The sequence below is a fragment of the Haplochromis burtoni genome, unplaced genomic scaffold (genome assembly GCF_018398535.1).
Source record: "Haplochromis burtoni strain Fernald_Lab_line unplaced genomic scaffold, NCSU_Asbu1 Contig_13, whole genome shotgun sequence".
NCBI lineage: Eukaryota > Metazoa > Chordata > Actinopteri > Cichliformes > Cichlidae > Haplochromis > Haplochromis burtoni.
In genome coordinates this window covers 628936-773114 of record NW_024582374.1, presented here as the reverse complement: position 1 = coordinate 773114, position 144179 = coordinate 628936, and the positions used below count along the sequence as shown (strand labels likewise).

At 39.9% G+C, this 144179-nt stretch overlaps 6 protein-coding genes across 16 annotated transcripts in view; 3 read left to right on the top strand and 3 right to left on the bottom strand.

Moving 5' to 3' along the window:
• Positions 1–47803, bottom strand: part of tgfbr3 (transforming growth factor, beta receptor III) — a 68703-nt gene extending 20900 nt beyond the window's left edge. For both annotated transcript variants that reach the window (XM_005919799.3, XM_005919800.3), the window contains exons 1-5: positions 47576–47803; positions 42916–43093; positions 21409–21596; positions 9261–9398; positions 1527–1710 (exon numbers count right to left, since the gene is read on the bottom strand). In XM_005919799.3, the coding sequence (XP_005919861.1) occupies positions 1527–1710; positions 9261–9398; positions 21409–21596; positions 42916–42976 (571 nt within the window). In that variant the 5' untranslated portion in view covers positions 42977–43093; positions 47576–47803. The remainder of the gene's footprint in view (positions 1–1526; positions 1711–9260; positions 9399–21408; positions 21597–42915; positions 43094–47575) is intronic.
• Positions 47804–56789: 8986 nt separating this feature from the next.
• Positions 56790–70436, top strand: brdt (bromodomain, testis-specific). 3 transcript variants are annotated; one of them, XM_005919803.3, is made up of 20 exons: positions 56790–56911; positions 61046–61316; positions 61450–61587; positions 61855–61990; positions 62182–62318; positions 62623–62964; positions 63056–63184; positions 64108–64305; positions 64394–64575; positions 64691–64980; positions 65836–65946; positions 66020–66193; positions 67443–67498; positions 67590–67764; positions 68124–68194; positions 68977–69037; positions 69132–69238; positions 69539–69711; positions 69942–70158; positions 70270–70436. In XM_005919803.3, exons 2-20 carry the CDS (start codon positions 61125–61127, stop codon positions 70330–70332), a joined length of 2952 nt encoding a protein of 983 aa, XP_005919865.1. In that variant the 5' UTR covers positions 56790–56911; positions 61046–61124; the 3' UTR covers positions 70333–70436. The 3 variants fall into 3 exon arrangements, with proteins under 3 accessions (XP_005919865.1, XP_005919863.1, XP_005919864.1); XM_005919801.3 differs by lacking the exon at positions 56790–56911 and adding an exon at positions 56967–57249; XM_005919802.3 differs by lacking the exon at positions 56790–56911 and adding an exon at positions 57256–57285.
• A 2920-nt stretch (positions 70437–73356) lies between these two features.
• ephx4 (epoxide hydrolase 4) lies at positions 73357–87042 on the top strand. The gene is made up of 7 exons (XM_005919813.3): positions 73357–73990; positions 77295–77380; positions 79433–79590; positions 82373–82501; positions 82834–82937; positions 84209–84357; positions 85600–87042. The coding sequence occupies exons 1-7, from the start codon at positions 73748–73750 to the stop codon at positions 85838–85840; spliced, it is 1110 nt and encodes a 369-aa protein (XP_005919875.1). The 5' UTR covers positions 73357–73747; the 3' UTR covers positions 85841–87042.
• A 1499-nt stretch (positions 87043–88541) lies between these two features.
• btbd8 (BTB domain containing 8) lies at positions 88542–116580 on the top strand. Of its 5 annotated transcripts, none has more exons than XM_005919811.2 (23): positions 88542–88636; positions 89464–89585; positions 92132–92311; positions 94257–94381; positions 94752–94869; positions 97136–97225; positions 97921–98001; positions 98088–98184; positions 98640–98728; positions 100302–100404; positions 100859–101041; positions 101150–101320; positions 103379–103508; positions 104458–104519; positions 105087–105630; positions 106245–106332; positions 107910–108034; positions 108118–110070; positions 113248–114744; positions 114973–115066; positions 115615–115786; positions 116268–116346; positions 116451–116580. In XM_005919811.2, exons 2-19 carry the CDS (start codon positions 89479–89481, stop codon positions 113745–113747), a joined length of 4746 nt encoding a protein of 1581 aa, XP_005919873.1. In that variant the 5' UTR covers positions 88542–88636; positions 89464–89478; the 3' UTR covers positions 113748–114744; positions 114973–115066; positions 115615–115786; positions 116268–116346; positions 116451–116580. The 5 variants fall into 5 exon arrangements, with proteins under 5 accessions (XP_005919873.1, XP_005919874.1, XP_042072017.1 ...); XM_005919812.2 differs by lacking the exon at positions 88542–88636 and adding an exon at positions 88643–88895; XM_042216083.1 differs by lacking the exon at positions 88542–88636 and adding an exon at positions 88932–89063.
• Positions 116570–123508, bottom strand: LOC102292230 (glomulin). Of its 3 annotated transcripts, XM_005919809.3 has the most exons (18): positions 123303–123508; positions 122766–122891; positions 121796–121906; positions 121610–121718; positions 120618–120867; positions 120412–120502; positions 120149–120315; positions 120013–120066; positions 119895–119925; positions 119725–119814; positions 118750–118791; positions 118572–118645; positions 118215–118299; positions 118027–118136; positions 117357–117420; positions 117142–117277; positions 116942–117036; positions 116570–116856 (listed from the first exon to the last, which is right to left on the bottom strand). In XM_005919809.3, exons 1-18 carry the CDS (start codon positions 123342–123344, stop codon positions 116761–116763), a joined length of 1773 nt encoding a protein of 590 aa, XP_005919871.1. In that variant the 5' UTR covers positions 123345–123508; the 3' UTR covers positions 116570–116760. The 3 variants fall into 3 exon arrangements, with proteins under 3 accessions (XP_005919871.1, XP_042072027.1, XP_042072031.1); XM_042216093.1 differs by having other exon boundaries at positions 118027–118299; XM_042216097.1 differs by having other exon boundaries at positions 116942–117033; positions 118027–118299.
• A 17215-nt stretch (positions 123509–140723) lies between these two features.
• Positions 140724–144179, bottom strand: part of gfi1ab (growth factor independent 1A transcription repressor b) — a 7233-nt gene continuing 3777 nt past the window's right edge. For both annotated transcript variants that reach the window (XM_005919808.3, XM_014332873.2), the window contains 5 exons: positions 143660–143848; positions 142789–143159; positions 142334–142471; positions 142023–142188; positions 140724–141841 (listed from right to left, as the gene is read on the bottom strand). In XM_005919808.3, the coding sequence (XP_005919870.1) occupies positions 141663–141841; positions 142023–142188; positions 142334–142471; positions 142789–143159; positions 143660–143848 (1043 nt within the window). In that variant the 3' untranslated portion in view covers positions 140724–141662. The remainder of the gene's footprint in view (positions 141842–142022; positions 142189–142333; positions 142472–142788; positions 143160–143659; positions 143849–144179) is intronic.

The following is a 144179-nucleotide window of genomic DNA, read 5'->3' as shown; positions in this document are numbered from 1 at the left end:
GTTTTTTCCTTCAATTTCACAACAGTTCAAAAAATTCATTAACATGAAAAGTTGTGCTCATTCTCAGCACAACGGGAAAACACAGACAGATGCTTCCTTATTTGGCAAACAGAACTTTGGACAGAGTGTAAACTGAAGGCTGGCACCTTCCTCTCCGGAACTCTTGTGGCACTTAAAGAGCTGAGGAGAGACCTTGAGTGTGGGCATGCTAGAAAGCAAAGTGAGGATCTCTCCATCTTCATGAAACACTTCTGAAGATGTGAAGGAGTGGAAATCTACAGCTCTTTACTTGAAGTAAACATCATGGCACTCTGAGGTTTTGCCAAACCACAGCCCCTAATGACACCAGCCAAGAGCGTGAAGGCTGAGCAACCTCTCCGCTCTCCACAGAAACTAACAAAACACAGAGAGAACTTACTTAGTGGAGCCATTAATTTCTTTCTGGACACAAGCTTTGCTCTATATTCATGTAGTAATAGATTCTCATTAAAAACAAGTTATCTCGTCTGAGAGCTGATGAAATGCAGAGTCGGATGTGTTGTCTGTTCACAATGTGAGAGCAGAAAATAAAGAATTGTAATTCTGCATCTTGAACATGTGTGAAAATCAATCATAGCCACCCCGGAGACTCCTTCTGTGCTCTTCACTTGAGAAACCCTCCTCCCTCAACTTATTGAAAAAACCAGAAAGAATTTGTCTAATTCTTTCTAACCTCATCTTTCCCTCCTAACTTTTTTCTTTCCTGGTAAAACTACCACCTATTCCCCCAACTACAGAATATGACACCTTGCACCTTGTTAAAAAATGAAAAGCAGTACTGTGTGTTTGTTTGGCTTCACTATAAAGTCTTCTGGTGTATTAACAGCAAAGTAGCAACTACTTTAGTGTCTGTAAGCCCCAAAATTCAGTAAGTCAAAGTACTAAACTCATCATTTTGGCTTCGTAGTTCAGCTGCCATAACTTTTGTTTTACAGCTACATTTTTCATTTCTTGTCAAACACAAAAACCCTTGCACTGACGATAACTGCAGAGTTGTTGCTGACAAACGTCTATGTGTGTTTTTTTCTTTGTTTGCTTGCTCTGATACAAGGATTTTAAGTTTGAAATAAGGATGATAAAAGCGCGACATTTCCAATTTAAATGGGATCATTTTTTTGTCTTGTAGAGAAAGTACTTGCCTATATATGTTTGTTTTTTTAATGTATTGGCTTTATTCTGAACCCAGTCATTTTTAAAGATGTTACAATGTTACAGAAATACAACCATTTTTGTTCTGGGTTCCAAGAACTCTTGAGGCTGTAAGCAAGCAAAACTTAGGAATACCACAGGCGGCCTGTTAAAAAGTGTGAAAGGGTGACTGTCTTTTGAGGGAAGGAAAATCTTTTTCTAGCGTAGTGCATGTAAACCTCTAGCCTGGGCTAAAACACAAAAGCTAAGTAAAGTTATGAAAGCTAAAGGGGAATGGGGTGGAGGAGTGCCTTGGGGCCCAGAGCTATGTTTGGGAATTTTGGGAATCTGGTGCACACCTTCTCCGACTTTGATGTAGATGTCTTGAGTCATCTTGAGCTCAGAGAAAGAGGTGACTGCCCTGTACTTCTTCTGGGCCCAGTTGAGGAGTTGCTCATTGCCGTGGGGAAAGGTCTCTTGCTGTATGCGGGTGAAGAGGGAGAAGTTTTCCGGCTTAAACCTGACCTGTGAGCCCAAAGATACCTGAAGGAGAAGAAAAAAAGCAGGAGTGTAAGGAACAAAGGAACTGTTGGGATAAAACGTTACCTGCTCTATATAACGTGTTTTCTTCAGTTTTTTCAGCTTTCCTCACGTCCAACTCAATTTCAGAGAAAATGTTTTCTGTTAAAAGTGTTTCACTTGTTGAGAATTACATGCACTTCAATGTTGCTCATTCTTATTGCGTCACAAAAATATAAACTGTAAAACACAGCAAAGCACTAACTCTTTAAATACGACTGAACTTCTCACTTTTTTGCAAAGCTTGTACAAGTATGCTCAGGTTCCTCTACACAACCAGGTATCTGGTTTCCAGTGTAGTGCGTCATCACAAATGTATAGTTGTGTTTTAAAGTGGCCACAAGGGGCTACAGATATCCCACAAGGGACAACGCATATCTTTGACACACACAAACCCAAGAAGGCAAGCACATTTACATATTAAAAACAGAAAATACAAACTTTTTCAGGAAAAGACCACCTTTGCAACTTACTGGAATTCAGAGCTTCATTTCAAAGACATAAACATTCACATACATATTTACTGAAAGCCTACCAAACATCCAAATGAATCCTAGCGCACGGTCTAGACAGCCCACCTCCTTGTTTTTCTTTCCTCCAAGGTATATTATCTGTATGCATGAGCTGAGACAGTGCTGGCAGGTGCAATTGAAACAATAAATCCATTTGAATCTGAGAAATAATACGTCAGACCACTTCTCTGTGATGAGTTTATGAAGTTGTCCCTAAATTGCAATCATGCTTCAATGATAACAGAGTAATATCCCTTCTGACTGTTTAGGCTTTTCAGACATAACTTTTCAAATCTCCACATGCACAACATCTGTCTGACCTCTGGACGCTCCTCTCAGTGTTCCTGGCATTGTCACCAGAGGCTGTAAATACTGCTGCCTAGGAGACAGACATTGTCGAAGAATTCAGGTTGACTTTATTTTTAGTGTGTTTACTACAGTAAGAAGCAACAGAAAGAAAGATAGCGAAGAGGAGAGGGGTGGTGCGCTAAGCTGCCGGGGAGGGGCCGGGGTATCCTTGCCAAGCTCAGCAGAGTTTATCAGTTTAATTGCGGGAATACGACCATAATTAGTCGCAAAGAATTAGAGGGGAAAGCCTGAAAGCCAAATTAGCTCCAGGCCTTCCAGAGTGCTGGAAACCTCAGGAATTTGAAACGGGGAAGTGAGACACCCACTCTGGGCTTTAACAAACTCTCTCTCTCTGCTCGGCCTCTCTCTGCGCGCCTGGCAGACCAAAAAGTGCTGGAAACCAAAGTGTAGTTTCTTACATGGCATTTATAAATATAAATATACTGTACTGCGTACTGTTTACATAAGCTGTCATTCAGTTCTCTGGTGCTAGTTTCGCTGCTGGTGTACTTAAACAGGGTGCTTTAGTTAATCCATTTTGCTTATTCTCATGTCAGGAAACTCTGGAAAAAGATCTTAAAGATGATTGCATTGTATCCATGTCCTTATAGGGCTGTAGCATGGACTGTATATATTTTGAAACCCAACATCAACAATTTGGCTGCAACCATGTTTGTCTTTTGGAGCCAGAAGTGACCGTATTTGGTCGAGTTGTTGAACTGCTAAGTTATCGGTTAATCCTACCATGCCTAGTTAGCAAGCTGCTTCTAAAAAGTGTGTAGGTGCAACACAGTGATACATAGGGTTAAATAACCCAAGGCACTAGAATTTCACTCAACAAAACCAAAGCATAAATGTTCTGTGCCACACAGTCTGCCATATTATTTGTTAGATATTTCCATTGAAAATATCCCAAAAGACACAAAAATTGCACAAACTGGTAGGGAGGGCCCCGTTCAGTGACGTAAATTAGTGTAAAGTGGACACTGTAGGAAGTGAGCTTGTGAGGCTTTCTATGTTGGCTTCGTTTTTGGGCTCCAGCGGTTCCCGACTGAGCTGTAGAAAAGAAATACTTGTGAAGTAAAATTGTCTCTACTCTCGGGTGGAGATCTGTTTTAACAAAGTGCTGCCATACTGAGTTCTCTGTAATGGTGTCAGTTATTTTGAAGCTGAGTCACAGTAAATATATTAGACTACCAAGCTGGGGAAGTCAAAATTTGCATGTTTCAACAGGAAGTCTGATGTTTCAGCTTCCAAAATTATTGGATTAGTATTAGTTCTGGAGGCTACTAATGTACCACTCTTTTTCTGATTAAAGTAACATGAGCAAGAAAATCGAAGTTTAAAGACATGACTGCCCTGAATAGAGAGACATTTCTCAAATTTTGCAGTTGTTAGAAATTAACTTTAGACCTCTGGCACTGACATACATGCTTTCATGTTCATAATGGTACTTTTAGTCAACCATGTTACTGAAAGTGGTTACAGTTGGAGAGATTAAATCGTTTTTTTTCTTGTCATTTCTGCTGCCCTCTTAAAAAAGAAACAATCTTATTCTCTATTAGATTTTTACCTGGATAAATAAAGGATTCCAGAAAGCTGATTCTGGTCATCTGGTCATTGCATTTTCAGTGTTTTCAATGAAGGATATATTAAAAATCATGTAAGATAAAAGCACATCTGCCAGTCCTGAAGATCCCAAACATTTAACAGTATATTTCCGGCTCTTTCTGCCTGTATGGATCAACATGTTATGGCCATATGTGGAGCAAAAGGGAGACAGCATGCCAAATGTTTGAGATCAATTATCACGAGCTGCGTTCTCACTGAGCAACACCCTTAGTCTGGGAAATTGCAAAAAGCTGTTTGGAAAATAAGAGGTGTTGCAAACACAGGAGGGTGATGGAAAGTGCAGAATGAGTTGATGGATATTATGAGCATGCAATAACTCTCTGATATTAATGTGATAAATGCTTTGGTGGCTGATTTGATCTTCTCTTACTCAATGAGATACTGGGACCTAATCATGCTGCTCTCTGCAGATGTGTTCCTGTGAACTGGCAGGCTCTGTTGTGGAGAAAACAATACCATATGTCTCAGCGCCACTCTGGAGCGTTCCTCTGCCATTACTGTCTCCAAATAAAAACACTAGTGGCTACCCATGGTTTCCATTGGTGATTACAGTGAGGAGGGAGCTCAAACTATGAGCCTACAAATAATGAAAGAAATACTAGAGTGAAAAGGCAAAGTTTGGCAACCAGGCAGTGGACAACATACATGCCAACAGCTTAAACAGTGTTGTTCCATGAAAAGTCATAACACATTTGCTCCAGATCAAGCCTTTCAAGTGAAGATGCAACACAGCTCAACCTCAAACCCACAAGAAGAAATATATGCATTTGGCCACAAAGTCAGCAAAGCACACTTTGCAGATGTCTCACTTCCAATCATGGTGTCCCTTGGTAAAATAAAATTTGGCCTTTATTCAGTGTTCATATTTCATGTCAGTTTAGAAACGCAATGATTCCCACCTGCAGCTGATTGACAAAAAGCACTGTGGAAGGCATGTTTTACAACAAAAGTCTGGCATTTTAAAAGCCATCGGAGTCCAGTGGCCAACAGTAACAGTGTGCTCAACATCTCTGAAGCTTTTCCAGGCAGCCCATCTGTGTCCATGGAGCCCTGAGCACAGGGACCAGGAAACAAGGACTGGCAGGTCTGATTCAGAGTCCTGTTAGTCGCAGGAAACAGCCTCTCCAGTGGAAAGGCAAGTGAGGGAGGTCTGGCATAGGGTTTCTGTTCTGAAGTGTTAAGTCCAAAACCGACTTAACTTGACTCTTTGCTCTCACTAAAGCAACATCTCAACTCCTTTCTAAAGCAGAAAGAGTGGAAAGTTCCTTAATGTGCTGACCTTTTTTTGCATCAGTGGTCATGGTCAGTTGTCGTTTCATGTGCAGTACCAGAAACGAACCTTTTCTACCTCATTAAAGGCGTGGATGTCAAAGAGCCCTGTGATGAACCTTTCCAGGGTTTACTCCACCTTTTGACAAGTGGTTAGGGAAAAAAAATGGATGAAGGTAAAAGCATAAAGCAGGTCTGACCAAACATCGATTAGAATTAGTTATGACAGTTATTGGAGATGACGAAGATGAATACCAATTAACAGTTAGGAGATGACTCAAGCAAGATGTTGAGTTGTATTTCAGTTTTGTGGCATGTTAAGGAGGTGTCACTGTGGAGAGAACCTGAGAAGATCCGGGACTTCTTTGGGCAATGTGCAGCAGTCAGGCTGGTGGATAAGATACCAACACTGCCAGAGGGCTCAGTGCTGCCACTCAAACAGAAATACTTAACACCTAATTCAGCAGGAGCCCCTGTAGTCAGTCAAAGCCATTAGTTCGGCCTACAGTGTTTAAATTCCCTTTATCTCTTTTCAGCTCGCACAAAAGCTGCTATTATGTGTCGGACAAATATAGTACTAAAGTGCAAACAAGGGAAAGCTGACGCCTCAGTTTGGTTGGGTCTAAAATGCTTCAATTTAATGAATACTGTGAATTAAGTCAAAGATGTAAGAATACATTTTATCATTTAAAAAGAAAATTCAATAAAAGATATTGTTAATTGGAGATTAAGCTGAAGTTATTAAAACCTTGCCAACATGGTTACACTCACAGCATTAGCTCTGCCTCGAAGTTTTCTTTAAAATGATGGTTTTCAGCTGCTGTCTGTTCGCCACCACTGACAAGGGAAGATATTTAGTGTGATGCTGACCTGCTGGTCTTTGCAGAAACACTCATCTCACTGGCCACACATTATCAGAGCTTAAGAAAACACAAGCTGGCCAGATGCTCATCCATCTTTATGAAATGCATCCGTTTCTTTCTGACATGAGAACATTTCCATTTGTACAGGAAATGATAATTAAAAGGGCTGTTTAGCACTCAGGCCTAATATCCTAATGTAGTAAATTTCTCTGAAAACTATGATCCCACTCAAGGACAAACAGATCCCATATTGGTTAGTGAATTTTAGGAACTTCAAACATGTCTGTTAATGCTTTATTTAAAAAAAATAACAGATTTTCTAAATTTCTCTAAGAATAGAAGAAACCTTTCTAGGATACATGATGAGTAAAAACAAAACCTTGTCAGCTAACTATGTAAACACTTTATTGTACAGGAATCACTCTTGATGCAGAGGTGATGAGACCTAATATGACTCTGTGATGAAAGTCCCTGTCACACAAGCCTATAAGGTTTCATAAGATCTAGCAGAGGCCTATTAATACTCAGTGTATTACTGTTCTAAATGTCAACCAGGCTGGGACACACAGAACATTTTATTGGAGTACGTAGTTCTTAAAATTAGATATGGAGAGGTGACAAATTAAAGGAAAAGAAGTTTGTTTCAAGACATGACTGAGCCTTTACGGGAGAACCTCTCTGTTGAAAGTTGTAACATAATACACAAGTGGCATTGTCTCTAAACCAGTTTTCAGTAGTAAGAACACATATGAAGCAGACTATGCTCTGCTGTGTCCTACATGTGAGACAGGGTACTTGAGGACAAGCTAATTCTCCAGATACTGCCCACTGTTCATGAGTGAAGACAGCTTTAGCGAGGTGTTTGGTGTTATGTGCCCTTGGCCCTCTGGTTATCTGTAAATCAGACTCTATAATCCATCCCTCATAATTTGTTCACTCTTTATTTAGATGTCTCTGGTCTGGTCTAATGAGCTGGAAGCCAATAAAAGAGAACAGGAAGCTTGTTCCTCCTCTTTCTTCTTCGTCCGTTTAATTCTGATGTTAGGTTAGATTTTGCGACCATTCCAAAGCTGGTCTCAGTGAATTTGATGCTTTCTGTTGATTTTGGCTGGCCAATCACTTTTTTGTTTGGGAGTAATATTTGATTACGGTTAATATTTTGGGTTTTTTGCTTTTGTTGTTGTTGCTGGATATGTTAAGCATCGTGCATTTGCTTGTGTGTTTTACAGTGGGTTATGTTGGACAACTTTTGTATACACCAAGTGGAGTCAATAAAAGCTGAAATGCATTTAGCATTTAGCAACTGGTTCCTAAGGTTATTACCAGTGTTTTTATGATAGCAGTGGAGAGTGTTTAACATGTCAGACTCAAACATTTCACATAGGTTTTCCACCAGTTTGAGAAATGATAAAAGCAAGATTAACATCATTCTCAAACTTTTGGCAAACTATTCATTGACTGGGGGATTATGATTCTGGAAGATACAACATCTATCAGGATACAAGTCTGCACTGGATAAAAGTGATGGCCCACTTTATTGACTTGTAGTGACCCTTTCCTGTAACAGGGCCAGTAGACTGAAGCGCTGCCAGCAAAAAGCTCCCAAAGTCACTGGATCCTCTTGCTGTCCTTGTGTTATGCGCCTGTGCGTAACACAAGGCTTTTGCCATTTGTCCATATTCTCCTCCATATCACATTGGCTTTATGGGAAGATGTTTTGAGCTTAAGAAGTAAGCTTGAAAACTCTCAACCACATATGGAAATAATTTGCGTACCTGATGCTGCATTCTTGCACAATGCTTTGGTGTTAACAAAGAAATTGAAAAATGAATACTTCTGGGAAGCCAGCAATACAGAAAAGCCTTCAGCTCACATGAATGCAAAGCGAAGTTTTCATAGTTATATAGCACAGTGAAGCCACAGCTACAACAGAGACCACAGCTACAGCGGAGGCTTCTGGGTTTCATTTCGCACTGATTTTCTCATGTGATACACGGGCTTTGAACAAGAGCACTGAAGCAGTGCATTTTTACATTTTTTATTAAGTTTCCCAGAGAGGCCCCCTGGTACCTTCACTAAATATGGCTGACTCCCCAGGGGACCTGGCTCCAACTTCACTAAGATACCCTTCACTAAATCTTTGCCTCTTCCACCCGAGTCCTAAGAAAAACTTCAGTCTGCAAAGCAAGAGGAAGAGATCTTGTAACAAATAAAAGTTACATTTGTAGAAAGAAAAACACAGGATTTATCAATATTATATACTTGCTTGCGAACCAACTTGTACGACAATTTCAACAAAAATCAGTAGACGAAAGGATAAAGTTGGTGAAGCTTTAGTGCTACAGTTTTTGGTACCACACCTTCACCGCTGAGGGGTTTTTTGTGATACATGGATACACCCAGTGTCATATGAACAGCAGCCAAGCTATCAACAGGACTGTGTAAAGAAGGGTGGGGGACACAACTCTGTGGATGTCGAGCATGAATAAAGCTGACGAAGCAGATTGTGTTAGATAAATACATTTTGGCCCATTTATGAGCGTAAAAACAACCTCTTACAGCTGCATCCTGTATAAGATAATGTGAGTCAAACTTCCGCTAAATACTTCCAAAATTATATTACGACTAAAGAATCCACTGCACCAGATGAAACATTATGCACGGCTCTACACAAGCTATGACTGCACATGCGCGTTGACCAGATGTGCCCCCAAAACATTGGAAACCTCCCTTTGAAGTGCAGAACGGCCTCCTCAGCAAATTTACATCGCTTCAAATATGTTACTCATAGAAAAGGCTACTGAAACGGTAATGCGGTTTAGCCTGTGAGGAAATGAATACACAGTTTTAGGAAGCAGGACTTAAAGGATTTTTTGTGTTCTGGACTCACATAAAAGGTATGTTGGATGCGCAGAGCCAGGTTCTCTGTTTTGACATTCCAGATCAATGGTTGGGGGGAGCTGAGCACGAAGACCAGGGGCTTCTGGTGGTGCAGCATCGACTGGATGGGCTTCAGATGTAAGTCAACCTGGCAAGAGCAAAAAAAAGGGAGGGGAAAAGGGGAAAAAGAAAGAGAGAAATTAGCGCCCTGTTACCACAAGTATATTGAGGAAGTGAGAAGAGTAAAAAACACAAATCCTACGAGATCAGTCAGAGTACATAACATGATCTGATTTCACACAGCTGAACTGGGCAAATGTCAAAGCTTTGATATTCTCATGTTCCGTTTTGTATAAGCATTAATATCAGGCAACTGCTACTAGTCTGGTGAAAATCCAGCTCTGTTATGATGTAAATTGTTCTACGTTATCTAGCTTTGTGGTTGTTTATGTACTCACTTTGCTGATAAACTTACAAAGACGGCGTGCTGTGTTCTCCCTAAAAGGCACTTGCTTAGCTCTGATATGTATCCTCAGAGGGCTCTTAACTTTCACACAGTGGAGTCTTTGTTCACGGGGAAAAAAATAGTAAGTGGCGGGTCCCTGTAACCATCCCTACAGCTTGCAACTATGCCTTTTTTTCAGACTCCCATTAAAATAGATTTTCACAGTCTGTTAGTGAGATGGCGAAAACAAACGTGTGTGTTTTGGGACCTTAACTGATGTTTCTCGTTTCTAGTGTTAGCCTTCACTTACGCCAAAGTGAGTCAGGTGGTTCAAAGTGCGAGACTTAACCCAAAATCATCTCAGGCAAGGGTCTGGCTTTCCATCATTTTCTTTAAATTGTACTCAAATTGAAAAACGCCAGCTTACTAACAAACTGTTAAAATTCTCTATTGTTGTCACTGATGAGAACTGACACTCTCGGGGGGTTCAAAGGTCTGTCTGACACTCATCTTTAAACTTCCTCCTCTCTGTATTCACAGACTAATCAAATCAGCTCCATTCTGTGTGTCAGCAGTAAAAAGCTGTAAATCACTAACTGAACCCACAAGGACTCATATTTTAGGATCTAAACAACACCACAGTAAGTTAATTATTCACAGCTCAGCAAAAGATCAGCTTTTGCTTTCGAACTCAAAATATAGCTTTTGTACTTCAATAACAGAACAAATGAGCTGAAAACAGAGTGATGGTGATTAAAAAGCAAGTTGACAGGTTATTATTAGCAGTGCTTGAATTAGTGGAAAACAGGCTGAGCATTAAGTTGCTCAGATGTGGTTATGGAGTGCGTATTATCGAGACAGAGATCTACACGCTATAATTGAAACCGTTAACATTTTCTGCTACACTCATATGTTTTCAGTCACTACAAAACGTATTTGCAAACACTGCAGTACTCATTTAGATGGATTTATTAATGGAAAAAGTAAACAGTTTGTTATAGGTTCTGAACCAGACTAAATACTGAACAGAGTACAATATCCTTTATCCCTTTAATATTGTTTTACATTTGCTCTTGCCAAGTTGATATTTTACGGTCCATGCTTATTCCCGGGGTGTCAAACACTGGAGTTTTGTCAAAACTGCTGGCCTTTATGGCACATCTGCGACACATCTTCCCTTCCAGCTTGTCGTTTCAAAGCTCAGTACTGGTAAAAGCGCCTCCGTGCCACATTTAAGCCTAATTTTTCAACATGCAGCCTCAACCAAGCTGGTTTTAGCACGGTTTTAGCGACCAAGTAGCATTGTGTGCCTTCACCTAACCAGCAAGAAGAAGCAAAGTAAAAAAAACAAAAACAAATAAATTTCTGCTATCACATTTTCAGACCTGCTCTATCATAAATAGAGCAGAACATCAATGGTAGGTAAAGTAATTTATCAGCAGTAACTGTTGACTATGCTGTATGCTGTCATAAATTTGGGGTGGTCGAGTGGGTTGTGATATGAAGCATTGAGCAGGTTGTTTTCTTGGCCCACCCCTACAGCATTATCCTCCTCTCTGACTCCCTAAGTGGCCACTGATTCACAAAAAGAACATCACGTTGTATTCAATAATATTCAGACTAAGCTTACAGATTTCAAGCACTAAAGGGACGGTTTCCAAGGAACTTACATACAACTACATTTAAATACAGTCATTGGAGCTTGAAAAACAAGCTACAGCAACTGTGCAATATATGAAAACACTTTTCACTTTTGAATGTCTTAATATATGCAAAACTTCTGTATTATTAAATTAAAAGCTTGATTTGGTAATTTTTTTACAGTGAAACTGGAAGTGTTTGCCGAGGAAACATTACAGGAATCTTGGGAAAGCATAAACAAGAAGCAACCGCACCATTTTATCGGAATACTTTCACACACAAACAAGATAAGACTGTGATCGCACTCGAAGCACATCCTCAAAGCCAACTTCGAGGAAGAGTCCCCCAAGGTGCCAAAAACATACAAAGATTTACAATTTATTTCAACGAGTAAAGATTTGTTTTTCAATGTGCTTCCTCATGTTGGACAAAGCTGCCACTTATACCAAAGGTTAACTTTTGTTTCATTATCATGTAGACTATAATAACTGTGCCAAATGATATCTTCTTTATCGAGAAGTATGCAGTTAATGAACAGGCTTTTTTTTTTTTTTTTGGCATTTCTCTTTTTTCTGTTTCCATTTGATCCATTTGTCACTAAAACAAGAATTCATTGTAATCTGATGTATTTTTGAAGCCATGCAGCATTCTAGACTAACATATACCTCAGCACAGAAGGAAAGTCTGACTGTCATTTTCTGAAGTACAACGATGTGTCACTGTGATGATTCATGAAGTCATTTAACAAGAGATACTAGCAGAACAAACAGAGTCAGCATCAAAGTCCAATTATCATTCCTCAACAGATGTAAGCCCTCAAGGAGAGTAATGCAAACCAGAATGTTCAGTTATGTGGTCCATGAAAGTGTTGCAAAAATCGTTAAAACTATGAGACAAGGAAATGGAAGAAATTACTAAACACTTATCTATGAGGCAATCTGGATGGTGATCCAAACAAACAGATCAGAGATTCATCGCTCTCTCTGTCTCACTATTTTTCCCCTTTTTTTCATATTTGCTCCCCCCAACACTTAATCCAGACACTGGAAAAAGCGACTGTATTGCTCCTTTGAGGATAACAACAACCAAGATATAATCATACCTGGCTTGGCTCTAAGAGCCTGGCTTCAATAGATGGAAGAAGGAGGTAGAAAGAAAACGAGAGTCGGGGAGAGTTGTAAAAGATGAGGAATTTTAAACCCAGACAGAAACTTTTCCAGAAGACGTGAGTCACCTGCAAACGCAGGCATAAACAGAGCTCCAAGAAGAGGAAGTGCCAAGAGGCGCTAAGGGGTCGGAAAGGGTGAAAACTGTGGTGATTATTATCTTTTTTTCCCCAAGTTTAATGAGAAAACAGCATTAATAAAAATCTAAACCCTTTCTGGGTTGCACAATGTAAGCAATGATGAGGACTCAGCAGCAGCTGGTGTGCATCTCTGCCCACAGAGTTGTGTTCGTGAGGTCTGGTGAGGCTAGTGGGCATAGCAACAGACCTTGTCAAGCAGCCAGGGTGTGGAAAGAAGAGTTGCAAAAGCACCAGGCATCAAAGTACCTCTTGTGGTGTTTGTAAGGATCAGGTGGCGCTGAGTTGTCCTTGATGGAGGCAGCTACCTTCGGAGAACCCTGCAGGGTGTGCTCGGGACAGGAGGCCACGGCACGGCTGATTGATTATCAGGAGCCTGGCACAAGGATTTAGGGGTGCAGGGTCCATTACAGTTAAGGGGGGCATTTGCCAGCAGCCACGGATGGAGGCTTGTCTCGGACTATCGCGTTACTGAAATTAAACTCCACACAAGGGACGACAGCTGTAGCAGGATAAGCCGTCACGCAGCATACCATTAGTGGTGGTAGCATGTGTAAACAATGGAAATGTGAGGAAAAAAACAACACAGCATCAACTTTAAGCTCTAAATCAGCTCCAACAACAAACACAGCGCCAACTACAACAAAACCGAAAAAAAACAAAACACAAATCACAGACAAGCTTTTGTTGTATAGCAAAGCCACATGGTTAGATTTAGATCCTACCGATGCCTGTGACACTGAAACTGTAAAGAGTGATTTGTTTGTCCTGCTTTGAGCATGCATTTGCAATTCCAGGACCTTTCAAGCCAACTTAATTACACAATGTTTCAAGAGTGCTTTATAAAGGCTGTGCATCAACATTGTAATGAAATACTTTCACCATCAAATACTTTGCATAGCCGTGTAAACCTGCACCCTGCAGTTAGAGCACACTATCACTGCGGCTCAGTGTCCTTGCAGGAAAAGGGAGTTTCCTTTATTGACAGAGCTAATTAAATGCCTGATGAACCCTAGTGATTCTGAAAAAAACCCAAAACATCCTTTAATTATCTGAAAAGTAAGACTAATCTGGGAACACACTCTCCCACCCAGGAAATAATAATCAGCTTCAGAAAAACAGAAAGAAAGCACAGCATGTATCACATGACATGAACCATCATCACTAAAATCCAAGAGTATATACAAAAAAAACAACAACAATGACATACACAAACTGTGGCTAAACCCCGTACCACAACATTTTTATAGTTGAAAACTATGACAACAAACTCCGAGAACTGCCTGGAACCAATCATACTGTGTTATCTGATGTGTGCGTATGTGCGTGTGTCTTGTCAGTCTGGATCTTGGTTCTTTCCGGATCACTGAGGGTGTACAGAGAGAAGGGAAGCTCAGGCAAAGAAGCTCAGAGATAAAGGAGAAGCGGACCAAAACCTGTTGACCGCTCTTATCAGCGCCACCCACATATTTGAGAGAGATGGTGATGCTACCTGGAGCCTTCCTCCTAAATGTGATGATAATCAGTCTGTACTCAGCTAAATGCAAAGCTCCAAAGAGGGAAAAAAAAAACCTGAAAAGACGCTGAAGTGAGACAGGACGTCTGGATAGCAATCTTTTAGTGATATGACACAAAAGCAGGACATGTTGAAGTAAATAACACAGCACTGAAGGTGGGGAGAGGGGAGCACAGGGTCAGGAAGAAAAAAACACTAGATTAGAGATGCAGTGAAATCAAAAGCATATTTAGCTGTATATCGCGTCCTGTGTTTTGTTTGGACTATGTTCCTTTTTGGGCAATTTCCATTTACCAAAAACAAGAAATGTTAATTGCTTTTGTTAACAGGATCCTCCCAACTGCTAAAAAGCAAAAGCACTTGTAAGGGAATCTGCAACTGATTCCAGTTGAGACTGGTCAATGAATTTTATCATTACTGGCCTACTTTTCTGAGAGTTAAAAATAGTAACGTATGACTCGTGCAATGGAGCATTTGTACACCTGAGTCCCGTGTTTTTTCTACTCTGTTTCTACACTTCATTCAGACATAAAAGTTACTATGTACAGTAGCGTTAAACTACAAATCTGTGTACAATCAGTAATAAATAATGGGATCAACAAAGAATGGCATTAACATGCATAGTCTATATAGGCCAACACCACAGTTACCAGTGTGTCTTCTAGAAAAGCGAGCTCGAGCCCTATTATTTGTCAGAGAATGCCAATAAAAATGGTATAAAAGGCACCAACCCCACAAACATGGTTCAGTGACTCGAATTAGCTGAGGTGAAGCCTAGCAGACAGATCCTGGCCACAGGTACCTATAAGGTCATGTATCTGTAAACCCCGCCCCCAAATTTCAAAATTGCTGTTTGTGGACCCAGCCTTAAGTAGCCATTAGAGAAAATACAGTTTTTGTTGAATGAGGCATCCTGTTTAAAGCACTTTAAATGCTCAAGTGGAGTAGAAAAGCGCTATAGAAGAACCAGTCCATTTCCAAAAATGTTGTTGTACTTTAACGTGATGTATAAGTGCCACTACTTTTTTAAAAATAAAGGTTATTACTAAGTTCCAAAGTAAGCTTCAATTAAAAAAAAAGAAAGACCTAAACAGGTTTACTGTATGTGTTCGGTTTGTCTTGTGTGCTAGCTAAAGTCATATCTGACACTGTTACGTTTCTGCCTGGTAAGTTCTTCCAGCTAGTCACTCACAGTCTAAGATATCAGCAAATTCCAGCTGATAAAGCAATCATCTGCTCTACCTCTCCCTGATTCAGAGCCAGTGGCTGTGTTTGATGTTTGCCTAGGGTAAACTGATTAGAAAAAGATGGGTGATTTGAGATATCACTGACCCCTTTTATTTATTTTCTACCCTATCACCCAACCTTATGCCCTGACAAGACTCCTTTTTTTGGAATTGCTTATTTTGGCTCCACTTGGGAACAAAGTGTTTACAGTAATGTTGGGCTCATGTGCATTCATGCGCATGCAGCAGTGGCTTGTTAGGCAGAGTACAAAAGGGTACCTCTACACGTGACAGAAAAAACATGTGGAAGATTGTTTAAACTTGATACCTACATCTTAAAACCAGAGCAAATAGAGAAGAAAAGAACACTTTGAGATGAGGTCACTCTTTTTTTTTTTAGAGCTTAGGTGGCAAAACACCAACACCTCCAGGTCAATAGTCAAGCCACGAAAAGCTATTTTGCCTCAAAAACCCAAAGGGCTTTCAAGCTCGGAGGAAATATGAGCAGCAGTCCACAGGTCGCTCTCACTAACTCTTGTCTTACTCTGCAAGATTGGGCTGTTTTTATAAAATGTAATTCAATTTTGTGAAAATGTGAAAATCACTCTGACATTATTTGAGGAAATCATTTCCTTCTGAAACACACAAGCTCAACCTGGCATTGCAGCTTTACTAGCAATTGAAGCCCAGCCAAAAGTCACTTTTGACCTATCCAAGAATACTGACTTTCCAATTTGGCCTGTCTCTCTGTCCTCGGAGGCCCACATGGGTAAAAGAGAGGAAAGGGTTTTCTGTTACTTTGAGCAGGGCCACTGAAGCTGAAGAAATCATCTATCTCTATTTCAGACAAATGTGAATAACACGTTACAAGTAAAAAAAAAAAAAAAAAGAATTCCAGTCAAGCCAGTATCATAAGTGGTCATATTTTGAAAGAGGAGAGTTAAGAGTCTATGAAACAAAGCCTACTGTTAAAGACAAACACTGAATTTAAAAAAAACAGAGTTAGGGGGGGTGGCTTAGATTTCAAATCCAGATCAAAAATGTTACTTTGAAATTGCAGAGTAGCTCAGTTAAACCATCGCACATATTTTACCCAATGTGGCCTGGCACTGCTCAGCACCCATTGTGTGGGGTAACATTTAAAAAGAAATTATTGGCAAATGGTTCAAGTTGCTGAAATATAAATAAATGACTCTTTACCAAACTGGAGCGATGAACCACTGATTACTCTGTAATTTTAAATTGTTTAAATAATAATGAACAAAAAACTAAATCTCCTGGAAGCAAATTTCTACCCAGCTGCAAACATGATCACAGTAACCATGCTAACATGGTTACTGCTAATCTGCAAACGTAAGCAGAAACACACTTATGAGTCGATAGCATAATGGGTAGAGTGTTTCCTAGATGAAAATAATAGGTTCGTAAATTAGTAATAGTGTATCCTGATATGACCAAGAATGTGCAGAGAAAATCTCTTGGCCACTCAAAGCACAAAAGTTCTGACATTTTATCAAAACCTACAAATTTCTACATCATGGTGGCAGGGCGCTGAGAGATACGAAAGCCGTCACAAACGTGAACTTTTAATCTGTACCAAAGTTACAGACTGACCAGACGACAGGCTCACTAATTTACCAACTCTTCTTGGATGTCTTCCAGTCAACAACAGAGTTGCACATTCTTGGCATGTTTGTGCAAGATTTGTCATTTTTGGCTGGTACAAAAAACTGCCTTGACTTGGTTGTATATGCTATGGCAGTCTAATGATTGAAGAGTCTCCTTCAAACCAGAGGATTTTATGTTGATATAAAAACAGCTTTTGTCACTTGTAATATAAATCAAGAGTGCTTTTAATAAATGCCAGTGAGAGTCTGTTCTTCTTTTGGATGTGTCAGTAATCAAAAATGATAATTCAAACTGAAACTTGGAGCACAGATAGGTATACTTTTATCACTTTGAATGCAAAGTTCGCAGATCATTCAAAATCATTTCATTGTATGCATTTCTAGCTTCAGTCTTCCTAAATGAGTGATTAGCATACTGTCAACCTCTGGTTGTTATTGTACAGTCAAAGCAATCCCTGCAAATGTCACGTTATCCAGACGAAGCACTTTGCACAGTCACTACTGAGGTGTTCTGTTGCACTTAATAGCTCGGCTTTAGTGTGAGATTGGCCAGAAGCCAAAGTGTGTATTGTGAGTCAGGTCCAGCTGTGCCTTTTCTTTCAATGAGTAGCAGTTCATACCTACTGGTTAATACCCATAAAGAATGGTTTCACTGGTACAGGCAGGAAACAATTCATTGCTTTCATGTCTTTACTGAAAACATAGACAAAGTGCACGCCATGACTTTTACACATGGGCGTGAAAGAGATGTGAAGCAGGCCTCACACACTGCAGCTGCAGCATGTCTGCGCGACTGTACACATGTGTGTATAAAAGTGTCTGAAACTGACCATGCAATCTCCCTTGTCCATATTAGCCCATGCACACCATGTGCAATAGCAGATTTATTCCACTACCTGGTCAAGCCTTAGCTGAGCAGACACTTATTAGGAGTCACCGGAGCACATTGTGTTCTCCAGAAGCTGAAGCTTCACAACAACACATTCAAAACATCCAAATACAGACTGTACTGCAGCCCAGTCACAACCTCGTCCCCTATCCGCTGAGGTGTGGAGAAGGTCTACAGTACCATGCATTGACCAGGCGCCTTCATGAAGACTTAGAAAAGAAGCAAAGGAGACACACTAAAGCATACTCAGGAAATGATCGATTAATTAGAGTGAAATAAATGTGCAATCCTTCAAATTCAATGACAAGAAATATATTCATACACCAAAACTGAACTCCAACTTTAAATTAGGCATTACTTGCTTTTCAGTCACCAGTCCCAGTTTCCTTAGTATCTTAACATAAAATAGAGTCTTATAATAGGACTACTACAGTCTTTTCACTGACAGTTAACATATCTGAATTACTGTACTGTCAATAAACAATGCTGCTGTATTTAGCCATAATTTTCTAAAATATGTTGGACAAAAACCGCAGATGCACAGAGGAGAAACTGATTACGCTGCAAGAGTGGTCTGAAGACTTCATGTGGGAGTTCTATTTTGCCACAAGACCAGGATGTTGTCTTGTGTTGGAAATCACAGTAACTGTTGGGAAGCCAAGCTGACTACAGCTATTTTCCTACATGCTCCACCTTTTAAGCCAAACAGTATTACTGCTGAAAACTCAAAAGAGTTCTTTTGAAGTTTATATGTCATTATATCAACTATATATCAACTTATAAGTTATAAGTGAGCTCAAGAATTTGCAGTAGAAACTGTCTTTTTTACAACTTTACTTGTTTTTTGAAAGAAGTAAAGGGTTTAGACGCTCTGTGGTCAAGGATTATTAATGAAGACCAATGAGGTCTTTTCTCCAACAGCCTTCTAAGAAAGAACATCCTTGCCCAAATGCAGACTAGGATGTTAAGATCCCCTTGTTTCACTTCCATTTTCTCACTGGATTATTGCCACCTCCGGTCACAAAAGATCAGGGGCAGATTGTGTCAATAAGACCATAGTCTGACGCATTGTTTGCCCTCCAACACGGTCCTGTTGAAGGCTGTCAGGAGCTGCTTGTATCTGAACAGGCCAATCTGTGCCCACGTCTCAGGTGGAAACAAAATCAAGGACCAGAGTGGGTAGAGGGTCTGGGTGTCCTTTAGGATATCTTATCTAATCATAAGCAGAAACCTCCAGTAACAGAGTGAGCTTCTGTAGGGCCACCTAATCTCAACCAGACCTGGCGTGACCTTCTGTAGCCAAGGCTGTAGGCAGGGGAACAGACAGCTGGATTTCTCCCTCCTCCGCGCTAGTCCTCACTTGACCATGGAGGTGATGGGTGATCGAAAGCTAGATAAAGTGATGTGTTTCACAGACTCTGGAACTAAGTCCTTTACTGTGCTATAAAGCTGTAGTTTTAAATACAGCAAATTAGAATAACATTTAACTTTTGTACACCACTTATAGAATAATCCAACTGTAGTTAAGCTAGTAGAAATTCAACACTGGTGATGTTTAGTGATGGACTTCTCACTGATCTTGAACTTAGAATAAATAAAGTCAGCTGAAAATAAGGATATATATCAAATGAGGATATATATCGAATAAGGAAACCAAAGGTGTGCTAAATTAGTTCTAGCAGACATTGCTGTTTGACTGTATTTATGAGTCATCATTTGGTCGATGACGACGTGCAGAAAGATCTCCTGAGAGCAAGTGACAACAAGATTTAAACAGTCAGTCTTGTGGGTTGCGAGCAACTTTCACAGCAGATAAAATATGGTTAGGATTGTTTGATTTTCCATACAAGTCTGTTCAAGCTTAAAACAGGAACGCTCTTTGTCATGTGAGTCTTAAATCCATACTAGGCATACTTTGACTTGCACTCTGTCTATTAAAACGCCAATCAGTTGGTCTGGGAATTACCTTAAGGTGAGGAATGTGCTAAGGCCAACAATCATAACTTTCAGCAGGTGAAGACAAAACCCAGCTCAGTTTGTTCTGTGTGAATACAATATCTATCTGCATGTAATCATAATCCACCCTGACACAGTAAATCGGGAAGTAGATGAAACAGAGCAAAGCCTTCAAACTTTGCAGGACACATCCAAAAAAATCTACTAAATGATTCCACAGAAATTCATAAATAAGAGCAGCTACAATTTGCATCGCACTTATGGTAATCCCCGGTATTTGGGGTTCAAATTATTACAATTACAGTGATCCAGTGTAGTTTCTGACTGTGAAGGCCACGTTCACGTATAATACTGAAGTCCATCATTTTTTCCATAAATACTGACTCGGTAACTTATCAACTGGATAATAATGTTTATCTTCAAGACTCGCAATGTAAACTCTGCTAGTCACTATAAAGGAACATAAATTCTTTCGACATTGCACCATTTTAGGTTTAATATTACATTACATTTTTCCTTAAAGGTGAGGCTTCACTTGTTTTAGTTCAGTTTAAGCTTTGTTATTGGCCGAGTCATTCCTTTCATCGTGTGTGTGTGTGACGTACACAGCTCTCGTCTCGTGAGTAGTTCACGACCAATGTGAAGTGTCCACCGACAGCGATGACTAAAACGTCTATAATAAGACATGAAGTGTCAAGATATGCATAAGTTTCCATTTCACAGCTATTTAAATGTTTCCCTCTCAGCCACCCAAATAACATTTCTTTATTTATGTGCTGATGAAGCATACCCACACACACACTGTGCTTCTGTACATTTGGCCTTGGCAACACTAATGCTTACATCAGCAACACAACTGCAATGACAAGTCTATACATGCTGCTTTTCACACTTCTCTAACAGAGGGGGATGAAGGTTTAAAACCTAGACACCGGTGTTTTGAAGGACGTGGGTCTGTGATTCATCTCCAAACTATTGCTGATGATTGGGACTCCAGCCACGAGATGTGCCGTTTAACACCCGAAGATAGGGAGCGGTTTTACAATTAACATCAAATACAGGAACACTATCGGTAGATGTGCTGACAGTTTAAATGAGTTTAAATGAGGCAAATGGTGGGAAAATACCAGGTGCTTAAATGACTTATCACTTTGTTAATTACTCACGCTAAAAAGGTGTTTCTTTGAAAGCTCACCTGATCGTAATGTCTGACACTGTTTTTGTTTTTTGTTTAATGAGTGGAATCAATAAAATACAAAAGGCGTTCACTTTTGCCAAGAAGTCTCCTTGAAGTAAAATGGAAAATAACTGCAGCCATTATCAGAACTGAGAAAACTAGGGCAGTGGAAATATCAACCACAGCAGGTCTTACAATCTTCATCCAGCTTATGGCAGGTCACTTCTAATTTGAAATTCTTGCTAAATTGAAAAGTTAATATAAATAAATCTATGAATATAGTTTCTCTGCCTACTAAATTTTGATCAACATTAAAGCATTTACAGGTTAACTTAAGACAATTTAAGTTTCAGGTTCTTTGACTAAGGATGACTCACTTTTACTGGAGAGTTGTCTGGTCCCTCATGAGCATGTCCTCTCAGGTTGATGATGTGGACCTCCTCAGGCAAGCTGGTGGTGCCCCTGCTTGCACACCCTGACAGGATAGTGAAGCTCTTCAGCATGGCTTGCACTGGGTGTCCCGTCCCCACTGGCAGCAACTCACATGGGCTGCGAAACAGCGGTCCTGCAGCAGAGAAACAACGATTCTTGCAATAAAAATAAATACTAAAGCATGTGTATGATTCAGAGCCTCATATATTGCTGTCAATTAAATCCAAGCAACATTCTTGAGGGCTTAAAAGGGAAACTAACCCACGAGTGACAAAAACTGCAGTCCCTCAAGTGGCCACTTGAGCAGGCCATACCCCATAGACTTGTATCTTAAAAAGCACAGCTTAACAGCAGAAAAATCCTATTTATAGCCTATTACAAAAGCATTTTACCTCTATATATTTAAATGTCTCCTTCATAACTGCACAGGAAGCTTTTTTAAAAAAATAATTCATTCACTTTAACTTACTAAAGTTAAATTTTTGTTTTTTAATCTTGACACAGGCAGCTGTAGTTGCCACCTTGTCCTCACAGAACAATATATTTCATCTGTTTATGCTGTCGGTGCCTCTTGGAGAATATCTGATAGGATAATCTGGCCAATAATACGTAAGTAGCCTGTGCTCCAGTTTTTTTGTTAGTAAAATGCTTCTATATTATTAGTCTGTTACTGAGCATTTATTGTCAGATATGTCTGTTTATTAGACCTTACTAACCTTTTTAGTGTGAGCGCATAACTTAGTACTCCAACCTCTCATCCACTGTAGTCCACAGGTGGTTTAGCTTGACTTTTTTTAATGCTAAAATTGGATTTTATGAGGTGAAACTTTTTAACAATCATCAAATGCTAAAAAAAACCAACAAAAAACCAAAACTACATGTCAGTAGAATGACTGGATACATTTGTTTTTCTGATTCCCCTACAGTCTAGGTTTTTCCTCTAAATGGTGCCATGTTATGCACTCTAACTGTATGTATGCTGAGTAACATGAAACACAAAAGCATCATCATCCCTAAATATAAATGCCCTAAAGTAACTTCACCGATTTCCTGCAATGGTTACATTTAACATTCAACAAGAACCAGGGTTTGCAGTCCACATCTTTTAGAGTCTGAGCAAAGGTCTACAGTAATGATTTAGTTCATACTTTACAACTTTGCATATGTCAGCAAGAAAAGAGCAATTTCCTGAACAATCAAAACATCTGGTGAACACTTGTGGTGTAACAAAACTGCATAAACTAATTGTTGTTAAGGTCAGTCAGTAGGTTTTACCGATCATGGAGACTATTTAAAAATCTGAAATCTTTCTATTCTTAAAATCGGAAGTCTTATTTACTGCGAACCATCCCTTGTAGTTGATATCATCCTAACCTGATGCCCACAGTGTGGTTTGAGCCAATGCTAACTGACATTGGATCAGATACAGATGTAGAGAAAGAACCGTTCATGCTCATGTTCACATAGTCGGCAATTTAAGGTTGCCAGTAAACCCAATCTGCATGTTTTCAGACTGTAGCAGAAAACCCATGCAGACACAGTGAAGCCATCCAAAGCCAACAAAGAAGGCCCCCAGCTGACTGGGCTCCTTACGGACTGCTAGAAGGTCGTGCATTTACTGACTGGCTGAAAGATTTAGGCCTTCTGTGGGATTCACAGAACATAGTCACCACCTTAGTCCATTTGCTTATTGCCCAAGTTGTTCCCACACATAGACTTTACCTGGGCTGGCCAAGTGTCTTTGGAGTCCTTTATTCTTTTAGTCTTTTCTTTTCTTTTGTTTTATCTGTCTGAGAGAACAACGCCATCCACGAACGGACAACTCTCTCACTTTTTATTTTAAAGTTCACCTGGTGGTAACCAGTACTGCTCTAGAGAACGCCTTGTCCCTTAAATTCCACTGCCTGCAGCTGATATCAGTAGTCCTTGTTCTGCTCTGGGGACTGACTTTGAGTTGGAGGGCCATTGTTACCAGGACTAAGTAAAGCTATGAGGCTGCAAAGAAGGACATGGACTACTGTCGCCAGCTGCAGTCCAAGAAAATGAATTTGAAGTTCAGTGACAGGACAAGAGACTCACTAGAGAAGCAGTGGATTTTAAGCACAGTTATTTGTTTGTTTGTTTCAAAAAACTACCAAATATAAAACTGTGTTTATTATTGTTTATCATCATTTACTTTTAGGGTACCTCCTTTTGTCCCAGTATACAAAATTAAAGACATTTATATAAGGATTTTTGTCTTGGTTTCCCCATCATTTTTAAAGCATGTCATACAACTGTCAACTCTCAGTAATTAAATGTTCACATTAATAAGTTTTTGGCAACGGGGGAACTGGATGTACACATATCTCTTTTACTTTCCAGTAGATGTTCGGAGTTCAGTCAGTCTGGCTATGCTTTCTCTTCTGCACAGTCAGCTATAATGAACATTTCTATCATCCATTAATGCTGCAATTCCTTGACCGGCACAATGGTTCGTTTAGATTCACATGACTGCACTTACCATTCACACTCTTGCATGATATGCAACTTCTATTCATAGGCCACAACCTTTGTGGTGGTTAACTAACCTAACCACAGCCTGACAATTTCCTATGCTGTAAATTTCCTTTACGTTTTAAGTGAGTATGACCCACTTAAAAACAATGAGGGTGCAGTTTGCAGATGCACAAACCTCAAGTGGGACTCGGGGTGGTACAAGAGAATTTGTTCCGAGTGAGGTAACAAACAGCACTTTTACATTAGAAGGTCAAGTACACTATGAGAAAGAGTTTGGCCAAGTATTTTTTTTTTCTTGGGGTCAGACCTCACAGGCTTGTGCCAGCCAAGGCCCGCTCACATTTCAAACACATCACACTAAACACGCAAAGGCTGCCAACGGCAATCAGATGGAACATTTGGAAATAATTAAAGTCTAAGTGAAAGACAGTTTGATAACAATGTTAAACTCTCCAACTGACTCCAAAAACACAGCGCCTCAGCGGTGGGGTACAGCTAGGGGGAAAGGGTTTGGGGTTTTTTTTGTTGCTCAGAACACATAGCTATTGTTTTCTCTTTCTGTGCCGCCAAATAAGCCTATGTTGGATCAGCATAAAGCCAGAGATCATGTATGGCATAGTTTCCCTCTCCTTGTTGTGAGGAAAACATCAGAGAATTTATTATTACCATGTTTTTCTCAAGAGATAAATCCCAAACTCTTCACAGACAGCCTCAGCCTGGACTTTATGCTGCTATGCTCCTGTTTCTCGTGAATTTACTACAAACCCAGAAAGATTATCTTTAACTCTTACTGAAAGGATACATATATTAAAATACGGTAAGGTCTTACTATAGCGATAAAACCACCAGACCTAATGGCAAAAACCTGTGGTGCATCAGTACGTCAACCCCCGCCTAACCCCCCTCGCTTTTCCTCCCAACGGGCCGAAGCCTATTCCCTCCCCAACCATGTCAGCACGCCTCACTCCCACAAACACGTCCGAGGGCACTTCAACTCACTTTTTCCCCTCACACATGGAGAATAACAAACAACTGCCAGACAAACAAAGAAAAACACACGTCTTTCTGGGAGACTGCCAAAAGATTACAACAGCTGCTGGCCAATGATGTGATTTTGTAATTGTTTAAAAATACAGCAGAACAGAGAGACTTATGGGAGAAAAGAGCAACACATGGATAGAAAAGTAGGACATTCACGGTGACATTGGTTTTGTTTTTGTACAAAAAGGCAAGATCAGCCAGTCGGTTGCAAATCTGTACGAAACCTAAGCAAAAAAATAACAAATAAAAGTCACCAGATCTGTGTGGAAATAGCCAGTGATATTTATTATTCCCAGAAGATGATGATGTCTCTGGCCAATTATCATAGGCAAAATGTTCTCATGACAAAGTATATCGACAACTAATGTTTTCAACAATGAAAAATACAGCAAATAGTCATGCTCCCAGGGGATGCATGGATGATCACACTAAGTTTCCACAGAAAATATTTAAATCTTAGAGGAAGACTGAGTCAAGTGAAAACCGAAACCCCCGGCTCCAAAATACATGTTGTTGGATAAATGGGCAAATGTTTTACAAAAAAAGTTAAGAAACAAGGGTGTCTGTTCACTAAAGTCTTGGTGTGTTTCATTAAAAAAAACGATCTATGCAGTGACAAGGCTTAGCTAAGATGTTATCATGTTATTGGTTCATTTTATTTCATATAAGGAAAGGTGTGACACCATGAGAGCAGCGGGTTACAGGATTCATCGTGCTTCCTGTGTTAGCGCAGTTCTGGTCAGAGTGACGAACTATAAAAAAAACAATTCGCTGTATAGTGTTGCAAAAACTAAAGATTCTCTGCAAAGCCAAAGTGTGAACAGCAAAGGACCAAACATGATCGCGCATAAACACGAGGAATTATACACTTCAGACAAAGCGAACTAGTAATAAAAGTATTTGTGAATCAAATACATTAAATGTGTGTTCGTCAGAGGATAAGCTCCACCCATTTTCCTGTCACCTCTCCCTTTTCACCACAACCTATTTTAGCCCTGAAAAATGTTCATAATTTGTCCCATGGGACAGTTTTCAGATAAAAACTGTGCATTAATATCGAATTAGCCTCTTCTTCTGTGCAACATCATGAGTCATTTCCAGGACACCGTCTAAAGATATCCATCATAACTTCTAAACTGTAACACCTCTTGTGGAACAAGTCCGATGTCTTTTAATGAATACGAACGAGTTTAGGTGACACTGATCTAACAGTGTCACACAAATAGAGAGTGCACTGTTTGATCAAACTGACACAAACCGTATCATGTATGTCATTACCATCAGCATACAACCACAGTTGACATCAAAAGTTATGCAGGAAATAAAACGAGCATCTGTTGGCCCCACCACAGCGTGGTGTCTGCTGTCACCTTTCCTGTCTGCCTTTCTCCCCCGCATCTGTCTCCCCTTCTCTCCATCCACCTTTCTTTTCCTTCAGTCTTTGGTGGCGGGCAGAATGTGTCCTGTCCAGCTGCTACTAGTGACTTTAGCTGGTCAGGCAAAACACCCACAGCACAGGAATGAGAGAAGCCGTTGTTCACTCTGTCTGAAAAGCAAGTCTACCAGACACTCTGCAGAATACATCCTTAACCCATCTCCAAAATTTTTAAACACTACAAAATCTCAGACATACTGCAAAAGGCAAAGCCCTCCATTATTCTGTAACTCAATCTCACTCCAGTCAGGCATATCAAATTGATCTTGCAAACTACATAAGAAGAAAAGAGCAGTAAATATTCACCTTGAATCCTGACAATTCTTTGTTGCAGTATCATTCAAAGTAGGGCTGGGCCATACTGTACCATTCACGGTAATACCGGTATAATATTGGGCAACGATAAGAAAATGAAATATGGGTAAAACGCGCATGCACAGTGCCTTTGTTTTCATACCCACATAGCGGAAAAAGCATGGCGGCGATGGAGAATGAGAAGGGCGAAAGCGTATCGTAGAATGAAACAGATGAACCAGAATTTGTTTGTAAAAATGCTGCAACTTCAGTGGTGTGGAACTGGTTTAGCTTTCATCTGTCAGATACACAACAAAGCACTATTTTTGGTAGAGCATGCTAGCGGGCCGTCGTTATTACCGTGTTTTTTGGAAAATACGGCACACTTAAAATCAATCCTTTGATTTTTCTGAAAATCGACAGTGCCCCTCATAATCCCATGTGCCTTATGTATGAACTCTGCTTGTGTTTACTGACCTCGAAACGATTTTATGTGCTACACGGCGCTCGAAAATCTCTCAAATGTTTTAGTACAACTTTGCTAAGCTATGAACCCGCACAGCCTGATGGATTGTCGGAGCATTACGGCTATCGTAGGCAGGAGCCTGGCGGAGTGATACGTACTGTGCTTCAACATAATATTACCGTATTGCGTGTGTATAACCTCTTTTTAAGTTTTGTGGATATTATACATGGTTATGCTGAGGATATGTCGGCCAGTTTCCACTGGAAATCCCTTTTTGTTAAACTGTCAGCAAGGAATTTGCATTTGCACTGTTAAATTTTTATATAACTTTAATGCACATAAAAAACAGCTGCTTGTTTAAGTGAATATACGTTGTTGGGGTTTTTTTGCACTAATAAAGTTGTGGAGTTGTAAAGTATTTTGCATCATATCAATTATATCGTCAGTTATATCGTTATCGCAAATTTTCAAATGTATATCGTGATAAATATTTTTGGTCATATCGCCCTGCTCTAATTCAAAGCAAAGTTTCACAGGCCTCTCTCTGAAAAAAAACACCTGCAATAAATGAAATTTAAGAACCAACAGCTACAAGGACAAGACAGCTAAATCTTCATTAACACCTCATCATCAGCCTAATCCTTCCCATGTCGGATCACAACCCAAATTCATTAAAAAACTATGATTTGAATTCAAATTTCTTTGCGTACAAAGTTACAAGATTAAGATATTTAAAACGTGTTTATTAAATTAGTTTAAATGGTTAATATCTTTCACCTTTGCACGCTTGTATTTTCTCACAAAGTGTTAACAGACGAACGATCTGAAACTGAAAGAGAAAAAAGAAACCATTTAGTCCACCTGCAGTCTGAACTACACACCTAACCACCCACTGACCTCCCAACACTGTGTTCTGCTCTGCGGTTCACTCATCTACAACACTGCATTAGCAGATAGTCCTCTGTTGTAACAGGGCTCAGGGGGAGGGTTTGACAGCTGGCATACCTAAAGCAAAAAAACAAGGGCTCAGGAATAGATCAGACTTTATTTAGACAATAGGGTTTATCTGCAGATGGATGTTTTGGGCTGCTGTTCAGAGTCCTGCTGATCAACACTGAAATCTATGGAGAGCCACAATTAAACTAAAGATTACTATTCATCAGAAACTTCTTCGCAGGCAGCTTACAAGCTTATTATAAAGTATTATGCATCAGCACCGGCAACTACTGCAAATGTCACAGCGTCGAAACCACATGTAATAGTATAAAAAGATTGTGGTTTCATTCTGAAAGTGAGAAGTTCTACACAGACAGAGACACATGGCAAATAACTTTCACCGCTACGTTTGTTCCCGTTTACTCTACGTGGGCACACACAGGAAGATGTTGTGACGTGGATTTGTTTGAAATACTTCGTTAAATACTATCTTGATGCTTCCCCTACGATTTACCACGACAGAGGCAGCGTTTATAAAAGATTGTGAACAGATAATTTAGTATCTGGCAATGTGATGCTGAACTATGTCACTGTAGCATATATTTGAGCAAACTGCATCTAAAATGTACCTTTTTCAAAATTTGTTGTTCTGGTTCTGGCCAGGAATAAAACAGGAAAATATAAATGGCAGAAAAAGAAGCTGAGCCTGGCAGAAACTGTCGAGAAACTTTTCTGTGTTTAAAGTAGAAACATTGTTTAAAGAGTTTATCTCGTGTCACGATGGCAGAAAGAGAGTAGTCAACAACACATTTAGAACAAGAAAAAGGTTTCTCCAAGTTAGACTTTTGGGGACGCCGTAGCTTCTGTGTAGGTCTCTTGCCTGTAAGTTCGCTGATGGACTTAAAGTATGTTTCGGCAGCAAACTACTCAGTTTCCCCTCCATCGCCACCTCAAAATGTACTTATTCATCTACAGGGCTCTAGAGTGCGACCAAATTTTTCAGCGGTGCGACTAAAAAAAAAAAAAAATTTGGTTGCACCTGTGCGACCAACTGTTTGGGTAGCAAAAAAAAAAAAAAAAAAAAAAAAAAATCTGTAACCTTCCCTGTGCCCCTATCGTGGACTAAACCAATCAGAGATAGTAAGGGGCGGGACCTCTCTGATTGGCCGTGGTCCAGTTGAAAGTGCAAGTGGGAGGTGAGTAGCTTGAATAAAGCGATATCAATTCATTAAATCCTGAATCGACTTTTAAATATAACTGTGTTTTGCCAGAAACGCCAGATTCTCAGATTAAAGCTCACAAAACCATTTCAACAACAACCAAACAGCAAATGAGAGCAGGTACACGGATTCCACACAAAGACGTAAACACAGAGGACCGACGCATCAGAATCAACTTTGTCTTTCTCGGCTTTCTCACCCGACGGCCCGTAGACGGACATGCTGTCGGAGCTTAGCGATTCTGATGCGTCCGGTCCGTGCTGTGTTTACGTCTTTTTGCGCTGATTCTGAGCTGCAGGTTTTGTCTCTCCAACCAAAATTCACCGAGCCAGCAGCAAAAGAAGCAGCAAACTGCGCTTCACATTTGATCAATGTCGTCATGAATTTTGCTTTTTTTGCTTCCACGACTATTAAAATCACACTTCATGCACAGCTAGCTCTCTCTCTATCTCTCTCCATACTTCAAGAACAGTTTCCCGTCTCCAATCTCTGTTTTCTGTATTATTCATTCGCTTATTACCCACCAGTCTACCGTTGTTTACAGCGCTGTCGGCTGCTGTCTTTTTCTTTTCTTTTCTTCACTTAAATGACCTCGGACAAGAAAGAATATTTTTTCTGTTGTTCAATACTGAAGAAATTTTAACTTTATATGCAGAACATTGTAGAATATTTTTAAGGTCATCTGCTATAAAAAGCCAGACCAGGAAAATCTGTCTGAGGCTAAGTTGAATCGAATCGGGACTTTGAAAACCGGAATCGAATGGATTATAGAAATCAGTGATGATACCCAGCCCTAGTGAGCAGCCTAGGCACGACAGAAGTGGATGTAGCTGTAATAGGAAAAGAACTATTGCTAACTTTTCTGTTAAGTTAAGGCCTGATCCTTCTGAAATTCATAGCCAGTGCTCTGACACGGTGTCATCAATCTTTGAATGCTGAAAAAGCACAGTGTATCCAGAAAAACACATTATATTATAGAAATTATTATAAAATTTGTGTGCGCCTAACTTTTGTGCCGGTGGCAAAAAGTTAGTCTAGAGCCCTGATCTATTAGTTTATCTGAATTATAATGGAAGTTAAGTGATCAGTGAGGCCTGCACTATAACAAAATAAGTCAATTTTAACACTGAAATATGCAAAGCAAGGCTCTGGAGTCCCAGACTAAAAACATGGAGCTGAAAATTAGCACAATATGGCGATCAGTATTTGCAGAGTTCACGACCAGGGCTTCCTGCAGAGTGACTGATTCTACGTGAGAAAAGCACATGAACATGAAAGAGTAGCACCAATGACTGACACGCACTTTAACCTGCTACCTTTTCTCCTTACCACCCCCTGGTTAAATGTTTATTTCTTCAGTTATGCCTTTTTGAGGATTAGTGTCAAATATACAGACACTGAGCCTAACAGAAACGTTGGATATAGCGTGACAAGACCATGTGCAGGACAAATTTATTTTCTGTAAAAAGATATTAATTATATTCTTTTATTTTTCTTCACTGTCTAAGCGTCACTGTGATAGTATTAGAGCTCAGATAGGAAGTGAGCATATAAATCCATATTAAGAAGGGAGAGACTGTGCAAATACTCACTTTTGATATATTTAAACAATGTGAGGTCCAAGCAGTGATGTCACTAGACACTTTTCACAGTCCTTGGCAGGCTACTTTTGGACCTCATTTGTTATACACTAATATCTCTTTCAGATATTTTGTTCCAATTCAGCAGATTATTTTTCCAGACTATTATGTGATAACGTATAAAAATCCTGCTCTTGTTTTTATATATTCCCTGACTACAAGCTTCCTCAAAAAAATATTTTAAGTAAAGAAAACCAGTCTCTATATAATTTGACATTGTGCAGAGTACTGGTTGCTTTGCAGTTCGAAAATCTGTCCTGTTGCTTTCAATTAATAGAACCAGCCTCATGCTTAAAATAACTACAAAAACACCAGGGCAATTGGAGTGGAATTGCAAGAATTTAGAAGAAATAATAAAATAAGATGGCCTGGAGGTAGAAACAATGTTGTAATTATGTTGTAATGCTCTAAATTTTTCTGTTTTTTTTTTACTATAAACAAATATAGTAGATGTGTGTATCACACATATCTTTGTTTATTCCAGTAATAAAATGCATAGAAACATAGGGTAAAAAATATATAAGTGCAGAATTCACATAATGTTATCGCTATCAGATCTAAATCTGGTTGCAACACATTTATTTCATCTATAAAACATATACAGTTGGGTATACTATGAACAAGAGAACTAATTTCTCACAATGCCATCTTGAGATAACATACATGTATAGCCACATGTATATCATAGAGGCTGTCTGGGCATTGTACTGAATTTTTTCACATTATGCAACGTATTGTAACTTGTAGTGACTAATTAGTTACCCAGAGCGTCACAGTGTTGAAATCATGACTACGTTTGATAGCAAGGTGATTGCACAGGTCACCAGATAGGAGACAACCTTTCTGCAAACAGTAGACCTAGACTGACTGCAGTAACCTTCAGAGAGATCTTCGAAGGTTTGCAAATAATTGCTATCTAATTTATAAATGCAGACAGATTGCCAACATGTTCCCATCAGTCTGAGTAAGTGTTTGTTAATGAGCACACTTGAGGGCACTTTACTCAACTGGCTGCCAGCTAGTTGTATGCTAGTTCATAGTCCTATAAAGCACGCCAGTTGGTGAGCAAAAATGTAATGTCAAACTGTTAAATTTGAATTTTTGTCTACATAGACATCAACAGATATGTGATGTTCGATGATTCATCGCAGTTAATTGCTGTATTATCGGAAACACATTGAATTTAATTGCCAACATGACCTCAATCAAATTGCAGACTGATACCTGACTGTCGTACGATAGCATTTATGCAAGGCTTTAGAGACAATTTTAGTATGCTTGATAATCTCATTTTTTAGCAAACAAACAGTTAAAGTAAGACTTGGTCTTATTCTGTAAAATAGATACTGACAGAGCTGAACTCTTAAAGAATAATTTGCAGATGAAAAAGATGCTAAATCGCAATATATGTTATTGCAATACTCAGCACATTGGAAAATGCTAAAAATCAAAATAACATCGTTTCGACTGTGTGTATAATGTCGTGATAATATCGTATCGTGGCGTGTCTGGTGATTCTAATGTCCAGGATGATGATTTCAAATGTTTATCCAAACAACCCTAAGCTAAAAAAGGCAGGTTGCTAATGATGTTTGCTCCTTTAATGACCAATTTATTCATGTAGACAAACTTCTTCTGTCATAGTCCCTGTGGCTGTCTGGCTGACTCATTAAGGCTACATGTGTTATTGTTTTTGTTTCGCTCTCGCTCTCTCTCCTGCCTCCTCCCCTGCCTAGGCGGAGCTCACCACAAGCTCCTGCATTTGGCCACACACCTGCAGGCAATTACACACCTGAGGCTCACCATCCAGCAGTTTCGTGGGCACTACTTAAGGTGGTGGCTCAGAGCTTCTCATCGTCGGACTGTTGTACAGACTCACGTTAGTGTAAGCCTGGCTTTGACTTTCTGTTTGTAAATAGATTTCCCTGGGCCCGTCCCTTGAGCCTTTCTTGAATTCCCGAGCGTGAGTGTTTGACTGAGCAGTGTGGCGAGTTTTTGCGTGGAGCGTGTTGGAGTACGAGAGCGGAACGAGTGTGCGTGTGTGGAGCGTGGAGCACCGAGCGAGTGAAGAGACCCTTCCCTTGGATCCCCGGGCCACTGATCTTTCCCCACACTTTGTATATAGTTTACTTGGTGTTTGTAAATAAAAGACTGTTCATTTCAATCTTTCCGTCTGCACTTGAGTCCGTTCAGTCAGCCCAGACACGGTCAAGATTGTGAAACATGTATATGAATTTTTACAATTAGAAAACTACCCCCTGTGAGTGGTGCATCTGACGTCACAGCCCTCTTCTACCATACAAAGAAATATACGCCCCCGTTTCCACAGAATGCACTTTGTTGCTTTCCACAGCATGGCACTGAGCCAACCACTTGGGTACAGGAAGTGATGTCAGTCTGTGTGCCAGTTAGGGACAAATCTGATATTCCCACAAAGCCATTTCCAAAGATAAACATACAGAACCGTTCCCCTGTGTGTGTACACATCCTCATTCAGTTCCCAGTATTTCTTCAACAATTCTGACTGTGTTTCTTCAAATGCAAAAGTAAGGCAGCAGCACTGCAACACACACATTCACTACACAGATAGACAAAAGAGCCGTGGAATAATGTTAAGAAAAAGCCAAGTTAATTAAAATGTATGAAGAAGCATAGAGGTGTATCTTTGAGATATGCCAGTTCCCCTGGGAATGGGATTAAATGAATTGTTATATCTTTCCTTCTTACTGCAGGGCATAATTCCCATGGACCATGAACCTTAAAAACCAGTTTAGAGAACATAATATTCTACCCGCTTTTGTTTTCCTAAGGGGGTTTGGATTAAAGAATCACTAGCTCTGTAGTGTTGACATAAGCACAGCCCACTCACCCCTGAACCTTGAGCCACTACTACAGGAAGTGAGTAAAGCCTTTCATAAGGGTAGTGTAAGTTCACTTCACCGGCAGTCCTATGAAAAGGATTTATCTCTGGACTGTAAAACTTGGAGGCATGAGAGGAGGAAGCTGGAATGGGATGAAGAGAGGAGGGGCAGGGGTGAGCCTGAACGCCATTAGGGAAGTCATAAACTTCGCCATCAAAGTGTGAAGTCTGAAGTTAGATATCCCACAAATCTGTCTGTAACTCAATATCACCCAAACAGTCTTTATTGGTAGATTCATCTCTGCAGCTGGCATACAGTAGAAAACACAGCTAAATCAGACACTCATTTCACTGGATTATATTTTATCTACTGTTTGAAGGGAGTAAGGATATGCAAGCTTCTTTTAGTTCCTAAGTATGTTAACAGGTGTTGAGATAATAAATTAACTTCCTTTGGATGTAAACTTCGACGCTGAAAGGCAAGTATGGTCCTATCATTTTGAAGGTGTATGTTCAAGAGTGGCCAAATAAAGGCAAACTTACTTTAAACCAGATCAATACTTACTGCTAGCGCCATTTTTAACTTAAGTACACTTAAGTTAAAGTGTACTTAAATAATGTTACAAAGGGCTAAACAATAAGAAACTTCAATAAGTGAAAAATGAATTTCATAGAGTAAAAATTATTTTAATATAAACAGGAAAAAACAAATACTGCATATTAAAAATAGGTTGCAGTAAAAAATAGTTTTTGCAAAGAGATGTCGAGTTCAACTGCCTGCGATCTTCAGGCAGAGAATTCCACAGTCGTCGGGCCTGAACTGCAAAGAACACCTTTAATGGCCAAACGACTCTTTGGGGCTGCTAACATGCGTCAGGCAGTAACCAGTGTTCATATGCCGTAATCACTTCTGTCTCTTCAAATGACCCCAAACTGACTCAAAGCAGTTTATATCAAGACCCAACATGGTGAAGGACTTCTTTGTTTTTGTCACTCAAGACGGTTCTTTTTTAGTGTTGCTGTATTTTTAAGACAAGTGTCTTGTGGTGGAATGAATGCAGACTTAATCAGATGACTCCCCGAAGGCATCTGTACGTTGCATAACGATCTAAACAGCATAATATAAGACGTCAATCTACCAAATAATTACAGAGAAAGAAATGGGTTCAGGTAAGTGACTGATTTGACTGGTCCTTCTAGAAACAAGTTTTGCCACTTGGCCACCGCTTTAACAGTTAATACAACCATGTATCTAATTAATGAGGAGGGAGCCTAAACTTGAATTTCAGTAGTGATTGGCATATAAAAACAGTTTAGACCTGATGCAAACTTCTCCAAAAGTTTGGTGAGTATGCCCAAAAATAAGATTTACAATGTTTTCCCACTGCAGGTTATACTTCTACATATAACATATCTACAAACATACAAACATAGACGGCATTAGAGGTTTATAAGCAGCTCGAACCAGACTGCCAGCATCATGAGCATATTTGGATAATCCCACCAGAATTCTTAACAAAATATTCTAATTCACATTATAGATACCGTAAGTCTGTCACCACACAGCTGAACCTGTTGAAACCTGAAACCTCTACTGCACTATGCATCAGCACAGCAACATAAATGGATAACATTTTTCACAGTTGGGTTGCTGATTAGCTTTTTGGGGGCAGGATTGTTTTATTCAGGATTCTTTAAATTATGAATAGAAGGATTTCTCTTAGCTATTTTCTGATATATCAGAATCATCATTTCTAATGACCAATAGATGTAAAAAGTAAAGAAGAGATGAGAGAAACACTCTTTAATAATGTTATGGGTGTTGATGTTGCAAAGTTTGGTCATGTTTAAGTTAGAAGGTTTTTCTTTGTAAATGCAGATCTGAAAAGATACTTAACAGCTTAGTGTAGCTATGATTTATGTAGTATATAACATACTAGGTACTGATAGTGAGACTGGTCATTATTCATCAGCCCTGACAGATGTAGGAGGCTCATGTTGGTAAGTGATCAAAAAAAACCAAAAAAACATGACCACTTACAAGCAGCATATGAAGTCACAGGCAAGCAGGCAAGATGGAAGCGGGTACATTTCTGCCTACCTCTCCATGCAGGCATAAATCAGAGGTCTTTGAAGAGATGGAAGACAAGGCTAATTCCCAGAGGAACACAGGAGCCACTGTGTAAAGTGAGACAGCTGGGAGAGACCGAGCATATGACTAAAGACTGGCTGTGCTACCACTGTATGTCTTTACTGATGGGTGCTGACATGTGCTGTCTGGACCTATAACATCAAAGCAAATAAGTTGTCAACTCAATCAAGAAACAAGAAGTGGCTTTTCATATATATTTAAAGAAGTTGTGAATTTTCCAACTCTGGGACTAATGTAGGCTAGCTTACCGTATCTTTAATAGATAACATCAGCTGAGAATTATACACAAAATAATACAGTAACAGTAAAGAACAAAAATGCAAGAAGGAAGGGTCCTATAATGCTATAACAACAGCAACACAAGCACTGCTACAGTCTGTTACACTGAAATACCATAAGTGGCGTGCAACAGCCATCAGCCAACCCAGCACAAATCAGTTCTCAGCAGTACTGAAACTAACCAAGCAGTACAGCAGTTACCATGCAATGGAGAGAAATGTCTGTCTTGCAGCTCCAAGGGCAGCTTTCTCATCAATCATAGATGCCTTCAAAAGCCGAGTTTTTGACAACAGCTCGGCGGGGGTTTGGGAGCAGCCACATCGTCTGCATTCACAAAGATTTAGACGTAGTTGTGGAAGCAGAGAGGTGTGCCCTGGGGTCTTTCTTCTTGTCCCACTAGATATCAGACTCGTTTCATTTGTGCTGGATCATCTGCTTTGCCAGAACTCTCAATGTAAAGTATTTAATACAATCCACCCAACAGATTTAATAAAAAAAAATAAATCTGGCAGATTGACTGGGGATCAAGTGGAGATGAAATGTTTAAGTTAAAGTGCAGTGTTTTAGTTTAATAACCGCAATGTCCCCGTTATACAAAGAGACAACATTCTAAAAATAATTTTGATATAAAAATCAAAATTTGAAAGAGTGTGTTAAATAGACTATAGACAAAAAAGGAAAAACTGGGAGCCGGCATGCTGATCAGGATCACAAGGAAAGTGTTTCTAGGTATCAAGATGAGCCATCCTTAGCCTCCTCAATCTGACATCTGAATTTACATAGGCACACACCCTTACTTACCCGTTAAAATCATAAGTCTTGCCTAGTTAGGCATATTTGGAGGGGAATTTGCCAAAGCAATTAATAACAAGGAACTTGTTTAATCAATCATATAGCAGCCCAAAAATGTCTTTGTTCTTGTGATATTTTATAGAACTATCATCACTCATATGTGATAACAGGGGCTTTTGAGAAGCAGCAGGCTGCCATCAACAGAAGGCAAAGGCTGAAACAATGCTGGTCCTTTGTGCCAGTAAGTAAGTCCAGTGCAAGAGAGCCAAAGAGGTGGAAAGGGCAAGTCAGACGGCATTTTCACACACACTGGAAGAGACTACATTCCACTGGGCTTCTTCAACTTTACAAAGGGGAGGGCAAAGAAGAAAAATGACTTGTCAAGTGCCATGTTGTCTCATGTATTAACATGCACAAAGGAGGCTTGGGAGGGCCTCTTAACTGGACAGTTAAAAAACAGAAAGTGTGATGAATAATTGGCCAGTTAGAGAAGACCACAGACAATGAATAAGCAAAGAAGATTTTCAACAAATAAATCAATAATCATGCAGCTGAAATGAGCTCCAGCCTCCCTGTGATCTTGAATTGGATAAGCAGAAGAAATCTTAGGATTTTTTTTCTTGTTTTCTGTTTTGCAGATGCACTATTACAGTGCTTTTTAAGTGTATAACAGCTCACTACAAGCTACTTCAGAACTACTTTCTCTGTCAAATTCTGAAAATCAAGTGGAAAGCATGTGTTTTTGATCTATAGCACGGATCAAGCTCTGAAGGTCTTACTGTCATTTTTTGGAAGTCACCCCTGTTTTCCAAGGGATTATTCCAAAACTGCGACATGGTCTTTCATCAGGACTCATCTGGTGGAAAAGGAGTGGGGAAGGTGAGGCCCCAGGAGGGGTGAGTCTGTTGAAAGACACAACCTGGAGGCCTTCACCTTGCATCCCATATCAGGATTTTTTGAGTCATACGCCCAAATTTGGCATCTTTGCAAAGTGATGAAACTGCACTTAATAAAAAAAAGACACCTCAAGCAATATAATGTGATAGCCCAAAATATTTTTTCTTGCTGCTTCCGTAGGTTATCAGAACAGAGGGAGTCCAATTTTTTACTATTACGCTCTCATTCTTCAATGAAGTCACACTCCACATAACTTTCTTACTCTTACTCTCCAGATTTTTTTTCTTTTTTTTTTTTTTTTCCACGGGGCTGTTAAACACAATGGAAAGCGCACGATCACCCCAGCTGTCTCCCATTACTGGCTCTGACCAAAATTATTTACACGCCTGCTTACTGGAACTATGGAGCGAGTGAGAGCAAGAGAGGGGAAGAGAGAGGGTTGGGGGCGGGATTTGGTCGACTCCTTCAGATTTACGTAAGCATCCTCTTAACAGGATGCTGATAAGAAATGACAGACATAGAAGATCTTGTGTCTGTAGAAACTTGTCTGCTGCACTTCACTTAGGCACTCTTCCATGTGTTGGTGAGAGTCTGCTTTCAAAAAAGCTAGTATATGAGTTAGTAAATCAAACTAAATACTCCACCAATCACTTTACACACTTTACACTGTTAATTAAACTGGGTAATACTGCGGTTCCCTTCATTCATAAGTAAAAGCTATAAACACACAGGGCCGCAATGACTGCCTCCTACTTGACAGCACTGTTAAGATAAAGGCTTCACCATGGGGGAGAGCAGATCTGTAATTAGACAGACTCAGGACACCCGTTGCTATGTAAACATCCCAACCACTCAGCGTAGCAGCACACTGCCTCTGCGCTGCGCTGCTCCGGCTCCTCGCATGAATCACTGGGCCACATCTGGTTTAGCATGCTGGAAGGGACTTTGTCGGTTTGGCACGCCGTGCGTGTGTGGAGTGTGTCGATTTGGACCAGACGACCCACGGCTGCGCTTACTTCTCTCCTCCCCCTGGCTACCCCACCTCTCAGATTACAGCGGTTGCACAATGCTCTCTGGCAGTCCTGACTCTTGCTGGCCCTAAGAAAGCACCGTGGATACACAGACAAACCTTTTGCTCAACTGTGGAGAGAAAGAAAAGTTACAACCACTTTTGGCACCGCAGTGACTCGCGTCTGCCAGCAGTATAGAAAAATGCAGACTGAGAGAAGTTGTTTACTCGAATGTAAAGCTGAAAGCGAACATATGCACTCTGAATATGAGCACGGCTCCAAATTCTCTCTCGTTTTGTTTAACAGTCTACAATGAATCGCTGGAGACAAATTTGCACTAGTAGCTTGGTCATCCATCAAGCCACCTCATAAGTAAAATCAGGATAGACAATAAGAGAGAAAATGCTTTTGCACTCAATAACGCTGGTGTGTTTTTCAGTTAGCCAACACCCCGGCCTTGTGCCTCCAATGTAACCAGCATCCTGCCGGAGCTGTTTTTGGCAACTGTCTCAAATTAATATCTGGCGTGGCTCCTGAAAGACTTTATTTCACTGTAAAATCCACAGTCAGCCCCAATGTCCCTAATATATCCTTCACAAAGTTACCATTATGGCATGCTTAGGAGACGCAACCGCAAAATGGCAGCGATCATATTGAGGGAGAAAAAAAAACAACAACTTATAAACAGCAGAGTGAAGCAGCAGAGCACAGAATTGAAATATGGACATCAAGGTGCTCTCAGTCTGACTTTTAAGAGTTATGGGAGGCTCAGAACCTGGATTGCATTACGCTGAAAGAAGACTCATTGCAGACTAATCTAAACATTACGTAAGAGCACTCCTGACAAGTTTAAGGGCAGATGTGACTGTTTACACAGATGCTGTGCGATAGTAGGAATAGACAGTAAAAGAGAGAGAGGTGAAAGAAAGAGGCTGATGTGGTGTGGAGTGTCCGTGATGTGGTTTGGAGTAAAGAAAAACTGATAAGCTTCTCAGTGGCAGTTTTTAAAAATATTTGGCAGAAAGCAAAAAGGATAATGTTCTGAATGTGCTATTTGGCATACATTTTCCCTTAAATGATAGAAAACAACCCCCCCAAAAAACAAATCATTTGCCAGTAAATCAGTGAATACAGTCATTGCCAATACTCTTTGGAGGAAAGGGCATTTGGTTGTCAAACTGTAAATATCTGTCCCTTGTGACTTAGTATAACAATGCGTCTTGCCGTGTGAGGAAGAATTTAGAGGAAAACTTCGTATGGGACTTCATTGTGTTGGAGATCCTGGCATTGTGGCAGAAATTATGTTTGCTCTGCCCACAACACATATTCACTAACTTGCTATTGTCTGAGTAAGAGTCAGCTCTCTGGAGTGCGGTTCAAGCCCCCAGAGAATAAGAGAAGAACTTTTACAATAATTACCTATGGCGGCAATCAGACTGAAACTATGAAAAATGCGAACCACACATTATTCCTGTGCTGCCACAGAAAAACAAAACGGGATACTGCAGTCTAAATCTGGAGTGAGTTCAAGTCGAGAGCCGTACATTGTGAAACTGCTTTCTGTAAACAGGACATCTTACATTCTAAAAAAGAGACCAAACAGAATGAACACTTGAATCTGAATATGGTTTGTGCTCCTTTCAAGTCAGTGTGACAGGTTTGTCCTCAAACTGTAGGGCTAAGTGTCAGGATGGGGTCAGTACACTATGGGATTTGTTCAATTTACCAAACAAAGAAACCCACAGTTGAACTTTGCAGCCAGTGTAGATGTAAAAGCAACGAAAGTTCCTCTAATTACCTCTCATGGCCAACTCCACAACTACTTGAAACTCCACCCACTTCTAGTCAACACAGATGTGGCCACAATCGCCGACTACTCACCCGAAACAGAACATCAACAATTTTCCCAACAACTTTCAAGGGACTGGCATGAAATTTGGTACAGATAATACTGGACCAGAGGTTTTTAGTTTAACGCTATTAGGATTATTTTATTCCCTTGAATTTCTACGCATATGCAGTTTTCTTGTATCCTATTTGGATATTGAGGGAAAAAAGTGGTGCAAATATTCATGGCACTTTATCTTCATTAATAAAGATAAATCGTGATGGATCTGGGTCTGGAAATAGGTTGACATTGTTAGGGTTTTAGCGAAATTCCAAGAAACTCATTCTAGTATTTCTCTACATTTTACAAACTAATTGGCACAAAATCTGCTGAAGACATTCATGCTCCCCAGAGGAAGATCCATGCTGGATTAGATTTTTTTTTTTTTAAATTTGGTCTATAAAATCTTTAAAATATTTTGGTTTTCAGTGTGATGCTTTAAAAAGTTACTGGCTACCAGTTGCTAAATTTCATTCATTCCAATTTCTCCACACCTGTGAAACTGACAAGTTTTTATGCTTCCAAGGGGATTTATTCTGATGTCTCCATAGATCCATGCATCCATCCTTTGCCATCCAGGTCTGGTCCAGACAGCAGTCTAAAAAGAGATTCCTACACCACTCTCCAGCTCTTCTGGAGAAACACTGAGTCATTACCAAGAGATAACATCTCTACAGAGATTTAATCTCTCCAGCATGCCCTTGCTCTTCCCTGGGACTCCTCCCAGTTGGCCATGATCAGAACACCACATCTAGGAATTGTCCAGGAGACATCACCACCAGCAGATGCTTTTTTAGGTGAGAATAAAATCATCACAGGCATTCTTGCCCCCTCATGATGTACTCTATATATTTTGCTGATCCTCCTTGAGTATTCATCCATCAATATTCATATGAGACTTTGCTCTGTCTTTAAACAACATGCAGAATGTAGTTTGTTTGTTTGTTTGTTTTTTAAAAAGCAGCAAAAATGCTAAGAGAAGAAGATAAATGTAACCTTTTAATATCAGACTATTATAATTGTCATTGTGCGCATGTTAGCATGATAATGCCTTTTTTTTCCCTTTGTACTGCTCAAGTGTACCAAAGCAAAGTCTCAAAGAACTGATATGACTGCAGAGACTTGACTCTCTGTGTGGCAGAACTGTCTTAGGAAGTCTAAAGGCCGCAGTATACCCACGTTTCAGAGAAACTTGTATTTATACCCATGGTTACGGCACAGGAAGCTGCTGCAGTATTCTCCGAACAATAGGTGTCACCACTCAGATAATATCACAACATAAGGGCTGATATAGGTGGAGAAGAAGTTAAAATGAGAAGCCAAGACTTCGTCGAGTGTTTTTTGCGAAGTTTTTCGACAACCTCTCGAGTTTTCAAAAACTGTCAACCTGTAGCACATACAACCACCTGTGTAGCAGTTTACTTATCTATTTTCTCTCTCTTTGGTTTGTCTGCATCACTGCTGTGAATTACGGAGTACTTGGCAGAATCTGAGTCTCATTCCACCCAATCTGACAGATACACGTAGGCCTGCTGAGTGTTTTGTATTCTCAGATCGAACTTGTCAGCACTTTCTTTAGTATAAATCCCCCTTACTCATGACTCTGACAAGCACTGTCTAGAAAGGCATGCTGGGAGAAGGGTGGAAAATCCCATAGCATAGGCAACATTTTGACACCACAATGTTTCAACACCATAACACCATAAGGAAATTTTGCAAAGTTTGTATGATTACAACAATTCTGAAGCAGAGCCAAACATCCAGAATAATTAATAAGTTCCATCTTCCAAAACCATACTGGAGTTGTTAACGCCGAGCTAAATTATGCACTTTCAAGTAACAAGTAAATTATCAGGGTTTATTTTTGATTATTCATCTCCTCTAACGCTATAAACTAAAATCATGGTTCACAAACTGAAGTATGAAGCAAACTTCGGTTCAGGAGATGTTTTTGCTCTTCAAACAAACAAACACACATATATCTGATAACACCTAGTCTCACACGAAAAGCATAGGAAGTGGCTTGAAATGAAATAAACATACCTGCAGATGCCAGGCAACATATTGCAAGAAGCATCAAGGGAATATGGGACCTTGTAGCCATTTTATTATTCTGCAGATTCCAGTATGATAAAAGTGGATGAACTGGCCGTTCTTCAGCGTCTCACAAAGGTTTCCCTTCTTGAGAATGGGTCTGCAGAAAGCCACGTTCAGGCTCCAGCTGCAAGTGAACAAAAATAAAAGATGTCAACCAGAAGAAGCAGGTTCAATTAAAGCATTTACAAACAGCAGGGAACTGGGCTCTGCTTAATATACAGCGTGGGAGTGATGAGATGAGACAAGAAGAGAGGCACTTAGGAGACCAGGGGATTAATCTGGGAGGGTTAATTGGAGGTTATGCATGCTTCAAAGGACCAGGCTGCACACACCTTCCAAGCCTGTTAGAGTGTGCAAGTAGTTTGGGATGGATGACTGACTTGCTGGGTGTTAACAGTCCAGAACATGCCACAGGTTATTAACACACTTTAATTTAAAGACTCAGGAAACTCTAGTGGGGTCTTGAGTAAGCAGCTTAGTACCACCGCACTAATTACCATGACCCTGACTGAAGCTTTAACTTAATCTAAGTGTAAAGAGTGACGGCTATGACAAGGGGGAAAATGAAATTCATGTACATTTATAAACAAAGAATATCCAGAATTTTACAGAGTTTCTCTCAGAAAGTGGCAGAAGGAAAAATCCTAATCGTCTTGCATAGAAAGGAAAAGGGTGTAAAATTTAATTATGAAAGTGATTTTTGTACAGTGAAAAATTTAATTGTTTTATTCTAGTTGATAAAACTGGAAAAAATATTCTGCCACTATAACCACATTCCCCTTCCTTCCGTGGCAAAGGTGGTGGGGTATGTAAGCAGTGCCAATGACTCAAGAGTGGCGGAAAAAACAAGAAACCAAAACTGATTTCTAGTCTGAATCAATCAAAAAGGTCACCTGTCTAGGTTTCACTTTTCAGTTTAAACAAACCGAACAACGCAAATGCATTTCCCAAGTGTTGAGTGTTGCAAAGCTACAGATGGTTAACATGCAAGTGGATAGATAAGCTTATGAAAGAAAAGGGTAAAAGTAACATCCACTGGCCATATAAGGCTGTCAAAAAGGACTAAGTAGCGTGCAATGTCAGTGTGACTGCTGGCAAAACCACCCCACAGATGTCAGCTACTACCTTTGGGAAAAACCCGTTATAAGACGCTTGCAGCTTAGATGCTTTTTGACAAATATATTTAAACACATCATGAAATGTAGAATCATTATATTTTGTAAATTCTTTTGCAATAATTAAGAATTAATTTTCATTTTTTATTGATTTTGATAAAATCTTTGATTTAGCAGTATAATTGTAATTATACTTGGTCCTTTTTCTTTTTACAGAAAAAATGAATGAGGCAGGAATGATTGAGTCAGGAGTTAGGCTTAGACGAGCAGGTGCTTTTGACCATGAAGTCCATCTTGCAAAAACAACTGTGTGATATCTGCAGCCGCAGACACGGCTATTACAAGTATATTTTAATGCATTTTTATCAAGGTTATAAATTCCAGTATCAGCAGCAGAAAGATGCCTTCAAAACAGTGCATTATAAGAGTCAGACCAGAGAAGCACAGAACAACTTCAGAGCAGCAAAGCAGATAAGGAACACATGGCCATGCTGTTCTTACATTCTGACAAGTATTAATAAAAACAGTACACTGGAACCTAATATATCCAAATGAAAGCAAGCTTTTCCATTTCCAATAATCCAGCTCGTTGTTTTTCAAAGGCTAAATCAAGATTAAAACGTGGACTTCTGAAAGATTTACCATGTTCCGAAGAATCCTTTTAGCTCTTTCTAATTCTCAGTTATTATGTGGGTATGTTCTGTAGATGCAATCAAAACATGTCTCTAGAAAGATATGGTCCGCAGAAAAAGTTGTGCAAATTTCTTCTCTGATTGATGTCTGACTCTTTGTGGCAAGAAAAGTGAAACTGTTGTCATGTTAGAAGTCTTGTAACAAGAACTGCAGGTGCTCACACTTTAAAGGCACTTTCTCTAACTAGTATAGAGCTGTGTGGAAGAAACACATGTGCATCTATATAACCTGTGGTGAGCTATACAGTGTATATAGGAAGTGATGCACAAAGTACTGAGGTGCATCACTCTGCAGTGCAAGCAGCTTGCACAGGACAAAAGGGCCTTTCACTGTGTGGCAGCTGCAAGGGCTGGGAAGTCATTTTGGAACATCATGACAAATATTACACTTTCAGCTTGTCAGTGAGAACCAGAGCGCTCTGTTTGATTTATGCCGCTCCTTGACCTTCATCTCTTCACTGACTAAACAAAGCTAAACTGTGTTGCAATACCTTTTGGGAAGCAAAGACCAAATCAAAGGAGACTTTCTTTACGTAAAACAGTGTGTAGCTCTTTTGATGTATCTATGGTTGGAATCACATTTGCACTGGGTTACAATACTAAGAAAGCTGGTGGTAAAACAGCTTCTAAAAACCTATGTGTAAAAGATTTAGTCATAGCCTTTTAAAGCTGTTTTGGGTTGGAGAAGGTTTTAACTCTATGCTATGGTGATGGTTTTGTTGCAGCAACAACTCAAATCACCTCATGTGACTTCTTCTCAACCCTGACTGTCTAAGCCGAGCAAAGTATTTCCCTCAAAGAGAATCTGGAAAGTACATTATAGCATGCAGACCCCAGACTGAACGTACTGAACATCAGTGAAACCAAGCTGAATACTTGTGGTCAGTTAAGTGTTAAAGGCCTGGCTTATATCTGTGTCATCACGTATGCATACGCTGCAGTTAAGCGATGTCAAGACCCAAGGGCATTTACAGGGTTCTTGTAATCGCAAAGCCATGCGCGAAGAGAGCAATAACACAAAGGCTGAGGTCTGTGTTATATAGTGCATCTTGTGGTGTATGAGTAAGATACTCAGGATTAATACTCATAAGTCATTTTGAAAATCATGTGGTCATATGAGCTTCTGAAAGAACTATAGTGAGCTCTTCTGCACTTTCAGTGTCTATGGACTGTCACGAGACTGCAATTTCAAAGTTGATACCGATACCCCTCAAAAATTAAAGATTGTCTTAAGGTTGTGCAAAACTGTCTGCGATAGTTTGTACTGTGTTTTTAGTGACATCAAGCTATATTTTTGTTGCTAATCAAATAGAGCTGGTAAAGTAAGCCACAACTGCTTCTGCATAGCAGCTGGCAGACTTTTCTCAGTTTTGATCTGAGACTGTGTTCCCCTGTTAATGTATTAATGTTACAGATAAAAATGTCACAATGTCTAATTTTCCCCTTAGACAGTATCAGGGTTTATCCTGCATTGAAATGGGCCTTTGGTGGGTGGCATGTAAACACAATCGGTTGGCACAGAGTAAAAGCAATAACTCTGTTTTACTATAATTAATGAATTTTCAGCCACTTGGTTAACAAAAACTTTAACAGACTTGAATATTCTATCAACAAAACATTTTAAAAACATATTTTTATGACAGCACTGGCGATCTTGTCTCCAGACTGGTCGTAAAACTTAAAAGATGGCTTACAAAATGTTCCATCTATTTATGTAAACATCCATCCATTTTTCCATTTTATTTTCATTAATCCTTATCCAATGTAGCACAGAAGGGGGCTGGAGTCTATGGCAGCCGACACTGAGAGGGAGGGATTGCCAGTCCATCACAGGGTGATAAACAAGCACAGAGAAAGATAAACAAACAATCACACTTATGGACAATTTAGAATCATCAGCCTAAAATAAAAGGCATGTCTGTGAACTGTGAGAAGGAGTCGGAGAGGCCAGAGAGAACCCATGCAAACAGGAGAACATGCAAACTCCTTGCAGACAGGCCCCAGCTAGCCAGAGGGTTCGAACCAGAAACCCTCTTTGTGTGAGGCTAACCGCTTCACCACTGTGCTGTCCAGGTAAAATGCAAATAAAATACCTCATGATTTTGGAGTTTTAACAAATTCATCTATAATAAAAAAAAATTTATATATATATATATATATATATGGTTGCAGTAATATCCCTGAACTCACCATCTGGATGTGTGAAGCTAAAGCAAGCTAAAAGAATAGAGAAAATCTCCTAAGCATGAGTAACCATAACATACAAGTACACCGTGACTGCCACAGTAGTCCTGTCCATTTTAATCCAGTGTAAAGACACGAGTTGACACTCTTAAGTTTTTCTCTAAACTTCTTGCACTGTCAGTCACGTTTGTGCCCACAGAAGCGCGCGGGTGAGAAGAGAAAGCACACCCGTGCGCGCGCGCACACAGTATCGTGCTGTTGTCACTCTGAAGGGAATACTTCACTCAATGTTTACCTGTGCTTTTCTTTAAAGCAGCTTTCTTATGAAACACAACCAAACCAGCAACAAAGAGAATTTAAGCAAGAGCTCTGTGCTGTTAGCCCGTAGCTAACAATCAACAACAGCGGGAGAAAGCAGGAGAGCATGTCAGCGGAATCATGACAGATGTTCTGCTGGAGTTTTGAGCGGCTAAGTACACTGTAACTGTAAACAGCATTTTCAAGGGATTCGCACCCACAGTGCTGCCTGACATTCTTTACATAAACCTTATCTTCTGGACAAAAGCTAAGCGTTATCTGGTCAAAGAATTAGGTCTTGAAAACAAGCGGACATACCATGCAGTCTTCAGAAAATACCCAAGTAAACTTGGTTGAAGTTGAGGTCGCAGCGCTGGATGCGGATATCAAAGTCGTTATTTCGGCTGCACATTCACGCAGTTATTTTTGATGTAGTAGATAAAAAAAATCACAGAGAACAATGTCGACGGGATATTTTATCAGTTTGTGTTCAAACAACCGCACTCGCTCAAAGTTTCTATCAGTTTACTACTATCTGTCTGCCTTTTTACTGAGGGCTTCATCTGGGGGCGGGGCCTGGAGGGAGGAGGCTGAGCTGCTGCGGCAGAGCTTCCCAAAGCAGGGTGCACGGTCTGCTCAGGAGCTCCTGCAGGAGGATCACAAGGTCCTTAAGTGATCGCACATATCTAAGTCCGAATGTGAGAGTGCGTAACTTTAATATCTCAAAAGGACCCTTCAGTCCCATATGAAACATAAAGACTGTAACTGTATAGGCTGTATAGGCTTGCTTCAGGTTAATCTCACCACACAGGCCAACAGAGTGATCCTTATCCACATGGAGGCCTATTATGACAGGTAATACAAATATCTGGTTAACCAAGACTTCTATTTGATATGCACCTTTTGCTGCAGCAAGAGGACTTTGTTTTGAGTCATGAAAATAATTGTGTTGCAAGGTGTTTGGCGGTACGGTGTTTCTGTGTAATCCTTTGGCATCTAATGTCCAGTTTATTAAAAATCTCCATGTATAGGATATTGTGCAATTACAATTTTACAAAATACCATGATTTATAACATATGATATAGTAATAGAACAATCAGACATGTTATGACTGTTAAATCAACCATCATCATCTATATGCTTTAACTAAACTGAGGTCAAACTTTGGCAATATTTATTTAACTGAGACAAACATGGCAGACACTTGGGATTGCAAGCAGATGCAGCTTGCAAGCCCAAGTGGCACTTGGTATTCCAGTGACTTGCTAAAGAACAATAATATTTTTGTGAAAAGACCACTGCTGCAGGAAATCAAGAAGTTGTCGGAATAGTTGTACAGTTCAAATAATGTCTAAATTATCCAATCTGTGTCTGATGTGTATGCTTTTTGGATAGCACGCATCCAAAAAGCATACAAACAGAAAAAGTCACAGTATCGCTGCAACGCGATGTGAGGAATTCACAAGCCATCCAACCTGATTGTACTTTAAGCCAAATCAAAGGAGCTAGTATATAAAAAAAATGCTGTTATGACAGCTGAATTCTATTCTAGCTGCTTTATGTTCAGGACCATTACGCATTTGAATACATTAGCGCCATCATTAATGTTGAAGAACGTCTATGCTTTTCCTACTATTTCCTACTATGTCTGCTGTGAAAAAGACCATATGCACTCAGTTTGGGTTTATTATTTATATAAACACTCTGAAAGTGTAATGGATAGGAAATTACCGTCAGCAGATTGAGAGCAGCAGTGACGGGTTGCACTGCACAGTGTCTGAAATGCCCACTGGGTTAAAGATGCAGTCACTAAACATATCATGAAGTCTCTCACCCCAAAAAAACATAAAGTTGTCTACCTTTTTGAATTAGTTCATTGTCACATGATGATGACTACTTAGCAAAAATTACTGTAATTACTACAGGAAAGACATTAGATGTTCACTGATGGAGTAATTTGTCTGTTTTCTTTGCCTAAAGATAGTGACAAATGAAAGAAAATCCAGTTTTGGGAAGTGTTTTGGGAAAGTATCAGGCTATCAAATTTTCCCAGAACAGCTTTTAGGCCAGCTGACGCAGGACAGATGGCAGGGTAGGTATGGCACATAACTTTCATGCTGATGAAATCATTCAGTGACCGCTCATGGCCTAAGGGCGGAGGCAGTTATCCTCCTACATGTGTTTCATCACAGGGAGTCAAATTCTGTGTTTATTTACAAGGATCCTTCACACTAGGGGGACCAAGGAACCCATTTCACCAAAACAGGCCCCAAAAGCATAACAGAGCCATCAAATCCCATCAGTGCAGAGGTCAAGGTCAAGAGATCAAGTCCTGAGGTTTTACTTTAAATGTGCCATTTGACCGGAGTGAATGTTTTTTATGGTGAATGGGAGATCTGGTGTCACCAGATAGTGATCAAAGACCACCAGAGGCCCTCAAACAAAGACAGTTTAGAGGTTACAGTGTGACTGATGTGATGCCTTTGGGCCTACATACTTTAAATTCTTTTTGTAAAGCAAAATGACAAAAAGAAAAAGAAAAAGAAAACACAAAAAAAACCCTTCTCCACTCTGTGAAATATTGTTTTCCATGTGAAGTAGAGCAAACATATATATACACATATATATACATATATATACACACACACACACACATATATATTTATTTATTTATTTATTTTATCTTTTTGCCTGTCATTGTGATCATCCATCCATCCATCGATTCGCTTCCGCTTATCCTTTTCAGGGTCGCGGGGGGCGCTGGAGCCTATCCCAGCTGTCATAGAGCAAAAGGCAGGGTACACCCTGGACAGGTCGCCAGTCTGTCGCAGGGCTAACACATAGGGACAGACAACCATTCACACTCACATTCACACCTAGTGACAATTTGGATTAATCAATTAACCTATCCCCACAAGCTGCATGTCTTTGGACGGTGGGAGGAAGCCGGGGTACCCGGAGAGAACCCACGCAAACACAGGGAGAACATGCAAACTCCACACAGAAAGACCCCGGCCTGATGGTGGAATCGAACTCAAGACCTTCTTGCTGTGCGGCAACAGTGCTAACCACCGTGCCACCGTGCTGCCCTCATTTCATTAGAAATAAAGATAGCATTCTTATGTATTAGTTTCATATTTATCATCTCGGTCATTTGTATGTTTAAATGTTTTGAAGCGGTTTCTAATATTAGGAAGTTTTTTGTTTTTGTGTTTTTTTTTTTCTTTTACAGCTCTCACAAGAATTTTTTTTGTCACATCCTTTTTATTTCAGCACCCTGCAACCCCCATCACAAGCACTAAACTGTGTGTGGAGCGATTCCTGCGTGTGAAATCTCTCGTACGCTGCTAAACAAACACCGAATTGCTCTGCTGTGATATCAGACTCCCAGCAAAAAGGAGATGCTGTGTGACTTGGTACAACATAAATGTCAGCTTAGTGATTCACCACTAATGAGATGGCACCTGTGACAAGAGGGAAGGAAACTTTTGTTGTGGAAAACACACAAAAACACACTGATGTGCTGCTTTTGAGAGTTGACAAGGAAACGCTCAAAGGGATCAAATTATTTTACATCTCATACATATGCATGTCTCCGTTAAAGTGTTCCACTTTGTTTATTTACACTGTGTTAGGGTTGTGAATACAGCTGAGATGAAGGGGAATAGAAAGTGTAACGGTGCATCAAAGATATGAGCAATCTGAAGCTTCTTCACTTTCCATTAATGTAACTCCCGTTCTTGACTCTTTATTGACCCAGTTGATTGCTCTACCTGTCAAGACCAACCATGCTTTTCACTAATATTGCTCTACTTTGAGTGCCACCAAGTGTCACCGCATGAAATAATAAGTGATCTTGGCTGAATTGCATTACACGCAAAAGAAAAATTACAGTTTTAGACAATCTGGGCTTGAACATGTTCATTTTTGCTGTATTGTTATTTTCTATCACTGCTGTATGTGGTTAATGTATTCTTACAAGTAAATATAAATGACATATACAGACATGTTAAGTAATGGACTACCCATAATACATTAAACTCTTTTGTTCGGCTTCTTTACATGATGTTTCAAGGACACAGACAATGATTTTCTTTTTATACTGGAAGGATCATTTCCTTTTTATGGCAAAGGTAATCTTTCAAAAGACAACAAAAGCAGATTAATGTGTTCAAAGCCAGAATGAAGACAGTAATAAATATATGCAGAATATAAAGTGGTCAAGTTTAAAGCGCAACCTTTTCAATGTCCTTTACAAGGTGGATAAACACAAAAAATAAGTGTCACAAAACACTGTTAGTAGTGAAGTAGAACTACAACACATATGATATCAGTATTTCAGAGTATTGTGCTTTTCCTTTGTTAACGGAACAGCAATGAAGGTTTTATGAAGTGTACTTTCACCTGACAACACACCCCCTCTTTCAAACACACTGCATCTCAGTAGTCAATATTTTCAGCAGTCATCTCAGAAGAACAATTAGACGCCTCCATTGTACAGGTATAGCCACTGTTCTAAAGAGGGTCAAATATTTGCTTCTGTAAGTATTCCAAAAAGACCAAAATCAGATGTACTTTATGCAAGACAAGCCTTTTTTTCTCTGATAATATTTTATCTTGAATTGGGTTGAAACAATATTTTTTTGAATGAAAAGAATAAGTTATTATCACAGCGATAGTCCCCCTTGCTTTGTCCTCGGTTCAGCAATGTTTTTGGACACTCCAAACGTTTGAGCAGGGCAGGGTTGTTATTGGACTGCTGTTGACTTGGATTGCAGTGTGTTATCAGATGGATAGAGTGAAAAGGGATTTTCTGCCCCACATTTTCTCAGTCACACAAAGGCCACAAAAAAAGGCAAAGCCAACGTTAAAGCTTCATTCCAGCTGGCTCTTGGTACAGCACGGTGTCTTTGACTACTGACCAGGACAGCATCTCACATGTTCTCACTTTGATTTCAAATACCTATCAGTAGCAGGAAAGATGAGAGGGCTTACTGTAGAGCACTAGTTTTATGGTAAGACTGGGGGTTTTCTCCTAAATCATTGCAGAAACACATCTGATTTCTATTTAAATGTGGCCTATTGCTTTTAATTCATTTTAAAACCAAACCAAATGCTGCTAGACCATTCCAGACATCTTAAGTTAGATTAATGGTAACAACATATGAAGACAATAATGCAGCAGGTGAACACACAAATCTGCACATGTATTTTTTTTCTCCAAAGTAGTCAGCTGTGAAAGCATAGTAAAAGTCTTCTTGTAATGTTAATTTAACGTAGCTATTAAGCAACCAGACAGATTGGCAGCACCTCTCCCTTCGGGCATGGCCAGTAAACTTACATATGAGATTCTGAAGTCCCTCAATGTGCTCAAAAGTTTAGACTTTCATTTAGTCTGTTGTTTATTCAAAGATTTTAATTATATTCAAATTTTTCCAGGTTATTTTTTTAACTATTTAAATAAAGGTAAACAAAAAAGACATAAGAAATACATTCTGTCAATCTCACATATAGTTTAAAGGTCACTTGGGAAAAAATATTGTTGACCTCTTAGAGATCATCTCATATCTGTTATTAAAAGGCAATACACTTTCATTTTACCAGAGTTGCATTAGAGGTTTCCTTGTAATTTGCAATTTTCTTTAGAAAAACAGAGTTTTGTGGTGATTTCTGTCACTCAGTTTAAATGTGATACACAACAGGAGATTTAGTAGATTTAGTTCAAAGTTTCAAAATGGGAATAAGTATTTCTTATTCCCATTTTGGACTGAAAAATAGGGTGAAAAATAAGAAATTGCATTTTATTTACACAACATAAAGTGTAGCATAATAAAAATATGGATTCTGTTGCCCTCTTATGGATGGTATAGAGCAAGGTAGGGATTTGCTCAGCATGTTTTACTGCTCTTCAGTGAAGGAGTTAGACCATTAAAAATAGTAATACGTGCAGCACAAGCAGAGGTAAGAAAAGTGCCATCCTTTACTAAACCCTGCTCCAGGAACAGGCCATATAGGTTATTAAAAGGCAACCCGACAACATTTTTCAAGGGTTACCAAACACGAGACATTCTCAGCCCAACTACTGAGAATAAAATTAATGTAGCATGGCTATATTTCAACTCTATAGTTTTCAAATGATTTAGAATTAGAACACTTTTAATAAGATCATCATTTCCTGGCTGATTGTTGTCAGGCTTTTATTTACACTGTGTATGAAGTTTGGGTTAGAATCCCACTGGAATTACAGGGAAAAGACGTTTATAGAGCCAAATATTATTTATTGCCTTATAGCTTTGGAGTTGCTACTGGATTTAGGATCATCTTAGGTGGGAATTTTAAAAAGTAAATAAATTAAACGTTTTAAGCAAAGTAATAATGCCATCAAATTGTATTTAATGCATAAATACTCAATTTTATAAAATGGAAATGTTCTAGTCATTTTGGTATTAATGTAAGTTATATTAACCATCATGTCTGTCTTGGTGTGTTGTTGTTTGAATTAGAGTTAATCCTGATTATTTAACATTTGCTTAGCTAATACAGGATCACTAAAGGTTTGGAATGTGGTAAACCAGCCTTTCCTGAAAATAATATGACAAGTACTTTCCAAGTAACATAAAGTAGCATTAAAGCTATTTGACTTCTGATTAGAAGCAGTTAGATGTGTAAACAGTGTCTGTTCCCTCACTTCTTTTGAGTTTATGTTTGTTCATTCAAAAACAAATACCCGTTGTTTCTCCTCACTTTTGAAACATGGGCAGGGCAGAACCTTTTCCTTTATGACCTCCTCCCTTCTCAACAAGCTTCCGGTAATTGTCAGGGAAACTCACACTGTGTCAGTATTTACGCTCAGATTCAAAACTCATTCTGCCTGCCTATACCTTTCACTTTCTGAACTTCCTTGCATTTGGTCTTTTATTGGTATACTGAAGACTGTTTAACACCCCTTTCTGCCTCAGTTCCTAAAAGGTCTATTTCTTGCATTTAAATTTAGTTTGATGCTATATAAATTACAATATACATGTAAACACGTGTTTTCACTTTAGACTGCAGTCAAAAATCTCTTTTACTTACAAAGATATACAAGTGAGCCTTTAAAAAAAACTAAAACCTCCAAAAAACAAACTGATGTTTATGTTCTGAGTTTACTTCCAGATGTTTAAATGACAGCCAATAATTTCATAATGACATTTAAACAGAAACGTGAATATTCCAGTTAAATAATTTATGGGTATGTGGGACATAAAGGAAAGCAACATGCCGCCTCCTTTTGCACTCGAAGCTGTATAATTTCACCACACATTTTTGGCCATGGCTCCATCTTGTGGAAAAAAGGTGCAAGTGACTAATGTCGAATTAGTTTTATACTCCTTTTTACTGACAGGCTAAAAGACTTAAAAATACAATATTTTACAAATTACCTTAGAAAGAAAACAGGTAATATACATAGAAAAATGCATGCACAAATACACTCACCGGCCACTTCATTAGGTACACTTTGGTAGTGCCAGGTTGTTCCCACTTTTGACTTCAGGACTACACTCATTCGTCATGGTACCGATTTAACAAGATGATAAAGGTAACTGAATCATTCCTCAGAGTTTTTGGTCCATACTAACATCATAGCATTGTGTAGTTGCGGCAGATTTGCAGCTACAGATCCATGATCCATGAAATCTCCTGCTCAACCACATCCCAGAGGTGCTCCATTGGATTGAGATATGGTGACTGAGGAGGCCATCTCAGAATAGTGAACTCATCATGTTCAAGAAACCAATTTGAGATTAACTGAGTTTTGTGACATGGTGCATTAGTCTGCTGGAAACAGCCATGAGAAGGCTATACTGAAGTCATAAAAGGGATAGCACGAGCATCAGCATCAGCAACATGGTGACCATGGAGTTTAAATGATGACCACGTGGTACAAAGGAGTCCAAGATGTAATATATCCCCTATATCATTATGCTACCTTCACGAGCCTAAACCATGGATACAAGGCTGGATGGATCCATGCTCTCTACCATCCGAATATTCCACTACTAATTGGAACTCATTAGACGAGGTAAATTTTTCACAATTTTCTAATCACAGTGGCAATTTTTTCTATATATCAGATTTCATTAGAAGCAAACTTAATGTACTTAACATGGAAGAACTTAAAAAGTGGTGGTAGATTTACAATGCCAAAGGCAGTAAAAAACTACAAAATGTAATAAAACAAAGCAAAACAATGCTGATCTACAATCTTCTGTCCAGTTTTTGTGGAACCTGTGTAAACAGGAGCCATAATTTCTTTTTCTTAGATGACAGGAGTGGCACCCAGTTTGAACTTTGCTAATGTAGCTCCTCTGTTTTATATAGGCATAAAGCAGTCTGGCCATTCTTCTCTGACCTCAGACATTAATAAGGTATTTTCAACCAGAAAACTGCTGCTCACTTCACATTTCTGGACCATTCTCTGTAAATCCTAGAGCAAAAATCAAAGTAGATCAACAGATTCTGAAATACTCAAAACCAGCCTGTCTGATACCGACAATCATGCATGTTTAAAGTCACTTAAATCACCTTTCTTCCCCATTCTGATGCTCAGTTTGAACTTCAGCAGGTCATCTTCACCATGTCTACATACCTAAAAGCACTGAGTTGACCATTCAGGTTCAATAATAAGGAAATGAATAATTAGAAAGAATATTGCCACTAAATTAATTAATAAAATAATTGAAAATTTAAAACTTAAAACATGCACCACTTGAATTATAAGAGCAAAGTTCTCCTTTCATTAAAAAGAGCAGCAGCAGGAAGAAGAAATTCCACCAAAGAAGCAGCAATCCACTTGTTGTGGTATAGTAGCCTACAGCCTCCACCTTTTAATAGGGGTAATTAGATTCCAGCATTTCATTTGGCACAAACTCATTTTAAACACAAGATTGGAAATATTTAAAGGGTGGGTGTTTGGTGAATTCTGGACAAATTTGTATTAAATGGCATTACACAATGAAGAAATTTGACCCAGTCCTGGCAATTTTATTGTCACTGCATAGACACACTCAAACTCATTGAAGGCTTGTTTTATTTTAATTGTTCGTGCTTAATAACATCAATTTTGTTATTTTTAAATGTTAACTCAACTTCAACTTAAATTCAAGGCCTGTTTCTATTTCGCAGGAAGTAAAATTATGTCTGCTTCAGGTGATCCTTGTAAAAGTCACATTCACCTCAAGCCCTCTAATATTTTCCACTGTCCTTTCACAACTAAGAAAAGCCCTTAAAACTGTTTACTGTTGATACTGTTGATTAGAAATTATAATGTCTCGTTGCATTTTCAACAGTACAAAAAAATTAAATGAAAACTTTGAGTAAAGGCGCGTAATTCAAGTTGTTTCCTTATAAATATACTTTTGAAAAAAAACAGGAAGACGATAGACAAAATCGCTTAATAAATCAAGTAGACGTAACGCAAGGGATGTTCGCTGCTGAGAATTGTTTTGTAGCTTAGTTCTGTTTAATGAAGGCAAATTTCCCGTTTCTGAGTCAGCCCGTAAACTCATCGCTCCGCCCAGATCCCGGTTTTGTGTTCCCGGTCAGCCACAGACACGTTTCCCCCCCACAGTTACCACAAGTCCGCAGCCTGCTTTCGCAGGCTCACAAACCAGGCGAGTGGCATTATTATTTGCAGGAGTTGCTCAGCGGAAGCAACCGATAATGTACTGGGATGTTATCGAGTTACCATTTTGTTGGGAACGCTCAACATAAATCTGTAACTCATGGTTTAAAGAGAAAAACAGTTAGCTAAACACTTTGCAGGAGGCTGTGTGACGGTGATTTTAATGTCATTTTTTAAAACTATTTCAAAGAAAAACACGGGTAGGTAGGTAGAATATAGGCCAATCAAGTCTGGAGTCTTGAGCAGAGGTGTATAAATTTGAAGTGGTTGCCTTAGAAACGTCCACTACCGAAGAGTTGAACGCAGGATTCCGCGAAATCTCGTAAGGTAATGTTTGTTAGTACGACAAAGACGACGACTAAGGTAGTGGTGATGATAACCAGAGCAAACTTGTATTATGGTGGTTGGTGAATTTTTATTTCGCAATATTTTGGACTTCTATAAAAGTCATCAAACTGATAGGAAGACTAATGAAACATGACCGCTTCTAAGCACTTCGGTTATTAGCGCGCTTAGCCGCGTTAAATGCTTGCCTAAAGCGACTTGCGTTGAAAAGAAGAAAATAATTTACAGACTAGCTGTTAAGGGGTTTTTTGTGTGCAAGATTCAACTGCTAAAATGTGCAGAGATGAAAAATACAAAGCGTTTAACTTTCTAGCGCTGACTACCAAACTCATCCGGGAGCATTAGCACATTATCAAGGTTGTTAGTGCATAAAATACAAAATGCTGCTACTTAAATTGCTCCGTTAGTACGCGGCAACTGTGGTTATTTTATTTGGTATAGTACACCGACTGTTGGTAAGGTTAGCACCAGGCAGGCGGACTAACCGGTGGGCGTGACTGAAGCTGGTTTTTTAAATGTGCCTGCCATTTATTGGTTTGACAGAGAGGGCGAGAGACGCACTCCTGTGCATCTCTCCAAGATCTTGGCTGCTCGTTGCTTAAAAGCAGGTGACGTGAAGCACTTTAATCGGTAGAGAAATAATACATAGTTAATATTAAATATTTAATTTAAATTTACGATACTGATGCCTAGTACTGTGCAGGAGTCGTGAGTTGCCCCTAATTTGTCGATCTTTTACTCCATGCACACAGACTTTCTTTGTATTCAGCAATAGCTCTCCAGGCTTTCCGAAGGCCTTTCAAAGTATTTCTATGGACATTGGCTGTCGTTAAACTCAATTTCAGTACAATTCTTGTACCTGACCATTTTTAGGGGATTTTTTTGTTATAACATCGACCTATGAATCATTTAAGCATAAAAAAGGCACCTTACTTAAGTGATGAATTGTATCTTTACCCTCAGCCTGCTGCAAAAAGATGCCCTGTTCAAATTTCTTCACTTTAATCTATGAAAAAAAGTAACACAGGTTGACCAGGAATCAAACTAGGTAATTCCCAGTGATCTGTTGGCTGATAACTTGGCATCTGGTGTGTCAGAGAAAATAAAACCAGTAAAGAACAAAAGGCGTGAATGCCTTAAAAATTTTTAATCTACTGCAGATAAACGGTATCTGAAAATCATGCAATTAAATTATTTCTCAGAGATGCATCTGGATCTTCTGTTGATCCATCTACTGCCTCATCAGAAATGCTGATGGAATGTTGGGTGTTTGGTTCAAATCATCATTATTATCTACAAAGGAGGTCAGCAGAGAAATACTTAGCTTGCAAACATGAGCAAAATCCAGAATCCTGTCACCTATACATGTATAATTTGCAATCCAACATATTTCCTTCAGCACACAGTTTACAACTGTGAATCTGTACATCATCATCATTACACGGATCTTTAGTCACCACATTTACAAATTACTTTCCCAAGCACATTGAGGGGACAAATTCACTTATGGTACATATGTTTGTAGAAGCCATTATCCTCTTTTTAATGTTGAATTCAGTATCACACTGAATAACTTGAACAGGCCCTGAATAACTGCTGGCAGCCAGCACTAAAAGGAAACCGCAACTAAGTGATTAATAAGACCGTTTCCAGTAATCCAGTGTATGTTTAACTATTTAGAATGCTCATTAATGTATGATTGAAAAGGATGGGTAACAATACCCCAGCGTATCAGACCCACATAGTGTACTTAAAGGATGCAAACATACTGTTGCTTCATCTGAAGTAAAATGTGCACTGGAGCAGTTTTGGAGAGATGCTGTAGATGGCAGTATTACATGTGTCTAGCACAAATGAGCCTCTCCTAAGCTTCCATTCTTAAAGAGTTATTTGTTGTTGTTTTTTAAATATTTCTTTTCTGTTTTGATTCTGCTATAAATCTAAGAAGTGTTTGTACATACTCATTTTCTGCTGAAGAGACTATAGTTGTTAGACTCATTTATTGATATTAAGGTTTTTTAAGAGACAAAAGATTCATCCTTTGCAGCTTTACCTTTTTTTTCATACAGTGGGTAAATTAAGTATCAAACACTTCATCAAATTTCTAAATAAAGATATATCTAAAGGTGCTATTGACATGAAATTCTCACCAGAAATTTGCAACACATCCAGTCCATACATGCAAAGAAATCCAACCATGAATGTCCATAAATTATGTGTAAAAATGAGAAATGACGCAGGGAAAAGTATTGAACGCACTTAATGAAATTTTTTTGAAAACTTAATTTGTTTGATACTTTTTACAAAAAAAAGGGAGGGGCTGTTCTTCCACACAGTCGTTAAATCCTGCAGGTTTCCCTGGGCCCCTGCTTTGAACTCTGACCTTTAGTTCTTTCCATAGATTTGGATTCAGGTCGAGTGATTGGCTTGGCCGTCCAAGCAGCTTAATTTTCTTTCCTTAAACCAATTGAGTTTCCTTGGCTCTGCATTTGGTATCACTGTCTTGCTGAAATGTCCACCCTTGTTTCAGTTTCATCATCCTGGTAGATGGAAACAGATTTTAATTAAAAATGTCTTGGTAATTTTTTCCATCCAACAGACCCACACCATGATATCCCCACCGCCAGATTTCACTATTGGTGTTTTGGGCTAATAGAAAGTGCCCTTTGACCTCCAAACATGGCGTGTATTGTGGCATCCAAAGAGTTCAATTTTGGTCTCATCTGACCACACTATATTTCCCCAGTATTTCACAATCTTGTATAAATATTGTTCAGCAAAATTTAAAAGTGCTTCATCATACAATGGAGTCTTCCATGGTAAATGCACATACAGGCCATGGCAGTTCGTTTCATTACTTACTGTTTTCTTCAGAACCATTGTACCTGCTGATTCCAGGTCTTTTCACAAGTGGTCCTTGGCTCTTGGACAGCTGATCGTTCTTTTCACTCCTCTGTCTAAAATCTTGCCAAGAACACCTGGTTGTGGCTGGTTCATGTTGAAATGGTGTTCTTTCCACTTCCAGATTATGGCCACAACGTTGCTTACTAGAACCTTCATTAATTTAGAAATTCTTTTGTAAACGATGCCATCAGTATGTTTTGCAAAAACAAGGTTGCAAAGGTCTTAAGTGCGATCAATAGTTTTACATATCAAGGGATGTTTCTTGTGTAATGACTACAACTACTACAACTTCTTTTCTTTTTTTTTATATTATTTATTGGCTGTGTGATACCTTGGTAATGAAACCTCTTTTTATAGGCCTTCAGTTGGGACTGCAAATTAATATCAGCTGATAAAGAGGCAGGCTTGCTTTCTAATTACTGATAGATTTCAGCTTGGGTCATGACATCCATACCCGTTTGCACCTCTCTTTCTTCATGTGTTCAATACTTTTCCCTGTGTCATTTCTCATTATTACACATAATTTATGGATATTTATGGTTTGACTTCTTTGCACGTGTGAAATGGATGGATTGTTACTGACATCTTGGGGGAATTTCATGTAAATAGCATCTTTCGAAATATATTTACTTAGAAAACTGGTGACATGTTCAATACTTAATTTTACCTATATGTATCTGACATTTAAGTCTTCAATTTTATATCAAGAATATGAATGCTATAGCAGTCACGGGGAATATTAATGCTCAATATAAATTTTTAAGAATTTAGGGGGTCGAGAGACTAGTTTGCAGCATTCTTGTAGTAAAGTAGTTTTGTTATATTATTGTTGGTTTAATCAGCAGATGCTTTCCTTTTTTCACTTGACATGTAGGAAAACGTGCTACGAGCATCGAGTTTCTGCAAAGCAATTTCCAGGTGGCTTTCCCCCTGCATACAATTTGGATATCGCAATGTCTGAAGGGAACGTCGGCCCCCCTGTGAGTGGAAATCCCCCTCCACCAGAGGTCATAAATTCCAAGAGGCCTGGACGTGTAACCAATCAGCTACAGTATCTGGAGAAGGTGGCGCTCCAAGCTTTATGGAGGCATCAATACTCATGGCCTTTTTATCAGCCAGTGGATGCAGTGGCACTGTGTCTCCCAGTAAGTAGTAAAATTGTAGTTGTAGCACTGCAGTAAGACTGCAGTCATGTGTATTTAATGTTTGAACCTAAAACTGTCTTCATGAGCCACACTTCAGAAAGGCATGTTTTCATGTTCATGTCTTTGTCTTCAGGATTATTATACAATTATTACAAATCCAATGGATCTTGGCACCATTAAGAAGCGGCTAAAGAATAGTTACTACTGGCAAGCAGTTGACTGCATAGAAGACTTCAATGTTATGTTCACCAACTGCTATTTGTACAACCAGGTAAGATGATAATAGTTATGTTGCTGTATGATACCAAAATGTAACCACAAAGCACATTTCATATTCCTTCACAGAAGCAAGATGTACAAAAATCAGAAGTAGTCCTACAATGAAAAAAAGCTGGACAAAAAAATAACAAAGTCACACTTTTGTTTTGTGTAACTTTTGGTGCTTAACAGTATTGGAATGCATCTCAGCAGTTTAAACTGTCACAAAAGCACATTTGCCTTTTTTTTCCTATTTAATGCATCATTTGTCTTTCCACAGCCTGGGGATGACATTGTTTTTATGGCAAAAACCCTCGAAAAGCTTTTTCTGCAGAAACTTTCTAAAATGCCTCAGGAAGAGTTTGTGGTAGAAGTCACTACAAAGGACCTACAAAAAGGGAAACACTCTAATGCAGGTATGTTGCATGCTCCTAACTAGTAATGCAGGGTCATTTTGTCCTCTTATAATTTTTGTAAAATTTTAAATGAGAAAGAGAAACTTCAAAAATGATATTACGATGTTACCACAGGAAGATATTAAAATTGCACTGATTTTGTTCACCATATAAAATTTTGTTCATGTTTAACTTTATCACCTGTGATGCAGATGCATTAAAGCACCGATCCCTCATGTCAGAGGTTGTTCTTCAGCAGACTGTGACAGTCATTCCTCCAGATGTCCCTCAGTCGAGCCTACCCATCCAGCTCTCTGCACAAACTGACTCAACACTAAGCACCGAAATGGTTTGCGAGCAACTTTCAGAATATACATAAAATCATGCAGTGTTCTATTTAAGTATAAACGTTTTACATAAACTTAGCTGTACTAGTAACGGTTCCTTATGCGATTGTCTAACCAAAGACCTCAAACAGTGCATGCATTTAGTATAGTAAGTGCATCATTGCATATAGATGATCATCATTAACGAATGATGCCAGAAGCTATTAATCATATTTATTACTGATTGTTTTTGTGCCTTAAAACAAACTTTTAAATGTCACTTTTGTTATTTGTGTCCCACTGCTTTTTTCCTTTTTTAATATCTAGAGCAAAAAAGGTCTCAAGCGGAAAGCAGACCCCACCACCACCTCAGTGATCACCAGCAGTGAAGTCTCCCCTGCTGAACATTCAGCACCTTGTATGCTGATCTCCCACAGAGGCAGTGGAAGGCCCATCAAGCGTCCTAAGAAAGAATTGCCTCTCATTGAGGCCAAGAAGGTCAGACTGTCTGAGCAGCTCAGATGCTGCAATGATATCCTGAAGGAGCTGCTCTCAAAGAGGCACTCTGCATATGCATGGCCCTTTTATGTGCCAGTTGATGCGGTTGCTTTGGGTTTGCATGACTACCATGATATCATCAAGCATCCCATGGACCTGAGTACTATCAAGGTAAAATGTCTGAGCTGATTAACTGAAGCATGTAATGTGATTTTCAGTATATGGTAGATCAGTTTTCTCAACAAAAATGTTACTTCCTCAGAAAAAGATGGATCAACGAGAGTACGGAAATGCAAAAGTGTTTGCTGCCGATGTTCGCTTGATGTTCTCCAACTGTTACAAATACAATCCACCTTCAAATGAGGTGGTACACATGGCAAGAAAACTTCAGGTACAGTTTATCAATTTATTGATTTCTTAAATCAGTAGGACAATATTTAAATGTAAGTTATGTTTTATGTTTACCTTCACATGCATTTTGCATGTCCTTAAAGCCGCATTCACATCGAATGAAATTCACTTGTCCGACATTGGTTGGTTGCTTATTGTTGGTCACTAGTTGATATGTCTTTTAATTACATGCCTTAAAGTTGTACCCGCACACCTCAGCTTGCAAAATGGCATCGGCTTCCTGTTATCCCTGGTTACCAAATTGCTGCTGGTTGCTTCCTCCGGGGATGGGGCTCTGGGCCTAAAAAGCAAATGTGTTTTAGGTGCTAAACTTGAAATCTCCTCCTCCTCCTGAGCAGATTCCCACTTAAGTGATTTATCTGCTGTTTGCTAACTTCTGAGAACATTGCAGTTAACAAGTGTTATATGATTTGAAACCATTTACAGTGTTGTATCATCATGAGCCACATGTACAAGACACTAAACAGAAGCACAACAACAGCATGCTTATTATATGTTAGAGTGCGTCTTAGCAGTAACTTGTTCCACACATACACCTTTTGAACCAGTTTAAATTGAGCTCTAAAAACACCCCCAGATAAATAGTTTTTCACTTAGTTGCAGCTGCAAAATGTTAAAAAAAACAAACTAGTGTGGACTTTTAGGAGGAAAGTGTCTTTGCTTGTCTAACTATCCTGTGATTATGAGCACTTTTTGTACAATAGGGGTGGTTTACAATTTCTTTGTGCATGATGGAGCATTTTTGCCACTAATCATCCCCCCAAAAAAACAAAACAAAAGGTCTTCAAATACAACTTGCTTTGACATGCCCCTGCAACAGTTGTATAGACTAACCTATGTCAGTTGACGAATTACAGTTGGTGTAATTGCTAACAATACTGCAAAAATATTTTGTTTTAACAGGAAGTTTTTGAGGCCCGGTATCTGAAGCTTCCCCATGAAGCAGAGTCCTGTCAGACATCACATCAGCAAGAAAAGGGAAAAGGAAACCGAAATGGAAGTCTGTCAACTTCAGAAAGTTCTGACAGCAAAAGCTCATCATCTGAGGAAGAATTTTCATCAGAAGGGAGAGCCATTCTGCTTGCCAATCTGGAGGATCAGGTCAGTATTGCGCACACAGTAACAAGCAAGCTTTGAGAAATAAATTACTTCAGTGCTCTATAGTTAACTTAAATGGCTCGCTTTTCAGTTGAAGGCTGTCAGTGAGCAGCTGAAGAAGTTTGTCCAGGATCCCATGATGAAATCAAGGAAGAGAGAAAAGCTGAAGAAGGAAAAGAGATCAAGGGAAAAGGATATAGCTCAACTAAAGAACAAATCCTTTAAATACAAATCTGTTGTTCAAAGTATCGCACCCAGCAGGAGCTCTTCCTTGTAAGTGAACCCCACTTAATCAATCAATATTTTTGTATTTTTTACCTAACATAAACTGTTGGGCTGTGTATGCTACTATATAAACTAAACATAAATATTTCATATGTATGTATAGGAAAGAAACCAGACCTCCTAATCTCCGTGAATCCATGAAAGATGAGGGTTCAGCCCCATTGGCACCAATTACTTACCAGGAGAAGAAACAGTTAAAACTGGACATCAACAAGCTGCCTGGTGACAAACTGGGCAAGTTGGTGAAAATCATCCACACCAGGGAGTCTTGTCTGCGAGATTCCACTCTGGAGGAGATTGAAGTTGACTTTGACATGCTCAAGTCTTCCACACTGCGAGCTCTGCAGAGGTTCGTCGCAGAGTGTCTGACTAAATCCATCAAGAATGTAACAAGTAAGTACAGCGTGACTTAATCAGAAAATACAAGTTAGTCTGCTAAACTTGAAGTGTCTTTACAGTGACAGTGCTTGCTTATCAGGTCAAGCAGTCAAAATCTGTCCAGTAATGGTAAAAGAAATATTAGGTTTAGTATATGCTTGTCTTTATACATACAGTACAAGTCAAAGGTTTGGACACAACGCAACAACTCATTTAATGGCTTTTGTTTATTTTTACTACTTTCTGCCTTTTAAATACATGCTGAGGACATCAAAAATATGAGGCAAAATGTATGGAATCATGTAGCATAAATAAACTCCGGCTTTTAAGGTGTCGTGGATAAATACAACAAAACAAAACTAGCACCGGTACAGAAGAAAATAAGATTTATTCATAACACACGTGAAAATACCCAGGAAAACCGAGTTAACGATAAAAACGATAACAAAATAACGCTAAAAAACAATAAAAACCCTGAAAAACATACATTTCACACCCGAGCCTCAACTCTCGCAGCCCGGTACCAAACGACTCCGGTCCGTGGCCCGGGGGTTGGAGACCGCTGCACTATATGAATATTTATATTATAAGATATTCTCAGTAGTTAGAAACCAAAATTCTGCTCCACAAATGTATCTAGCATGAATTTTTCAAAAATGGCTGAAGAGTAGATTTAAAAAAAAAAAAAAAAAAGTCTGTCCAGTCTGGAAAATAATGGGAATTATACTGATATTTTTCTACTTATCAACACAAACTGATAAAATTATAGTATTTACAGCAAAATAATTAAACAATAAAAACAATGTTATGTTAAATAGAAACATAATTTTTCAATTCTGTTGTTGATGACCTGTATGTCGTGCTTCTCAGAAAAAAGACCCAAACCCACAGGAGCAATCCAGACTGCAAAACTAAAGTATGGCGAAACGTCTCAGACTGTCGGCAAAGACCAGCACTTAACTGGTAAAAAGAGGTCATCAGGTAAGAAACAGATTTGTTGCAATGGTACTTCCACGTGTGAGACAGTGTAAAAATGTCAGTCTTGTGTTAACAGCTCAAGTCGTGGCCTCTCCTGGTCTCAGCTGCTCCTCAAGTGGGAGCAGCAGCAGCTCATCCGACAGCAGCAGCTCATCCGACAGCAGCAGCTCATCCGACAGCAGCAGCTCATCTGACAGCAGCAGCTCGAGTAGTCTTTCTACCGCCTGTGATGCCAGGGACACTGAATCAGGTCTGGTGCTGTCTTCAGCTTCTCCATCTCTTTTTCCCCTTCTTTCTTACATGGGTGCCTTTTTTCATTAATTTGTTTTATTTATTTATTCAATTATAAAGGTCTCTTTTCTTTTTTCTTTTTTTTTCTTTTTTTTTACATTTCATACACACCTTTTTGTAATCTGCTGACATGGATGAGTCCTGCATGTTTGTACCAATGACAGCTGCAGTAAAGTTTTGGGGGGTATTTTTTTCATTGTTTTAGTAGGCACTGAAGTGTGTTGCATAATAGTGGTGCCATTAAACAGAAAAAGCATAACTCATAAAGTAAATTTATGCGAGGCTGAAAAACGGCATCTCTGATGGGCGATTGGTGCAGTCAGGCATGTGTGCTCTCTCTGATGACAGGGTCTTATTGCTTTTTTTTGCTTTTTTTTTTTTTTTAAGGAAAAAATAAATGAGAGCTTATGTAACAAACTATTCTTATTTTATGCTGCCAAGATATCTCAAATAGCTTGTTTTTCATGATGTTTGAACAGGAAACTTTAAGAGGCTGTAGCCTAAATTAAAGAAGTAAAAAATCTAATCATATGCTTACCAGCTACTTTTTTTTTTTAGGTATCCGGTCTTTAAATGATGACATGATGAATCCTGCTTCTGGGCCCAAACTACCCTGCGTTTAATAAGGCTGTTTAACCCGTTTTAATGCTTTGTATCTTGTTCTTTTTAATCTCAAAAAGCCCCTAAAAACAGTCAGTGATCACTGTCAGCCTCTCTCGCTTTTTATTACCGCTATTCATTTCAAAGCTCAGTTTTTAAAACCTTACGATGTAACTACAGCCCAGCCCATGCAGCAGTATATGGATTATCTCATTTGTTCTCCTGACTGAAGTTTGGTCCTTTTACAGCATCCTGCCATGCGACTGCATTTGTCCCTAACCATCGGGAACCCTCACGTTAACTTTTATCGAGTGGGAAAAAGTTAGCGTTCATTCTCCAGCTTCACTGTGTTTATGTTACGCTAACGTAGCTGTGTCGCTAGCGATCACGTAGCACATCATTAAATACCAGCTAGCAAAACTTCATTAACCCTATTTGGGCAACCACCTGCTTAAAAGTCCAGGTGAAAAAATGAATAATTAATTAACACTTGGAACTATTTAGCTTTTCTTGAAGGTTGTGTGAAAAGCAAATTGTTATAAATTTCACGGTGTCTTGTTTTTCCAATTTATGGCACAAAATGAGTTATTATTGTCAATGTTTTTCAGTGCTGAAAAAGAGGAAGCGGAAATCTAAAGACCATTGCCAAAAGGTTAACAAAAAGGTAAAAAGATTCTCTTTTTTCTTTATTCAATAGATCAATGTAAGCTGGCGGGTTACATTGATAAGTAAGACTGTAATTTCTTGTGTCAAAGGTGAGACATGCTGCTGGTAAACAGATGTTGGGAGGAGCAGATTTGACGAAAGCATCCGTCAAGACCAGTCAGCTTCTTGCTAATGGGCAGTCTGTAAAGAAAGCAAACAGGGAAGGACATCCAGCACAGCACGATGCAGCGCTAACCTGTGATGACTTCACTTTATCGCCTCCAGGTAATGTTTTTGTCTTTACAAATGCAACATTTGTCCAAAAGTAAAAAAAGATTTACCAGCCTCTTGAAAAGATCTTTCCACAAGATTCTTTATTTCTCAGGACTAACAGTTTTCCCACCATGAAAAGTACAGTAACAGTTACCTGATTTTACCACCACCCATTTACCTGGTAGGCCAGACAAAGAACTAGCTCCTCCTTACCCTCCCCCCGCTCCTGGTTTGAAATATAATACTCATGCTTGCCTTTAGTTGGTTTTACTCAATAGTAGCACGTGTGTTTAAATAAATGTGCAGAAATCTGCTTCTTGTGTCATTGTAATGAGTTGAGAATGAATTCCTGTAATTTACTGTTTGTCCAGATTTGTCTGCACTTTTATCCCCCATGGGATCTCCCATAGAGCCACTGGACTGGGCTGCTGCAAGATTTGAGGTACGTCAAAAAAGGCACATTTCTGCACACAAAGGCAACTTTTACAAAATCTGCTTTGTAACAGCTTTTGGGGTAGATATTAGATACATGTTTTATCATATGTTAGGAAATATGTGTAGGCATGTGCTGCAACTACTATGAACAGGCCAACGTCAGTACCAGCAGCTGATTTAAAAAAATAACGTGCCTGAAATGATAATGAAGAGACCTTTATTAAGAACGTGTAGTCTAGCAGAATCTGCCATCTTTCCCAGCAGCAGTTTACTATTGCATTATGTAGGGATATGTTTTGTTTGTTTGGGGGGTTTTTTCTCAGCAATTTGGAGCCTTCATAATTTGAGTGCATGAGTTAGCCACGTGGAAAAAACTGCACCCACCCATTCCATGTGTCATAGTTGAAAGCTAAAATCTTATTTTTGTTTAGTACAGTTGCGGGCTGGCCCAAACAGTTGGCTTATAAAAGGTGTCATTTTTGCCTTGATTTTGATACCAGGCTCATCTTCTGCTCACAGTTACATTGTCAAAACATTTGTCCAACATAGTCCTATATTAGAAAAAATGCCTGGTGTTGTAAATGCAGAACAACTGAACTTGTTAACAGTCCAGATCAGCGTATGCTTGAACTTCCCGTTTAGGTATATCATATGGTAGACTGACATAACTGTAAGCAAACAGAATTACCAAATAAATATTCTGTTTCATGTACCTGGCTGCTCCAAGAGCTTCTGCTTGCTCTGCGTAGCAGACCTCGGTTTTTAAACAAAATTTTGCTTTTCCTGCAGGGTCCAGTGCTGTCCCCTCTTGGAGACAGCCCTCTGCAATCCAAAGACGAAATAACACCCAGTAAGTCGCTTTAAATCACTTATTATTACATCACCATCTTTAAAAACTACCGTTTTCTTCATAATGTTAGGAAATGTTAACTTTATTATTGCAGATTTCAGATACACTGCAGATCTTCCTGACAAGCAGTTGATTAATGTGCCTAACACTGATGCTGCGAGTAAATCTGCTGAGGATGAAAAACCCCAAATTCCCAAAAAGGTTGGTTTAATACTCCAGAAAACTGTCATGATCATTTATCTTACTTTTATGTGCTGATATAGCTGGAAATTATATCAATGTTCAAGGATGTGCTGCTTTTTATGTGCATTATTCATTAGAAAGTGGTGCAAATACTTTCAAATGTGGTGTTTCCACCACCAGAAGGCATTAAATTATTACAACTTAACTTTTTTTTGTGTTTTTTCCCTCTAGTGGCCAAAACCTAGCTGGTTGATGCCAACAAATGCACACCAATGTTTGAAGTGAATGTATCTAAACATTGTGATTTTCCTTGCTTAGGATATTGTGGTGAAAAACACCGAGCCTTGGGTGAGATTGGGAAGACCGAGAGAGAGGGTGATGCTACCTCCAAACAAGTCCTCAAAAGAGATCTTCCAGATGTTTCGTGAAAAACTACTGAAAAAGAAATTGTTGGATGAAAGCAAAAAGATCGAGGCTCCTGAAAAGACCAGGTGTTCACACAGTTAATAGTTAAAGCATTCGATGTGAATTTAAATTAATAGGTAGATTTAATTAAGTTGTCTGGCATACAGTTGTTGCCTTTTGGCCAAAGTTTTAAAGATGCCAAAACTACTGAGTGCCTGTATTAGTTGCTATAAGCCAAGATATTTTTTTTTTCTCTGAAAACATAATAATTGATTTAAAGAGAGCAAAGTCAGTAACTTGGGTATTCTCCTTCTAGTCTACAAGTCCCATGTAAATCAGAACAAAACCCACAGCCTGTTAAGGAAGTTTCGGGTTTGCCTGGAAGTATTTGCACAGAAGGTCCCTTGGATGCTCCCAAACATGTTGAACAGCAAAGGTCAAAAGAAAGGCAACCTCTAATCACACAGTCGTCTTTAGATAAAGAAAGAGAGCTGGCCCGCAAAAGAGCGCAGGAACGTCGCAAGCGAGAAGCAGTGAGTACCTTCTGTATCTGTTTCAGTGATCCATTTGTATCATTTCATTTGATTTTGGTAAAAAATATCATGTTAAACTGTTTTGCTGTTTGTTTTTCCTCTTTTATATAGATGACTGGTATCGACCTAACCTTGCAACGGGATGTGATGACTAGATTTGAGCTTGACCTTTAAACTGGGCGGAGATTTATCTGAAACGTGTTTGATGTCTTGATAGTTTTTTTTTCCTTTTGATGCCCTGTACATGTCATTAAACCTAATAAAATAAATGCTTCATTTGTGGGGGTGGTAGTAATTTGAGCCCTTTTCAAACATCATTATATCATACTGTTAAGAGTTAATTTTGTTAATGTTCACGCAGAGAGTTTGATCGGACATGTCAGCGATGGAGGAAACCACAGTATACACACAATGTTCCACTTTTGCAACAAGCATATTTTAATATGCTCGTCTTTATTTAGTGGAGTAGTTGGAAAAAAATTATTTAGTTTTCTCTGCACGGTATGTCCTTCTGTTTGTTTTATAGTGCTGCTGAGAGGATTAAAAGAGGAACATTTTAATCTTAATGCACTTTTGAAACTAAACTGTTGAGATACAAATGCTATTATGTACATGTTATTGCATCCCAAAGATGTGGGAAAGACCTGGCGAGATTGATGTTGTAAGCATTACGGAAACCTGACCAGGTGCTCTTTGGCAAAACTTGACAAAATGTTGAGGCGCCATCAGGTGAATGTAAAGTCGTGCACATCTTAAAGGGGCTTTAAGTGCAAATGGATTTAGTCCTTACTAAATCCTGCCTGCACTAGTGCCCTCTGGATTTTCGCCTGACTAGGGTTAAAGTGCCTTCATAAAAGAGTTATGTTTTTCTCTACTGTTCAGAGGTAAGATATGCACAGTAAGCTAGTTCATATCCTATGTACTGCAGTTTCAATGCCACCTTGTTGCATTGTCTACTTAAACATGCAGCGGTTGTTCTGGTATTAAATGTTAATGTCCTGTAAGTGTTTACCGTGGTTTTGTTAATACTGACTTAAATATACTTGAAATGTAAACAGAACACTGTAGCATGTTTACACACTGACTTTTTTTTTCTTTCTTAAATATTCTTGGATTTTTTTATTTTTTTTAAAAAAAACTGAGCCAGGAAAAAATATTACAGTACCAAAGTTTTCTTTGTGCAATTGACTTCTCAGTTCCTTGAATACTTGAAATGCCAAATATTGTGTTAGCTGTACATGCACTGCACTTTGTTATTCATGCAGTTTTTTCTTACTCAATAAACCTTTTTCACTAAACAGTCTGGATCACTTTATCAAAATATCAGGTTACTGCACAGATGCAGTTTACTCATAATGCAGATGATCCCCCATAAATCCATACAAGAGCTAATCATATGGTTACCAGCATGCACCACAACCACTGGTAAGTTTTCTTTCATTTAGTTCTGGTTGCTGTGCTGCATGTCATGTCAGAGTGCAAAATAAAACCCAACTGCTGGCAGGGCAAATTAGCTAAAGGTATATTATTTAAACAATTTAATCTCCACACACAATCTTCTACACTAATTATTTATTAACTTGATGAAATATGAAGGAGCTTGACGTGTGTGTGTGTGTGTCAAGTTCACATTATTTATGCTGTCATGGATAAAGCTACACAAGAAATTATTAAACTTGAACTTTTATATTGTGCTTGATATTTAGCCAAGCACAGAATATATACTTGTTAATGTTTTCATGAATACAGAAACATATCTAAGAACTGTTTCCATTCTTTGTTAAAATCAACCACATGCTCTTTGGAGTTACTATTCATAACTGCATTGGTAATAGTGCAGTCATGAATATTGATAATCCATTAATTAGTGATGAGTTTTTGATAAATCAATTGGATTTAATTATAGATGAGGTTATTCTCTTAAATGCATTAAAATTAGAATCTAAATGTCTGAATGTTTTAGTAAATTTCTACAATATAAATGTGATGTAGCTGTAAATATGTTGTAGTATTCCCATAAGTAAAATAGAGGGGTAAATGTAAAAAATAAATAAATGACTAAAAAGGGGTAGAAATCAGTATTTGTGCTTCAGGCATATATGAACATATCTATTCAGTATAGGTTTACTATTGCATTATGTTATTTTTTTCTGTGCAGAGCTTGATTAAAGTCTTGGATTTAAAAAAGAAACATCATGTAGGGTAGATTTAAAACAGGAACAAAACTGTTTATGAAATGCTGGTGCCATCCTTGCTTTTTAAAGAATGTGTTCTGTTAAAATGTTTCTCTCACAGCGTCTCTGGGTCGGATTTACAATGAAGCATCCAAACTAACAAAATGTTTAAGAGTTAGTAGACCAATCAAAATGTGGGAGACTAGATATATAGTAACAAACCTCCTGTTGGCTAAATAACTAAAGCTGAGTTTAAAGGCAGAGGGAAACACTGATGATCACACAAGCTTTGTTCGGGGTGAGATGGCAATTAACATTTGTTAAGTTTAAATTTGTTGAGTTAAACATATAAATAAAACTTAACTGTAGTTTGTTCCCCTTAAGTGCAAATAGTGTTAGGATAATTCTTTTTACAATTTATGTTTTTAAAATATAAATCCTGTTTAATTTTACTAGTGCGATTTACAGATTCGCCTAGGATCCGGGTTGATCCAAGAGGAGAATCAAAGCCCTTGGAGGGTTTCCTCAGAAGGGGCATAAGGTGTAACAAATCTACCAAATCAAATATGTGGAGCTGTCCGCTGTAGCGACCCCTTGTGAATAGCTGGGGAAAGGATTTCTTCATTTTGCCATGGTTGGGCCTCCATATATTCGCGTGAGCGTACAGAGGTCTTTATCGATTCCACATATCCAGCCACGTGAGGGGTTAAGCTGATCCAAAGTCGGTTAACTGGCCTCTGATGTGTGTTATCCGGTCCCCGCTTCGGTTTTCTAACGGAATAATTGACCTGCTCGTGTCCGTGTGTGATTTAGTAGACTTGACAGCCACACACCTGTGACACCGCATCTCATTAACATATCAATGCGCAGTCACAGCCTACCTGCTAATTAAACCGGGAAACCGCCACTTATTGTTCATGAAGCGCTTGGTGAGATAATTTAAAATAACGGGGATTATTTCACTGATGATGAGCTGAAGTCACGCAGACCTTTTTTTTCTTTTTTATCGCAGCTTTGTTGCCATAACAGCGTGAAGCCGTGGTGCTTTGCAGTGATTTTTTTTCCTCCGGAGGTTTTGCTGCTTAACAGCGCCTCTTAGCTGTTCAATGTAAATCAACGTAAAGCTCCGCATCGAGACGCTTATTGCTCGATTTCGGACTTGCCTTGTATAGTCAACAACACGGTCTCCTGCCAAACAGCCACGGCTGTCACACGCACGCGTGAAATCTGACGTGATGCTCTTGCCACCGTCCCATTCAGCCGCTTGTTGGGATCCTCCCTTCAGACAGTCGTGCGTATGCGCTGGTAAAGAAACGACGGCATTGTCAGAGCGGTGTTTAAACAGAAACGACCAGTTAACAGAAATCAATCAATAGGTAACGTGATCCGGGCTGATTTCCTGCGGCAATGTAAAGATGGCGAGAGTGCTCCACAACTTGCTGATATTTTTAATCAGTCTTGCGCTGAAAATCAGAGTTTTGGGGTATTGGTCATTGATATACGGTTATTGTGCTCTTTGCGCCATCGTAGCCCTGCTGAAACTTTGGTGGAACATCGTTTTAAGGCCGACAACAACCTTCCAATGGGTGATTCGTGAAACTCCCCCGGCTTGTCTGAATGACACGTCCTTGGGAACCCACTGTTATGTTAGGATCAAGGTAAGAGACGCGCACGCACTTGGACATGAAAGGTGTCTGTAAGGGTAACAGCCTTTGTGTGTGTATGTGTGTGTACGGACGCCAGGGTGTTCACGTGTAAAAAAAGCAAAAAAAAAAACGCCTCAACACCTTTCCGCCGTGTCGCGTCGTGAAAATCCAAACGGGGCCCGATGTTTTAGCACAATCTCGAAGCGTCTGTTTGTTTTTGCGAAGCGCTTCTATTTATTTATTTGTAATGTTTTTGGTGGAGTCAAGGCTTGCTGGCGCGGAGCTCAGGTGGTGCTGAAAGAACAGCTCCTCCGCCTCACGTCTCTGCATGCAGCGTGCTGCCAGCCTCTAACTACCAACCTACAGTGTGTGTTCAGGATTATGTAATTAAAATATCAAAGCATGTCCCGATGTGAGGGGTGGAAGAATTATTCACATCCTAGACTTCGGAATGACTACCAACACAAGATGTACTTAAAGCATGACAAGTACAGCAGCATGTACCTGTCATTCTTATATTATGGGATTGTCATTAGTAACGTATTAATATAAGAAGGAATTCTGATCTACTTCATGATCTGTTGGAGAATAGCAATGTGTTTAAAAATAAATGTTCCACAAAAGTAGCAGAGAATGACAAATACCTTAAACAAGTACTAGAATACATGTACACTGTTTTAGCGCAAGAACACTCATATGTGCCTGTTAAAGCATGTGCTTCTTAATCATAAACCAAAGTTTTCCATGAGCAAATGAATCTGATCTGCAGTGAGCACAGTGCATGAAGGGTTTGGTTGAAAACAACACGGTGCAGGGGAAATAATTAAAGTGAACAGAATAAATCTGCTGACGTGTAACCATACAAGAAAGAAAAAAGTACTGGAAGTATATGTCCATGGAAGCAGATTACTTTACAGAACCATAAAATTGCAAATAAAATTTGATCAAATATTAAAATGAATTGGGATGAACAGCTAAATATCCATCCATAATACCATTCATCCACTCCATCCATTGTTTCCACTTATCCAATTCAGGGTTGTGCCGGAGCCTATCCCAGCTGTCATAGGGCAGGAGGTAGGGTACACCCGGGACGTGTCACTAGTCCGTCACAGGGCTGATACAGAGAGACAGACAACCTTTCACACTCACATTCACACCAATAGCCAATTAGAATCACCACTTAACCTAAAATTCATGACTTTGGACCGTGGGAAGAAGTTAGAGTACCCAGAGGGAGCTTGCAGGCATGGGGAAAATATGCAAACTCTACACAGAAACCCTCTGCTGTCCGGAGGATTTACTGTGATGTGACAGTGCTAACCACTGTCCCACCATGTCACAATGAGAGGCTAAAAATAGTAAGTAAAATTCAAAATGAAGAAGGGAAAACCTGCATTTCTGCTCTGTCTGTCCAGCTCACTGACAGTGTCAACAGAAAAAATAATATTTATAACTATCCTGCTCACACAAAGAAAACTTGTACACATACTCAAACACATTGGAAATATCAGCACAAATCCTGCTGACCATCCAAAAAGCACATCACTCAGAAATCTATCCTAATATTTGCTAAATCTGCAGAGACTGTGGTTTTCTGATATATTCAGAGAAAGATCCTCAGATCCTCCAAAGCACCTAATCCCCACTAAATAAAAACAGAGAAGCTTTTCTATCTGACACTTAATAACACCTCAAGGTGGGGATTGTGGGGGATTGTCTTTCTCTTTAAATAGCCCAATAATATTGCTTTCTTTGTATTTGATTTGTTTTATAATAGACTCTAGTCCAAGCAGTAGCATTTTGAAGTGCGCTAACACCCATTTCATTTCAACATGTGACATAAAATTCATCAACAGAATTATAAAACTATATGTATTAGAACAAAATCATTCAATATACAAGTACCTGTCTGATACTCGGTTTTCTTAATATAATGATTACTGCGGATGTTATTTTGCATCACCTGCAATTTGATCCTAAGTGTAGCCGCGAAGCCTCTAAACCAAGCAGAGCAAGCACAATAAAGTGACCCTGAAGTTTCTTGTTACAATGCTTCGTTTTGCTAAATAGGAACTAAATCTGCCCCCACTGCCTAAAAACAGAAACACCTTTGGCTTCTTATTATCTCACTTGAGCTATTGAACTTTATCAAGAACAATCAATTCAACTTTATCAGCTGACTTTGACTGTAGAATATGCCCAACTTAAATCCATCTTAGCAACACGTCTGTAGAAGCAGGAGTTTGGTGATATCACAACTAAGGAAGCAGTCCTGCATGTAGCTTACACAAGTGTAGTGCAGCAACCTGAAGCTTCAGGTGGGTTAAGGACTTTAGAGTAAAGTAGGGGACTTTTTGTGTCAGCCCGCTATTGCGCAGCTTTCCTCTTTGCTTCTGTTTAATGCTGAAATCTATTCCAGCTGTTGTAGGGTGAGAGGACCTTTGCATCAGTTTATTGCAAAGGTCTAAGCCGTATTTTCCTGTTTTTGATTCACCTGACTGCCTTGTGTAGAGATGCTTCAATAATCTCAAGCCTACAATGCGCACTTAAAGTATTTGTTGTTCTTTCTCAGAACCCCAAACAGTAATATATGAGAAAGAAAAGCAAAAAAATAAAAATCCCCACATTTCTGAGGCACAGCTTTGATATGTTTCTTAAAAAGATTTAAAAAATCAAACCCTGTTAAATCTAATGAACTTCCAACTATTTAAACACAAGCGTTTACATCAACTTGTTCTTCTTCTCTACTCTCACTTTTTCCATCAGATGGAAATATTGTAGGTGTCTTCTGCATAATTTTATTTATCTTTCATCAGCCTTTAGTTTGACATATTGGGGACACTGCTTGTCTTGTCTTTAAACTTTCAAAATGAAACATTTGCATATTAAAGCACTTTAGATTATTTAGGAAGATTAAATGTGGATGTAAGAAATGTGGGCAGGTGTTGTCATAATTTTCTTTTGTGTTAAAATTACACATGTACATTTAAATGTCTACAAACATTTCCTGAAGGAGTCTTGAAGTTTGTTAGAGCACTTAGTATTCTGCAGAAACAAATTCACAAGAGTGTTTCAGGTCCAGTAAACATGATTTTACAAGCTTGTGATACACTGATTCTTATTTAATGGCTCAAAAGAAAACGAGCTATTCCTGTCTTGTTTCCCCGTAGTAGTTTTCCCTGCAGCTCCCCTCAGTAACAGTCACTTAGGAGCGCTGGCTTGTTCCGTTGTGTTCACTAAATGGCTTTGGATAAAAGTGACGGCTGAAGTGTTCATGTGCAAATGTGTCTTTGTGTGTCTTGTTTCTGTGCAGGAGTCTGGCCTCAGGTTCCACTATGTTGCTGCTGGTGAGAGAGGAAAGCCCCTCATGTTGTTTCTGCACGGCTTCCCTGAGTTCTGGTAGGTCAGAGGCAAATCAGGGTCAGAGTAACAGTAAAAGCTTCTCTAAACCAGACTGTAAGATGTTGTGTTGTGCAGTTGTATTTGGTATTTGCTGCATTGGTCATCTCTCTAGAATTTCCACTATGAGGATTCCTCCCTTGCTCAGCAGCAGTGTTAAATCTCTGCGATCTGGCTGTGGGCCTGCAAAAACAAATCCAAGCCAGCAGAGAGGAGTCCTCATTCACAGACATGATTTGCCATCGGGGGAAAGGGGTCCAAAGCATTCAAGCTCTCTTCCTCCTGATATGAAATGAAAAATGATGTTGAGTGTTGCGTCTGGATCAGGGCCAAAGAGCTTGTCAAGAACTGTAAGCCCGTCCATATCTCTAGCATGCTATCTAAGCTGCGGACAGGACAGGGATTAATTAACGATAGAGGGGAGCTCTTTCTGCTTCACTTGACATATCCTTCAGAGGAACGATGAAACTGTACTGAGGTGCTTGGAAAGAGTGCTTTTTAAAATGTGCTAATTCCCTTTCAGAAATAAGAAAGATGAGACTTTGTGTTCAGGAGGGGGATGGAGGGCTGCAAGGGGCTTATTTTCCTTCAGCCCTCTTCTGTATTCAAAGATCTAAGGGTTCAGAGCCGGGATCTTATCCTGACTCATCAGAATCACAGGCAGGGCTTTGCATTTTGCTTTCCCCCCGTTACTCGGCTGAGGAGGAAGAGGACAAGGAGGAGGGGGGCTGACAAGATCTTCAATTAGGAAGTCATCCCAGTCCACATCAGTGGGCGGATTAGAATCTAAAACAGCTTCTATTATCCAGAGGTGACCTTCACTCAGCTGGAAAGAAAGCTGAGTGCTAGTTTCTAAAAGAGAGTTTGCAAAGTTGGTTTGTAAGAATCGTAATCGCGGGGAAAGGCCTGTGAACACACTTGCGTAATGTGCTGTTTGGACTTAGAGACTCCAGATGTTTAACAGAAAGGGTCTGTGTCATAGACTCTGGGACTGGAGATAAAAAGACAAACAAAAGGCTTTCCATTTTGTTAACTTATCCTTCCTTGCATCTTCTCACCTTCTGTGGCCTGGAAATTATATTCCTTCAGCTATCAGTTCCTTAATTGCTCCTGAAGGAGAAAGAAAGCTTGTGGAGGAGCTAGGAGTGAGGAAGCACAGGTGTGTCCTAAGCAAAAGTCCTTTATCAAGAGGCATGATGGATAAATGCCGTACGTCACCATAGAAAACATAGTGTTTACTTTGTTGTGCTTCTCATGCTAATCCTGAGAAGAGACGTGAGTTCAGAAAACCAGGGAAGTTGCTAGAATTGTTAAAAACACACATATTTACCCTAAAGAGAGAAAATAATTTATTACGCAAATCATCCATATGTCCATACCTTTATTGCTACTTATTCAGGTCTCTGTCAGACAGCAGTTTAATCAGAGATACTCAGATCTCGCTCTTCTTGGCCACCTCTTTCAGGGGGACACTGTCTTAAGCCAGCCAAGAGATATAATCTCTCTGCCCTGGGGTTTTCTCCCAGTGGGACATGCCTAAAACATCTCTAGGAATTAAGGATGCATGCTAGTCAGGTGCCCGAAGCACCTCAACTGCCTTGTTTTGAAGTGCGATGTTGCTGTCTAACTACATTAGGAGAAATGGAAGAACCCCTTAAAGAGGAGAATGGGCTTTAAATCCACCATAGTAGAAAATGAATGAATGTTTGAGCAAAAGTAAGACTGTAGAAGGGGTTCATAAAGTGTTTTGGGCACAAATTACTTTCTTGCTCCTTAGCTGTATAAATGACACATTATCTTCACGCTTTTAAAGACATTAAACACTGTCCCCGTTATAAGGTTTCTTTGAAGGTTTGAAGTCTAATTTTAGATCCGTTTTGAAAGCTTTTGATAATTTGTTACATAACTGTGATTTTGTTTTTACCTACTTATGTATTATATGTAATATAAATGCCAATAAACTTAAATTGAAAAATCTCTATATCCATGAGAAACAGGCATTAACCTGCATCGTCTTGTCAATAATACTTGTCAAATGTGTGTGTGCCTCAGGTTTTCCTGGCGTTACCAGCTGCGTGAGTTCAAGAGTGAATTTCGTGTGGTGGCCATCGACATGAGGGGCTACGGGGAGTCCGACCTGCCGCTCTCCACTGAGAGTTACCGCTTCGAATACCTGGTCACGGATGTCAAAGATATTGTGGAGTACTTAGGTGAGGAAACACGGGAGAACTGTGTGCCTGTAATCTCGGAATCAGTCCGAGGAGCGGAGAGTGTTTTGACAGCTATTGGGTCAAAAATAAACTTGTTTATCAATGTTGCGCCGTGGACAGCCTTCAGGCCTGCAGCACGGCATGACAAACTTCCTGTGACTCATTCTAAGTGAACATGGGACACTGCAGATACAGAGCCCAAAGCCTGCTGACTGCGTGCTAACACTGGCAGGGAGCTAGCCTGAGGTGGTGTGCACATACCAGCTAATGATTATCTGGCCAGAATGACAGTTTTTGCTCTTTAACTGGCCAACGTATCTCAGTGTTTTTCCTGTCATTTCAGCACGGCTTACACACTCTATCAGGTAATCTGTCTCAGCCCTGAAATGTCGCTGAAGATTGTGTTCAGTGGACATGAGCCCTTTCATTCTCCTTCACACCTGTCGCCTCACATCTAAATGTGTTAACACGGCTGTTTCAGTGTCAATTACAAGGAAGCCGAAAAGGTCGTGTCTTGATTTTCCTGCATAGTCTTTGAGGTGCTTTCTTCACTCTTTTCAGTATCAAAGAAAATTTCTGTTTTATTACAGCAATATTTTACTGTAGGAGTTCTGTAGATCTGGAAACGCAGACACACGGTTAAAATGAACCAAAACGTGGGCATGAAACTCTGTCGGTCGCACTCCTCCATGGTAGCCAAACACAAATGGAAGACACACGAAAGGCAGAGGAACTGTTAGCAGCATTTTCATTTCAAATGCAGTTTGAACTTAAAATATAGGGCTTCAAATAATCTCTCTAAACTGCTGCCTACAACCTTTCTGGTTATCTGACGCTCTTGTTCTTGTCCATTTAAGTTTCCTTGTAGCACTGTTGAAATTTCCAGGACTCAGCAAGTACCTAATAATCAAAGATGAATCAGTTAAATGTGACAGAAGAAGGCGTAAACATTGTTAAACACTGACGTAATTCTGCCTTTTAAACTTTTCTGAGGTAAACAAATGAGGAGTGATCATAAAATTTTGCAACCCAAACCATAAAAATTTAAAAAAAAACTATCACTGCTGAGGAAAAGCTATTTCCTCAGCAGTGATACAACTTTACCAGCCCTACTTTCATTTTCAGATCACTTTCCTTTTTTAACACCTGGAGTTGGTGAACTTTGTGATCACATCATGTGTTACATTTACATTTTCATTACTTCAAAGTCATTCATAGGTAATATCTGGCTCTTCAGTTTAGTGTTATGTTTCAAATTTCCTTTTATCCTTCAGGTAGTGACTGCATGATCAAGTGATGATCAAGGATTGGAAAAGCAGTCAGGAAAATGGAAGGATTAAACAAAGCTTTCTGCAGCTGCCTGTTGCAGCTATAAATTGAATCAATGAGAGGTGAAACTCGACCACAACAGTCAAGCTGTGGCCTGTAACATCAAAACATTAAGCTGAGAGGTTGTGCATCTTTGAAATGCTGGAAGGAACTGCAATCAGTCTGTAACGCTCTGTGCACTGCACAAATTAAATTGAACCATTGATTTTTTTTTTTATATTGTAGCTTTTTAAAAAGCCACAAGTGTTCTATCACGATGTTTTGCATCTCGTTACATTGTTCTGGCTGTCCCGGTCAATTACCTAACAGGTTTTTGGGAGCTAAGCACTCAGTCATGCACATTGCTGAGCAAATCACTTAATGGTCATTTCAGTGGAAGAAGGAAAGCACTGATTGTTTGATAACTGCTCTTCTCTAATCTGTGATCAACTCTTAGAGCCAATGAGAGCCACCCAGCTGCCTGCATTCACAGAACACATGTTATGCTAGTTACCATGTCGGTAGCAGATTTCAGCGTTTTCAGTAAACTGCTAACAGCCCAAAAGGCGGACAGAGACCGAAAGAGCCGTGGTGCTTTGTTATTTTCCAGATGTAGTTCCCCGTCTAAGATTATAGACTCTTCCTCTGTAGCATAAGCAACATCAGTGGGGCCTGCTGGGGTGATTCATATTAGTAGGTGTAAATGGTGCGACCTCAGGTAAGGGGATCAGTTTGTAGCAACTGCAACAGTAATGTGATCAGACTGAAGCCTTGACTTTGGTCAGCATTTGGCTGAATGTCATGAAATCCATCCTTTGATGAGTGTAAATGTCCTCTGAGAAAGTCAACAGTGATTTTCAGGCAGTGGCTTTTTTTTATTTATTTTTTTACACAATGGACTGTATCAGTGTAACAAAGTGGCTAGACCCTGTGGCATCACCCACTGTGTCGATTTGGGGCTTTTTATCCTCTTTTTTTTTTTTTTAACCGTAAGGGACCATTTACGAACCAAAGGGCCAGTTGCATGAATCGTATTTACCATTTTGCAGCTATAGCACAAGCACAGCAGACAGCTATGAAATTACACTGATGTAATTTCGCTGGGTGAATTTTTGGTTTATATTTTTTTTTTATTTTTCGGATTTGAATGAAGACATCTGACAAAATGACCATTGCATTTGCCAACAAGTGTTCTGTAGCTCAAAACGCACTCCGGTACTAAATATATTATGACTTAAACATAGTAAAATAATGCTGCAGACACATCCAGTTCAACCCAACAAGAGTTCAAAGTACCCCACTGACATCCTGTATGTAAGAAAGCAGTCGGTATACAGCTTCAACCAAAGCCATTAAATCCTCCCTGCTGCTGCTCACTATGTTGGCTTCACTTTTGAGCCACAGACATTGTTGCTTAGGTTTAACGTTAGAATGGACTTCCAGCTTCCTTCATTCGTGTTTTATTTCTTCCAAGGTTACAACAGATGTTGCCTCGTTGGCCACGACTGGGGTGGGACCATAGCGTGGCTGTTTGCGATTCACTACCCCGAGATGGTGACAAAACTCATTGTTCTCAACTGTCCGCATCCGTCTGTGTTCACAGGTATGATTTCAGGACGGTGTGCTGGAAAATCAGTATTCTCCATACTAATTAGAGAAGCTCTGGTTTGACTCTTGGGTTATTACTGTAATTATTAATGATAATTAGGAAGTGTTATTACTTCAGTTGGATGTTTGCATCCATCTGGCAAATCCTCCTCTGCATTAAGAGCAAGTTGATGAGACACTAATTAGAGGAGGCTAATATGAAGCTGGAACAGCTGGTTTAAATGGTGCAGACAGAGAGGCACTGAGTTATCATGTCCACAAGAAACCTGCCCTTTAATTATGTCGAGAAACTAAATGTCCCCTTTCTTCTCCTTTCCTCTCCTCCAGATTATGCCCTGCGTCACCCGAGCCAGCTGCTGAAATCCAGTCATTACTTTTTCTTCCAGCTGCCCCGCTTCCCGGAGCTCATGCTCTCCATCAATGATTTCAAGGTGGTCTGTTGTGTGTGGACTTTCAATGTCAAGGTCGTGTGTATGCGTGTGTGGATGTGCATGTGCAATAGTGTACCCCGCACATTACGAGCAGTGTCTATTTTTGGTGTTTACATCAGGTCAAACTGCAGGAAATGTGTGGATTACAGATTATTACAAAATAATATCCGGATTTTTTAAATATTGTTAGTAATTAATCATTTAATTTCTTATTTTCTCAATTTTGTTATCTTCTTCTTCCCATTGTTTAGAAGTAATTGTACTTAATATTATCTTGTCTTTGTGTTAGAAGATTTACAAATACACACAGTTTGTATTTTATCTTTCAGTGATCAGATTCTAGTTGTTCTCTCAGTATTTCCGGTGCTTGATTATTCCCGGAGTTTGATGTGAGGTTGCCACTGTTCTCATGTCTGTTCATTAAATATTAAGCAACAGCTGGGAGCTTAAGCTTACCTTAGTTAGCATGTAGACTGAAAATAAAGACTAACCTGACTCAGTTCATCAACAGCTAATTAACACATAGCGCATAGGGCAGTGCCTCGGGTTATTTTTTGTAGCTACAATTTACAGACTACTAAACACCTCATACGCAGTTAATCAGTTGTTGTGAAAGCAAAGACACAGAGAAAATGCTGATGTGTTGAAACGAGTACAGCTTGCTGTGTCTGTGTGTGTATTGCTGTTAGTTTAAAACAATGATAAACACCTCAAACCAAGTCTTTCCTTTTTGTAACTGCCCAGATTTCCCTGCAGTTTTCACCACAGGCTGAGGATTTCTACAGTATACCATCATTGATTTGCACATCACACATGCAGGAAATAGAGAAAAGGTGAAAGGTTAGCCAAAATATGACAAACACTCATCCAAACCACCTCAAACTCAAATCTCCGCTTATTGTGAGTTTAATGTTACTGTAAAACTAAAAACTACTTTCTATTTAAATTCCTTGCTTTATAATTATTTAAGCTTTTCTAAGACACTGGTGTTATATCACCTAGTATAATCAGTATGTCAGAGTTTTGCTAATTAAATGAAAGAATGCTGCCATATGCTCGCGCTGGTGCACAGCATGCAGTGTCGTCGAGCCAGCAGAGAGTCAGAGAGCCAGAGCTGTGACTGAAGGTCATCAGAGCTGATTTCACCACAGAAGTACCTTTTCTGACTCGCGTTACAGCGACATGGACGTCCTTCTGTGAATGCTGTCTAGATCAGAACGTACCGCCCATGCAAACATCACTCAGTGTTTGCTGCTGTGTCTCTGCTGCAGGCTCTGAAGGCTTTGTTCACCAGCCGCAGCACAGGGATCGGCAGGAAAGGCCGATGGCTCACCGCAGAGGACCTGGAAGCCTACCTGTACGCACTCTCACAACCGGGAGCTCTAACAGGAGCCCTCAACTATTACAGGAATGTCTTCAGGTGGGGAATTCACTCAGCCAAGGATGGATTATCTCTTACATTAAAATAGGAATACTGAAGATCAGCAGTATGCACAGTTCAGTTCTAAACATTCAGAGAAAGCGCTCCACGATGAGCTGCAAGGACAGGCCCAGTGTTTTGGCACCACAGTCTCAGCTGTGACTGCCACGGTCATGACAGCTGCAAAATAAATGAGCAGTAAACTGCCAGACACATAGCAGAAAATAGCTGTTTTAAATGTTTTTTACTCGTTGAGTTTTTGTTCATGCTTGAAAAGTAATTTTCAGTTGTGTCAGTTTAATAAACGTTATGTTCTACGCTCCAAGGATAAACGAGGTTTTTGTTGTGTAGTTTGCATTTAGTAGCACCATCTACTGTCAGAACTCTGGGGGAACAGAAAACTGAGCCTCTACTTCTGTCAGTGCTACAATACTGTCTCATATTCACATTCACATCTTTCCTACATGTTTACTGGCAAACAATGGTCCGCATAAATGAGATCAAAGAAAATCTCAGTGCATGCAATTTTGACATGTGACCTATACATGCATGGCTGAGCGGGCCATCTGCTCCCTTCTCAAGCAATGAGTTATCTCAGAGTAGCTTTTGTATGCTTACGTAAAAGAAATCTCAGTGACCCATGCCCACTTAGTCTGTCTGTTCGTGGATAGCATACCTAAATGTAGAGGGGACAAAAATAGGTGAATGCACAGTCAACATTCAGCCATCCTTTTAAATGTATATCTGCTTTCTGGTCTGAGACAGGATGGAGGCTGGAGGACGTCTCGGCAGAAGCGTGCCGTACTGCATGTGATGTTTAACAACTGTGATACTACAGAACAGGATGTTAAATTAAGACCCAGGTGCTGCGGGTCCATCGGAAATCTGGTACATGACATGAATGGACATGAATCCCTCCATCCATCCATTCTCTTCCACTTATCCTTAACATGGTTGTGAGGAGCTCGGAGTCAATCCTAGCTACATTAAATATAGTTTAATGTTGCTGGGATAAATATAGTTTTGTGAAGTTTTTGTGCCGTCTGAGAGAGAAGTACTCTGTCGGGATAATAAGGTACTCTGAGGTCGTGTGAGATACGATGAGGCTTGATTGTTCTGAACTTTGTATGTAAGGAGAAGGATTTAAAATTAAATTCTGGAGATAACAGGAAGCCAGTGAAGAGAATATGGGACGAATGTGATCAACTGAAGGCTTTTCATGTCGCTCCTTTCTTTCTGTAGCTCCCTCCCTCTGAGCCATAACCACGTCAGGTCTCCGGTGCTGCTGCTGTGGGGAGAGCGGGATGCCTTCTTGGAACAGGAAATGGCCGAGGCTTGCCGCCTCTACATCAGGAATCATTTCCGTCTTAACATCATTTCCGGGGCCAGTCACTGGCTGCAGCAGGACCAGCCCGATATCGTAAACACCCTCATATGGACCTTCCTCAAGGAGGGCGAGGGACGTAAAAGCTACAGGAACTAAATCCACAGCGAGGCCTCCTCCAGCACCTCTCCTCTCCCCACTCACTCCCTGGAAGCCTGGAATGTGCCTGTGACACCAAGCAACATAGTGATAATGCAATCATTCTTTAAATCTTTCACGTTTCAGATATTTTTTAAAGAAGTCAGTCGTAAAGGAAGAAATCAAAGCACACTTCACCAGAGAGGACACCGAACAGTACGCGTGACACATATTCAAGATGTTTTTTGCACACGACATCCGCCTTAAAGTTTGTCGGTTTCAGCATTACAAATGTGTGGCAGAATCTCCTTTGTGACTTGTATTGTGTGGTGCCTTTTTAACTTTCGAGCTGTCGCAGTGTAACGATGTCCTGCGAGACTGGGGATGTGGCGTCGCCTGCTATACTTGTGTGTTTCAACGGGTCGCTCCACTCCACTTTGGGCACAGTCCTTTGGGAGGCGTAACCCTCCCACTCCTTTTATCAGGTAGTGTTGCTGAAAAAAGCTTTTTTTCCCCCTCGAAGATTAATGCTCAAATGTAGAGAATGTTATCTTCCTGTATAGAAATGTCAGTGATGGTTGACTATTGTACTATTTTGTATCTCTTCCTACACACTGCATTTTGAAATTCACTGAGCCAGGTCTACACCATTTGATTTTATAAATAAACTAAGTGTCAAACTGTCAGACTTCACTGCTTTTTTTAAAAAAAAGATAATAACGGATTTGAAGTTAAAAGCAGAAAACCTCCAGATGCCCCTCTGTGTGTCTGTTACTGTCTCAGATTTAAAAAGAACTACCAGAAATAGCAATGGATGCTCTGTTAAATATAGCACAGAGCTGAGTGGCACTGCATATTTATACCTCCACTGTGTGCAAACAGAAATGTTCATGTGGAAATAAGGTGAGATGTGTTCATCAGACAGATATTTACAAACCCGATTCCAAAAAAAGTTGGGACGCTGTATAAATGAAAGCAGAATGCAATGATCTGCAAATCTCATAAACCCATATTTTGTTCGCAATATAACACAGAAAACATATTGTGTAAACTGAGACATTTTACTGTTCCATAACAAGGATTGGCTGATTTTGAATTTGATGACGGAAACACTTCCTTAAAATGTTGAGAGAAAGACAACAAAAGGCAGCGAGTGTAAGCGGTACTAAAAAGACAACTGAAGGAACAAACTGTAACATTATGGGCGATCGTGGCTCAAGAGTTGGTAGTTCGCCTTGTAATCTGAAGGTTGCTGGTTCGAGCCTGGGCTTGGACAGTCTCGGTCGGGCTACAATGTAGCTTGCCATCACCAGTGTGTGAATGGGTGGATGACTGGATGTGTAAAGCGCTATACAAATACAGGCCATTTACCATTAGGTTAACTCGTAGCAGGTCAGTCACACGACTGGGTATAAAATGAGCATCTTAGAGGGGAAGAGTGTCTCAGAAATGCTTGGGTAGAGGTTGACTAACCTACAAAAAAATTGTGGAACATTTTCAGAATAATGTTCCTCAGCATAAACTTATAAAGACTGAATATCTCATCACTGACAGTACATAAATTTTTCATAAGATTTGAAGTATCTGGAGTATACTTAGTAGTAGAATAGTCGGGTGCTAAACTGGCCTACTTGCTTCCAACTCAGAACTTTTTGAACCTCATGAAATGAAAAATTGCAAATCATTGCATTTTGTTATGGTTTACTTTTTATACAGGTCTTATCGCTTTGCCAACACACACTCACTCACTGCTGTTCAGGTACAGCATGTTTCACACCATGGGACACAATATTTTCATGGTTTTTATATATATTTATGTAGAAATCTCAATAATTGCTATTTAGGTTAGGTGCAGTTTTTTACATTCTGAATAATCAAATGTTGCCCTCATGAATGACTTACGTTTTGAGAATACAATAAACATTATATATTCCTATATAACAAGTATCTACATAAATAATATGTAAAACAGCACTATAGTTATTAGAAAGTTTACCGTTTACTTTCATTCTCACATATATAGTGATTATACCGAGTCTATGCCCAGTGCTACATTATTCGTATTTATCAATTTTTCTCATGTACAGTACTGTACAGTGGCATCATAAACTCGGACTAATAATCCGGGATGGAACAATGACGTAAATGCTACTAAAGCGAGCTAGTTCATTTGCTGCCTTCACTGACTCCGGTAACTCAGTAGAAAACAGGTTTATATTTTCAGGTTTCTATTAACCGGATATTATAATGTATGCATATTTGAAACAAAAACAAAAAAACCTTTAGCTTTTTCAAAAGCAACAATTTTTATATGACACTGTGAACCACAATAAAATATGAAATATTTATCGGTGGGTTTTCACTCTAACTTTTCATAATTATGTTTTTTTTCTAAATGTGTTGAAATCTTCATATTCCTGCCATATATGCCCGCTCCAGTACGCGACCCTCCACCTTCTAGTTGTTTGATAATTCTAGGTTTTTCTCTTGCTAATGTCACTTTAGCATGCTTTCATTCTTTCTGTATTTATAATCACTTCTACTGTATAAAAGAAAATAGATTTCAAAATGTGGAGCTACATTCCATGTCTCTCATCTCTGAAGTATTCACCCAAACAAACCAAACAAACCCGTCCATTCTTGTGTTTGTCTGTTTAGAATAGGCTGTACGTGAATGCATCGTTTTCTTTAGCTAGGTAGCTTTTTAGGTGTACTGCGCATGTTCCGAAGCTTCCGGCTTGTCCACTCCTTTTTCGTTTGACAAACCGCGTCGTAGTGGGTGGCGAACAGCGTGTAGCAGTGATGTCAACAACATTGGTCAGTGGGTCAGCATATTCATTTATTTTATCCTTAACGAGCAGTTACCGAGCCTCGTGCTCGCAGGCAGCTATCGACTGGAGTTAATTTGTGCAGGTGTATTTTTTGACGAGGGTAGTTAAAGGTTAAAGGGGGTAGCTTACTGTTAACGGTAGCTCCTCGTAGCTAGCATGCTAGCAGCCAGAGGAAAATGAGATTGCTTTGCTTACAGTACCAACTGGAGCCCACAGAGAACGAGGAAACACCTGAGCTAGAGCAGGTGAATTTGGGCTCCGTGTATTTAATTTTGTAAAAGGATTGCTTTATTGAGTATTAAACTTCACACAAACAGACACTGGTTAATATTTGCGGTGCTGGGTGTGTTTTCTGTTGGAAACACACGAAAGCAGGTATTTTACCATGGATAACATCATCATCCTTTTTAAGGGTACGGCTAAATAAATTTCTCGGTCACGTAACGTGGTGAATTTCTGTCGTTATTGCGGTCACCTCTTCCAGGTTTCATTGATTTCGCTAAACTTTGCTAACAGCGCCTCTTTGGATAGAAAAGGAAAGCGAATATGAGTCAGCGACTGTGGAGAAAGATGGTATTGCAGCATATGATTACGGGAAAAAAAGGTGAACGCAGTAGCCTTTTGTTGTCCTGGACTATGTGACAGCACTTGTCAGGTGATCCTTGTTGGTGTAGTTGTCACAGTTTGTGATGATCTGCCTCACTTTGTCATAGTGTGCACACAGCATGCCACTGGAAGATGTGGTTCCGATTCCACCAGAACACCTTTGAGTTCACAAGCTGAAGTGTGTCTTCCCTCTTGTCTCACTTTTAGAGAACATAACACACCATGATCACCAGTGAGGCAGCGAGACTCGAATTCCAGGTCAAAGAGCGCAAACACAAGGATCAGCTGAAGAGATGTTTATCTTCTGCTTTGTCTGCAGACCTGAACAGGTAAGGTGTCTGACACTGACTCATAAAGCTCAATGTTAAAGGCTGGGCTTTGACACATGTGCCACAAGTTTTCATCCAGCTGTCCAAGGCAGTTCCGAGCTGTCAAAGGATAAAAATTGACCAGTTCTTGTGTCCAGTAATGTGAACTTGTAGAAAGAGCTGATTAAATCAAACAAAAAAAAAAACACCACTTTTAGCTTAATTAATTCAATATCAGATTTTGCAAAGAAAGAGAATCTTCAATTTAAGATTGAGAAAAACAGGGAAAGAAAATGTCACTGCAGTACTTCACTTTTCAGGTAAAGTGTAAACCTATCCCAGCTGCCATAACGCGAGAGGCTGGGTACACATTAGACAGTTCATCAGTCTGTCACAGGGCTATCACATAGAGGCATTCAGCGATTCATACTTAAGTTCACACCTGCACCCCGTTTATAATCACCAATTAATCTGATCCCACTGCCTGCCTTTGGACGGTGGGAGAAAGCTGAAGTATCTGGGGAGAACTAGGGCTGTGCGATATGACCAAAATCTCATATCCCGATATTTGAATTCTATCATCCAGATAACGATATAAATCACAAAAATGTAACATTTTCTGTAAATTCTGCGACTCTCTGACTTGCGGGAAGTGTTTCCAGGTAGGCGTCGCGTACCTGGAGTCCAGTGTTTTAACAATGTATGAAACTATATATTTTTAGACATAAGTTGTAACGGCCGCCGTTTTCTTTGTATTTATTACACGGCGTGCTGCAGGGAAAAGCCTGTTCTAACGTTTGAGTCTAAGGTTTATTTTTTAGCACCTGGCGTCTTTTTTTTTTTTTATTCTCATCCGTAAATAATCTGCTCTTTCACGTGATTCAGTTTATTTTGAAAAGTCTCAACAGGATCTTGAGCTTTATTGTGAAAGGTTTATGTGGAACATAAACAAGCGGACACGCGATGGTGTTACCGTCGTTGTTGCTAACCACAACGCATAAAAACAGGCGCTTGTCCGTCTGTAGTGTGGTTATATTAAATATAAGAGAAAGAGAGAACTTTAAGAAATTAATATAGCCACTACAGTGACCATCAAAACAGTGAAAAAATATTGCCATAAACAGTTTATTTTGCGACACCACAAAACAAACAATAGCATAAAATGAAACGATAGACTTTTTATATTGTCATCCGATATATATCATTATATCGAACAGCCCTAGGGAGAACCCATGCAGACATGAGGAAAACATGCAAACTCCACACAGAAGGGCCGTGTCCAGATAGCAGATTTGAACCCAGGACCTTCCTTTAATGTGAAGCAACAGTGCTAACCACTATGCCACCTTTGTATGCTACTTAAAAAATATTTCTAAGATTTAATTAAAAGATTCTAAAAAAGCAGCAAAATGTGGTTATAGAAAGTAAAGCTGAAGTTAAAATCTAGTGTCTGCACCTTAATAACCCAGGCTAGAGTTCCTGAATGTTCAGTAACACACACACACTCATAGCATTTAAACCGATTGCACAGCCTGTCAGACAGCTTTATTGATTAAAGATTTGGTGTCACACTGAGATATTCATCACCATAACTGAGAAAAAAAACTTTTTAGCAGCAACTCCAGTGCTGTTCAAATGTTAAGAGTATAGAGCTGGCTTTCACTCCTGTATTCGTTCTTTCTTTGTGAAATAGTAACCCATGTCATCTGACATATTGTCAGTATTTCTTTGTCAGTTGGATGAAGGCGCCTGACATTTTCTTGTCTTTTTAAGAAGCTTCATTGGCATATACGTTACCTACATGTACTTATCGACCATTTTGACACAGTCTAATAAATGATGTTGTTTCACAGCCAGTGCTCTTTTGAATCAGGCCAAGTTTTCCTTTGGGGAAAAAAAAGATTGCTTTCCAAATGTCTCTTAAACGTGCTTGGCTCCATATTAGAGTTATAATAATAAGAAATGACAGAAGTGTATTTGTAAAAACCATAATTATTCATGATGTGTTAAAAGAACACAGAAGCAGAGGAATTATTGTTGAATAACCTCTAGAAGGTACAATGTTTACTATATTTACTTACTTTCAAACTTGCATTTAAGAAATGCCATGGGTAGAGCTTTTCCTCAGATAATAGGATCAGTGGATCTGGAATTGAAAACTTGGTGCAAGCAAAGTTGCACTAGGTTTCACAGATAAATGGAAACTCTGGGATGTGGATCTCCTTGGTGCACGGGCAGCATTTCTAATCAAAGGGTAATACAAGTGGACACAGCACCGGAGTTTGAAGTCATAGTGTCACAGTTGGCCATCAGCTGACTGGTTTCTGGATCTTTGCTTATTGAGGCTGGATGAGATGATAAGACCACCTCAGGACTCTGCTTGTGTTGTTCTCAAGTGGAAAAATGGGACATAAGGTGAATCTTCAGAGCCTTGGGCCTTTTCTTCATTGTCTCCTTTCTGTGTTTGTTTTTAAAGATCAATGAAATACGAAACAGTTTCCCAACTTTTGTTGTTTTATTTATTTTGTTAAACACCGCTGTTAAAGTGTTGTGATGTGTTTCCCCAGGCTACTGCAGGAGGAGCTGGAGGCTGATGTTTCTCTGTATGCTGGCTCTGGCTCGATCCGAGCACACAGAGCTGTATTGTTGGCCAGAGCTCCTGATGTCCTTCAGGGACAGACGCACAAAGATCCCATCATCATCCATCTGCCAGACTATGAGCTGTCTGGGCTCAAAGATTTCCTTAGGTAGGTCATTTCCCTGAGTATACATGAAACCTTTGCTCTACATCTGCTTCATTGTAGGGGTGTTATGAGACGGTAGTTATTCCCTGATGTGTTATCTTTGCTGCTTCAGTGTCTGTCTGACAGGGGGCGCCAAGTGCTCCATATTTATTCTGAAGCGCTGGTAATCTTGATTCAGTGAGCTCTGCAAATGCTGCAGCTATTGAATAATAAATTACACTGCTCATTTTCAAGTTCTTGCTGAGACGCACAAATAGCAAACTGAGTTTTAATCAAAGCCTTGCAGCGCAGGCTTTGATCCAATGAATGGAGTCTCATTAGCAAATTAAAATTAGGACAAGAAGCCTTCCTCTTACGACTGCACTGCCACAGAAATGAGAAGTCACTTTAAAACTTCTTTCCCAGCAGCACTACTTATTCTATTACCTAGTTCTGGAAGACGTTCTTAATAGTTAGACATAGCACTCTAAATAAGGTCATATAGAAACTGCTGCTACTGAAAGGGTTCAGCTTTGGGGTTTTTTTTCCTGCTATATGTGGTAGGTGGGAGGCAAAAGAGTGATGTTTTGTGGATGGTGAAATTTAAATGAAACCTCACACTAAACCTTATTACTAAAATGAATAAACTGCTCAGAAATCCTTATGAAAATGTCCACCGTTGTGGTGGTGCAGGAAAAAGTGATCTGTGCAGCAATGTCACCAAATTTGTTCAAATTTTAATTAAACTTAAACTCATCCTGTGTATCATTTACAGTGTAGCTAAGCATGCTAGTTAAACAAAGAACTCTAAATTTTATATATTAATTCAGGAGATTAAGGGAAAGAAAGAGGTGGGGAGAAGCAGTATTTCTGGATGTTTATTTCAATTAGAAGACTCGTCAGAAGTCTTTTAAAATGTTTCCTAGGCCAACATTAAAATACAGAATAACTCTTAATCACATCTATGATAAAAAATTATGTAACAACAACAGAAAGTTGACGCATACATAAACTGATAAAGTACAGAGGATATCTTATAGCACTGAACTGCACCTCAGTCTTATAGAGTGAGGACACGCAGCGAGGAGGGAGGCTCTCGTGATAGTCAGCTCCCTGTTTCTGCATCTGTTTGCACTAACTTAAAACGGTTAAAAACAAGACAGTTGGTTGTTAGATTTGAGTAGAGGAGATTACTAAAGCCTCATTCATTACACCAGCAAAAATGATATGTTTTCGATCTTTAAATGGCCACTGGGAGCAGCAGCAGTGAGCAAAAAACGAATATACTTTCAAGCATGTGGCTAAAAATATGCATTTAGCTGGTAACACCTAGGCAAGGTTATTATAGTGAAATAAAACAAAATGAGGTGTGAAAAAAACATTTTACTCACTGATATTATATTGTTTATACACTAAAATAAGTATATATAGGAATGTCTTAAGTTGTAGTGTTTTATAGTTTGTCTAAATTTGTTATGTTTGCTTTGTTGCTTTTCTTTGAGACTCGCATGACAAGCAGTGTTGTGTCTGTATTATATTTCTGAACTTCAATTAAAAAAAATTGAACCAAAATGAGCAGATCTCATTTAAGCGATTAAGTGATTACACCATCCAGCTGACTTGGTAAGACGTAAAGAGTTTTTGTTTTTTCTTTGTTTTTGTTTGTTTGTTTTCTTTCTGGGGGAAACCACTCAGAAAATGTCTGCTTGGTTCGTTTTTCTTCCTCTTTTGTTGTTTTGACTATGACCGTGACTCAAACTGATACAATAACACAATACCCAGAGCAGAGCAATCGCCTTTCAGAAGGTGTTAGGGCAGAGGTCTGGCCTGCTAGCCTCTTTATTAAATGCTTCACTGAGCAGGAACAGCAAATTCGGCACACTTTAGATCGCCTAGCTGCGTCAGATGAGACTGTCATTTTAATATGTATGAAAGATTCTTAATTAAATTTAGTCTTTCTCCCCTGCAGGCGAGTGTACACAGCAGACCAGAGCATGCGCTCGGCTCCAATAATCCCAGATGTTGAGGGCTCCGTGCCAGAAAGTACTCTGCCTGCTCCCGACACAGCAGACCTTCATAGATCCACTGAATCAGGTAAACAGATCCAGCCTCTTTTCCATGAAGGGTTTATTTCAAGTTATGTGACGGCTCAGCTGCTCAGCAACTCTCCCGCCTCCACTTTCTTCCCATCATGTTATCTCAGCCATAATCCACTTAAGAGCTAATCGCTTTGAGATCCCTGTTGTTGTTGGTAATTACAGCATGGCCACGCTGTGGTTAGTTCATGATTTTACTCTGCTTTTATATTTTACAGTATTTTTAACTTGGTTTACTGAGAGCTATCTCATATACACACATTCTGTGTGTGGTCTCAGCAGATTAATATAAGCCTAAAGCTTTCCTCTTTTTTTTTCCACCCTCCACTTCTTGTCCTTCCTCATTATCCTTCTCAACTCGTGTGCAGATGCTGTTGTTCTCGAGCCAGCCTCTGGCCTCGGAGCTGACCTGCTGGATCTGTACCAAAGGGGAGAGCAGTGTGACATTACTATCCAAGTAGCAGATCAGGTCTTTTCCTGCCACAGGTAAATCTATTCATGGCAACATTTTCAGCCATCTGTATCCAAACACTGGGAATAAAAAACGTTTTTTTGCAGCTCAATTTACAATTATTTCTAAGCTTATATGATCATATACAGAAATTACCCTTTTTTCACCGCAACTCAAAACGTGTAAAATTATATGCAGTTTGAATGAAAACAAGCAAAGATTAAACCACTGGGCTGTGTTATATGAATGAAAAAGTGAGGTGACACTGTAAGACACAGTTAAGTTAATTCAGGTCATTTCACTGAATTAGAGTTAGCCAAAAATCGGTGCAGTATTTGGATCGGATATTGTTTGATTCTGACTCAGAAGGCTGAATTGGGCTGAGCTACGTAGTGTCTGTTTTATTCTTTGTTCATTACACCACAGAGCAGCAGCAGCAGTTCACTAATGGCCGGCTTGAGAGCTAACATAGTATGGAAGAAGGTAATACAATTTAGAGGTATTTCACATCTGCTACCCCAGCAGCTTTGCTTTGTCTCTTTGCAACTGTTTTAACTGCAAACTCCAACCAAGTGACTGAAAGCTCTGACCATGGTGCTTTCTTTGTCAGCTCCTCTCTTTCTCCATATGTTTGGTTTCAAATTTTTGGGAAGCTTAATGTTATTACTCGTTACCTGTCTCTTGCCAGCTGTTCCCCACAGGTGAGGCTGGAAAGGAAACAACTAGGATGACCATAAAATAGTATGCAGTAAAGACTCACTGAGCTCAAATAAAACTCGAGCAAATATTTTTGTTGAATAACATGAATTAGTTCATGTTGTCCTTCATCTTTGTCTGATGTAATTTGTTCTTTTAATAATAATTACCAGTCCAATGTTCAATCCAGCAATATTGAAGTCAAGCCTGATGTTACCTCACACATAAAGGAACAATTTATAGTTTCTTGATCAGAGTGAGGAATGCAGCTTATGGACTTACTACAAGTATTTGATGGGTAGTCAGTATTAGCAGTATCCAAAAACCAAAGTATAGGTATTGTTTTGAGGCTGAAAAAATTGCCTTGGTATATCTTTATTTGCCTTATTATGTTCTTTGTTTCCTCTGATAAATTTCCCATAGATTCTCTAAGTGTTATGTGTTGATGGGATTGAATTTAAAGCACCTACGTGTGGTTTCCATTTAATCTTGGTTATTTTTTGGTTCACAAAACATCGGAGGCAGCGCCTCACCTCAGCACATCACAGACACATTTATCAGATGTTAAACAATAAAGCGCTTGTGCGTATGCTGTTGACTCATGCAAATGTGAAGCAGCGGTGGTGGGCGGTCATTCAGCAGTGCAGAGGTTGTAGTAGCTATGGAGACAGGATTTTCCCAGCTCCTACTCAGGGGACCCATTAGCCATAAAAAGCTCAGCAGAGAGGAGAAGCTGGGCTCTTTTTCTTTTTGTTGTTCTTTTTTTTTTGGGGGGGGGGGGCTTTCTGTGTGGAGTTTGCCCGCTTGGTGTTCTCTGGATACTCCAGCTTCTTATGGCATGTCCAAAAACATGCATGCTCAGTCAGCTGGTGATTCTTAATTGGCTAAAGGTGTAAATCTGAAAGTGAATGGGTGTCTGTTTCTGTCTGTTAGCCTTGTGATGGACTGGGGACCTGACCAGGGTGTACCCTGCCTCTTGCCTAATGAACACATGGGATAAGCTCACCATGACCCTGGATTTAATAAGTGGTGAAGAAAATGGATTAACTGTTAGAGTTCAGCTGTAGTCAACCAAAAATATTTGAACCCCTCAAACTGTACCTACTGTTAAACCAATTGACTGATGACGTATCTTTACCTTAACAAAATCTGCCAGAAGCATTTGTGAAACAAACTTCCTGCTATCCTATTTAGCCTAAGAAAATCAAAGTCATTAATTAAATGTGTGGTTTACCACATTTAGACTTTATTTTACATGCCACTAATATTTGATAATCGCTGCCATAAGACAAGAAGGAAAGCAATGTGGACTCAAGGGTGTACAGTAAAAAAGGAATTTATAGAAAAATCTCTTGTGTCTTTAATGCCTTTTATAAATATTCTAGTCTCGTGTATTTTTACACCAGTGATGGTACAGTGAAGTCAGAGAGAATAAAAATAGCCTTTAAAGATTCAAGAAAACTCAATTTCTTTTATTTAATTTTTTTCTTCTTGCTTGTCACTTCAAAGCTGCTTAAGTGCAAACAATTTCAGTTGCAAATGATGTGAAGAATAAATGGTAGGTGGCTCTCTGACATGCAGCTGTCTGCTTTATTGGGTTTCTAGGGCAATCCTGTGTGCACGATCTCAGTACTTCCGAGCAATGCTTAGCGGGAGCTGGATGGAGAGCTCCAGACAGTGCATCACTCTGCAAGGGTAAGGCCAGTACATCAGCATCACGTAGCAGCAGGACATAGGGATCAATAATACACCTCCACTTCTGGTCTAACGTAATTTCTGAACTGTGCAGTTGCATATAGAGCATTAATTATTCATGCATTGCTACAGAGGTGGCTCTGCACTGTATGTGGTTTCACTCACAATGCCATGTTTAACTCCACACTTCAAAAACAGACACAGCCAGTGTGCTGTCAGTGAAATCTCATATAGTTGGCTCAGATTTCAACCAAGCAAAGTTGGAATGTTTCCTCTGCGAGGCACATAAATGTCTTCTCATCCTTTTCCTCCTGAAGAGCCCCCGCTACCACCCGCCCACTCAGCATCACCATCACCACTCGCATTCTCCTTCTTTCAGAATGACAGAGGCAAATGAAGCCCATTTTTTCCCTCCGGGGAGAGACGTGTCACACACCTCAGCATTACTGATCTAAGGGTAACGGGGAAGACAGAAATCAGAATAGAGTGCCTGCACATGTAGGGGAACCTGTGAGGCCCGTATATTGCACGTGGATCGAGTGCTGCATGATAAATAGATTTTTATTTACTGGCTTATTTGGCTTTATAGCCAAAGAAATGTGCATAGATTGAGAATATTAGAGTGAGATCTGGGGCAGTTTCGTTTGTTAACCTCCAATTCAAGGCTTATAAAGAGTTTGTTTTAATCTTTTTAGCTTGGGGCCAGATGAAATGGAAATCTTGCTTCAGTTCATGTACGGAGCCATTGTGGATCTGCCCAGAAGAGCCAGTGCCAGGTATTGTATGTACAGGAAACTGACAGAAATAAAACTCAGAACCAAGAAAAGATGCTGACGTGGATGTGGTGTCTGTTGTTTCACAGTCAGGTGGTGCTGGCTGCAGACATGCTGGGTTTGGAGGGGCTGAAAGATGTAGTGGAAATGGTTCTGACCCGAGACTACTGCCGCTTCTTCCCTAAGGTGAGCTATTGACAAGCAGAGTACCTTGATGGATGGCTTTCATGGACTTGAATGAAAATGTCATTAAAACCAGCATGTCGTTGAAGTTTGATTTTTCAGATACGTTGAATTTATGATCACACAGCAAAAAATAGTTTCAGCCTTCACACACAATCTTCACACAGTCATGTGTCTTCAATGGCCTCAGAAAAGTCCCTACTTCTAATGCAGGATGTGTCCTTTTTTAATGTACATAATAGTATGTGGCATCATGGATTTAAAAAAAGAAAAAAGTTTTTGTGGTCTCCACACATTTAGCTTTACGTGTCCTTAGAAAGTCTCTTCAAAAAAGGTAATCATCTCTTGTTTTCTTTAGTCTCTCAGTACTGAATGCTACTGCATCCTAAATGAAACGGTTTGAAAGCATTTTATATACTTGTATTGCTGTTTTTTTTCTTGTCTGTGTGCGGTTGCAGCCAGCTGATGGAGTTCAGAGAACAGTCCTTGAGTGCCTCTCTTTCACACATGCCTTAGGTCTTCAAAACCTCCATATGCAGTGTAAGCGGTAAGTGTCTGCACTCAGCACCGTTTGGGCAATTTAACAAGACTCCCACACTTTTGGAAGCTTTCTTACGGCTTACAAATGCATATACTCACAAGGTTTCAGAACCCAGAGGGTGAAGCATCTCTCCAAAGAATGGACTGCTGTGTCTTCTTAGCCTGGGCCTGGCTGGAGTCTATTCAGTGCAGATGTCCAACTCCAGAGTAGCAAATCACACGTATAGACTCGAAGGTTCCCGCAATGGTGTTTCAGTGTTGATCCATCGTGGTGTCTGTTAATGCCAAAACTCTCAAACTTAGAATCAGTCAATATGAGATTTTGTTTGTGGCTTAGCTCACCTCTTTGGCTTTGTTTCTCGTCCTGAGATTTGTTTGAGACTACAACTACACAGCATTCATTTGACAGATCTTTTGCTGATTGGAGTTATTCTAAATAAAGTAGTTCTTTATTTAGCTCTTTCTTTATTTGTTACAAAGTTTATTTTCAGTTTTGATTCATTGTTTACTTTTGATGCTTCTAATTGAGCTATGGCTTCGAGTGATCCAGAGCACTGCCTTCTTAGGACCTTCACCGAGCTGTGCTTGACGCCAAGAAAACAGGAATTTGACTTGTGACTTTTTCACAAATTTATCTCATAATTTATCTCATAATTGCCAATGCATCATTCATAACTCTCATAGGAGTTAGACCTATGCACAGGATACGTAATACCAGGGGACCTGGGATAATTTTTAATTATTGCAAACAAATATGTGATATTTGTCCCATGCTAGGCTTGTGTATTTATAATTTCAGTGTAAGTTACCAACCTCTAAATTTTAATGCTGTGTGAATTGATGTCTGGGTGTCTACATTTTTTGTTCTGATTCTGTGCTTCCCATTACAGAGCCTTTCATGGCGTGTTTCAAACTACCACAGTGCTCAGTAAAGACGTTTACTTTGGCAACCAATGAAGCAATCACATCATCACATGAGAGTGAATGAATTTTGCTTCAGTGGAACAATGAAGCTCAAAGAAATCCGGTGTTTTGCACCAAAACAAAACACCAGTTTTACAGCAGATATTACATATTTTCATTCTGCTCTCGGATTTTATACACTTCACATGCGATGTGCATCTAAGTCTTTTTTTTTTTCAGTTTCGCATCTGATACTACTGCACACTGTGGTGTTGCACTCTGCAGTGAGTGGGCAAGAATCGTGTGAATGTAGGTCAGAGGAATCGGATGTGTTGAGGGAGGCTGTGAGCTGGCTGTGATGGGTCTTATTTGAAGTGGTGTGTGTAGATGTAAGTTGTGGGGAGGAGGGGCTGCCCTTACCCTGTTGTGTCTATTGAGTCTGATGAGTCACGCGACTGGGATGGTGAACCGAACAGTGCTGTTCTCTGCAGCAGTGCGTTACCAAGCCTCTCATGCTCACTCAGTCATTCATTGTTTTTTTCTTCCCTCAAGCAACACGCTGCTGGCTGATACTCAGAGCCTCAGGGTTACGGTGCAGAGAAATTATTTAGGAATAAGTGATAGAATTGCTGAAATGAAAATTAGCCATCCTATTAATCTCTAATATGTCATTTTAGGTGGGTTGCAGAGCATTTTGTGAAAGTCTGGTGTGAGAGGAACTTCTCCCTGTTGCCACCTGAACTCCACAGAGCCTGCCTAACAGCTGTAACTGAAACAATGGTAAGTCTGTCCCTCCCAGAGTCTGCAGCTGTAATTATTCATATAATAGATGGTCATAAAGTATCATCAAGCCGTGTTGTTTGGGGGTTTTTTTTTCACAGGAAGGAAATTTGAACATGATCTAATTAAAGATGACCTTTATTAAATTCTTGGTTATTAATGGGTGGGTGATTGAAGAATATGATGCAGACAGATGGGGAGTGAGCCAGCCTTTTTATTGATAATTGAGTCGTGAGCCTGTCTTACATCACTGGGGGGATATATTGCTGATGCTTGCCAAGTACTGGGATTCTGTGCTGGCCAAGAGTGGTTGCACAATGCGGGGGAATCCCTCAATTGATCAATAGGTCCTGGGCAGGAGTAAAAGAGTTTTGTATGGAGTTGTGCTCATTCAGCTTTAATTTGTTTTGTCATGTAGCAAGAGTTTCTTTAGCTTATAGATATTTCCATGCAGACTGTGCAGAACGCCGTGACCATGCTCTGTAGAACTGAGCAGCTGATTGGCTCTCTCCCTGAAGTCAAGTGGGCCCAACAGGTGAGAAGCCTGGCCACAGAGCTGCAGGAGGAGAGCTTGCGTGACATTGTGCAGCACTTCCCCAAAGTCACCGACACTCAGGCTTTCAAGGACCTTTGCATAGTGAGTTGGTGAAGTAGCCATACAAATACACTTTGATTTATTATGATTGTCTGGAAATGTAACAAGAAGCAGCCCCCATATTTATCTCTATGTCTGATTGCGTTACAGAGAGAAGAGTTTACTAGAGAGCCCACGCTGTTAAGGAAGCTTTGTTCAGCCATCAGGGAAGGTGTGACTGTGGATAACTGCTGTGACCTTTTCACTGCTGTGCACTCGCTTTGCGAAGATGACTTTGAGGAGGATTTTTGCATGGAGAGGCGATTGCAACAACTAGAGGAGGTGAAATGAGTCACAATTCTATTATATTATTGTATCACATCTGTGTAGTGCAGTTCAAATGAAACTTCCTTGCTTAGTTCAGTCCATGTAGATCTGTAACATTAATTACAATCAAAGGTGGGTAATAGTAAGTCGCCTAGACCACCTGAAAAAGCAAGCAAGAAAATTTTAGTTCACCCAGGATATGTTACGCCAATATTTTTGTTGACAAGTTATTAAGCAAACATTATTTTACCCTCGTATTTAATAATCTGTTAAATCAGCAACATTATAGGAGGACTAAATATTCTAACATTGTGTTTTATTAATGTACGACACCACTTAACTGTTGGTTCTTAGATTTTTCGCAGCCACTTTAAGTGGTAGGTAATGGGGGAGCACATGGAAACAACCCTCATAAAAAGGCAAGGTGGAAAATGAGAGACAAACAGATGATGTTACAGGATTTTAACGTGCAACATGGATGTTGCATGTAGCCTTTGTCAGCAAAAACTTATACAAACATACGTTACCACTTCTGTACAATCAGCTGGATGTTGACCTGCAGGCAAAGAAGGCTACTGGTGGTAGCACTGCTAATGTTAGCTATGTTTAGCAAACTAACCTGTGTGGAGTGTTTCACGTGCCACAAAATGTGGGTTATTGGTTAAATATTTGTTGACACATGTGAGTCATGAGTTGAAATAGTTTTTTTTTCAAATATACACACAATAGTTAATCTTGTCAGTGAAAATGTTCTCAGTTTTGAGATTCTTCCTTTTTAGGAAATTAGTCGCCAGAAGCATCCTTCATATTCTCTGCTTCTGTCGAAGTGTAAATGCTTGCACACAGATGCTACCACCTCATGGAGAACTACACGTGTGACAGTTTCTGCTTGGTTGAGTGTTGGTGAACTTACATGTACTCCTAGTAATCTCCTAGGACAGAAGGCTTATAACATTCATCCTGTGCATCCAGTGTTTATTTATTTATTATAATTTGCAGTTTGTTTGGTTTTTTGTACTCACTTCACCTTTTCTCTTTAATTTTACCCTGCACAAGAGGTGTGGGGCTACAATGAAAGTTTCATGCGAAAGTTTACACAGCCTTTTTGGATTTAAATCAGGAGGACTAATGATATTACACAAAATACAATGCAAAGACTGAAACATCTAAGATGTAAGGAGGAAAATATTCATTAAAAGCATTTGGCCTGGAATACTTTGATGTCTTTAAACGGACTCAACAGTTATTAAAATTAACCTAAGGTCTGTAGATAGAGAGCACAGATGTCTGAGCAAAGCACTGACTTTGCTTATCCTGTGCAAATGTACTGTACAAAACACACTCTTAATCCTGTGACTTTTGGACATTTGGTGAAATATTTTACAATATTTTTAATTAAAAAAAATTACAGACATGACAGATTAAACATTTCTAGAGGCCCCTTGTAATATGTTTTCTATACAAAAGGAACTAAAATGGAAAAAATGTGGATTCTAATTCTGAGTTATTGGATGAACAAGTATAGAAATAGTGGCATGTAATGTGTCACTGTTTATTTAAAGGGACTAATAAAACCATTCAAACAGGAACGTTAAGCTTGTGAGAGGACTTTCAGGAGAAAGTGACCTGGCTGAACATGTCAAAGCACATAACCCCTCTAAATACTGTACAGTACGGCACAATGGATTAAGCAGAGGGAGACTGTGACGTGTAACCCTCACTAATCTGCGTAGCCTGTGTATCTGCCAGAGAAGGGTATGTGTTGTGGGTAAGGCGGAAGAGGTGGAGATCGCTCCTCCCTACTTGTCCAGCCTTGTTTTTTTAGAATCAAGCGAGGAAAAAGGAGTGTCCGCATCAGCCCGTGACATCACAGATTTCTCTCAAGGGAGCCCAAGTTGATTCTGCAACAGAGACGGGGAAGGAGAGGGAGGGGGTGGATTCAGCGAGCAAAGGGAGAAGGGAGGGGGTATTTGTTGCCATGGAGAAGGGTTCTTGAAGCAGCTGCTGATTCGCTTGTGCTTTAGCGCACCCCTTCCATTCTTCTCCTCCCTCTCTCCTCTGTATTACCGCCAGCCGTTCAGGCAAGAGATTTGTGCGCTACGCGGCCGGCTCTGGACCTTCCTGCTTCAGACGTTTTATGCGGTTCGCCACACGCAGGGATGGGAGACTCTATCATCCAAACACAGAGAGAGGATACTGGCAGGTAAATAATTTTATTCCATTTATGGGACCTATTATATCCAGGCACACAGAAGGTTCTTAATGCGGTGTGTGGATGTAAGTGGGGGTTTTTTTTTTTTCTTTTTTTCACTCTCCCTAACCCAGCCTAGTGCTGAGGCAGTGGTTCTGCATCATCAGAGAGGAACCAAAGCTCCAAAGCATATGCTGTTGGCTGATTTAATACTTCTTGGCTTCTTTCTGCACTGTAACCTGGCCACTGCTAACCAATTTATTGTCTAGCCAGGGCTCTTTTCTACACATTTAAGCTATATTTTAACAGTGTTTGACAGATGTGTGCACAGCAGTATGGTAAAGGCACCAGATACGCCATGCTTGTTTTTTAATGGGTGTGAATGAAAGGCTGGATTCCTGTTTTTTGTCGGTCTGCACTGCTTTGCACGTACTAATAATACACTGCTTTCTTAGAAGTGTGTTGAAATGTACTGCATGAATAATATATTTGGCTGGTGTCGGTGTGTGATTATTACTGCTATATTTCTTGCCTATTGCAATCAGAATTCACTCTTGCATGCAAACATAACAAATGCACTTTTGGCAAATAGGGTAAATTTCACTTCGCTTTAATTTTTAGCAATATTAGATATGAAGTATAGAAATGGCCATCCTCTGTCTGGACGAATGCTTACCAGACACAGGTGACCCCATCAGTCCACTGATTTAATGTTTGTTTCTTTAGTGGTAAACATGGGGTCTGGAAACAGGAATTTGTGAATGAACAGAATGGCTGCTTTAGCTCAGATAACGAACGGGACATTAGGACGGCGTCATTTACAAAAAAAAGAAAGAAAATGGTTCCACCTTTTCATCTGTGTTATGCTCAGATTTGAATATTGGCAGAATCCTCATTGGCTTATTGAAATGAACTTGATTTCATCTTTTTTTTTTTGTTTTGTTTTGTTTTATTTTGACAGATGCGATTGATAAAGGGGACAGTCGAAGACTTGGAAAAAAGCCTGTATTCACTAGTTCACAGGTAATAATTTTAAATGGTTTGTTTCCTCATTTAAGGTCCTTTTTTATTTATTGTGGTTGTTATTAAGGACTCTGAGTTTTATGATTGCGAGGCTGCTTTAGCTCAGAGAAAAGTTGTGGCCTGTCTGTTGCATGCCATATGTCATCATGGCTTTACCCTCACAGGAGAAGGATACCGTATGAAAAGAACAGCAGATGTGTCGATAAGATAAGCTGATTGAGGCATTTCAGATAGACATTGCCAAGAGTGGTTAGGAGCAGTGGAGCTGCTGATGATTTTCAGGAGGTGGTTTGAAGCAGTGCGAAGACGAATGTTCAGCTGATAGATTCTGAGTGAAAAAAGACAAAGAGATACATAATAGAATTCATAGCTTAGCTCTAACTATAGAGTGCTCAGGCGGCTGTCTAGATCTGAGTTGATAGATGGCATTGTTTCTAATGGTATGCTCTAGTATTCCGTAGGAAACTCTAATATGATTTACTTTCTTAAGGCAGCGCTCTGTTTTGTGGCTTATTAATTCACTTCAGTAATACTGTTACATAACTAATGTGCTTTTTTCCCCTGCAGTCAAGGGCTATAAAATGCCCTTCATCTGCACCTGAGAGTCCTCCTGTTCATAGGACCCAGCGGGTGTCTGTAAACAGAAATCCTTCCTCTCGCAGTGCTGCATCAGTCATGAAGTCTGATGGACTTGGGGCAGCTAACAAACCAGGGGATGGTCAAACATCCAAGGCAAAGAATGTGAAGAAACCAGCAGACAGAGGTGTAGCAGCAAAAGCAAAGACCGCATCAGCTGGGGTGCCAGTTGTCAATGGCACGGGAGCTGCGGGAGCTAGACGTGATATAGCCAGTGCCAATGGCCCCAGAAGCTCTCCTGGGGCTAAAGAGCATGAAAAGAAGCCAAATCCAGGTGCAAGGCCTAAAACCTCTCCCACAGGCGGCACATCTGCAAGCCAAACAGCAGGAACGAAAGCTCAAAAGAGCTCAGCAGGAAAGGCTGACAACACTGCTGGCACCACCCAAGCCCAGCCCAACACTTCATCTACATCAGGCAGTGCATCTCCAGAGAACTGTGCCAGCAGCCCTCGCAATGACACCCACTCTGTTCCAGGTTCACATTCTTTATTGACTTCTTTACATTCTGACTGACACCAATTACTGTATAGTACATCACAGCAGCCAGGCTGAAGTGTTAGTGAGTCAGCTCACTGACACTTCAGGGATAAAACTGTAGCTGAAATATGAAGGGGCCTCCAGACTAATTAGTATGATCAAAGTGGCGTTGTGGCCAGGAGGGATTTTGTGGAAGACAAGGGCAGTGTCATGTATGAATGTTGATTCATGAGGAAACAAAGTGCATGTGCCTGTCCTTGGAAACAAAACAGCAGAGGTCAAAGCCCTTTACAGCTGTCACACAGGGTGGTGTGACTGATTATTTGAGCTTTTTTTTTTTACTGAGTGAAGCTTTAAAGAGTTGATATCAGTGTTCACAGCTCAACTGGGCCTCAACTAGTACAAATGCAGCATGTGTCCCCCTGTACTCCACCCTGAAAGCAACTGCCTGTAATGTGAGCTTAAGCGCTAAGAGCACCTACATTAGGCCACCTTTCTATTATTTCCTTCTACTCTCTTGTTTTTTTAAATATAGTTGGAGGGATGAAATTAGTGCACTCACAAACTTCTGCTTGCAGCAGTTCTGCATGTGATCCATGTTCTTTGTTTTAGGCGCAAAGCCCAAACACCAGGCCAAGGCAGTAACCAAATCCCCAATGACAAAAGCTCCTCAGAGATCAGATGCAACAAAGACTAGCAGGTGAGTTTAACTCTAGCATTGCAGCACTTAATATGTTAATATATTCAGTCAAATGCTAATGGTTACATTTACCCCTTAGATGTTCCCATTTGGGGGCTTAGTATCAAATGACATTCAAGTAAAGTTTTAATATGTTAAATGGACTGTCTCTTGTATCTTTTTTCTCCTCTAACTGAGCACTCAAAGCACTTTTTACTCACTCACTCAATCATGGTCAAACAATCATGCAATGCTTTATTCTTTATCTTTAAGTGCATGCACCAACTCATGCACTGATGGAAGCATAGGGAGCAATTTGGTCCCAAGGACCCTTACATAAGATGACCCACTCCACCTCCCGAGCCACAGCCAGCTGTTTACTTGAAGGGTTTGGGAAACAAACAGTCACTTCCTTTTGTATTTTGGTTGCTAATAACTTTCTGTAAATAAGCAGCTTTAAAAGAAAAGTGTAATAGACAACGCTCTTCTATAACTCAAATTTCTGTGACCAAAAAAACCCACTTCTGCCACCTGCAGTACTGGAAATATGTCAGAAGGTCAAAAGCAACTCAGTCACCCAAATAGAGATGTGAGAGTGCAGAGAATTTTGTGTTCATGTATATTAAACGTAATTTGTAAAATAAGCACATCCAGCAGACACTCGCTCAGTCTCATTGGTTTCAAGCAGTCAGTATGTAGAAAACCAAACATGCATGAGACCGCATGTTTAGCAATGTAAATCTAGGGCAATTAAGATGTGCACTGCAGCACACTATTGCCTGATTTATTTCTTTTTTTTTTAGGTCACATGTGGCTGTCAGGAGGATAAAAGCAACTGTGTAGTGTATTCTGACAAGCCTGTTATGGGTCTTTCAAAGGTGTTAAAAATATCGGTTTCACAGTCAGCATCACCTGACGTCTGCATCACAAGGGAGCATATTAATATTTCATTGGCTCCCCAGAAAGAAACCAATCAATCTTTTTTTCTTCTTCCTTAGCCTGCAAATACTTGAAAAATATCTTTGTTGCATTTTTGGGTCCGTTTTCAGTTTTCATCTGAGTGTGGTGTGGGTGGTGGATTGTGGTAAATGGTTATCGCTAAATTGTCTTTTCACATAACTTTTTGTGAGAAAACTGATCATGTTTTTTCTGTTTTTGCTGTTAGCAATCACAGCTATCAGAGGAAGCTTCTGTTTACCTCTGCTGTGTAAATTCTCTCCTAATATCTCAGCTAAAAAAGACATTTTGACCTTGAGCCCACAGCATGTCTCAGACTGTAAAATGTCCTCTGTGTTTGTGTTCCTGAAGTCTGACTTTGTTAAAAAGCCAAGAAAACCATCCTTCACAAGGACACGAAGTAACCACTAAAAGTTCCTTGGATTTATAGTCTGCTCATGTCTCAGAAGCTTGCCCTTGACCAATTTGGAGAAATAACATTGCTGCCCCCCACTGGCGTTAAACATTAATTCATGATTTGTTTTTTTTTGCAGCTCTTCCTGTAAATATTTTTATGATGATATTGTGTTAAGTATTTGTTTAAAAAAAAAATTATTTTCTCACATGGTTGTTTTTATTGCTTTGTCTGCCTGTTTCATCAGTCCATCCAAAAAAACTGGTGGGAGAGAAACTAGCAAATTAAAGACTGGTCCAGAAGAGAAAGTGGCCACTGCAGTGACAGCAGCAAGAGCAGATACCAAGGGAAGGAGCACACCAGATCACCATGGTGAAGTTTTAAAATCTTCTTAATTTGTCTGTCTTTACACCATTTGCATAGTATTAATGTTCTGTCCTTTTTTTTCCTTTAAGGCTCCAAACATGGATCCTCCATAAGAAAAACGGCTTCTCCCAGGAAAGAAGATGGCAAAGATCCTTCAAAACCATCAGTAACAGATAAAACAGTTAGTGAAACTCCTAAAAAGAAGATCACAAAACCCGTTTCAGCCACTGGAGTCTCTGCGAAGTCCAGTACTAAACCAGCAAAAGCCTCCTCAGCTCCTTCCAGGCAATCCTCAGTAGCAGCTGCCAAGTCTGGATCAAAGCCAAAAAGTACTACAGAGTTCTCTACAGAGAAATCTTCACCAAAAGCTGCAAGAACCTCTAAAACCTCCGCTACAGCTGCTGCTGCCTCCAAGCAATCAGAACCTAAAGGAAAAGAGGCAGGGAATAGTAAAAAGGCAGACTGCGAAACAGAGCTGGGTCCAAACGAAGGCTCTGGAGATGCTGTTGAGCAAAAAGATGTTGCACAGTTAGTACCCTCTGCTCAGCTTGCAGCACCTAGTACGCAGCCATCAAACCAGGATGGAGAAGAGTCACGTCATCTAGAGTCAAGCCCCAAGCAGAGTCTCCAGAAGTCTCAAGTACAGCTGGAAAACACTGCTGGTGGAGGAGACAAGACCAGTGATGCACCAGCAGCTAAAAACGCCACCCGTGTCAGTTCTCCAAAAGCAGACGTTTGTAAAAAAACTGAAGGCAGCAAAGTGAAACAGCCTCAAAGCAATGCCATCCCAGCTCACATCAGCGAAGATGTTCATGAGATCAGCTCGCCAAATCCCCCAAGAGACACTCAACAGCCCGTAGATACCCCCTGCAGTGTGGGAAGCACTGAAACCCCTGTAGAGGATTCTTGGAGCGGCATCCACCATCAGGTCAGCCCAGAATCCGAGACCGGCAGCACACACACCACTTCTTCTGACGACATCAAGCCCCGCTCAGAGGACTACGATGCAGGAGGTTCACAGGATGATGATTGCTCCAACGATAGAGGCGTGTCCAAGTGTGGCACCATGCGTTGTCACGACTTCTTGGGTCGCAGCAGCAGTGACACCAGCACGCCGGAAGAGTTGAAGATGTATGAAGGTGGGGCTGGGTTGAGAGTGGAGGTCCGCCTGCGTGGGAGAGAAGCGGAGACCACCAGCGAGGAAGAGGGAGTAAGGCGACGCCCTCGTTCGTGGTTGCAAAGAGATGAGGTGCCGGTGGAGGAGGAGCACTCAGAAGTTGAGGCCACTGTGACTGTAAAAAGTGTCCCTGACCACCAGCTCTTCTCTTCTGAGGAAGAGGAAGATGAGGAGGAGGAGGAGGAAACAGAAGACGAGCGATCAGAAGTTGAAGTGATTCCAGGTCAGGGTCTGCCGCTGCCAACCGAACCCTCACCACACTTTCAGGGGATAGTCAACCTGGCTTTTGACGACGAAGGTGTGGACCAGGAGAACGAGCAACCAGACTATCAGTCCTCTAACTTCCGTCGGTCAGTGTTGCTGTCTGTTGATGAGTGCGAGGAGTTGGGCTCAGAGGAGGGCGGTGTCCAAACTCCACCTCAGCAGCAAGATGTGACTCCCTGTGATGTTTTTGATAATGACTCTTCTGTTCCTCAGTTCAGTAGCGCCCCTTTGAGTGACCAACAGAACCACCAGCCACATCATGTTGAAAACACAGGTATGAAGCACAAAAAACCTGAGGAGGACCAGGAAGAAAAATCTGTATTCCTTACAGAGATCCAGGACACCACGCAGAAGGAGGAAAATCACATCCAGGTAGACAGAGTGAAGTCCAGCTGTCCTCCCCTGGGCTCTGACACCAGAGATACGCCTCCCCAAGAACGCCCATGCCATCTGGATCTGCGTCACACTGAACAGTACAATGGAGGGATGAGCAAAAATTACTCCAATCCTTCAGAAAGCAAGAAAGCTGATTTACATCTAGACTTAAATGAGTCTCAGTTGACAGGGGACTCTCCTGTACATGCTGCACAATCTCCAGCAGGTAATGTATGATCTCCGGATCCTTCCTAGACCCCAAATCCAAACCCATCTTATCCCCCCACTCTCCATCAGTGAAGGTATATTTTATCCCCACAGGATTCATTTACTTTTACTTTAATTCCTTTACCTTACTTACTTCCAGTATATACCTTACCCCACCTTCAGAAAAAAAGGATATTACAAAGTGTACTAGTTTAGTAACTAGTAACAAATAGAAGTTCAAATTCAAATAAAATCTATAGTCATAATTCTTTAATAGCTAAAAACGTTCTCTCATCTCAGCCCTCTCATGTAGCTGGTGTGAATTTGAATTTGCAACATCAATATCCTTTTACAGATGGAAATTGGTCCCATCAAAACTGTACATCTTTTAACAACTGAACTACCTTTAGTTTGAGGCATGTAGGCTCAAACTCAGTTTACTCATCAAAGAGAAAAACAGTGTACATTTCATTAAAAATGATCATAAAATTGTATTTGCCTAAAATAATCTGCCTTGTTTCTGACAAGGCTTGTGACATAGGTTTTTCAATGCACTTTTATGTACATAAAAAATAAATTTTTTTATCATTTTTTTTTCATTTCTTTTATGCAGTGGAAGAATCTTTGGCCGTTTTGAGCCACAGATCATTTGAAATAGCTGAAGGTGCTACATAAAGCATTTTAATACCAGTTTATCGATTCATTTTCTTTCGCTTGTATGATTCCTCGCACTATAAGACTATAGTTTAGTTGATCATTTTGTTATGCCAGTAATCAAGATATTTTTCATAAATCTCACTGGCTGCTGTATGAGAACATGCTGCTACAGCACCTGTTTTCTTTCTGACACTCTATTTGTGTTTGTTTTTCTGTTGGTGTCTTCTTAGGGATAAATTGCACTGTAGCATGTAGCTTGGCTTTTTCCCCCCACATGGACACTTGTACTCCAATTCTAATTGTATTAAAAGCTCAAAAATGATAGAATCCAAATTATAAACCACAAAGCTTAAAATAAACATTTTGTCTTGTTTAACTAAATTGCTTTCTAGCTGTATCCTTCCCGTTTTGACGGATATCAAGCAGCAACCCTCAGGGCTGAAAAATGTAGCCAGAGCGGAAGTGTTAAAAACAGTTCCTCTGATAATAACCACCTGAGGCTGACTCCAAAGTCACACCAGATCAGCTCCACTGTTGAATTGAAAATAACTCTGTTACAGACTGGATAGTTTCTGTCTGTGTGAGTGAAATTTTAGTAATTTATTAGCCTGTTACTCAGCACTACCTAACAGGTGCAGTTTATTGATACAGCTTGCTAACCAAGCATACAAACATCAGCTGATAGCTTGGCACTCCAAGTCTAAATATGTTCATCTCTTCAAGAATCGATGATGAGCTTTAGAAGTGCAATGAGTCCATTAACCAGTACGTGGCATCACAGTGGCTACATCCAGCTTTTATTAGAGTATGATTTAGTATAACAGCGGTTTCTGAGCTCCACTGTTCCCCTGCAGGGTTGTTGTTTTTTTTTTTTGTTTTTTGTTTTTTTTTTTAAATAAAAGTACAAGTACTTAAAAAGAGGGAGAGGATTTAGCACAACATTATAACAATGACTGCTGCACTGAACAGTAGACATCCATCTTCTGAGCAAAAACATGGCAAAGAGACGCATTAAGAAAAACTAATGCTTGGCGCATTGATTCACTTTCATGGTTGTCACAATGTTGCACTTAAGTGCTTCTACGCATGGAAACACCAGACTGTAATAAAAGATGTTCAATGTCTTATTACATGGAAACAGATTACCTCAAATCTTCAGTAAGACTGAGAATCATGTGGGAGTGAAACTGCAGCAGAGTGATGTTTTATTTTGTTGTTCATAGATGATTTTATTTTTATTTTTTTGGTGTTAAAATGTTATACGTAGCACCTTTTCAAAATTGTAATCAGGTAAATTACTTGTTAGGGTTTTTTTTTTCTTTTCCTTTTTCTTCCAAATCTTTGGAGAGTAACTACCTGACTTAAAAGTCCAAATATACAAACTGTTTGTACAAAGTAGATGACACCAAACTGCCACTGCTGCTCAGAAAAGATTGTTATGCTAGGAAACGTTTCCCTGGCTTTTCTGTTTCTTTTTATTTGTATTCAAGATTGTACCTCTTTCTGACTTTTGTTTACCTTTTTTTCAATTTTGCACAGCACACATGCATGCCGTTGTTGAAATTGCTTTATCATTATCAGCACCATCCTTTATTTATGTTTTATATTTTGATTTTTCCATCAACTTCCATCATACCCAGTAGACCTGTGTCTAGACACGTAGAGGTCCATCTTTTAAGGAAAGTGTTTTGTTGTCTATACACTTCTGTTCAGTAGGTTTTGTGTAGTGTCAGTAGCCTCCTCTGTAACGTACGTAACGTGTGTCTAGAGCAGTCTTCATTGTCCTGCCATGTCTCTCTTTTTTCACTATCATATTCCTGAAAAAGAAGTCCTGCTGCACCACTTCCAAGGGTTTATCCCTATGCAACCATGAAATATTTTGTAATTATCAGTCTTTTGCCATTTTTGTAATTTGTTAAAAGTAGAGAAGACAGAGAATGTCTAAAGAAACATGGTGTTATGCCATCTTTTGTGCAACTAAGTAAAAGCATTGTTGCTCGCATTTCGGTTTCTGTGACAGTATTTAAGTCTGTTTCTTACGTCTGCCTGCACGTGAATATCAAAACATATCACTGTTACTTTCTGGCAAATGCAAAGCTCACTGGTGCTGGTAGTGCATGGCTTACTTTGTTTGAACAGGTGGATAAAGAGATGCATCCTGCAAAGCAAACCTCTGTACATTACCTTCAAAGCAACTGTTTGCCTTTTGACGTGCATATCTAAAGTGATGAGTGAGTTTTGAACTGATGAACTTGAAATTTGTGGTGATAATCATATGTGATCATCAGTATCACTGCTCGCTCACTGTGTTGTCGTCACCTGACATCACTACGGGGTTTTGTGGGGTTTGTTTGTTTGTTTTTTTGTTGTTGTGTGTTTTAAAGGGAACAGTTGCATTAAGGGTAAATTTTCTGTCATGTTTTTTTTTTAATTTTTTTTTTTTAATTTTAGTTTGCAGCGATTAGTCTCTGATTTGAGTAAAAGACCTGTGCAGGAATGATTCAGTTTGTCATTGTGCAGTATTGTCAATTGTTTTTAGGGGACATTGGTTGTGACAGATTGGATCAAAGCTGCAAACATGACCGCCGACCATCCAAAGCCCTGTCCCCCATTTACGAGATGGATGTGGGGGAAGCTATTGAGCACTTTTCGGACAAGGACAGGAATGTTAAACGGCAAGCAGAGGAAGAAAAGCAAACAGGGGATGGGGATAAAAGCAGCGATTTTGCCGAGCGGGACTGGAGCCTGCTCAAGCAGCTCCTGACAGACCACGCGTCCAATTTGGGTGTCATAAACCCCGTACCTGAGGAGCTCAACCTGGCCCAGTATCTTATCAAGCAGACTCTGTCTCTGTCACGTGACTGTCTGGACTCGCAGGCTTTCCTGTCCCCAGAGAAGGAGACCTTCAAACGTTGGGCGGAGCTTATCTCACCCATGGAGGACTCCTCCACTAGCATTACTGTAACCAGCTTCTCCCCAGAAGATGCTGCTTCTCCACAGGGAGAGTGGACCATCGTGGAGCTAGAAACACATCACTGACTTCAGAGGAGAGCCCTGCCGGACAGTTGACGCCTTCTGTTTGAACTGAATGTCATTACGTTGATTTCTGTCTTATTTTATTATAATTTAAAATATAATTTTGTCTCTGTTCTTATGACTGGTGTCTTTTGTTGGACTCTACGGAACTCTGGATTCTGTTTATTTGCATTCCTCATAGTGCCCTTATTGGGCTGTTTCTCAACACAAACAGGCTTGTTATGCATGCTGACATTTTTGTATGTTTGACTGTTTCATTGGTGTTGCTTCAGAAGCTCTAGAAAAGAATAAGGGTCAGAACTATATTTCCTTTTCAGAAATATCCTTTGTTGACAGTCTTCTAATTATAATAAGAACTGAATTTCTTAAAGAAGAATAAAATTAGCCTCATGGCTTGCATTTAGTGTCATACTGAAAATAAAAGTTTGTGTTTCTGAAAGAAATGAGCAGTGTGATTAATAACTTTGGGTCAAGTTGACTACTTTGTGCATTTTTTTTTCAGACTACGGCTAGAAATATAAATATGCATTAGCACTTGCACGTCCCAAACTTTATTTTTAATTGCATGACAGCAAAATACGACCAGCATTTGTCTAATTTTAATATTTTAAGTTTTGAAGTCTACAAATTGGTCCATATTTAAACTTAACACTTTTTAACTTCAGCTTTAAAAAAGCTGGTATTTGGAATGGCAGATAATTACAGGAACTTTTTATTTCATGCCCCATTTAAAGGAGAAAGGGAAATTAAACAAAACACACGCTTTTATGGATGAACAGGACGTTACGTTTTACCGCAGCGCCCCCTGGTGGCGTCCTGGTGGCATGACACAACAGACGGCTGAATCCGCTGCAGGAACAGCTTTGGACCAAAAACCGGGTTGAGAGTGTCGTCATCGGAACCGTGTCGTTCACTTGTTAATAACTAGCAGGCAATGGCGACATGCGGAGAAGGGACTCCTCAGTGGAAAACAACGATTATTGTCAGCACATCGCTTCAGGTAATGTTAGAAAGTTTAACCTGAACCGTCAAAATGTTTTGCTTGGTCGGTTTCTGGTGGCAGTTATAAAAAAATAAGTTAACATAAAGAGCTTTAGCCATGAAGCCAAGGCACTAGCACCGACAAAATACGTGAAATATTAGTTATTTGCCCACCTCTGACTTTGAATAAAGAACTGTACCAGCTAACGATGCTAGCAGTTAACTTATCTTCATTTTGTTTCCACAGAGCCACGAAATCATTAGGATGCTAAACGCTCAGCAGCACCGCATCAGGTTTTCAGACAGTGTTCATCCCGGAGCCTTCATTTTTCCTCTATCGGGTAAACCCGAGTCCCCCAGTACACCTGCCGTGTATTTTATAACCCACTATAAGACATTATTCTGTTTTCTATAAGACACTCAGTGGATTTTAATAATGTAATGTAAAGTTTTCATTGTTCACAGTAAATGACCTCATACTTTGGTTTAGTGTGATGGTAGTGGGGGGTCGGGGTTTATATCAACTGGGAAAGCTCTAAAACTTATGAAAATGCAGTTAAAAGTTCTAAATCTTTGCACTCTTTCACATTTTCTAAAGCTGTCCTAAAGCCCCTGGGCCTTATGTTTAACACCCCTGATTTAGACTCTTTACTTAAGTCATAATCCTATTTAAGTAGCCTAGTGGGAATGTTTTAGCATCAAAATATGTTTCAAGTGATTAAGTAAAAGTACTCCTACATATACATTAATTTAGCACCAGAGGAGAGGGTGTGAGTGTAACTCGTTTGGTCTGATCCCTGATTGTGGCAGAATTAAAGCCCATACTTACAGATATATATATGTGTGTGTGAGGTTTTTTGTTGTTGTTGTTGTTTTTTATTTATTGCAGGTACTGCATTCCTGATGGTTGACCCGCAAGACCTCCCAGAGCCCTCTGAAGAATCGGGAGTCTTTGAGAGGATAAAGAAATTTGTGCAAGTCCACCGCAACTGCTTTTTACTCCTTCGTTCACCATTTAAAGGAAAAAAGGAGCTGGAAACGCTGACTGTGATTCAAAACCGGTAGATTAATAGTCATGTTGTGTCATTTTTGCTTTACTTAACTGATTCTAACGCTCTGGTTACAAGGCTTTGTGACAGCAGCTTGAGGATATAATAATGATGATGTCGGAGTACCTCATGGGTCAGCCCCGGGTTCTTTATTATTTAGTTTGTCTATTGATTGCCAACCTGAAATTTGTCCACCTACAGTAACTTCTATGTTGATTATATGGCTATCTACATATTCAAACCAATAAGCAGGCTACAGGAGAATAAATAGCCTCTGAAAAATCAACCATAGATATTTATGACTCTGTAAGTATTTTCAGAGTAATTGTTTTTTTAATTGTCATTATTGCTATTGGTATCTTTTTTGTATTTTATCTCCCCTAACTTTGCTTTTTTTCTTGTCTGTCAAAGAATTTGTGGATTTTGTTTTTAAAGGTTCTATATTGAAAACAGAATAACTATATCGTACTAAGGACGTCTTTATCTCTCGCAGATTCTTTGGCAGCAATCTCAGGATCCTGCCTGTGCAAAACACTGATGAAATTGTTAAAGGGATGTTAACAATTGCCAAGGTAACAATGGAGGCGCAGCTATTTGGTATATTTTAAATATAAATGAGATAAACTGATGTGTCTTCGTGAAACCTTGAATTAAATTAAGCCACACCTTCCTGCAGGCCACCAGTAAACCCCATGTAGACAGCATCCGGGACCGGATTTCTCTGGCTCGGGCTCACATCATTGAAAGCAGTCCTGTGTGGGAAATGTTAAGAGACATGCTGCAAAACCAGGCAGGTGATTCGACATGTTTTATTTAATGCTAACCAGCAGGAGCTCAATGTGCTGAACATAGAAAAGCAGACATTTCAGTATATAGTATCATCTTGTATACATTCTTGTATATAAGCACACACTTTATTCAGTCAAACAAAGCAAACCAAATAAAGATATATTTAGAAAAATATTGAAGGGTCTGAATTCAGAGCCTCAGTTTAGTTTGTTCTGCTTTTCCTCTGTGATCTCTTCGATTCGGACTATAAGACTCTCCATGAGGTCAAATGTCACCAAAGCACTCTGCAGCACCTGAGAAACATGACAAAAGTCAGCTTGCTAGTCGTAGAGTCCAAAACATAAATGAAAATTATTAAATTAGAAGAGTTTTCCTGACCTGATGCTGGACCTCCGGGGACATGTTGGACACTTTCTCCTTCCTTACTGTGATGCTTTTGACTAATTTAGTGGGTCGAGCAGCATCTCTGGCTTCTGGGCAATAGGAAGTGTTGACAGTATAAAAATAGACTCTTAAACTATTCGTGTAAAGCTTATTTCACTAGAAATTTGTCACACAGATTAGTAGCTAAGTCCTACCTTTTGCTTTTAGCTTTTGGTCCTCCCTCAGTGCTTTCAGTTCAGAGGAATAATACGCTCTTGATATGCTGATACATACACGCAGCATTTTTAGGTATTCCTCTTTGATCCTGCACAACTCTTCCCACACATCTTCCTAAAGGAAGGCAGAACAGATGATCAGCGTCCTGCCCTAACCAGGCATTAACTGAAAGCTTTGTATTAGACTTACTTACATTGGTTCTCAGCTCTTCGTCTCTGATAAGAACATAGCGTAGCAGATTTAGGCTCTCCATTACCCTGGATAAACAAAGAGTGCTACTTAATGGAACTAAATTAAAGCAATTTTCAACTTCAGATCTAATCAAGTTAAAAACTGTCCTGCAGAGATTCAAAGACAAAAGTCTGTGATTGTGTGAACTGGGAAGCTTCATCCAGATTGAGCCATTAACTCCATGTATTTTGGTAGCAGATACGGTTTTCTGTATTTCTTTCAAAGGTCAAAATATTCTAAGGATGCCTTTGAGCCTATATTCCATCCATCCATTCGCTTCCGCTTATCCTTTTCAGGGTCGCGGGGGGCGCTGGAGCCTATCCCAGCTGTCATAGAGCGAGAGGCGGGGTACTTAAGGGTAATTATTTCAATTTCCAGGTGTCCCAAAGTCTAGGTTGTAATTATAATGACAGTTAAATGGAATTTGCTTCATTAAAAAAAGTTTTTTCTTTTTAAAGTATAATAAAGCTACTATTATGCTCTCAGCACATGCCAAAGTATCCATGTTTACGATTTTGCCATAATCAAGAATTATAATTACGTCTCACTCCACTGACTTTGTGCATCAGGTAACCAGGTTCCACCTCCTCCAGTCTGCTGTAATAATGCTTCAAACTTTTCTCGTTACTCACTTGTCCATACTGCTGAGCAAATCTGTCTGAGCACCTTGTGGCAAGCACAGCACCAGCGTCATCAGTGAAATAAACTCCGTTCCCAAGAACCACTCATTGGCGTTACCCCACTGTAAAAGAGTTGTAGTACATTTAACGTGTAGAGAAAAAAAATGCAGGCTATGGCGTGACTCTCGTGTTTTTCTCACCTTCATAGAAAGTTCAAATTGATTCCTGATGTTCTTGATTATATAACTTTCTATTCCTGCGTGATTGCTGGTTTTTAACATGCACCTACAACAACAGCAAAAAACCAAAAACAGCAAGCGTTACGTTAAAGTGTTAGAAGACTAAGAGAATACTGTAAACATTTGTCAGCTGGAGTGTAACTGGAAACGCTAGATGGAGAGAAGCAGCAGTAAATTAATAGAGGGACAAGTTAAGAATATGCTGTGGGCCATTTGTTTTTAATAAAGTGTTAAAGTAGTCTATATATAGCTGTATAATGGGCGTTAATTTCACACCTGGAAAGAAATTGCAACTGCAATTGAAACTGTTTTTCTCACCTGAAGAATTTGTGCTTTGCTTCTGCATCTAATTTATTGATGAATACCTGGAAAACCTGCAGGCCCGATTCTCTCTGGGGGAGCAATGATCAGACGGAAGAGCGAACAGATGTATGCCTTTTATAGTGTAGCAAAAGTCAAACATTTTCCCCATATTGACCACTAATGAAGCACTCACCAAGTGCTGTATTGGGCAGTCGGTAAGAACTCGCCGCAGGTTCTGAGAATTTAAGCACAAAACAGCTCACTGAGCTTTCGGTGTTATGGTTGAGTCATTTAAGTCAGCTACAGCTGTGAATCGCAGTAAATGTTACAACTATAATATTATAGTTTACAGCCACTTCACAGGCTGAGTCTCAAAGTCTCATCACGTTAAAAAAAACAAAAAACAGCTTACTCACTGATGCTTATTTTGTAGCTTTTGAATAACATTTTTAGGCCACTAGAGGGGAGCAGAGAGCTGTATCACGTTAAAGACACGGATCCATCCTGCAGTTTAGAGTGCAAGCGAGCATTCTTCAGCTTCATTTGGAGCTCCCTTTGTTTTTGCCAATTGGGTTGCTTAAGTTACTTGACTAGCTTGTTTTGATTTCTTAAGCGCCTTTCACTGAAAACAGCTGCCTGCTGAGGATAAAAGCACTGAGAGTAGTGAGTGTGAACAACAAATGGTTTATGTGCGACAGCTAAACAATGAAACATAAAACCCTATGAAACTGAGGTAGGCTGCAGATTGGCTGTCAGTTCTTTACCTAAAGCAGCTTGGCCTCGAGAATGAGGATTTTGAAATTTGCTTGCTTGGAAATTGCTTCTACTAAAAGTATCAGATGAGTTTGATTTTCAGTGACCTTGAACTCAAGGAAAGGTCAAGTTTCTAAAAATCTTGTAAATAATAGCTCAAGAATGAGCCAACTTAGGATTTTTAAATTCATACCATAGAAGCAACCACGAAAAATCTCGGACAGGTTTTGAATCTCAGTGACCTTGACCTTACAGGTGAAGGTCACAGAGTGACATGCATGCACTGCCAGTGATCTCAGTGAATATGCAAACAGACTTAAGACATCTCAGGCTTTTCTGTAATTCTGCTGCTCCGGCCTGTGTGTGTATGCAGCCTGAGAAATAGAAATGAGTCTGGCACGGCTGCTTGTCTTACCTGTGTCACACTGTAGAAGCTCTTCAGATCCAGCAGACTCACTGGGAGGCTGTTGTCCTGCACACGCTCCAAGCTTTTTGTGAACAGCGCCTAATAATAGATAATTATGGGCAATTAAAATGAACTCAGTCTTCTGCTTTCAGATGTTTTTCATACTGATGGGCTCTTACCAATCCTTTAAGCAAATGTGATTCTTTTTTGCTGTCAGAGAAACACAGATATGACTCTGATTGTAAGTTTGTTCTAAAACAGAAAACATGTTCGCTTAATGTTGTGTTAACAGCATACCTGCTGAGCAGATGACTGATGTATTCCATGTTGCACTGGAGAATAAACACATGGCTAGAAAGGCAGGAAAAGTTCAACATTAATAGTTTTTAGTGAAAGTAAATTTAAGTAAGTAAAATGTGGCTGCTCACGTTACCTAAACACTGCTGGAAAGTTGTCAATGGTAATGAGCTGAACAAACAGCAGATAAGCCAGACATGCTCTCGCCTCCTTGAACTGATTATTGTCCATCAGGATGTTTTCCCTCAGTGAGCTGAAGAATAAGAGCTCCGGAAGAGGCTCTTTGATTGCAGAAAGTGTGACCTGCAATGCACACATGTGACTTGGGACTAAATAACTAAAACATGTTGTGTTCTAAATAAAAAAAATAGAAGTAAAGTGAAGTGACTTTGCCCGTACCATTATCTCTACTGCAAAGAGCCACAATGGTGATCTTCTGTCGTGCTTCAGTTCAGCCTCAAGCAAAGGCTCTCTCAAACTCCTCATGCAGCTAAACAGAGAATGTATTCAGTTATTCAATTCTAAGTCATTTTGCTTTGTCATTTGTATTTAATATCATTAATAATAATAACTACAAATAAACAGAGTTGCAGAGAGAAACATACAACTTCAGAAGCTCAATCTTTAGCTCCTCATCTTCAGCTGTAGCAGCACAATTTCCGTCTGTCCTTTTCACCTCCTCCACAAAAGGTTCTGTGAACACAGTCAAGGCAGCGCTGCAGCGGCACAGGCCGTACTCATCGGCCTCCTCCTGCTGCTCCGTGTAAGGCACAGGCAGCCGGGACAGCTGCTTCTGCAGGGCCGACAGAGTCGAGCCCACACAGGCTGCCTTCCCCTCATCCAGCCGGAGAAGTACTGTTTAAAAACAGTTTGTTAGTTTACAGTAAGCGTACAGCAGGGGGAGCCCTTTAAAAAAAAAGAAAGAAAGAAAAAGCAGCATTTACTTGTTCACCATAACCCACCAATGCATGGAGAAGCAGTAACTGCACTCAGTAAACCAGGCTACATGTGATGCACATGATCTACATGTTGTCTAATACAAGAACCCTGCAAAAAAAAAAAAAGGGTGCTATGACGGTAAAGGTGTTCAATGTTTGTCAAAAGTGCTGAAACTGTCGATTCAAACGTATTGTTATTTTGGCCGATTAGTTTGAGGTGTTTTTGGATCGTGTTAAATTTTTCTTATTTTATCCACTGCATTTATGTCAGCTTAGACAACAGCAATAACAACTCTCCCCACTCACCTAATAAACTAGCAAGCGACTCCACTGACCTGAGCGCGTCCACCGAGCTGTTCGATTGATAATGTTAACAGGCCTAACGGGGATCATTTGATTATTGGTCATGGCTGTGCAGTTTAATGCGATAAAAGCAATTCTACCATAAATTCATTTTTACTATTGCAAATCTAAAAATGTTGTCAAAAAAAGGTGTTAATTGTAGTTTAATATTGCCGTTGTAGTGGATGATGGTGAATCAGGCTGAATCTGCAGCTATTCCTAAAAGCTGTGTTTATTTCTATGGTAGAGGTAGAATTTATGGCCGAGACTGTTGTGTTGATTTAGTAGTAGTACTGTTGCATGATTAGTTGTGTTACCTGATTGAAGATGCGGAAGAAGGGCTAGGATTGTCTCGGAAATGGCACCTGGATCAATGCCTTCAATTATTTCAAGCATGCAATCCAGGAGTTCATTTGGCCTGCAAGTCTTAACGAACAGATGCAACGTTTCAGGTGATGCACGGGGAGCGTGTTTCACTATGTAGAAGAACTGCTTGCACCTACCCTGGTCAGATGTGTGATGGCAGCTTGGTATTGATCCAGACCCTTAGCTTTTTTTACAACTTCGTTTAGAAGAGGTGCCAGTATAACACAGCCCATAGATTTCACAATAACCTGCAAGTGCAACAATAGGCAATCAGTACACGTCACCGGGAACCTTAAAAGCGACCCTGTCGGCATATGAATTTGATAGCCCCTTCCTTTCCATTTGCATGCATCGCTGCATAAACTGATGCATGCAAAAGAAGTGCAGTTTCATCTTCACAACTGCTGGTTAAAGTGTGATCTACCAGATCTCACACACACACGAAAAAGGAGTGGAAGAAGGTGCAGGTTTCACCTTCTGAAAATATTTTTAAAAAGGCATTAGACTATATAGATAATCTGTGGATAAAGATTCTTATCAAAATCATTTGTTGCACAGCTGCAATCCCATGACTGTCAGTTCACCTATTTGTTCTTTTCCGCGCGGCTTCTTTTTCGGCAATGGTTTTGAAAGTCAAAATCCAGGGATTTCTCATTTTATAATCAATCATTTGCAGCCCTTGAGATTGTTTTAGCTCAGAAAGAGGAAGGAGTGAGAGATGACACATGCTTTAAATGTAGGCTACAAATAACTGCACTGAGCGTGGAGAGATGGGACAACCAAGGGCACTTAGAGAAGCGCTGTATTGAAGAGGGTTATCAGTGGAGCGAGAAATCTGACTGAATATCTGCTTGTTTTCCCAGCACACCTCCAGGTCAAGAGGCTAGGAGGCACAGAGTGGTAGCTGCATGTTAATGTTTAGCATAGTTGTGTAGCAGGCAAGAGGCTGCTCGCTTCAGTAGGTACGATTCTGCAGTGTAGCCGTGCTTTTAGAGCTGTATGGCAGATTAACGCTGCCAATCTGCTGTCACTTCCTATCTGTGAGGTGTAACTTCTATGGAGGAAACAGCTGCCCTGATCTGCTGTGTTGGCAACGACGAGGAATACCTGGTTTTTCTCATCTTGTATGAATTTTAAGAGCTGTTGACTTTCACCCTCACTGAGACTGGCACATCCCAAAGTCTTGAACTGCTGGTAGTCCTCAGGCTTCAGATCGTCTTCTTGAGTATTTCTCTAAATACAGGACACAGTATATTACGTCATAATGTTTTCGTTTACTATTGCTGATAAACACCATTGAGCTTAGTCATGAGTTTCCTCTCAGAAGCAGTAGATAGTGCTAGTATAGTGTGAGTAGATGTCAGGATATCCTGCATAAACCCTAAGAAACAAATATATTTATTTAACATGGACTTCCTCTTGTAATGTTACTGAGTGAGGAGGATCAAACGAGATATAATGAAGGCAGGGTCACCCAACGCACCAGTTCTTCTATACTCTAATGCTAGCAGCTAATCTGTCAGCCGTTATGCTATTTTTCCCCACACTTGAAGGTCATACTTCATTGCAACATCAGGAGAGGAGATCCTGAGTACGATAGCCTCAGCTAAAATGTGTTGCCATGGCGCAATATTGTTGACTTACCCATCTCTGGATTATCTCTTTCACCTGATCTTCATTCATCATCAGTTTCTCTTCAGCCCTCACAGACAATCTTATTATCAGTTGGCCTTTATTTTGACAGATGATGCAACAGCACAGAATCAAAATGATCAAATATATAGCTCTCCTGGTGTCTTGAAAGAGAGACAGAGAAAGAGGGAGAGATTCACTCTGTAAGGAAGTGAAACATAAACCTCTTAGGTCCCTTTGTGCTTGACATGTAATAGGATTAAACCAGAGCAGTTCAGTGTGGTCACAGAAAGTGCAGACATGTCTGGAAGGATCCAGTCACATAAAAACTGTACAGAGGTTGTCACTGCTTAGAAAGAGTCCAAAATAGGAATTTAAATATGACAAAACTGAAACTTCGGTGTCAAAACTTGTGCTCATGATCTATTTACACCTGCCCTACCACTGAGATATTTACCTAATTTCCTGCAGTGTAGGTGGGGATATGCCACTTTAGCATAGTCTGCAACTAAAATAGAAATTAATATGCATGCTAACAGTGTAGTTTGTGAAAATACATTTTTAGTAGATTATATTTTAAAGTTCTGCTACCTTAAAATGAGGTCATTTGCATAGAGGGAAATATAATTTGTGTATTAGCACAAATTTAGTAACCTTCATTGTAGTTTGGGGGTTTTTTTTCTTCGCCTTGTGAAGTACACCTAGTTTAGTACACGTACGTTTAAATTTATTTGGGATTTTTTCTTATCCCCAGGGTTAAAAGTATACACAATGTACCAAATACATACATACACCTCCACTAATATTTAATTAAATTCCCCTTGTTCCAAAAATCTTCAGTAGGGTTGAAGTCGAGGCTTTGGGAAAGCTGTTCCAGAAACTTAATGTTAGCTTGATTTATTCCAAAACAAGTTTTAATGTCTGTTTGGGATCATTGTCCTGTTGGAACCGACACGTTTCAGCTGTCTAGCTGCTGCTTTGAGGTAACATTGAAGAATTTAGGGGTAGTCCTCCTGGTTCATTTTTCCATCCACTTTGTGCAGTGTACCAATAACACCAGCAGAATAACAGCATAACAGCATCAGACCGTGATGCTACCACCACTTATGCTTGACCTTTGGTGCAGTGTTTTCAGGTTTGAAAGCCTCGGCTTTACTCCTGACCTGAAAACCTTTCTTCAAAGGGCGTATGGTTTGTCAAATTTCAGTTGAGCCTGAAGGAGTCTGTTTTGGAGCAGGGGCTTTTTTCTTGGTCAGCCCCCTCTTAGTCCATGGCAATGTAAGACCTGCTTCAGTGTGGACAGTGTGAGCAGTTTTTAGTTCATGGCAGGCTTGAGCCTTGGTGTTTCCTGAGTTGTTCCTCAGTAACCTAACCTCCTAACCCATTTCCTCTCAGCTGAGGGTGACAAGTTATTTGTTTTTTCCAGACCTTGTCAAAGTGGTAACATGGCAGGGGTTAAAGTTCATTTTATATGCATTGCAGGTATTGTTTATAGTGTAAATTATATTGGAATGAGATCATATACATATGATTTGTAGTGTACTAAAACATCAGCTATACTTCTTTTCAAATAGATTTAAGGAGAGAACAATGGTGTAGGACCCATTGTGATGTGGCAGTATCTATAGAAAAAATAAATCCTGTGACACACGCTGGCTGCAGCAGACTTCTCAATGTAATTAAAAGGAAGTGCCTGCTGTACACAGATGCACAGGGATTACGAATGCCTTTCCATGATTGCTTGATGACAACATATTGCTCTTCTGTGCAAACACAAAGGCCTCAAAGGCTTTGATCGCCTCTCCCCCCTCAGCATTTACGTGCGTGTATAATATAATACAAGCACAATCACTGACTTCCTGCTCCTGCTTCAGCAGAGGAGAAGCTCATGTCCTGATTTTAGATGAATAGGTGTAGAAGCGTGTTTGAACGGTCGGATTTAGCCGACATCTGCCGCCCAGGTTTGCTCTGTGTATTGCGCTGTGATGAAAGCCTTAGACAAAAGCCACAAAGCAAATACAGTACACAGACTGCTGCTCAGTCCGTGTTTGTCCCTGATTTTGCTGTCATTAATTGCAGGCTGATGAGGTTTTGTTTTGGCAGTGCTCCTGGGTACACAAAATATTAAAGCACACAAGGTCTAGGCTTAGGATAAACAAACGCAGAGTTAAGATTTAAAATAAGCTTAACAGTATTTGAGTCTAAAGAACCATTATGTCACAGAATAAGTTGTTTTAACTGGTATGTAATTCCTAGTTTAACATTTCTTCAGTTTTGTTTGAACAGTTGATGCTCCACAGTCGTGAAAACATCGTGTCTCTGATTAACAGATTCTCATTTTAAAGCGCAAGAAATCGGAGGACAGAGTCAGAGCAGTGATCCCTTTCCAACTCAGGAGGGCACTGTTTGTCTTGAGGGCTTAACTCTGATGGCAGAATCAGTCTGTGGATTCAGCACCTCATTGTTAAATTCACACATAAGTGAAAAAGATGTTTTAAGTTTAGACCCATGCTAAAGTTCAAATTTAACAATATAGCAACACAGGTAAGAGACTTGGCATGTCTTCCGAATGTCTGAATAAGCAATGATCAAAGAAAAAACATTTTGGCTTAACATTCTTAACATTTGGCTGGAAGGTAAATATGGTAATAAACATGCATCACTATCAAAGCAACAGGGATTCCAGAGCATCGTCAACAAATGTCAATTCGAGGCTCACAGTCAGGGTACTGAGGCTGGTGTCAGAGCATCAAGAGCCGTCAAACACAGATGTCTTTAGGAAAGGAGCTGCCACGGTCTTATTCTGAGAGGTGTATTAGCTGGTCTAGGGAGAAAAAGAGCTCAAATGCTGCTCGGTTGACTAAAGTCTTCTTTTCAGAGCAAAGTCAAATTTTGCACTTCATTTGGAAGTCAAGGTCCTGAAGTCTGCGGTGTTTGAAGTCCAGTGTGAAGCTTGTGAGGATTTTGGTTGCCATGTCATCTGCTGATCTTGGTGATAGTTGGTCCTTTGTATTTTATCAAATCTACTCCATGCTGAGAAGCTTTATAGATATGCTGATTTTATTGTCCATAAAGAATTAGTACCTGCTCAAAGAACCAAAACTATTATCAAGTTGTTTGCTGACTGTGTTATTACTGGTTAAACTTTGGGGTAATGTCAAGAGGAGGATGAGAAACACCCAGCTCAAAAAATACAGAGGAGCTGAAGGCCGCTACGAAAGCAACCTGAGGTTCAGTGACGCCTCAGCAGTCCCACAAGCTGATGCCATGCTGCACTGATGCACTTACACTAAATGAGCCCTGGTAAAGTACTGAGTGTATTTTCAGAAATATAATGTTTCTGTTTATTAAGTCATTTTTTTGATCAGTCATATGGAATATTCCAACTATGTGAGATCTTGAGTAGCCATAATCGTCAAATTGAACACAAAAAGGCTTAAAAAAATATCACTTTACTTTAGTTTCAGTTTTCTTTAAATTCAAAGTGAAAATCTCACCAGCAAAATTGCATATATTATTTTATAATGTCAAACAAGACATTTCATGACATTACTGTGGATCCAGTAGAGAGGCCATTTGGCAAATATCAATAACTAATAAAAAAAATATTTTAAAGAAACAAATACAAATATCCTTATTTGTACCCTTAATATACACAGTATAGCCATTAATACTGCTACTTGTATCGCTGTGAAATGTGACGCTTAGTCTTCATGATGCAGGATGTTTTACACCAGTATCATGTCTTTGATTAACAAGTGAATTCATTTGGGAGTCAAAGAAGTATCCGTTTTCATGAGTGCGCATTCTGAGCAATCATTGGAGTGGTGGAGATGCTGTCTGGCAGTCTGTAGGCATGTGGAGAGCAGTTTGCAGTGTTCAGAGCCATATCTCAGGTCACTGATATCAAATATCCATTTATATTTAATAGATCTGTGTTGCTACAGCAACCAGTATCCACCTCCAACAGATTCATTCAGGATTTGGTTTAAGGTTATATTCAAGGGGCACTTTTAAGACCTTGACCGTAGTTTCTTAGATTGAACGAATGAGTAAGATGGACCGTATCATTTCAGTTGTGGAGCAGATGTGTGCAGTATTCATAGAGCAGTCTAATATGCAAACATTCAGCAGTCCTGTGAGAGTGGGATAAAGCCTCTCCATTTTCCTTCCATATTTCCTTGGTGACCTCTTAGAGAGCAAGAGAGTCTAAGTGAACTATTTATCCAGTCGGCTTCCCCCCGGAGGCCTCTGCAGACTGCTTCAAGCTCTCCTGTCTGCCTGAAATCTCCCCAGGCTCTGCAGTGCTTGTCAGGAAAAACTGCCATGTTTAGGGCCTCTCCCCCGGGTCCTGCATCAGCTACACTGCTGCTTTATGAGGCACGAAGATGAATTTGATTTTGAGATATTTCCTTTATACCGTCCAGATTTGCTTTTGTGATTGCTGCATTACTATTGGGAGTGTTTTTTTAAATGTCTCTTAATTTGTGAAATTCCAAAACTGTTTCCTCATTTACCCAAATTCCTTTGATGCATGCAAGGTGCTGATGAAAAACATCAATCACATTTTTATTTCAGACGTATAAGTAACAAGTGTTAAAGAACAAATAAAATCAAAAAGAAATCTCATTTAAAATCTTTAAATTTTTATCTTATGTCGACCAGGGAACATTGCAATGTGTGCACATCCTGCATATATTCACATGTGAGTCAGCTGGACTCTACAGAGCATGTCTAAATATCTCTGCGTGCTTGTCTGTGCTCTTCCTTTTCTGATGGGTAGATTTTGATTGATATGCCGGTTACCACAAGTGACGCAACTTTTAAACTTGCACAACACATTTCTGCCAGTTTAAGGGTACAGACGTGCCCTGTTAATGCATTATCAGGGAGTAAAAAATAAAAGTATGTGTGATTTATTTCTTTTATTTCTTTTAATAAAACATGCTATGGTTCCTCAGGATAATCTGCTTGTCACGACTGTTTTTTTGGTGGAAATCATTTTCAGTAAGACTGTCTACACTTTGTGGATTTTCTAGAGCAGTGGAAAATGCATACAAAACAGCATGAGGGTGTGTCTGATAACGTGATTCCAGAAAAGTTGGGGTGCTGTTCAGAAGATATTCCAAAGGAAAAAAACTGCAGATGTGCCACTTGTTCCATATGTCACAAATACACAAAGTGCCTTCATCTGACAAAACAATCAAAAAATGTACTGAGAACATTTAACATGGGATTAAGTGTATTTTGCACTCAGTGTGTGCACAAAATATTTGAGGCAGGGCAGGGAAAATGAGTTTCTCCGTGTTTTTAGCACTGCAGCCGTGCACTTAGTTTTTAGTGAATGTAACTCAAACATAGGGACATTACTCAGAGACTATAGTCAACCACTGATTAATACATATTTGGATTTTTGGCAGCTGGAATTAACTGTGGGATTGAATAAATAAATAAAAAACTGTGTTGTGCATGTTTGTGGATACAAATGAAGGATCGGTCAGTGTAAGACTACTAATGTATTTTTTAGATGAATAAAATAATTGAACTCTGTGGCATCGGATCATCTTTGGAATCAACGGTACTTGTGATACCTGATCAGGTCGTTGTTAAAATTGCTACATGCTTTAAGCACTACTAAAGATCTGTTGAAGCCCATTTTATTTTTGTGACTGATGTCTCAAACCTATGAAGAACTTGATATATTTGTGTTGGTATGGTTAATTAAATGAAATCTTGATATTGTTTTGGTCAGTACAGAGATGCACGCTGGCACTTTTGTTCTTGTTTTTTCTTCCATGAACGGTGCTGTGGATGTCTGGAAGTTGAATATCTTTAGGGAGAAACGGATACCCCAGTGAACTGAGAGCTAATGGAGGTGGTGGTCTCACTAGGGAAAATCTGACCTTGGCCCCTTTTTGTAAAAGCTTTGCCTCTGTGGCAAACAATTGCAGGGAGGGGCGGTGCAGGCGCGGTCCGAGTGTGTTTAGTGAACATCTGTTTGCGCTTTGGCAAAGACTGTTGCTATAATGTCGTCCTGTCTTTTGCACATCATTCAACATGCCATAAAGCAGCTCTGTCGACCAGTGTACTATGAGTTGAAAGCTCCCAGGGTGAGACAAAGGCCCAGGCTCGACACCTCAGTGTTTCCTGACCTGCAGTGCCTGACTGGTATGGATCGACGCTCGGGAACTGCAACAAATCCATATCTAGTGGACCACGCATGCAGACTTCATCACCGCCTGCTCAACCTTTTGTCAATCGGCATTTTGATGACAATTCCCAGTGTCGAGTTGTTCCCAATCAATACACACAGAGCGGACACCTTCATACACGCAGATAAATGCTGCTTGCCGGCTGTATCTCTGGGCTGTGGAGACTGACACCCTGTCTGACTCTGATCGATAAGCGGCGCGCGGTGCGGCGCACAAGCTCGGCCCTGCCCGCTCTGCTTTAACACACGGGGCTTGGTTTCCCCCGGCAGCTGGGTAAAACTGCCCAGCAACTCCCCAAGGTGGATGAATCGGAGATGTTACATGTGAACTGGCTGTCAAAATGATTTTGTCATCTCCTCTTCTCTCCGGTGTTTAAAGATGCTGACACACTGTTTTTTGGGTTCCAACGTCTTGTTGAAAGTGATGGAAGCTTTTAGCCTTTTTTTTTTTCCTCCAAACTCCCTTTATCCATTTAAGTGTTCGCTCAAGTGTTAGAATTTCTGTTTCACCTGCCGCAGATGTCTCCTGGCACTTCCTGCCCGCTCACAGCTCCCTTTCAGGTCATCTGATTTGAACCCTTCTTTGAATTTACAGACTTTACAACTTCATTTAGAACATTTACTCTTGTTACTTGATGAAGTCTTTTAGATGCTGCTGTTATACTACTTTTTGTTCTTAGTTTCCCAATTTATTGATTTGCTGAAGCTTTTACTTTCTGCCATTTAATTTCGTTAGATTACATTAGCTTAGCCTAAAATGAAAGTAAATCTTAACACAACTAATCAATACTCCTTTTTTATATACGTGAGAGTGGCTAACATTAGTGGGTAGATAGATCAGAGTAAGAATAAAACAGTGAGTAAAAAAGGCCAGATCAGATTCAGCTTGGGGTCATTAATGTTTCAGAGGATGCCAGAGGGAGAATGGGAGAGTCACTGCACTGCCGGGATCCATTTCCTTTGACTGTGGCTTTGTCATTTTGGATCAATCCCACCATAACCAGGCCTATTGTAAAGTGACTTGGCTCTAATGGAGTGATAGGCAACATAATGGCATCTGGTTAATAATAAGGTACATGTTCTTGTGCAGGATTTGGCAGCAGCAGCTTGTGTTAATATAGTTACAGTGACCTCTCTTTCTCACTTCGTGTTCCCTAGCAGTGGCCCAGTGGAGATCTCAGGGGTTGTGGAAGTACTTACTGTTTCCTCCTCTAAGCTGTGATCGTCACAGTGGCGTTACTCCCGCTTTGATCCTGCTGCAGTCTGACACATGACCACACAGACCCCTGAATGGGCATTAGTGCAGGCTTCAGCAAACCCAACATCTGTGCCTCCCAGCACTGCCACTGCTCAAATCATTCATTAAATCAGAACACAAAAAGTAACTTTACTTGAATGCCTCAGCATAAATATTTGATCATGGCTGAGAATAAATCTTTGTCATTTTGTTCTCCTTCCTCTGGCTGCGGGCTCCTCTTATAGATCTTCCTCGCCTCGTTCTCATTTTGCTGTTTAGATACAGGCACGTGCTTGGCTTGGTCATTTGTGAAATGGATCTTATGAATTTTTTAGAAAGATTCATAGCTACAATCAGCCCTGGTTTAAGGGACGACTGTATCACAAAGTAACATCTTGTGTTGCCGTTCTCTGCTTGCGTAGATGATATAAGCTAATAGTTTCTGTGTTACTTTGACAGAGATGCTAAACTTTTATGTATTATAATAGATTTTAACACCTTGTTAGCATTTGGCTTACACACTAGTAATCTGATTTGTTTATTTTTGCATACAACAGAGTCATTCTAACAGTATTTGCTTAGTCAAGCTCTGGTTTTATTGCTTTGCATCAGTATAAACACAACAGGAAAAAAATCTCAGTTATTACTAATAGATTACATGTTTGCATTTATATTTACCTAATAGTCCTACTGTGCATTGTTTTTGTTCCAGATAGCAACTCAAAGCATTTAGAGTGTCGAATCATTACTTGTTGGATGCATCTCTGTCACCTTTACAGATCAGGGCACGGCCAATTTTTTCATTCTTCTTCCCAAAAATGCTTAAGATCTGGCAGGTCACATGGGGAAACTGAGGGTTTCTTAAAATTCCATCTTCATGCAGTTTTTGAGTACAGCCTCCACAACGGAGATTTGTAGTCTTGCTCCCATTTTCACTCCCTTTTTCCTTTTCCCTAATTCTGCTGGGATAGTCAGAGACTAGAAAATGCTTTGACATTTAACAACCTCAGCCTACTATGCTGTGTTTTGCGGTGTTACCAAAACAGCTCATACCCGCTAAGGTGTAAACGCTACAGGGCCATCAAAGGTGACATTGGACATCGTACTCCTACCAGTCACCAGTTTTTCCATTCATTGCTGACTATAAGATCCAGATAATCTTTGCTTTTTTAGAGATGCTCCAGCTTAGTCGTCTGTCCGTAATAATGAGCCACCACTAAAACTACTTGGGTCTTATACATGCCTTTCCCCCCCCCCACGTCAATAACGTCGTCTAAGACAGCATATGTCCCAGAATTTGAGGCATTTTTACAAGATTATTAACATTAATGTGTCATCAGTCACTGGCTACGCCCAGTTGTTCTACATTCAACTAATTAATTTACTTCTAAAAACTAGCTGCACCAGTGCTGATGTAGTTGTGTTTGATTAAAGGGTTAAATATTTACACAAACCTGTATATTATAATAACTGAGACAGAGCATTTGATTTATGCTTTAGCAATATGTAGGTGGCATCCAAAATGTTATGGGACTCATAATGCGGTTCATATGGTACCTTTCTATAAACACTAGCTTAAAACGAGCAAGCCTGTGTTGTAAAGAGTTGAAAAATATATCTGAGAGTATCTTGTGACTGTGCAGCATGGGAAATCTTCATAGTCACTAGTGGGAACTTGGACAAATTTGACACTGGGGTAAGAGACTATTGTCTGTTGATGTTATACTAAAGAAATCCATCAAGATTTTTGAAATGATAATCAGTGGATAAAGGGAGAACTAAAAGCATCACAGGGGAAGAGGAAGCTAGCTTGCAGGTTAGCAATCAGGTTAGACTGATGCAGAAAAAAGAAATCAGGCTGTTTCTCAGCAGGTGTAAAAATATGTTTAAGCAGAAAATGTCCACGTAAGGTCCTGTGAAAATGTTCTTTTTGGCATGACTGTGAGCTGATCTTTCAGTCACAGTGCAACATATTGTACTGTTGTATAGTAACTGCTGAACAGTCTTGTATTCAGCATTAACAATACTGTGGTTTAATCAAAGCTTCACAGATTGACATGGCGTGAAAGACTCTACTTACTCTACTTTTAATTCTTTAACCAATTAAAATTCCAGTTTTGTGGTCCAACATGATAATTGACAGTTTTTTTTATACTCTGTCATATGAACATATTTCAATCAGCACTAAAATAAGATACTGAGGTTCATTCTCTAGTCTTAAAAACATTTTTTTCGCACAATTTAACGCACATCTTAAACTGTGTAACATGCAAGGATTTGTTGCAAGTTCCTCACAGCTTTACCTTCCACCCTCCATCTCAAATTCCCAGCCACGTAAAACCTTTTACGACTGAACACGAATATCGTGCGCACATTAAAAGGCTGCACAGCTCTGTTTCTTGTCACTTGTGTTCAGAAGATTTCTTTTTCATGCGTTTGCTTTCCCCCCAAAGACAAGAGGATCTTTTGTTATCAGAACCTTTTAACCAAAGTGGATCCTTTTAACGTCACCTTCAGGATTCATATGTTATTAGACATGACTTCAGATGAAAGACAAAACTAGGCCAATGAGGTAAAAGTGTGGTGTAGCAGCAGATACAGTACAAGGACTGAACACAGCTTCGTTTTAGTACCGGTGCGGAATATGAGATCAGTTGTGTAAATCTGTCCAGAGAGGAGGGGGCTTGTGACCGAGCTGCAGCAGAGCAGCTTTTTTGTTTCTGAGTGACAGCTCACATCCAAGTAGTCTAGTGATATGCAATGCTAAATGAGCCGGATAAACATGTCTTTAAATGAGCGAACAGCTTTCCCAACCCTCCTGCCCTTTTATCAAACCAGCGGGTCCCCAACCCTCCACCCATGCACACACACCCACCCCTTCCTGACCAGCCCCCCCCCTTCCTCACCATCACGGCCTCACGCTGTTCAGGGCCCCAGACCCTCAACAGAGCCCGGCTAATGGAAAGCTTTCAAGACGGCGGGAGAAAAACGTCGGCTTTCATTTGGCCTCCACCATTTTCTGATGCGAGGAGTGTGTAGGTTTTTTTTGTGTGTTTATGTGGTCGTGGCTCAGGCATCACGTAAACACACAATCACCTAGGGACGTGCCTTTATAAACAGGCCTGGAAACTGAAAACAACAACACTGTCGACGCCCTCCACCCCCCCATCCACACGCATGCATGCACGTAAACACACACACCTGCATAAAAAAAATGCTGGTTGCCTATTTTTATTAATTTAACACTGGTGTTAGAAATGCACGTCATAAACTCAATTTATAAACAGCTGGATATAGTGTCTTGAAACTTAAATGATTCAATTTCTGAAATATTTCTAAAATAAACAAAGAGCTAGTGTAAAGAAGCTGGAAGAGGTGTAAAATGATCCAATCATCTATTTCTAGTTTTGAACAGCATGTAGTGAAGGTAAGGCCAAAGATTAATCACAGTAATCAAGACAAAACTAAATGAAGACATGCATGTTTCAGTAATTTGACCAGATTGTTTTGGAGTATTATACAGTACTGTGCAAGTTTTGAGCTACCCCTTATTTCTTTATATTTGCCACCAGTGAAAATGTGACTGTCAAGAAGGTACAGAAACAGGGAGAAAATCCCGAGATGTGCCAGATTACACTGGACTGAACTGGACTGAAAATCAGTGGCAGCAGGTTTTATGGAGCGATAAATCAAAATGTGATATGTTCGGCTCAAATCGTTATCAGTATGTACAGAGGAGGTCAGGAGAGAGATGCGAAAGCTTCTCTTTACCACTATTTACCATAGCAAAAGAAAAAGCAGATAATCCCTGCTTATTAACCATAAAATAACAACACTGCTGATCTCGCCCTGTAAAGCTCTGGTTGTGGTTTCTGACTCTCAGTCACACCAACGCCGCTGACTTGAGGCACATTCCCAGGAATTCCATGCATTTTCCAATTTTTTTCAATTACATTTTTAATATTCACAATATTTATTAATTAATCTTTTTTTTTTTCCTTTCCTCTCCTATCTATCAATTCCAGTGAACCAGACTGAACGAAAAGAGCATACTCCCCATACTCCACATTCAGTCACACGGACACTTCTTCTAACCTCTTCTACCAGTTTTGTCTGTATTTTTTTCTTATTTCTAGAAATGAAAGTCTTAAAAAAGATTGCTGTAGGTTCTGTCATGGTCAGGTCTCTTCTCAAAGATGTGGGGGTTCTTTGGGTGCTGGGGATTTGGGGACGTTTGCGCATGCTTCAGCACATCACTGCACCTATTTTAGATGTTCCTAGACATGTATAAAGGAATTAAGGGTGGATCAAAGCTTGTGTACTTGATAAAATTGGATAAAATTACATTCAAATGTTGCACAATATGAGTCCTGTGTCTGATGTAGCCGTCTTCTTCGACCTATAGACTTCACTGCACCAAATTTTGCATGTCTTCCCTTTATCTACTGGCTTCTTTCTGAGGGCTGTGATTTCCTCCCACAGTTCAAAGATGTGCATGTTAGATTGATTAGATTAGTTGTGGGTCTAAATGTAAAACCAAACCACCATACAAATGTGGCTTTGAGAGTGATTGCGTCTTGTAGCGTAGAACGCTTTGACTGGTCAGTAAGACTAAATGAGCGTTATACACAGTCTCAGTCCATTTCCATTCTCAGAAACTGTAAGTAAGCGTGTCTCCTTGTTCACTAACACACTGCAAAAGTCTGGAAGTGTGCCTCAGCCACGGCTGGCCTTCCACGAGGAGGAAGCTTGTTAGCCCGAAGAGGCCTGCTCTCCCTGCACATGTTCGGCCTGTCAGCTGCCTCACTGATGTCTCTTGTTATTATTTTCCTCTCATTCTGCTGCCTTTTCTTTGCGGAGTCATGAATAATTTGTGTCTACGCCTTGTTGCTTGATGACAGCTGTGCAGTTGGTTTGCAGTCTGTTTTTCAGATCAGGTGAATAATGAATAAGCCTATGCAACAAAAGAGCTGTGTTCTATATGAGCCCTGCCTCTCTTCATCTGCCCCAGCTTACTTGGCGTGTCAACCACAGGTAAGCAGGAAAGTGTCTCTGATGTTGAAACTTTCCCGAATTAAAAGCGTAAACGGAAGAAAACGGTTTCATTTGATATCTTTTAATCTCCCGTGAATTTTTCCGTGTGCGAACATCTTAATCACTGCTTTTTCACCAAAGCTTGCTGTCAGAAATCCTGCATCTCTGTCAGCTTATCTCACCTTCGAACTCGTCAAACCTGTGTGAAATCTGCTGAACAGCGTATGAAAGCAAATACCGCATTATTATGACAATATACACAACAGGTCTGCTCACCCTCAGGGAAATAATCACGTTTGTTCTCTCTCTCTCTGTCTGTCTTCTCCCTCATAAAAAGTAAAACACCGTTCGGCAGATGTTTTCCAGATATTGTCAGCTGCGTGGGTGTGAGCTTTATATTTCTTAATCTGTGAGGCGCTTTATATAATGCTTTAATCGTTTCTTTTCTTTAGTCCCTCAGGTGACATATCACAATTGTAAATCATTTCATGGCGATCTGGTTTTAAAAGTGGTTCCAGCTTGCTGACCTGGGGCAATGTCTCCTATATCTTTTCTGAAGCTTTATTTCAAGAGTTTTCTGAAGCTTTATATGGTACAAAATTAAAAGAGTGGTTACATCGAGCAGTGGTTCCCAAACCTTTTCATCTGATCAGCTCCAAAGGCTTTTCAGTACTTAAGAATCCATCAACAGCAATGTAGCCCCTCCAATATGCTCATTTAACCCATCGTAAGCATGATCTGGACCACTTTCTGCTTACCATTGGTCAATTATGGCTAGTGAACTCTCTCAGACATTTTTCTATAGTTATTGACTTACTATGTCACCCGTTTGCTCCCTGTTTGATGTTACTCCTGCATTTGACAGCTGTTCATACCGTTTAAAGCCCACAATTGTTTATCCATGCTTTTGATTAGTAATGTAAACTTTTCTTGACATTTCTAGACTTTTTAAGCAGTTTGAATAAATTTTATGTTCATTTTTAACTCTTTTAGACTTCATCATTTGATCGATGCAATGCAATACAATGCATTCATAACATATTCTCATTTTTGCATTTCTTTCAGTTCAGGTCAGTTACATTTTGCTAATATAGGACAAACTCACAACACCAGTCAATTCAAAGGTCGTTATAACATAATGCGAAGATCCTATGATAACACAGAGTAAACCGCAACAATCAGACGAGCCCCTGTGAGCAAGCACTATGAACAAGAAACAGCGGGAAGGAAAAACTCTCTTTTAACAGGAAGAAACTTGTTGTGCATACAGACAGGCTGTGAAAAGAGGTGAGTGAAGAAGAAATAGTCAGTGAGAGTCATGGGAAGCCCCAGCAGCTTCGACCTATTAGCATACGGCAAGTTCAGGGTCACCTGATTCAGCCCTAACATTATTCCTTATCAAAAAGGAAAGCTTTAATTCTAATCTTAAAGGTAGAGAGGGTGTCTGTCTCCCATATCCAAACTGGTAGCTCGTTCCTCAGATGAGGGGCCTGAAAGCTTCACCCTCTATTCTACTTTAAGAAACTCTAGGAACCACAAGTAAGCCTGCAGACTGAGAGTGAAGTCCTCTAATCATGTGATATGGTACTATGAAGTCTTTAAGATAATATGGGGCCTGATAATTCAAGACCTTGTATGTGAGAAGAAGAATTTTAAGGACTTGATTCTGGATTTAACAAGGAGACAATGGAAATTAGAAGAAAAGAAGCTTATATGGGAGAAATATGCGCTTCTTTTCTAGTCCCTGTCGGTACTCTTGCAGCAGCATTCTGGATCAACTGAAGCATTTTAGAACAACATAGTCTACAGCCTACAATTAAGAACTAGTTTTTCAGCATCACTCTGAGACAGGATGCTTCTGATTTTAGCGATAATATGTAAATGTAGGAAAGCAGTCCTACATATTTGTATAAAATGAGCATTGAAGGACATATCCTGGCCAAGGTAATACCATCCACAGTATCATGTTAGACACCATGTTTCTAAGATTTTGGGGGCCGAGTGCAATAACCTCAGATTATCTGAAATTAGAAGCAGGAAATTAGAGTTCATCCAGGACTTTATATCGTTAAGACATTCCTGCAATTGAACTCATTAGTGCGTGTCATCCGGCATCTACATAGCAGTGAAAATGTATGCTATGCCTTCGAATGATACTGACTAAAGGAAGCATGTATAACGTGAACAGAATAGGTCCTAGCACGGAACTCTGTGGAACTCCATAATTAGCCTTAGTGTGTGAAGAGGCCTCTCCAGTTATTTTAACAAATTAGAAACTAGATATAATTCAAACTGCAGCAGCGCAGTACCTTTAATACCTACAGTGTGTTCTAATATCTGTAGTAAGATATTGTGGTAAACAGTATCAAACGCTGCACTGCGGTCTAGCACTACAAGAACAGAAAGGAGTCCACTGTCAGAGGTCGTGAAAAGATCATTTGTAACCTTCACTAAAGCTGTTTCTGTACTGTGAGGAATTCTGAAACCTGACTAAAACTCTTCAAATAAATCATTCCTCTGCAGACAATCCATTAGCTGTTTCACAACTACTTTTTCAAGAATTTTAGAAATAAAAGGACGGTTGGAGATTGACCGGTAATTATCGAAAACAGTTGAGTCAGTTTTTGAGTAATGGTTTATGGTAACTTCACCTTAAAGGCCTGTTGTACGTACATTAATATTAATCTTAAATTGATCATATTTAAGATTGCCGCATTATTAAATGGTAAGACCTTTTTGTGCAAGCTTGTAGGAATGGAGCCTATTAGACACATTGATGGTTTAGAGGAAGTACAGCTATATTTCCTCAGTGTACCCAGCGATTCACGTTTTGTTTATTCAGACATGTAGAGAAACTTCCTGTCAACCACCGCACTCAGTTTGGGTAAATCAGAGCTTTCATTATGAAGTTATGGGAGGTCGGGTGTAGCATGTCCCATACAACTTGGCTTTATTTTGAAGTTTTTTCATGTATTGATTGTGCAATAATATCTATATACTTGACCTCTTTTCAGTAGATTATTTTTATACAAAAATATTTTTTGTATAATGGGGGGGGGGGGTCATCTATCCCATAATACCCCAAATATCCCATAATACTAGCTAATAATTTGATTACATTTTTAATGTCTGTTTTTTCAGACATTAAAAATCAAAAAAAGAAAAAAAAATCAAACACCCAAGTCTCTCTCCCATCTTTTATTATTCATGTATAATCTCAGATTAATAATAGATCATCCAAGACCACACAAACCCAGACCTTGAACTTTCTAATTGCACAACTATGTCTGTCAGAAAAAATTAATCCAGCCATACCTCTGCATGCTGTGTGGCTGCGTGCACAGATGAGTGCATGTTTATCCACCGTGTGCACTTACGGGCCAAAATGCAGGCCTCAGACTGCAATGCTCTGATTATTCGCCCACTCAAATCAATCGAGCCATCTCCTATTCATATTTGATATGCCTTTAGGCAGTGGGATAAAGTTTAAAAGAAAAATCTAGCCATGCACTTGGAGGAAATCTGGTCAGCCTATTGGCTCGTTTGAAGATTTTTACTTGAGAAGCTTCACTCTGAGATTGTGCTTGAAGAGCATCTCTCAAAGGGACTCGTCATACAGCACTCTGAGGTAAAAAACAAACAAACAAAACATCCATCATAAGCGATCTAGGTTGTTCAGTTGCTTAAACAGTTATGAGAGGAGCTCAGTGTCACAAGTTGAGCTGAAGTCGACCTGCTCTGCCCAGCAGTGAAACGTCCCACCTGAGAGAACCTGCTTGCTTGCTTACTTCAAAGGTGAGGTTGGCGGCTCGGGGCTCTCTGAGCGTTAAAGGCACTGGCATCAGGCATCAGGAAATTCCCCTGTCACCAGATTCAACCTCATTCAGTCTGAACAAAAAGTGCACTCCTTTCAAGCAGCGTAACCTCTTATTTCCTTTATAGATTTATTTTAAAGGAGCTTCAGTTTTGAAGTCTTTTCAAAACTGAAGCTTTTTATTCGCCTTCAAATGTGTGGTTGCTGCATATAAAATGCATTTTCGTTTGAAAAGAATAAACACTGTGAGTCTCTCTGCCATGTAGCTGTAATGCGCACAGCTCCACTAAATCTTGCTTTAAATGAGCATGCCTGTTCCTGTTCTCCTTTAGTCTGTTCATCCTGGGGTTTAAAATATTCAGTATTTTCGCAGGCCTGGATGTTGTACGATTTTGAGGCAAGTGAGGCATAGAAAATCCTTGTGAGTCAGTGATTTCAATCAATGTTGAGTGAAAACGACAAAGTGATTGTTCCTCTTTTCGCCTCTTTTGTGTCGGAGGTTAAAAGATAAGAGTTTGGAAGAATCGGTAGATTAATAAGGCGACTGTTTATAAGCTCACCTAACCAGTTGTGAGAGGTATTTTCACAGTATTAAACTGATTCTATCTGTGGAAATAGTCTCTATGACAGGGATACCACCTGTTTCTTAAATGTGCTGTAATATTTCCAGGGAGCGTTTTTGTTTATCAGATTAAACCCTTTAATCTATTGTTTATGTAGCAGTACAGAAACTTTGACAGGGTGCTTCCCGACTCTCATTTTTCCCAGGATCATAGCTGCCACATGTGATATCTTTTCTGCCAAAGCTCGTTTTTTTCCTCCCCCCCAAATAACAGCCATGAGGGTAAAACGCATTTGGTTAACGGTTAAATCAGCTCATACTGTTTGAGGTCCAAACAAATGTCTGCAGTGGTCAAAACAAACAGTAGCCTCTGGGCAATCACACAATCACGGCAGCAAGGTGGCTCAACGTCCTGGCGCCTTTGTTTTAAAGTTTACACTCTGGAACGTAAAGCTCTTATTCGATTAGATCATAGTTTTATTTCTCTCTCTCCCTGTGTGTGTGTGTGTGTGTGTGTGTGTGTGTGTGTGTGTGTGTGTGTGTGTGTGTGTGTGTGTGTGTGTTCGATCGAGAAAAAATCTGAAATAACTGTTGCTAATGACCTTAAATCTACCGACGCGTCTGCTGACGACAGTGAAAAAAAGACGCTCTGTGGAATTTTTTTAAACTTAGGTGATGAAACCCGACCTTTACTTTAATGTAATCTGTTTTATTTTTATGCACGCTTTTTCCGTTCCGTCTCTGTTTTCGTTTGGAAAAACTTAACTCATCCATATTTTTAACTGCATTGAAATTTGATCATAATAATCATTTTAAAACATCAACAAGAAACTGGAATACATATTTGAAGAGAAGTAATATTTATTTGTAAACGATAGAAGTTTAAATTTGACAAGAAAATGTGCAAAATAGACCAAAGATACCAGCTTGGTAATGGAAGCGATTATTAAATCAGACAGTGGAAGAACTGTTTTGCCAGCATCGCTGTAGCTGACAACAAAATCCTACGTCTGTTCTTTTGGAGAAGCGCAGATTTGCATCTGTTTCTTTATGGCTCTGCCAATCCTGTTATTGAAGTGTGACTGCTAATATTTTGGGCTTAAGACACAGACAATTTTATTATTATTGTTATTATTATTATTATTATCGCGCTTACATGTCATGTATTTTAAAGTCCACAGCTTATCTCTGGTTTTGTGAGCATGTAACATTCTGCAGCAGGCTGGTCTCGTTAGTGTTGCTCGTTTTCGCACTGCAAAAAGTCGCCCGTTAAACGTTTTTTTCCCTTATAAAATAAATAAAAAACACCATCTGTCGTTGTTAAATATAGGTTCAATGCACGTTTAACAAGCTAAATGAGAGTCAGAGTCGATCTTGATCCGAAAAATGTCCTCAAGGTGGATGGCAGAAGGAGGAAAAGTCGAAAATGCCGGATGTCTAAAAACGACTTCCTAGGAATGAGCAAATGATTGCTCTGAAGTCAGATTAGATTGACTCCATGGTGCCGCGTCAGTTCATTTCAGCCCGTGCTGTGTCTCCTTGTGTCTCCTCAAATCCACCTTTCTCTGGAAACCTTTGCCGCAGAGGTCGCAGCCGAAAGGTTTGTATCCGGTGTGTTTCCTGCTGTGCGTAATGAGGTTGGAGCTCTGGCTGAACGCCTTCCCGCACACCTGGCACTTGTGTGGCTTTTCACCTGAAAGAGAAAAAAAAATAAAAATACATTTGATTTAGGGTTTAAAAAATATATATATAATAAAAATAAATGAGAGCTATACATTTTGCTGCTTAAAAATTGGATTTTGCGCACAGATCTTTTACCTCGGTTACAGAACAATCAAAACAACAAATGTAGTTTCGTCCCTTTCTTCGCTCACCTGTGTGGATGAAGGTGTGTTTCTTCATGTCCGACTTCTGATGGAACCTTTTGCCGCAGTACTGGCATGGGTACGGCCGCGTGTCGGAGTGGATAAGCAGGTGAGTCGACAGAGTTGACGACCGCTTGAAACTTTTACCGCATATTTTGCAGTCGAAACTTCTTTCCTGAAACGTGAGCAGAGGCCTGTTTTAGTCACATTTTCGAGTCAGCGCATCCACGCTTGACAGGAAGGCGGGTTGAAAGTAAGATGTGAATCCAAAAAAAGAAAAGGGTGCAAACTGCATCTTGTGGTTTGAGGTGTGAAGATACCTGAGAGTGCACGGCCTTGTGTTGTTCCAGGCTCACTGCGTGTCCGAAAGTTTTGCCGCAGATTTCGCACGCAAATGGCCGGGTGCCGCTGTGTGATCTGCGGACGTGCACTTCTAAACCGTGGGGAGTGGAAAACACCTGAGAACAACAATGAATTGACGATAAGAACGTTTTAAAATTTGCAATAAACCATCGAAGAAAAAAAAAATTCGATTCTGTGTAACTGGAGAGTCAATTGTTTGTGTTTTGTTCCACCTATAGGGAGGTCAGAGGTCAGCCAAAAGACAGCAGCTGCAGTGAGTCTTTGCTTGGGGCCAAGTTGAGCGGAAATCAAATTATCCCAAGTTTTTAAATTATTGGTGTTTTCTTACAAACATGCATGCATTTTATAGAAGACACTATATTAGACTGGGCTATATGAAATCACAGCTCTCTTCGTTGCTCTCTGTCCTCACCTTACTGCACTTGACGCACTTGTAAGCCCCATTGATGATGAGGCTAGAGCACAGCAGATCAGACTGCGCGTTCACCCCGTGGGTTTTTCCGTGCAGGCCTGCCTCAGGAAACAGCAGAGCAGCAGCGTGCCTCCTGTAGTTACCATAGGTCTCCTCTCCCAGAGCTCGGTCTGCATACAGGGCAGGATGGGTGCTTCTGTCTCCGTAGAAGCCCATCGCAGCCGGGCCTCTTGCTACCTCCATTCCCGTATGGAGGCTTGGCTGCACCAGCTCCGGCCTGGGATAGCTGCTGCTCCAGGCGTATGGCCGGAATGGAACGGTGAAGGGCTGAGTCTCGTCCACCAGGGGAGAAAGAGATTTCTCCGAATCAGCTGGAGAGGGGAACAGATAAAAATTTAATGAAAGCAGTGAAGTGACCGAAGAGGAGCACTTCCAGGGATCTACGGGGCCTCAGAGGAATCATTGAGGGGAAAACTTATTTCAGATTCCCCAAGTGATGATTTGTGGTTGAGTCCGATTAAAATGAAATTAGATTAGATGATATCTGCTCTGATTTATTATAAAAACTAAAAACGTATTTGTGTGAAGAATAACTTCAATAGATCCTTTAAAACAATCTCAGAAAATGATTAAAACAGCAAAATATGTAAACTATCACAAAGGCCTGTTTTGCTTATTTAGTTTGCCGAAACGAACATTGTATTGTATGTTTTCTAAACCATGGTGGAAAAAATACAAATCAAAGTCTGCATTGGATCTGTGCGCCCTGGACGCTTTACAGTTTCCGCTCTGGGTCTTTCATGTGTACATGAAATGTAATCTATTGCAGGATCATCAGTATGTGTGAATGTATGTGTGTGTCTTTGTCTACCTGGCGAGGCGGAGGGAGATGGAGGCCTCCAGAAGTCCTCATAGTCCGGGGAGCGAGGGCACAGGCTGTCGGCACAGCTCAGCGGAGACTTGGGGGAGAAATCTGCTGCGTCGCCCAGGTGGGAGTCCGGAGACAGGTCGTACCTGTCCACCGACATATCCGTGTCTTCTTCTGGGAGTTTATCTCCCTCTGAGAAGCACAAAACAAATGACAGTCAGCATCGTAATGACCGGTGACTCAATTAAAGCCATTCTTATGTTGTTTTTAAAGGGCTGATAAATGACGTCGATGGTCGCCAGTTCGGTAATTTGTCAAAACAAAACTGGATTTTTGGTGGACAAAATTAGTCAGAGATAACGTCAATTTTTCTTGTGGTAATAGTGTTAATATATGATATGTTATAACAATAAAAATAGTGTTGTAATATGTAATAAAACTGTGAATAACCCGAGATATTTAGATACATGCATTTAACCAAAAGAACAGTTTCAGAATTGAATACAAAACACTACAATGACTC

Excerpts from the sequence above, each read along its gene's own strand:
- ephx4 (XM_005919813.3), top strand. The coding sequence starts at position 73,748 with ATGGCGAGAGTGCTCCACAACTTGCTGATATTTTTAATCAGTCTTGCG. Across the intron at positions 73,991-77,294 it reads ACTGTTATGTTAGGATCAAG|GAGTCTGGCCTCAGGTTCCA; the intron begins GTAAGAGACGCG and ends GTTTCTGTGCAG. Across the intron at positions 79,591-82,372 it reads AGATATTGTGGAGTACTTAG|GTTACAACAGATGTTGCCTC; the intron begins GTGAGGAAACAC and ends ATTTCTTCCAAG.
- btbd8 (XM_005919811.2), top strand. The coding sequence starts at position 89,479 with ATGATCACCAGTGAGGCAGCGAGACTCGAATTCCAGGTCAAAGAGCGC. Across the intron at positions 89,586-92,131 it reads TTGTCTGCAGACCTGAACAG|GCTACTGCAGGAGGAGCTGG; the intron begins GTAAGGTGTCTG and ends GTGTTTCCCCAG. Across the intron at positions 101,042-101,149 it reads CTTTCAAGGACCTTTGCATA|AGAGAAGAGTTTACTAGAGA; the intron begins GTGAGTTGGTGA and ends ATTGCGTTACAG.
- brdt (XM_005919803.3), top strand. The coding sequence starts at position 61,125 with ATGTCTGAAGGGAACGTCGGCCCCCCTGTGAGTGGAAATCCCCCTCCA. Across the intron at positions 64,576-64,690 it reads CCCAGCAGGAGCTCTTCCTT|GAAAGAAACCAGACCTCCTA; the intron begins GTAAGTGAACCC and ends ATGTATGTATAG. Across the intron at positions 70,159-70,269 it reads AACGTCGCAAGCGAGAAGCA|ATGACTGGTATCGACCTAAC; the intron begins GTGAGTACCTTC and ends TCTTTTATATAG.
- LOC102292230 (XM_042216093.1), bottom strand. The coding sequence starts at position 123,344 with ATGATGAATGAAGATCAGGTGAAAGAGATAATCCAGAGATGG. Across the intron at positions 119,926-120,012 it reads ATCAGTCATCTGCTCAGCAG|CAAAAAAGAATCACATTTGC; the intron begins GTATGCTGTTAA and ends TTTCTCTGACAG. Across the intron at positions 118,646-118,749 it reads ACTGCCCAATACAGCACTTG|AGAGAATCGGGCCTGCAGGT; the intron begins GTGAGTGCTTCA and ends TTGCTCCCCCAG.